The following is a 144,179-nucleotide window of genomic DNA, read 5'->3' as shown; positions in this document are numbered from 1 at the left end:
CGTCTTATTTTAAAAATTTTCTATAAGTAAACCATGAATTCAGCAAACGAAACAGAACAGTTCGTATCGGCGTGTCCCAATGTTCCTATCGCGGCTGCGCCGCGTCGTGCCTGTCCTGCTTGCATGGTGCCAGAAGAAGACCCCTCCAGACGGTGCAGTGTACACTGATGATGCGTCGGTGTATTGGGGGGTCAGTGGTGCGCATGCGCAAATAATCGCGGACTTGATGGGGGACAGCTCCTGTGGGCCGCGGCGCCTCGCCGGTCGTCGACCTGGCTAGCGGCGTGTGTAGCAGACAAGTGGAGTAACCCAGCTGTCGGTGTGGCAGATGTCGCCCGCGCCTGGACTTGCTGTCGGGGGCGCGGCTAGTGGCGGCATTCCACCGTGACGTGGAAGGGTGTTGTGGCTACAGCTGGGAATCAGGAGTCCGATACTAGAAACATGTGAACATATAAGGGGAAAGGGTGGGGGGGGGGGTGGAGTGCACTTGCGGGAGCGGTGTCAATGGCTTGGAGCTGGGGGAGAATAGTGAGGCGGCGTCTGCTGGAGAGCCCTCGTGTGGGTGGCTGACCGCGTCTGTGGCTTGCTCGCTAGAGGGTCAGTGTCCATGTCGGGGGGGGGGGGACGCGATGCGTGGTGCCGCCTATTGCGTTGTCGCCCCTGCGGCGCCCGCTCAGCACAGCTTTCTCTACGTGAGCCCTCTGACCGCGCCCTCCCCCTGCAGGGCCCCCAGGATGTCATCCCAGAGCTGCGCGATCGGGAACTGCCTCAAACCCGCTATCTCCTCCCGGTGTAGTGCCGTACCCTCTGCTCTGGCCCAGTTAGTGAAGGACGCAAACCAGTGTGCTGGGGTAGGTGGTTCCCGTCTCTTCCAGTGCCTAGTGAGCAGCCGCTTGGCCGTGATGAGGCCCAGATCCCAGAACTGGGCTTGCGTTTTGTTCAGTTTAGTCCTTTTATGCAACCCAAGAACGCATGCCTCCCACGTGTCAGGTAACCCCGGGCCTGTGCTGTGAGTCAGGAGTGATGTCACTTCCCCCCAGTATGTAGTCGGAGATGGGCAGTGCCAGAGCATATGTAAGATGTCCGCGCCCAGCAGGTCGCATCTGGGACAAGCGGCAGTGTTGATCGCAAAGTATTTATTTATTCTATCTGGTGTTAAGTACGCCTGGTGTAATATGTACAACTGGATGATGCGGAAGCGGGAGTTGCGGGGGACATTCACAGGGCTGGCCAGAACCAGGTTCCACTCCTTATCTGTCCAGTCCCTCCCGCGGTGGGCTGCCCATTTGTCCCTGATCTGCTGTGTGGGTTTTTGTGTGTGAATGAGAAGCGCCTGCGCCAACCAGTGGGTAATGTGTGAGCCTCTGCCCATGACATGCAGGTATTGCATTAGATGATGCATCGGTGGCTCTTCCTGGATGTCCCCCCAGGAGTCAGTGTATGCCCGCAGCACCGACGCGTGTAGCAAGAATTGCCCTGCCGGCAGGCCCGTACTCTCTGACAGTTCCGCAAATGGAAGCAGGGCCCCATCTGCATACAGGTCACCCATGGTCTCTACTCCGGCTGCAGTCCAGTGTTCCAGGTTGCGTGGCGCCACCATCCCACTTCTCCGGGGGGTGCCCATCAAGGGGAGGGAAGGGGCATACGGCCTAACATTCTGCGTCAGTTTCAGGCTACGGACAAAGCATTTGCGGGCCACAGCCATGTGTAGGGGTAGAGGGCGGGGTCCCTTGGTCAATGGGTGAAACAGGGCACACACCTGTGGGTGAGTCCATTGGTAGTTTGCGGTGGCCGTGTCATCGAGATGTGTGCCGCTAAGCCAGTACGTCACCCATTGTAGCTGTGCGGCTAGGTAGTATAGCTCCATGTTGGGAACTGCCAGCCCTCCCTCCGCAGTCGGGGAGTATAGCTTAGCCAGAGCTACGCGTGGGCGTCCCTTGTTCCAGATCAGGCCGCGAAGCATTGATTCCAGGTCGCGGAATATCCGTGAGGGGACATACAGTGGGATATTCGCAAAGTGGTAGAGTAGCCTGGGAAGCGCTATCATTTTGGATAATGCAATGCGGCTGGGCACGTTCATGGATCATTGTGTACTTGTATCAGTGATTGTATTAGAGAGTAAGTATGTGTTAGTATATGTTTGAATAAATAAGGTGTTGTATGTATAACTGTATAGTTGAGAAAATGGAAGTGAGATTGATTCTTTGCATAACTGACTAGGTGTGTGAGTAACTCCATGGATGATTGAAAGTGTGTGAGTGTCTGTATACACTTTGTGTATCAAAGTTTATATTAGAGTGTGAAGAGGTTCATCGTATTATCACATGAATGATGTCATCAGTGATGTCATCAGTGATGCCATTTGAGATGTCATCAGTGATGTCATCAGTGATGCCACTGACCATGTCCTGAATGATGTAATATGTGACATCATCAGCAGTGGATTGCGGGTGCGCGAAAAATCGTTAGTCCAATTAACTATATATGCGAATTTCAATGGTTTTGTATGAGTAAAATAAGGTTTTGTAAATGCTTATTCTTAACTATATATGGTCTCAAACCTATGGCTTTTTCAGTGAATTTTCAAGGTTTTGTAAATGCTAATTTCTAACTATATATGGTCTCAAACCTATGGTTTTTTCAGTGAATATAATATATATATATATATATATATATATTTTTTTTTTTTTTTTTTTTTTTTTTTTTTTACAGGGTAATATCTATACAGGCTTGTGCGGATAATGTATAACAACATGAGAAAAGGTTTTAGAGAAACATACAGGGCAATATCTATACAGGCTTGTGCGGATAATGTATAACAACATAAGAAAAGGTTTTAGAGAAACACGGTGTGTTATAATGTTGTGTGTATATATATCAACTGTAATCAAACCTCGGATAGGGTCTCTTACATTTAGTATAGAGACTCAAGAAATATATAAAAACGTACTCTCCGTGTGAGACCAATCCTGAGGTATTTTGAATATTCAGTTTTTTGATTATGTACCGTGTTACCAAATCCCCTACATGAATTGCTTTTGTTAAATTCAATTTTTTCCAAGCAAGCAGTGTAATATACAATTAATTTTATGGGGTTTCCCCGTTTGTTTTTAACTGCACGAGCACTTTGTGATTGCCATTCTCCTTGTATAGTTCAAAGACTGTGAATTATTGCACATTACAAGATGTCTGCCAAATTACCTACATGGCTTTTTTAGTCCTCTCTTAATGTTGATAGAGAGGTGGAGATAAAATGGCGTGAATCGTTATGCACTATGACACTGAGGAAGTCATTTTACGGCGAAACGCAGTTGTCTTTCTTTGGGGTCAGGGGGGTCTGCCAATAAACCGTTAAAAAATTCCAAGCTTGGAGTGCCGTCTACTATCTTGAAACGAAGCGAGTGTGTGTCGATATATATATATATTATATATATATATATATATATATATTACCTACTGGCGGTCGCCAGTAGGTAGTTATAGTTAGGATTTTTTTCAATGTTAAATCTCAAAATTCTATTTGGAATAACTTTGGCACCGGTTGACGAATCTGCCTGAAAATTTCCTGAAAATGGCCTCGTCGAGCTCCGGTCCTTTCCTGAAAGTTTGGGGGGGATACGTCATGCGGGGGCCGAGATAAAAGGGGGGTCCCAAAACGCATTTTCCCCATGTTAATTTCCATAGGGCGGTCAATTTCACTTTTAGCCCGAACGGCTGAATGGATTTACACCAAACTTGGCAAAATTGTAGGGACTGGTAGCCCGATGTGCCTTTGCTATGTCTCAAGATATGTGCTCCAGTGGATTTTGAGTAATTTAGGTTCAAAAAAATATATATATCTATAGGCGCTCTCCCGTGCGCGCACCGGAGTGCGCTCCAGGCGCGACACGCGACTTGCGCGCAGAAAGCTGATTGGCTCTCAGTTGTCTGTAAACATTCTAAACAGTCCGGAGCGGCCGCCATCTTGTGTCTCGGTAAAATCGAGACACAAGGGGTTTGAAAAAAAAGGGGCAAATGACCATAAGGGGGAAGAGTAGACCCCCTCTGACCCCCTAGGTTTGATGTAGGGACTAAAATAGGGTCCTGCAGGGCATTAAAACTTTTTTTTCGTTTTACGCGGGGGAAGCGCATGGTACGCGCACCGGCGAAGCACGGGGAAAATCCAGGACCATATTTATGAAGGCCTTGCGCTGCCAGTTTTGCGCCTCCTGTGCGTCAATTTTTGTGACGCACCAGCGGTGTAAAAAAATGCGTATTGTTATGCAATATTTAAAAAGTGACGCATCTATCTAGATGCGTCACTTTTTAAATATAGTGCAACGAGGTACATTTTATTACACTGCTGGTGCGATGCGTCACTTTTCTGTGCGCACTCCTTATGACATTCCAGATGTGTTATATTTAATGTATGACGAATCATGTTGCAAGGAGTTACAGATACGTCAGTATTTCTGACATATCTGTAAACATAAAAGTGATGCGAGGCAGGTGCAAGATTTTGACGCAACAGCATCCTAAAAGTGACGCAGAGAAATCTTATAGATTTCAGTACGTCGTTATTACCAAGCTTTTTGCGGGGGAATGCCCCCTTTGTATACATTATACCTGACGCAGATATAATGTGGCGCAGAGTTTTAAAAAGTGACCCATGTACCTAGATGCGTCACTTTTTAAAAATAGCGTCAGGTATAATGCATGCAGAGGGGGTGTTCTTCCGCAAAAAGCTTTGTAATAGCGACGCAGTGAAATCTTTGAGATTTCACTGCGTCAGTTTTAGGATGCTGTTGCGTCAAAATCTTGTGCCTGCTTTACAGCAGGTATTAGACTGAGGCAAGACCTTTCACATACTGCTTTCCACATTTGAAAGGACACATTACTGGAGTTGCGTCACTTTTGTGACGCACTCCAGCAATGCGTTACTTGGAATGTCATAAGGAGTGCGCACAGAAAAGTGACGCATTGCACCAGTAGTGTAAAAAAATGTGCCTCGTTGCGTTATATTTAAAAAGTGAGGTATCTAGGTAGATGGGTCACTTTTTAAAATCAAGCGCCACATTATATCTGCGTGAGGTATAATGCATGCAGAGGGGGTGTTCTCCCACTAAAAGCTTTGTAATAGCGACGCAGTGAAATGTTTGAGATTTCACTGCGTCACTTTTAGGATGCTGTTGCATCCTTTAAATATAGTGCAACGAGGCACATTTTATTACACTGCTGGTGTGATGCGTCACTTTTCTGTCCACAGTCCTTATGACATTCCAGATGTGTCATATTTAATGTATGACGAATCATGTTGCAAGGAGTTACAGATACGTCAGTATTTCTGACATATCTGTAAACATAAAAGTGATGCGAGGCCGGCGCAAGATTTTGACGCAACAGCATCCTAAAAGTGACGCAGAGAAATCTCATAGATTTCAGTACGTTGTTATTACCAAGCTTTTTGCGAGGGATTGCCCCCTCTGCATACATTATACCTGATGCAGATACAATATGGCGCAGAGTTTTAAAAAGTGACCCATGTACCTAGATGCGTCACTTTTTAAAAAATAGTGTCAGGTATAATGCATGCAGAGGGGGTGTTCCTTGCAAAAAGCTTGGTAATAATGACGCAGTGCGTCACTTTTAGGATGCAGTTGCGCCAAAATCTTGCGCCTGCTTCACAGCAAACCTTTCACATGGTGCTTTTTCCATGTGAAAGGACACATTACTGGAGTTGCGTCACTTTTGTGACGCACTCCTGCAATGCGTTACTTTTGTGTTTACAGATATGTCAGAAATACTGACATATCTGTAACTCCTTGCGAATTGATTAGTCATATATTAAATATGACATATCTGGAATGTCATAAGGAGTGCGTCCAGAAAAGTGACGCATCGCTATTTTCACGTAGCGATGCGTCACTTTTCAGAAATGAGGCCTCCAGTTTATTCACTGTGTCATAACTTTCTTTTCTAACACTCACCTTCTTTCATTCCTCCTACTTCACTTCCTTTCACCTCTCATACCTTTCTGTTCTTTCTTACTCATTCTCCTTTCAATTATCAATGCACTATATTTCACTTACTCTTCATTTTTTAAGATTATAGCTCTTTGATGAGAATTGGAGGTAGTTCTGAAAAGAACTTTTGGTTTTCTTCTTTTAACTGAACAGGAACAAAAACAGGGAATAGAAACTGCTCAACAGGAGCAAAAAGAAAAGAAAAAAATTAGGGGTGGGAAGGGCAGTGATGGTTCTCCAATGCCCGAACCATGAGCAGGACACTTTGCTCCCCATAGGTGAGGAGTTGATTGCAGTATCTGCATCTGACGACCCCATGGTTGAATGCAGGTTGAATGTTTGCTACCTGCCCCTGTGATTGTTCTCTTCCAGAAGAAGTTGCTCCTCCTGTTGATGTAGAGGCCCCATCTCTGGGAACCTCTTGTGCCAGAGCCCTGACACTTTCCCGGGCAAAATTCTGGGGGTGCTTCCTCTCCACATGGCGAATCATGGTGAAGTTGCCAAAAGAGTATTTTTTTGGGGGGTTACCCCGTGACAGGACCTGTTTGTAGATCCTGCACTCTACTTTTGGTGCATTCACCTTCTTCTGGCCTGCTGGAAACTTAAAAAATTTCCAGATGAAATGTTCCTTCACCTTTGGGGTAGGAGGCTCTTCATCAATGAAATCATTGGAGTCATCTTCACTGCTGGATGGTCTGGCAGCCATGATGAATCCAGGAATATGGAGCAGCAAAAAAGGCAGGTCTTTCAGTCACAAAAGTGAAAGAAGAAGTGAAGGAAATGGGTGGGGATTTCATTCATTGTAAAAAAAAACTGTTAGCAACCAATGAAAAGTGTTATTTTAGGGTCACATGACCCGACGCGTTTACGCTGCGCGCTCCGGAGCACTTCCGGTGCGTTTACGCAGCGCGATCGTAGGCGCTTCCGGGGCGCAAACGTGGCGCGATCGTAGGCGCTTTTCCGTGCGTTTAGGCGCCGCGCACGTAGGCGCTTCCGAGGGCACTTACGTTGCGCGCCGAAGTGACGTCATCAATCTTTTATAGAAATGCATAATCATTTTCCATATTAAAAAAAACAAATTTTATTTGTATGGTACGAAATGTTTTGCATTATTATTAACTTTTCCTTCATATTTTTTTTTCACGAACGACAGTTGCGCTCTGGGTGCGCTTTCAGATGAGCTCTCGGAGAAGCTTACAGGAGAGCTTAGCTGAAAGCTTCCCGGAGCGCGCACCCAGAGCGCAAAAGAAAAAAATTATTAAAAAAAAAATGAATACTTAAAAAAAAACAGCAAATTGTAAAAAAAAAAAAAGGTTAGAAACTCGATATACAAAGGAATTAGCATTTAAAAAACCTATGAAATTCACTGAAAAAACCATAGGTTTCACACCAGTTATAGTTAGGAATTAGCATTTAAAAAACCTATGAAATTCACTGAAAAAACCATAGGTTTCACACCAGTTATAGTTAGGAATTAGCATTTAAAAAACCTATTAAATTCACTGAAAAAACCATAGGTTTGACACCAGTTATAGTTAGCTGGAAGTTTTACTTGCATAAAACCATTGAAATTCCCACGTTATAGTTAGTCGGACTCACTATAACTTGCGCGTGCAATGCACTGCTGATGACATCACATATTACATCACTCATGACATGGTCAGTGACATCACTCATGACACCATCCTTGTGACATAGTGACAGACCTTCTTTCACTATAATGTAACCCTTGAGACACATATTCAAAAATAGAAACTGAAATTTTTTAAAAAATGGAGATACCTATATCAGTTACAACAAGCAATTCAGTAATTCCACTATCTATATACACATCCACTCATTCACCAACAGTTCTATATAGTCACTCATACATATACTCACTCATCATATGAAGTGATACACCTATACATCCTGTTACACACCGACATTCATCCAAAAGTTACTCACACACATATTCTCACGTGCAAATAAACTATTGGACATCCATTTATTTGAATATAGAGTTATACACACACTTCCACCTTACTTCTATTTAAAATTACACATATTTATTCTCTTAAACAATCACTTATAGAAACACATACTTATTTAAACAGGAACTCTTACAATCTCTTACTCTCACATATACTCACTTATATACATCAATATTCACATATACTAGATTAAAACATATGTAGTTACTGATAAAGACACTAGTGAGACAGTCATTCACTCACTAACAAACACATATAGACACTCATCCACCCATACAGTCCTGTACATATGTTGTCTTCAAAACACATACAAACAAAGAGTCAGTCACTCATGCATCTATGTGCTAAGTAATACCCCCACCAAACCATATAGACACTCATACTGATACTAATAATAATATCAAATAACCCATATACATACACATGAGTGGATGTGTATTAGATGGTGGTATTACTGAATTGGTTGTTGTAACTGGTATGGGTATATCCACTTTTTTGAAAATATTAGTTTCTATTTTTGAATATGTGTTTAATGGGTTACATTACACTGAAAGGAGGTCTGTCACTGTGTCACAAGGATGGTGTCATCAGTGATGTCATGAGTGATGTCACTGACCATGTCATGAGTGATGTAATATGTGATGTCATCAGCAGTGCATTGCACGCGCAAGTTATAGTGAGTCCGACTAACTATAACGTGGGAATTTCAATGGTTTTATGCAAGTAAAACTTCCAGCTAACTATAACTGGTGTCAAACCTATGGTTTTTTCAGTGAATTTAATAGGTTTTTTAAATGCTAATTCCTAACTATAACTGGTGTGAAACCTATGGTTTTTTCAGTGAATATATATATATATATATATATATATATTGCAGCACTTCGTCACTCCTCAGCATTCACACTTGGACGGAAACGGACCATTTGAATTGTTCCAAAAGATAAGTTTTATTCACCTGCTCGTCCTGATGAGCCTTGATGACATGACACGGTTTGACAGACTTTTTTTGTTTTAAAAGTGCTAGTGATTAGCGCTCAGGTGACAGTTTTCAACAGTAGACATAGTGGATAGACTGCACAGTTTTTTTCAATGCCTCTTGAAACAACAAACACATATTTACATTTCATCATAACTGCATATTGATTTACAACCTCGATAAATATTTAAATGCTCAAATAAATATTTAAAAGAAATATATCAAATCACAGTTAAAGCGCGTATTTAATAAAAACAGAATAAACAAAGAGGCATAAACTTTCTTAGCTCCTAAATTCATGGGAGCATTAGAGCATTGTTTGTTTATCCACTATGTCACACCATATAATCTATATATGTGTGTGTGTTGTGTTCAAAGTGAGTCACTAATACAGTGTGAAATACCAGTGCTACAGTGGTGTGTCAGACATCTTATTCATATGATATGTTTCCTAGTATTGATTGTCCCAGTTTATATCTACTGCTAATATAATTTCTATGCAGCAGTGGTGATATATTTAATTGTCCCCGGCTAGGTATACAATTTCCATCCTGGAGTCCATAAGTCTTGATACTGTTGAGTATGTAGCTTAGTTAGGGTAAAATACCTGTAGTCAATGTTGACTATTGTTACAAACGAATCAGTAATTACCCAATTTCTTACTATAGGAATGTTGGATGTGAAGGTATGTCATGTTGGTTATTGCTTTATCATATAATTTAAATTGTGCAAATACGCAATCATATAAATAAATAAATATCTCATATAAATAAATAATCAATATACAATAAATATTTAAATATGATAAAAATCCATGTGTCTAAAAACCAATTTGTCAAAACATGATTATTTATCTCTTGTTTCTTTAAACCTCCTTAAAATTCTGATCTATACACCTTATTCTCCACATTGTATGAATTTCGAATGCATTGCCGCGAACGTGTCTATCATCAGCACCATCCTATCACTCCCTATTATTGCAATAAAATTAAATATATTTAGGGTTACTGATCCTCAATGGTGTAAATAGACCCCTGGATTTAAAATGTCTGGGTATCCGTCTGAACCGGGATTAAAAAAACACATTAATTGGAATCCAAAAGGCTTAATGGCACCAATGCCTGTAGTTAGAGCATATATGATCTTATATCACTAGTTCTTCTAAATTTCTTGGCTATCATGTTGAGTAGAGTGGAAATGCCTTCACTTGAATTGTCATCTCATTTAATGTTATGATATCTAGTCAGATGGACAAACGTTATAGGGTAGTACGTTTTAAAGGCAGGTATACATATCCTCCGAAATATTGAGACCATTAGGTTGTTTGGTATTGAGATCTAGGATATACCGTGTTTCCAGGAGTCTGAGTGCACTCTCCCTGTTACCCCCTCTTCTACTCGGTGGAATGGTATCAATTACATAAAATGTAAGGTCTTTGCTGTTGGAGGAGTGCCTGTCCCTGAAGTGTCGGGCTACTGGATATGTATTATCTTGGTTGCTGATGGCCCCTGAGATGTTGCAGTATGCGTTTGTGCGCTGCCAATTTAGTACTACCCATGTACAGTAAGTTGCATGGGCAAGTGAGTATGTATACTACATGATCCGTTTTACACGTTAGTAGTTTGTTGATAGTGTGTTTCTTGTCTCTGAAATGAGTTGTATATTCAGTCTTATTTGTGCCATGTTGACATGCTTTACATGTCTTACAGCGATAGAAACCTTTACGTGTTTGAAGCCAGCTGGTTGCATCTATGGTTTCAGGATTAGTAGAAACCAACTGATCTCTCATAGATGGTCCTCGACTATATGTTATTGATAGTTTAGTTGGTAGATTGGCCCCAATGACAGGGTCACTTAGGAACAATGGCCAATTTTTGTGTACGATAGTTTTTATTTGGTTGTGCTGGTTGCTAAATTGTAGTATCATCCTGAAGTTCTTTTCCCCAGTTTCATCACTAGTCTGGCTTAGTTCATTTGTATCTGCTCTTTCTGCCTTTTTGTCTTGCAGGAGCTCAACTCTAGTTTTCATCATGGATTTGCTGATAGCTGATTCAATTATTTTGGGCAAGTAGCCTCTGGTTAAATATCTTTGCTTGCACTCTTTCTGGGCAACTCTGAGATCTTCCTCATTGCTATACAGTCGTCTCATCCGCAGCATCTCACCATACGGAATACTATTGATGAGATGCAGCGGATGGGCTCTACCAGCATGTAGTGGTGAGTTTCCTGATGTAGGTTTCCTAAATAATTTGGTTTCATTCTTTCCATTTGCAACAAAAACATGTGTGTCGAGGAATGCAACCTATTTTTCACTAATATTCATAGTGAAGTGTAAGTTGATCTCATTACTGTTGATATCTGATACAAATTGTACAGCAGAATCATTTGTCCCATCCCAAATAGCAAAAACATCATCTATGTACCGTAGCCACAATACAATTTTGTTACTGCATTGCAACAGCGGCATGAGGACCAGCTTCTCCCACATACCCATGTGTAAGCAGGCATAACTCGGGGAGAAGCTGGCCCCCATTGCCACTCCTCTAATTTGCTGGTACAAGATGTTATTGAACATAAACACATTGTTGGTAAGGCAAAATAAAATCATATTCAAAATCATTTTCTTGTGTTCCTCATTGTGATCTTTTTCCTTGTTAAGAAAATGTTCAATCGCTTTGATGCCATCATCATGTCTCATGCTCGTATATAGGGATGATACATAGAGGGCCATCAGCAAATATGAGTCTTTCCACTCAATCTCTTGCAGTTTATTGAGAAAGTCAGTTGTGTCGTGCACATATGATGGCAATGCTTTCACATGTGGCTGGAGGAAATGAACCACATATTGTGAAGTATGTTCAAGGAGGCTCTTGCGAGCGGATATGATGGGTCTTCCTGGGGGCTTTATAGGGTCCTTGTGTGTCTTGGGTATGAAGTAGATTAACGGAATTACTGGATAGTCATTTAAAAAAAATGTGTATTCCTGTTTTGTAATCAGATCTTTCTTCTGCAATATTGTAGCCTGTGATAGTATTGTGTCCGAATAGCTTTTAAGTTGGTACTAGTCATTCTCACATAACAATCCCTGTCATTGAGTTAAATGTTAACTTCTATGTTGTACTCATTTTTGTTACAGATCACAATATTACCTCCCTTATCGGAATTACGTACAACTATTGATTTGTTTTCTTTCAATTTCTTGATCAATTTATTGTATTTCCGATCCTGCCACCGATATTTGTCATATTTGCCTTGCGTTTTAAAGTTTAGTTCCTTGATCTGTTCGGCCACCTGTTCATAGAATGTGTCTATTGAGTCCCTTACTGTGACAGGATTAAATGTCGAATTAGGTTTAAATGCTGTCCTATGTTTGTTCATGCCACTAGTGGGTGCTGTTGTGTTAACCACATTAGTCTCAAATTGTGTGTCTGTAGTATTAGACATATTTTGTGGCTGCAGCCAAAGATCTTGTAGTGACTCAATGATAGGTTCATCCGATTGCGTGAGGTTATCCACCTCTCCATCCCTGTTGGAATTCTCCATCGGGCCTTGGGTCTTCTGCGCTAGTTTATGAAATTTTTTCAACTTTAATTTCCTCACTGTTTTATAAATGTCCAGTCTTGTCATTGCATAATTGAAATTTACCCTAGGACAGAATGATAATCCTAGTCCTAAAATACCTTTTTCCTCATTGTTTATTTCCACATTAGCCAAATTCATGATTGTTTGATCATTTTTCACTGTGGTGGTGTTGTTTATTTGTTCTGCCACCGCCCCCCTCTTTGTTTCTTTGGCATTTTTGACTTGTTTTCTGTTGGTTTGTCTTCTTTTTCGCCTCCTGTAGTTGTTCTATTTCCTTCGTTGTTCCTCGATTTTCTGGAGTGTAATGTTTGTCTCCGGTCTTGATATAAAAAAGCCAATTCCTGGACCAATGTATTGGTTTCCCATGTTTTGTGCCTGCTGCGCCATCCGCTTCATTTTCAGAGCCACTTTCAGAAGGAGAGCTTAGGTCAGATAATGTAGAGTTTGATCCTGTATTGCCTCCACTGGCTATACCTGTTTTGGGAAGTGTAGCCTGTTTGTTTTTTGTTGATGAGCTTATTGTTTCATACGTTTTCGCAAATGTAAAAATCTGCCCCTTTTCGTAATCCATTTTGTCCCGGCTGAATTTATACTTCTTGCGTACTTTTATCACTTCCTCGTTCTTCACGATGCTTGTGGGCATTTCCTTATGCAATTTGGACCTTTCTTCGTTTGTTCCCATCTCTTCTATTTCCTCATTCAGTTTACTTATCTTCTCAAGGAGTGTAGCTCTGTCTATATCGGCATATTTGATTAGTATCAAGACTAAGCGCTTGGATGAGTCTAGGTTGCACTCGGCCCATATCTATAATAGGATTCTCATAACTTGGGGGCCCATTACGATGTCGGGTGGATTACCCCTGCCAGGCTGGCGGTAGCCACTGCCAGCCTGGCGGGGGCAATCCGCCTGACATCCACACTCATTCCCCCGCCATATTAGTATCGCAGGGGGGACTTCGGCGGACGGAAAGACCGTCTGCCGCTTTTCCGCCCCGGTGGCAAGGCGACCGGAGCGGAAAAGGGTTTCTATGGTGGCGGTGTCTGTCAGACACCGCCTGCCATATTAGGATGCAGTTTCACTAATGCCGTCTTCACTCTGGGGGCCCCCTGCGGGCCCCCAGAGTGAAGGAGGGGTGGGGGTTGCACACGGGGAGTACCTGTGGTACCCCCCTTCATTTGCATGAACAAAGCGGCAGGCACCGCGCGGTGCCTGCCACTTTGTTTATGCAAATGCATTTATGCATTTATAGCATTGTGGCGGGTGGTGCAGAGAGCATCGCACGCCACAATGCTATAAATGCAGGATGTGCCCACAACTGTGGCGGGCACATCCTAATACCCCCCACGGGACCCCCGCCCTAATAGCGGGAGGATCCGATTTCCGACAGGATGGCGGGCGGACAAAGTCCGCCCGTCATCCTAAGGAGCCCCTTGGTGTCAGGAATATTTGCAGACCACGGGGAATACTCCCCACATCAATATATCAATGGAGGGAGCGGGATTCCCACTATTTACTCTGCTCTTCTCTACTTTTTTCTCCAATATTTTGAATTTTTACAGTAATGCGTTTGAATATGTTTCTTTATGTCTGACCACATTATCGTTACTACTGGCGGGTTTTTCATCGTCAAATACATCTAATGCCGCCTTTTTTCTGTTCCGTACTGTGTCCTCCAAAATGGCTGTAGTTATGTTGTAGGTATATTGCGCGGGAAGACAAATTTACCAACTGTATTGCGGTGGCGTTCCCTCCCGTTAGGCACTCCTCTCCTCCCGAATGTATGCCACGATGTTTCCTACCTGATTCGCTGTTACAGTGATCTGGTCCTCCGACTCGGGTTCTGTCGCAGTTTCTTCAGGTTTTACGGAGCTTATTCGGCAGTGGGGGGTCTAATGCCTTGATTCCTTCACAAGAAGTGATTCACTTGACTGGTTTCAGGTTGCCTCCTATCCAGTTGCCTCCTTCCGTGCATCGACCAGATTTGGACAGGGGGTCCGTCAAAAGTCATTGGAGACCTTCCGACTTGACAATGTTGCAGCACTCCGTCACTCCTCAGCATTCACGCTTGGACGGATATATATGTATATGTATATATATCACGCTTGGACTTTGAAATTCCAACGTTATAGTTAGTTGGACTCACTATAACAAGCGCACCTGCAATGCACTGCTGATGACGTCACATATTACATCACTCATGACATCGTCAGTGACATCACTCATGACTTCACTTATAGCCCCCACATCAAACCTAGAGGGTCAGGGGGGGTCTACTCTGCCCCCTTATGGTCATTTCCCCCTTTGTTTTTGCCACCTCTTGTGTCTCGATCCTACCGAGACACAAGATGGCGGCCGCTCCGGACTGTTTGGAATGTTGAAAGACACCCGAGAGCCAATCAGCTTTCCGCGCGCGAACTCGCGTAGCGCGCTGTTTAGCGCCCCGGTGCGCGTACCGGGGCGCGCTTATAGATATATATATTTTTTTTAACCTAAATTACTCAAAATCCACTGGAGCACATATCTTGAGACATAGCAAAGGCACATCGGGCTACCAGTCCCTACAATTTTGCCAAGTTTTGTGGAAATCCATTCAGCCGTTCGGGCTAAAAGTGAGGTCGACCGCCCTATGGAAATTAACATGGGGAAAACACGTTTTGGGACCCCCCTTTTTTCTCGGCCCCCGCTTGACAAATCTCCCCAATCTTTCAGGGAAGGACCAGAGCGCCGCGAGGCAAATTTGAGGAAATTTTCAGGCAGATTCCTCAACTGGCGCCAAAGCTATTCACAATAGAATGTTGCGATTTCCCTATTGAAAATAATCCTAACTAGAACTACCTACTGGCGACCGCCAGTAGGTAATATATATATATATATATATATATATATATATATATATATATATATATATATATATATATATATATATATATATATATATATATATATATATATATATATCTATACCTTAACCTCAGTTTCTTACGCGCTGCAATATCGCTGGCAGACACGATCAGAAAGCAAGGCACAGACCAGAATTCGGTTCTTCTTAGATGTTTATTTTGCTTGTTGCCTTCATTGATATATATATATAACACTTAAGAACTATAATGTTCTGCTTTATATCTTCTTGCTTATGTTTAATGTATCATTTATGATATAATGGAATACCGAGTACAAACATGTACGGGTCAAAAAGTGATGTAAAGTGTGCATAAGAATGTATAGCTTCTAACAAGGAAATGGTGTATCATTTTCTCTGTATTGAGCTGTTTTAAACTGATGTATAGAAAATACTGATTGATGATTTCTATGTTTAACAGCTCTAAAGAAGTGCTAGTGAGTGTGAAACATGTGTTGGCTGTAATACAGTATTACTAATTCATTGAGTATGAATAAAGAAAAGACACAAAGAAACAGCATAAGAATGTTGTATTGTAATTTAATGTATACTGTGGAGAAAACCTCTCAGTAATAAGTTATTTATACATTACAATCACCATGCTGGTGGGGTCCAGTATCTGAGAATGTAGCGCCTGCAATATTCCTATTTCCCAGAAAATAACATATATATATCATCACAACCCCTACTGACAAAGGAAGAGAGCATCCACACGAGGACTGCAGGTTAAAGCTTCTTTATTGATTGAGGCCTCTCACAACCCAGCAACCAGGAGAGACGTGTTTCGGCTGCACCTAGCAGCCTTTTATAATCTGGCTAACTCTGTTTTTCCGACTTATTTAAATTGACACAGTAATAGACATAAATAAAATACTACATGTTTTTAAAAGGATATCTCAACCTCTACAGTGAAATACTGATTGCGTGATGCATCGATGTAATGGACTTACTTCAACTTTTAAATATGTTATCGTGTAAGGCATAATGCACAAATTTGACTTTGCTGAAAATATATGTATAACATCTTATTAAAAAGTGATCGTTTTGCACCAGGAGATGTAAAAACACATTCTCACATGTTTAAAATACTTTTCTTGTTTATCCTTTTGTCTTTTTTTGTCTTTTGTATTTTTCTTTAAAAAACTGCGAAAACCCTCTCAGAGTAAACAACTCATGTTGCTGGTGCTGCCTGTCTTACTTATTGAACACTTCATTAATGATGGCATTAACAGACTAGATAAATTAATAACACTCAGATCTCAACCATTGGATTACAAAGCAAAAAACAACCAATTATAGTCTAATCACCTACTGCAGGTCATATTTCAAATTTAAACTTCTGAAAGCACACAGAGCTTTCCAAATATCAACTCACGATACAGACATCAATTATGTAATATCTTTCTGCACCCCTTGTGCCTATTTTTGCAAGCCTCGTCTCTCTTTATGCACTCCTCTTGCCTCTTTCTGCACAGCTGTTCTTTTTTTCTGCACCTCTGTTGCATCTTTCTGCACCTCTGTTGCATCTTTCTGCACATTTCTTCCTTGTTTCTACACCCCTACTGCCTCTTTCTGTACCTTTCTTGCCTCTTTGTGCAGCACCCCTCCTACCTTTTCCGCACCCTTCTTGCCTCTTTTTACACATCTGTTGGTTCTTTCGGCATTGCTCTTGTTTTTTTCGACACCTTACTTGCCTTTCTGCACTTCTCTTGCTTTTTTCCACACCTCTTTTGCTTCTTTCAGCAGTTATCTTGCCTCTTTCTGCACTTCTCTTGTTTGTTTCTGCAACTCTCTTACGTCTTTCTGCACCTCTGTTGCCTCTTTCTGTACCTCACTTGCTTCTTTCTCCCCCATCTTGCCTCTTTCTGTACCACTCTTTTCTCTTTCTGCACCTCTCTTGCCTCTTTCTGCACCCCTGTTCCCTCTTTCTGCACCCCTCTTTTCTCTTTCTGAACCTCTCTTGCCTCTTTCTGTACCCCTGTTCACTCTTTTTGCACCTTCCCTGCCTGTTTCTGCACCTCTCTTACCTCTGTTGCTTCTTTCTGCAATTCTCTTCCTTCTTTCTGCACCCCTCGCCTCTTTCTGTACCTCTCTTGCCTCTTTGTGCACCTCTCTTTCCTTTTTCTGCACCCTCTTGCCTCTTTTGCACCTCTGTTGGTTATTTCTGCACTGCACTTGCTTCTTTCTGCACCTCACTTTCTTCTTTCTTGCTTCTTTCTACACCACTAGTGCTTCTTTCAGCAATTATCTTGCCTCTTTCTGCACTTCTTTTCCTTCTTTCTGCACCCCTCCTGCCTCTTTCTGTACCTCTCTTGCCTCTTTCTGTACTGCTCCTACCTCTTTCTGCACCCATCTTGCCTCTTTTTGCAACTCTGTTGGTTTGTTCTGCACTTCTCTTGCTTTTTTCTATGCATCTATTGCGTCTTTCAGCAATTCTTTTGCCTCTTTCTGCACTCCTCTTGATTGTTTCTGACCTCTCTTGCTTCTTTCTACACCTCTGTTGCTTCTTTCTGCACCTCACATGCTTTATTTGGATTACTCTTGCCTCTTTCGGCACCCCTCTTCCCTCTTTCTGCAACTCTCTTGCCTCTTTTTGCACCCCTCCCTGTTCCCTCTGTCTCATTCTGCACCTCTCTTGCCTCTTTCTGCACCTCTGTTGCTTCTTTCTGCACTTTTCCTCCTTTTTTCTGCACCCCTCCTCCCTCTTTCTGTACCCCTCTTGCCTGTTTTTGTACCCCTCCTACCTTTTTCTGCACCCCTCTTGACTCTTTTTGCACTACGGTTGGTGCTTTCAGCACTGCTCTTGCTTGTTTCAGCACCTATCTTGCTTCTTTCTGCACTTCTCTTCCTTTTTTCCACACATCTTTTGCTTCTTTCAGCAATTCTCTTGACTCTTTCTGCACTTCTCTTGCTTGTTTCTGCACCTCTCTTACATCTTCCTGCACCTCTTTTGCCTCTTGCTGTACCTCACTTGCATCCTTCTGCACCCCTCTTGCCTCTTTCTGCACCCTCTTTGCTCTTTCTGCACCTCTCATGCCTCTTTCTGCATCCCTGTTCTCTGTTTCTGCACCTTCCCTGCCTGTTTCTGCACATCTCTTGCCTTTTTCTGTACCACTGGTGCTTCTTTCCGCACTTATCTTACTTCTTTCTGCATCCCTCCTGAATCTTTCTGTACCTCTCTTGCCTTTTTATACACCCCTCCTACCTTTTTCTTCACCCCTCCTCCCTCTTTCTGTACCTCTCTTGCCTCTTTGTGCACCTTTCCTACTTCTTTCTGCATCCATCTTGCCTCTTTTTACACCTCTGTTGGTTCATTCTGCACTGCTCTTTGTTTTTTCTGCACCTCACTTGCTTCTTTCTACACATCTGTTGCTTCTTTCAGCAATTCTCTTGCCTCATTCAGCAGTTCTCTTTCTTGTTTCTGAACCTCTCTTGCGTCTTTCTGCACCTCTGTTGCTTCTTTCTGCACCTCACTTGCTTCTCTCTGTACTCCTCTTGCCTCTTTCTGCACCCTTCTTCCCTCTTTCTGTACCTCTCTTGCCTCTTTCTGCACCCCTGTTCCCTCTGTCTGCACATTTCCTGTCTGATTCTGCACCTCTCCTGCCTCTTTCTGTACCTCTGTTGCTTCTTTCTGCACTTTTTTCCTTCTTTCTGCACCCCTCCTGCCTCTTTCTGTACTTCTCTTGCCTCTTTGTGCACCCCTCCTACCTTTTTCTGCACCCCTCTTGCCTCTTTTTGCACTTCTGTTGGTTCTTTCTGCACTGCTCTTGCTTCTTTCTGCACCTTACTGGCCTCTTTCTGTACTTCTCTTACTTTTTTTCACACCTCTGTTCCTTCTTTCAACAATTCTCTTGCCTCTTTCTGCACGTCTCTTGGTTGTTTCGGCTCCTCTCATATGTCTTTCTGCACCTCTGTTGCCTCTTTCTGTACCTCACTTGCTTCTTTCTGCACCTTCTCTACCTGTTTCTTCAGCCCTCTTGCCTCTTAATGCACCCCTGTTAGTTCTTGCTCCACTGCTCTTGCTTCTTTCTGCACCTCTTTTGTAAATTTCTGTATCCCTCTTGGCTCTTTCTACACCCTCTTCCCTATTTCTCCACCTCTCTTGCTTCTATCTGTACTTCTCTTGCTTCTTTCTGCACTGCTCTTGCTCATTTCCACATCTCTGTTGCCTCTTTCTGTTCCTCACTTGCTTCTTTCTGCAGCCCTCTTGCTTCTTTCTACGCCCCTCTTTTCTCTTTCTGTACCTCTCTTGCCTCTTTTTGCACAGTTGTTCCCTCTTTCTGTACCTACCCTACCTGTTTCTTCAGCCGTCTTGCCTCTTAATGCACCCATGTTAGTTCTTGCTCTACTGCTCTTGCTTCTTTCTGCACCTCTTTTGTAAACGTCTGTATCCCTCTTACATCTTTGTACACCCTCTTCCCTATTTCTCCACCTCTCTTGCTTCTTTCTGTACTTCTCTTGCTTTTTTCCATGCCTCTGTTCCTTCTTTCAACAATTCTCTTGCCTCTTTCTGCATGTCTCTTGGTTGTTTCGGTTCCTCTCTTATGTCTTTCTGCACCTCTGTTGCCTCTTTCTGTACCTCACTTGCTTCTTTCTGCAGCCCTCTTGCTTCTTTCTACACCCCTCTTTTCTCTTTCTGTGCCTCTCTTGCCTCTTTATGCACCCTTGTTCCCTCTTTCTGCACCTTCCCTACCTGTTTCTACAGCCCTTTTGCCTCTTAATGCACCTCTGTTAGTTCTTTGTCCACTGCTCTTGCTTCTTTCTGCACCTCTTTTGTAAGTTTCTGTATCCCTCTTGCCTCTTTCGACACCTTCTTCCCTATTTCTCCACCTCTCTTGCTTCTATCTGTACTTCTCTTGCTTCTTTCTGCACTGCTCTTGCTCCTTTCCACACCTCTGTTGATTCTTTCAGCAATTCTCTTGCCTCTTTCTGCACTTCTCTTGCTTATTTCTGTACCTTTCTTGTGTCTTTTTGCACCTCTGTTGCTTCTGTCTGGACTTCTCTTCCTTCTTTCTACACTCCTTATGTCTCTTTCTGTACCTCTCCTGCCTCTTTGTGCAATCCTACTACCTTTTTGCCTCTTTTTGCACCTCTGTTGGTTCTTTCTGCACTGCCCTAGCTTCTTTCTGCACCTTACGTGCCTCTTTCTGTACTTCTCTTGCTTTTTTCTGTACCTCTCTTGCCTCTTTCTGCACCTCTGTTGTCGCTTTCTGTACCTCTGTTGCTTCTTTCTGCACCTTACTTGCCTCTTTCTGCACTTCTCTTGCTTCTTTCCACACCTCTGTTGCTTCTTTCAGCTATTCTCTTCCTTCTTTCTGCACTTTTCTTGCTTGTTCCTGCACCTCTCTTGCATCTTTCGGCACCTCTCTTGTATCTTTCTGCACCTCTGTTGCTTCTTTTTGCACTTTTTTCCTTCTTCCTGCAACCCTCTGGCTTCTTTCTGTACCCCTGTTGCCTCTTTTTGCACCTCTGTTGATTCTTTCTACACCGCCCTTGCTTCTTTCTGCACCCACTTGGCCTATTTCTGCACTTCTCTTGCTTCTTTCAATACCTCTGCTGCTTCTTCAGCAATTCTCTTGCCTCTTTCTGCACGTCTCTTCTTTCTTTCTGTACCCCTCCTGCCTCTTTCTGTACCTCTCTTGCCTCTGTGTGTACCTCGCCTACATGTTTCTGCACCCCTCTTGCCACTTTTTGTACCTCTTTTGGTATATTATCCACTGCTCTTGCTTCTTTCTCCCCTCATTTGCCTCTTTTTGCACTTCTCTTGATCTTTCCACACCTCTGTTGCTTCTTCCAGCAATTCTTTTGCCTCTTTCTGTACTCCTCTTGTTGTTTCTGCACCTTTCTTGCGTCTTTCTGCACCTATGTTGCTTCTTTCTGCACCTCACTTGCTTCTCTCTGTACTCCTCTTGCCTCTTTCTGCATTCTTCTTCCCTCTTTCTGTACCTCTCTTGCTTCTTTTTACACCCCTGTCTGCACCTTTCCTGTCTGATTCTGCAACTCTCCTGCCTCTTTCGGTACCTCTGTTGCTTCTTTCGGCACTTTTTTCCTTCTTTCTGCACCCCTCCTGCCTCTTCCTATACTTCTCTTGCCTCTTTGTGCACCACTCCTACCTTTTTCTGCACCCCTCTTGCCTCTTTTTGCACTTCTGTTGGTTCTTTCTACACTGCTCTTGCTTCTTTCTGCACCTTACTGGCCTCTTTCTGTACTTCTCTTGCTTTTTTCCAAGCCTCTGTTCCTTCTTTCAACAATTCTCTTGCCTCTTTCTGCACGTCTCTTGGTTTTTTCGGCTCCTCTCGTATGTCTTTCTGCACCTCTGTTGCCTCTTTCTGTACCTCACTTGCTTCTTTCTGCAGCCCTCTTGCTTCTTTCTACACCCTTGTTCCCTCTTTCTGTACCTTCCCTACCTGTTTCTTCAGCCCTCTTGCCTCTTAATGCACCCCTGTTAGTTCTTGCTCCACTGCTCTTGCTTCTTTCTGCACCTCTTTTGTACATTTCTGTATCCCTCTTGCCTCTTTCAGCACCCTCTTCCCTATTTATCCACCTCTCTTGCTTCTTTTTGCACTGCTCTTGGTCCTTTCCACACCTCTGTCACTTCTTTCAGCAATTCTCTTGCCTGTTTCTACACTTCTCTTGCTTGTTTCTGCATCTCTTTTGCGCCTTTCTGTACTTCTTTTGTTATTTCTGGACTTCTCTTTCTTCTTTCTACACCCCTCATGCCTCTTTCTGTACCTCTCTTGCCTCTTTGGGCACCCCTACCTTTTTTTACCCCTCTTGCCTCTTTTATCACCTCTGTTGGTTCTTTCTGCACTGCTCTAGCTTCTTTCTGTACCTTACTTGCATCTTTCTGCACTTCACTTGCTTTTTTCTGCACCTCCCTTGTGTCTTTCTGAACCTCTGTTGCCTCTTTGTGTACCCCTGTAGCTTCTTTCTTCACCTTCCTTGCCTCTTTCTGCATTCTTCTTCCCTCTTTCTGTACCTCTCTTGCTTCTTTCTACACCCCTGTCTGCACCTTTCCTGTCTGATTCTGCAACTCTCCTGCCTCTTTCGGTACCTCTGTTGCTTCTTTCTGCACTTTTTTCCTTCTTTCTGCACCCCTCCTGCCTCTTCCTATACTTCTCTTGCCTCTTTGTGCACCACTCCTACCTTTTTCTGCACCCCTCTTGCCTCTTTTTGCACTTCTGTTGGTTCTTTCTACACTGCTCTTGCTTCTTTCTGCACCTTACTGGCCTCTTTCTGTACTTCTCTTGCTTTTTTCCAAGCCTCTGTTCCTTCTTTCAACAATTCTCTTGCCTCTTTCTGCACGTCTCTTGGTTTTTTCGGCTCCTCTCGTATGTCTTTCTGCACCTCTGTTGCCTCTTTCTGTACCTCACTTGCTTCTTTCTGCAGCCCTCTTGCTTCTTTCTACACCCTTGTTCCCTCTTTCTGTACCTTCCCTACCTGTTTCTTCAGCCCTCTTGCCTCTTAATGCACCCCTGTTAGTTCTTGCTCCACTGCTCTTGCTTCTTTCTGCACCTCTTTTGTAAATTTCTGTATCCCTCTTGCCTCTTTCTGCACCCTCTTCCCTATTTATCCACCTCTCTTGCTTCTTTTTGCACTGCTCTTGGTCCTTTCCACACCTCTGTCACTTGTTTCAGCAATTCTCTTGCCTGTTTCTACACTTCTCTTGCTTATTTCTGCATCTCTTTTGCGCCTTTCTGTACTTCTTTTGTTTTTTCTGGACTTCTCTTTCTTCTTTCTACACCCCTCATGCCTCTTTCTGTACCTCTCTTGCCTCTTTGGGCACCCCTACCTTTTTTTTACCCCTCTTGCCTCTTTTATCACCTCTGTTGGTTCTTTCTGCACTGCTCTAGCTTCTTTCTGTACCTTACTTGCATCTTTCTGCACTTCACTTGCTTGTTTCTGCACCTCCCTTGTGTCTTTCTGAACCTCTGTTGCCTCTTTGTGTACCCCTGTAGTTTCTTTCTTCACCTTCCTTGCCTCTTTCTGCACTTCTCTTGCTTCTTTCCACACCTCTGTTGATTATTTCAACAATTCAATTGCCTTTTTCTGCACTACTCTTACTTGTTTCTAACCTCTCTCGTGTCTTTCTGCACCTTGGTTGCATCTTTCTGTACCTTTGTTGCTTCTTTATGCACCTTACTTGCCTCTTTCTGCACTTCTATAGCTTCGTTCCACACCTCTGTTGCCTCTTTCATCAATACTCTTACCTCTTTCTGCACTTCTCTTGCTTGTTTCTGCATCTCTCTTACATCTTTCTCTTCCTCTATTGTCTCTTTCTGTACCTCTGTTGCTTCTTTCTGCACCTTACTTGCCTCTTACTGCACTTCACTTGCTTCTTTCCACACCTCTGTTGCTTCTTTCAGCAATTCTTTTGCCTCTTACTGCACTTCACTTGCTTCTTTCCACACCTCTGTTGCCTCTTTCATCAATACTCTTACCTCTTTCTGCACTTCTCTTGCTTGTTTCTGTATCTCTCTTACATCTTTCTCTTCCTCTATTGTCTCTTTTTGTACCTCTGTTGCTTCTTTCTGCACCTTACTTGCCTCTTACTGCACTTCTCTTGCTTCTTTCTACATCTCTGTTGCTTCTTTTAGCAATTCTCTTTGTCACTTTCTGCACTTCTCTTTTCTTTCTGCACCCCTCCTGCCGTTTTAAGTTGGGGGATTAAGTCCCCTTGAATCCTGAGAGTCCCTGAGTCCAACGAGCCCACCATGTACCTCCAGTAAGTACCACAAAGCTGCGTTTCAGAGAGGTGGTCCGAGGCCATGCCCCATTTTACACCACTCTGCAATGCAACTCTGTGGTACTTACTGGACATACCTGGTGGGTTAGTTGGCCCTCAGGGACCCTCAGGATTCAAGGGGCCTTAATTCCCCAACTTAAAATGCACCACAGGGCGCGTTTCCAGACTTGTGACAGTAGGACATGCCCCCACCCTCCACCACTGCGCAAACGCACTCCCTGGTGTGTTGTAAATTGGCGAATAAGTCCCCTTGAGTCCTGAGGGTCCCTGGGGGCCAACTAGCCCACCACTTTCCTCCAATAAGCACCACAGAGCTGCGTTGCAGAGTGGTGTAAAAAGGGGCGGGGCCTCTGAACACCTCTCTGCAACGCAGCTCCCTGGTGCATACTGGAGGTACCTGGTAGGCTAGTTCACCCCCAGGAACCCTCAGTATTCAAGGGGAATTAATTCCCCAACTTACAACTTGCCAGGGGGCGAGTTTCAATTTAGTAGACTCTTGGAGATTACAAAACCCCACAGGTAGGGAGTACCGACTACCTATTTATCACAAGTAATGCCACCTCTAGAATCGTGGAGACGTCAATAGAACTCAGGGTGGTATCAGATCACTCCTGTATCTCACTCTCTATATCAAACGTAAAACCGTCCAGTCGTCAGTCGTCAGTCCATCTGGAGACTGAATGATGAAGTGTTAGAAAAGGAACAACATAGGAAACTCATAGACAATGCAATCCAGTCTTACCTTCTGCACAATAAAAGGAATGACACGTCTGACCTAAATCGCTGGGAGGCTCTGAAAACTACCATTAGGGGTGAAATCATTAAAATCAGCCGTCAATAAAGAATACAACAAGGCCCTTGACGAGTTAGAAAAGGAGATCTCAGCCCTATAAAGCAAACACATAACATCTAGAGATAAATTAATAATGAATTAATTGGTGAACAAAAAAATATGAATATAATAAAATAATGAGCAATAGAGCTGGGATATGGATAAACAGGCAACAAAATTCAGGCTCTTTGAATCTAATAAGGCAGGTAAAAGCCTAGCTGCATACTTAAAATATAAAGTACAGAAGAACATGATTAATAGTATAAAAGATCACAATGGCGTAACATATTCTGACCCAGAAAAGATTGCAGAAATCTTCAAAGATTTTTATAATGCCTTATATTCTAAAAACAACGATGTAGATAATGCTAAAATTCAGATTATCTAAACAAACGTGACCTGCCAGCCCTCTCAGAATCGGAGAAATCAGAACTCAACAGCCCAATAACCACCCTGGAAATTGAAAAATCAATTAAATCGCTTTAATGTGGGAAGGCACTTGGTCCTGATAGGTTTAGCGCAACATTTTATAAGTGTTTCCCCTCGCTTTTATCTCTGCCACTTTTACATCTGTTCCACGAATTCAATGAGGCAGGTAAAGTCAGAGGCACACTGGCTGAAGCCATCATTGCAGTTCTACCTAAAGAAGGAAAAGACCCAACACTTCCCAAAAATTACAGACCGATCTCCCTCATCAACATAGATTGTAAGCTTTTTGCAATGATTCTAGCAAACCGTCTACAAAATTCCTGCCCAAACTTATTCACCCTTCACAGGTTGTTTTTTTAAAGAATAGACTTTCCAGCGATAATACCAGGATCTTAGCTCATGTATTGGAAAAGGCTAAACTTACGAAATCACCTACAGTGGCCATCACGCTCGATGCCGAAAAGGCTTTCGATAATGTTGATTGGACATATTTAGAAGCGGCACTGAATAAGTTTGGGCTTGGAGAAAACTTCACACGGATGGTAATGTCGCTATATTTCACCCCCTTAGCTAGGGTCCGTGCAGGAGGCTCGATCTCACCATCCTTCCAGTTACAACAAGGAACTTAACAGGGTTGCCCCCTTCCCCCTCTCTATTTTTATTCGCCATTGAACCGTTCTTATATCACATTAGGAACAATGATCGTATCTCAGGGGTCCACTTTAATGACTATACAGTCAAAATTACCGCTTACGCTGATGACGTTTTAGTGGTTTCTGAAGGGGCTGATAAGGCTATTCCTGCTCTCATGTTCTCAATTGAAAGCTTCTCTAGTGTGTCCAGTTATAAGCTAAACAAAGATAAGACTGAAGTAAAACTCCTAAATAACCTCGGTAACAAATAGATCATGGGAGATTCCAGCCTGTCATGGCAACCAAAATGTTTTAAGTAGCTGGGCCTTGACTTTGACAAAGACTTGATCTCTACCCTTCACATTAAAGAAATTTTAGTCATCAAAAAGGACTCCACATTACTAGAAGGGTGGTCCCCTAAATATCTTTCATGGTGGGGTAGAGCTGAAACTCTGAAAATGATGGTGACTCCTTAGGTGAATTACCTAGCTAGCATGCTACAGGTGACTTTCTCCTCTGATTTTTTGAACAAGATTGATAAGCTCTTTAATACATTCCTCTGGCAAGGGAAGAAACCCAGAATATCACTGACTAAGCTACAGCTATCTAAAGAAAAAGGCGGTCTGGGTCTCCCTAACTTTAGGAATTATCAAACGGCATTTCTGAAAGCAAGGATCCAACTGGTTGACAGTACACCCGGAATATACACCAGTTTGGCTAGATATAGAGAAGTCACTCATCGATAAAAAATGCCTTTATCTGCCCTCCTCACCATGGATCTCTCCCATCTCCCCCATTCACGATATGTTCTCCTTAACACCTTAAGAGCCCTCCTACGAATAGACCTCCTTCATAAACTAAAAGTAAACAAATCTAATATAGCCTCTTTATGGCGAAATCCCTCTCTAAGGATTGAAGTAACATGCTCTACTGGGAGCCCTGATCTCAGAAAGGTATACACTTAGTAAAATACCTCTATGCGGACCCTCACCCGTTACCTTTCTCGACCCTTCAGAGGCAACACAATTTAACTCCCATGATTTTTACGACTTTCTAAAATTGAAAGCTCTCCTCTCAGCACACTCCATTAAACCCTATGACCCATCGCGGGCCACACCATATCCAGAATATACTAACTCATACTACCTAACCCTACCTAACCCTAGGAAGACGCATAGACGTAATGAGGCCAAATGGGAATCCAAACTCATCTCCACCAATATCTCATTTAAATGGGATAAAATATATAGCACAGCCTTCTCGAATAAAATTTCCCCTACTCTATCTCAAACTAAGTATATGTTACTCAATAGGTCATACTAGACTCCTGAAAAACTCTTTAAACTCCGCTTAAAAGATAATCCGGCATGCTGGAACTGTAACTCTGCTGTTGGAGACCACGCCCATATGCTCTTCATCTGCCCCACCTTACAGCTTTATTGGGATAGAATTTATAAATGTATAGAACACATATTCAACATCAACCCTCCTAGGGAATTTTCATATATTTTATTAGGCGCCCTGGACCCAGCACTAGTCAACGATAATGACCTACACCTGACGGACCTCTTGCTCACCTTAGCCTGTAAAGTTATATTATGCAAATGGAAGAATGTTAAGGATGTATCCTTTAGAATTTGGCAAGAGTGGCTGTCCTTCTTAGGAGGTGCGAACAACCTGGCACTCCATACCTCTCCATGGCATAAGATTAGCCGGAAACTCTGGAAATCCCTAGATGCCTCATCATTCTCATTTGACCCTCCATGAATCTATCCTTTTGTGGTAATATATGTAACTTCACTGTAACTTCATTGTATTGTATGTAACCACACTGCTTATTTATATGGTCACTTGTGGCAGATATATTCGTTCACTGCTGTATTCTCACCATGTGGCTTTCATGTGGACATTGGATGTAATCAACAGGCACTTTAGTACGTCAACATGTATGCAATAATTAACTTGTACGTATTATTTGAGTCGGACCCATTTCTATTGTCATTTAATTTAATTTCTTTTTGTTCTTAATTCCTTTATTCCCTTTATTTCATGTATGTATTTTCCTTTGTATTAGTGTTTTTTCAATAAAAATGATATGATTAAAAAAATAAAAGTTTGGTGGCCACATAGTGGATCACTATGGGATCCCCCAACAGGCCTGGGGAGGAGCAGGTCATCTCTACCGTGCGCCCTATATTTTTTTAATGCTTATTTTCAGGAGAGGGGACTCAGTTCTTGTTCCTTAAATGGCTGTCATCACATCTTTATTGATGCTGTGGCAGCCAATCAGGTCTTATCTCTAGATTTGTTAGCTCTGAGGATCCCCCATAGCAAAATATTTACATATATTTTATATGTTTATTTCTAAAAAACTACTGAACGGATATATACCAAATCTAGACCAAGATCATGCTTTTTGTCCAATCTGATGTCATTCTAGGAGTTTTTGTGGTATGGCTGTTCAATTTCCTATGGAAATTTGCATGGGGAAAATGGGTTTTAGGACCCCCCTTTTTCTCAGCTGCCACCTGACTGATCACCTCGAAACTTTCTGAGAAGGAGCTAAGGTGGATGAGACTTTTTAAAAAGATTTGTGAAAATTTGTTGAACTGCGCCAGTTATAAACAAACCCAAAAATGTTTTTCCAAAGGACTGGATATATATATATATATATATATATATATATATTACCTACTGGCGGTCGCCAGTAGGTATATATAGTTAGGATTTTTTCTCTATGGGATTTCTGAAAATTCTATGTCTAATAACTTTGGCGTTTGTGGACGGAATCGGCTGAAATTTTCAGGAAAATGGAACATTTTGTTTCTGAGCAGCCCCTGAAAATTTGGTGGGGTTTCGTCAAGGGGGGGCTGAGAAAAAAGGGGGGTCCCAAAACGCGTTTTTTGCATTGAGTTTTCCATAGGGCGGTTGGACTCACTTTTAGCTCGAACGGCTGAATGGATTTGCACGAAACTTGGCAAAATTGTAGGGACTGTTAGCCCGATGTGCCTTTGCTAGGTCTCAATATATGTGCTTCAGTGGATTTTGAGAAATTAACGTTCAAATCAAGATATATATCTGTAACAGCGCTCTGGGCAGCGATCCGGTCCGCTTACTTTTCGCGAAACGGAACTTTGCGCGCAGAAAGCTGATTGGCTCTCCGGTGTCTGTCAACATTCTAAACAGTCCGGAGCGGCCGCCATCTTGTCTCTCGGTAGGATCGAGAGAGAAGAAGAGGTGAAAAACGAAAGGGGAATTTAATGAAAGGGGGCAAGGTATCCCCCTCTTGACCCCCTAGGAATGTTGTTGGGGTTATTAAAGGGTCCCGTGGGGAAAATAAAAAAAAAATTATTTTTCACGGTAGAAGCGCGGCCGCGAACTGGTAGCGAAACGGGAATTCGCCATTTTGTGCTTCGTTAATTAAATTACTAGTTATAAGTGGGTGCGGGAGACGTATCCTATCCTAATCCCCTATGTTTCCTGAGGGTGGCTGAGGAGGCTGATATATGTTGATACATCTCTTCCAGCGGCTGTGCGTGAGCTTTTTTTTTTTTTTGCTGCGTGACAGTCCGGAGCGGCCGCCATCTTGTCTCTCGGTAGGATCGAGAGAGAAGAAAAGGTGAAAAACTAAGGGGGAATTTAATGAAAGGGGGCAAGGTATCCCCCTCTTGACCCCCTAGGAATGTTGTTGGGGTTATTAAAGGGTCCCGTGGGGAAAATAAAAAAAAATGATTTTTCACGGTAGAAGCGCTTCACGGGCCACGAACTGGGCCGCAAACTGGTAGCGAAACGGGAATTCGCCATTTTGTGCTTCGTTAATTAAAGTACTAGGTATAAGGGGGTGCGGGAGACGTATCCTAATCCCCTGTTTCCTGAGGGTGGCTGAGGAGGCTGATATATGTTGATACATCTCTTCCAGCGGCTGCGCCATCTTGCCTTTTTTCGAATGCCACAATTTTGTCGTGCACGGCAGCCATTTTAGATGCCAGGCTGGTCCCAGGCTATCACCTAACCCTGCGGATGTAGTTTATGGCCCCAGCTGTAGAGAATTCAGACATGCCAATCCTCCTGATTGAGGCGTGTGACTACTGATTTCAGTGCTAGTCTCCCGCCTCCCGATTTCTGCAAGCAAAAACCCGGGGGCATATTACGAACAACTAGCGATAATTTTTGTCTCTAACTTGTTTAGAGACAAAAATTATCGCCGCACATCGGCGATTTTTATCGCAGATAAACCTTGCTATTATCGCAGAAAAGTCAGCGATATTCATGTATTATCGCCCTAATGCTCTTAGCCATGTTATCCACCTCCCATTGGATAACATGGCTAAGAACTGCTCAGGGCAGGTGTTAGATTTTGGAGATATTCGCGCTTAGCGCGAATATCTCCAAAAGTTGGTAATAGAAGGTAGCGATGTTAGGGACTGTTTCCAGTCGCTAACATCTTGGCACGCCACTTTGCATGTCATTAGTGATAAGTATCACTGACATGCAAAGCGGGGCCCAAGATGGTCGCTATCTCCTTTTAGCTGTCACTAACTGGTGTTAGCGACAGCTTGGTAATAGGGAAATAATTTTATCTCCGCTTTCATGGCTTTTAAAGCCAAAAAAGCGGAGATAAACCCCCTTGATAATATGCCCCACGATTCCTTGGGGGTTTCAGCTGACAGGGCTTGGTATTGTGTTACATGGTAATTTTTCCATGAAACGTCAGAGGGTCGATGCAGGGGTTCTAGAAGAGGTGATAAACCATTTAAGCCTCATGAACAAGCGCATGGTCTTTTAAAGATTTGTGAAGTATTCGGGGCGGCGGTGTGTGTGTGCCCTCTTTCTGTGCGGGCGGGGGGGCACTGCCAGCAATTTGCCAGGTCAGGTAGTGTTCAACACGTGCATCACCCTTTCTCTGCCTGCTATTGCGCTCCATGCTTCGGAAAGGTAAGAAAAAGAACGTGCATTTGAGTTTGAAATGTCCGATCCTGCAGCAGCACACTTCCAAAGCCCACATATGACAATAACCCGATTCAAGGCCCCATTCACCCGTTTTTAAAAAAATAGATAACACTCCAACAAAGTAAGGTTATAAAACTTTATTAACTACTAACTTTAACGAACGGAACAAAAACTAAAAACATTTAAACATTTCTCAACACAAAAAGCAACAATGGTTAGAAGCTGTCTTTTGTGCGAATAGTCCCAAGGCAGCACAACGTGCAGAGTTCTGGACGGCACCCAGGTGATGTCGCCTGGGTGCCGCACTGGTTTAGGGATCCTACAATGCTGCTCCGAAAATTGGCGTGGGGCGTCCCGGGTGGGGCGGGGGGAGGCCTCGTCAGTAGCGGTCTGTTGTGCGAATAGTCCCAAGGCAGCACAACGTGCAGAGTTCTGGACGGCACCCAGGTGATGTCGCCTGGGTGCCGCACTGGTTTAGGGATCCTACAATGCAGCACAGAAAAACAGCGTGGGGCGTCCCGGGTGGTGCGGGGGGAGGCCTCGTCAGTAGCGGTCTGTGTCCAGTGTCACATGGCTGACACAACATGTACGACAGGCACCCAGGTGATGTCCAGTAAACTGCCGCACTGGTTTTGGTATCCTACAATGCTGCTCCGAAAATTGGCGTGCGGCGGCCCGGGGGGGGGCGTGGGGGAGCCGGCGTGAACGGGCCTCCCCAGGTGGCGGCCATGTAGCTGAGTTGCGCTCGCTCTTGCGGCCACAGCGTCTCGCTCACCATGTTGTTGAGTTGCTCCCACTCTTGCAGTGCAGCGATAGGCGGCTGCCACATGGCTCTTAAAATGGCGGACAGCTCCTCGGTTTTAGGCCTGGTCCACTGAAATGGCCCTGGGACACTTTGGAACTCGGACGCTTGCCTGCTAGGGCTTGGGCTCCATTCTCGAAAAGCGTCCCCTCAGCCGTGAAGATTGTATAAAAGTCTTGGGGGCCCCCGACTCCCGCAGGCTTCCGGTGGGGAGCGGCTGCCATGATTGCTCGCGGAATGTCCACGACGGAGCCACAAGATGGTGGTGCTCTCATGCTGACGCCAGCTTCAGTCTGAATGATCCAGAAACAAGGTGGGGCTTTCATCGTTTGGGAAAAAAAAATGTTCTAAACCAATGAAAAGTGTTATTTTTAGGTCATATGACCAAGCCTTCCATCTTTAGGAAACCAAAAGTAAAATGAACCAATGAAAAGTTTTATAAAGAAGTCACATGACCTGTTATGCGGCATAGGGCTACAAAAACCGTAGAAAATCCGTTGGCACGTGAGGCGGCGTCAGTAGCGGACCGATGTGCGAATAGGCCGAAGGCAGCACAACGCGCTGAGATCCGGATGGCACCGAGGTGGTGTCAAGCAAATTGCCGTACTGGTGTGGCCATCCTACAATGCTGCGCCGAAAGACGGCGTGTCCAGCTGAGTTCCGGTCACTCTTGCGGTACAGTGAGTCGAACGCGCCGAGATCCGGATGGCACCGAGGTTGTGTCCAGCAAGTTGCTGCACTGGTGTGGCCATCCTACAATGCTGTGCCGAAAGTCGGCGTGGGGTGCCCCGTTGGCTTATGAGGTGATGTCAGTAGTGGACCGATGTGTGAATAGGTCGGAACCAGCACAAGGCGCCAAGATCCGAATGGCAAGTCCTGGATATTGAGTGCCATAGTTGAGAGTTCTGAGCTGTGCTTGTAAGACTATCTGAAGCTTATTTGCACCTGCTGCAGTTTCACTGTTGCCCAAGGTGGTGTCCAGCAAATTGCTGCAGTGGTGTGGCCATCCTACAATGCTGCGCCGAAAGACGGCGTGTCCAGCTGAGTTCCGGTCACTCTTGCGGTACAGTGAGTCGAACGCGCCGAGATCCGGATGGCACCGAGGTTGTGTCCAGCAAGTTGCCGCACTGGTGTGGCCATCCTACAATGCTGCGCCGAAAGACGGCGTGACCAGCTGAGTTCCGGTCACTCTTGCGGTACAGTGACTCGAACGCTCCGAGATCCGGATGGCACCGAGGTGGTGTCCAGCAAGTTGCCGCACTGGTGTGGCCATCCTACAATGCTGCGCCGAAAGTCAGTGTGGGGTGCCCCGTTGGCTTATGAGGTGATGTCAGTAGTGGACCGATGTGTGAATAGGTCGGAAGCAGCACAAGGCTCCCTGCACTGTTGAGCTTTTTTCAATGCCTGTTTTTTGTTGTTTCCCCTCCATCAAAAACAAAAAAAAATATATAAAACTGTGCAAAAATACAAAAAAATGTTTAGAAAAGCAGTGCTTGTAAGACTGTCTGAAGCTCCTTTGCACCTGCTGCAGCTTCACTATTGCCCTGGTGTGGACAAAGATCTTCCATGACTTAGGCTGATTGAGAGTTTGTAGAAAAATGGCTTCAGATTTTCCACATATTACTCTTCAACATTCTTCCTAAATGTAACAATGTGAGACTCACTAGGAGAACGGCTGTTTATCTTTCCTTTCAAAATGCTGCCAACAATATTTTCTGAATGGAAGACACCATCTTGTAGCATAAAGGGCCGAAAGGGGTTCTGGTCTGGCCGATTGTTGGTGAAGACATTTTGACTATATCTTGGACCTGCCCGGCCTCGCCCAAAATGGCGCCGGTATAAATGGGACTCGTAACTCCTTGCCCGCAAATGTATATCTAGAAAATGTTATTGTAAGTGGCCCTGTCTTATTTTAATTACAAAATGTACGTCCACCGATTCCGCAACTGTTAGACACCTTAGTTCTTGCAACCTAATGGCCCGTTCGTTACGTTCCTCTACAGTGTAAATGTCTCCTCATCATATACGATTTCAGTTTGCTCCGTGGCCGGCCCACGTGGTTATAGGCCCGTATTTGTATACTGATATTTTCACAATAAAGGTTTTTAAAACAAAACACGGTAGTAGTATTTACATTGGTAAAGTTTTTACTTTTAGTCACTGTTTTCGAATCAGTAAAAGGCAAGTGAAATAAAGCAGTCCAATTACATGACGGATAAAAGGTATAATATGTAGGAACGCAGTAAAGATAAATGGTCAAGGGCAGTTGTGTTTTTCATTTCTGCAACATAAAGTGATCGATAAGAATCTGATAATCAGGCGTATCGGCGACTAAGACAGCAGGCCGAGTCTCTCTTACTCAACGGCTCCGTCATGGAACGAAGAAACGCCCTTTTTCTCGAAAAAGGAATATATTTTACTTGCAGGACAGTTGTAAATTTTCCGGGAAAGTACATTAGCCTGGAATATTATAACATATGTTTGAAAAAAAAATAATGTTCGAAAAAAATAAAAAGCGTAATTTTTAGGTCATATGACCAAGCTTTTCATCATTAAATTAACAAAAGTAAAATGAACCAATGAAAAGTTTTATTAACAAGTCACATGACCTGTTATGCTTACGTTACGCGCTGCGCGCCGCGCCTCGGATCACTTCCGGGTGCGCTAACGCGGCGTGTCATAAAACGCATTACGCGACAACGTAGGTCAAGAATATAGTCTAAATGTCTCCACCAACCAGCGTTAAGAACACAACCCCTTTCAGCAGTCCAAAAAGTTCTGTTAAATGACAACAGAGGGGACAGGCAACAAGAACCATCAGTCAAAGAGGGGAGGGCAAATTCTTCTCTTCCGGGTCATGTTGGGGCGCTACCGGAACTGATCGAATTGGTAGTCTATAGTGTTTCTGGATGTTTCAGACTAAAGCTGGCGTCAGCATGAGACCACTACCATCTCGTAGCTCCGTCGTGGCCATTCCACGAGCAATCATGGCAGCCGCTCCCCACCAGAAGCCTGCGGGAGTCGGAGGCCCCCAAGACTTTTGTAGAATCTTCACGGCTGAGGGGACGCTTTTCGAGAATGGGACCCAAGCCCTATCAGGGAAGCGTCCGAGTTCAAAGGTGTCCCAGGGCCATTTTAGTGGACCAGGCCCAAAACCGAAGAGCCGGCCGCCATTTTGAGAGTCCTGTGGCAGCCGCCTATCGCTGCACCGCAAGAGCGGGAGCAACTTAACTACATGGTGAGCGAGACGCTGTAGTCGCAAGAGCGGGCGGTAAACAGCTGAATGGCGGAAGAGGCACAGTGTAGCAAAAGCGGGCGGAATGGCAACTGAAACGGTAAAGGGGCGCCCCACTACAGCGTGTCTTCAGGTCAAACGGATTGTGGGACAAAGTCCAGAATAGAAGAGTCATCAAAAGGCAAAAAGTTCAGCCGGATCCCGGGAGCCGGCCGCCTATGTCGGGGGCGATCTCAGGCTACACCAGTGCTATAAGACTTGGGGAGGGGGCAGGAGCCAAGCGTCTTCTCCGAGTCCGTGTCATCACACCGCCCCTCGGGGGCTTCCGTCAAGCGGTTTAGGGAGGTACCATATAACATTGTTTTCAAATGCAGTCAGGTCCACAAACGACCCTCACTTACTTTGGAATAGTGAAGCTGCAGTAGGTGGAAATAAGCTTCAGACAGTCTTACAAGCACTGCTTTTGTAAACATTTTTTGTTTTTTTTGTATTTTTGCACAGTTTTATATATTTTTTTTGTTTTTGATGGAGGGGAAACAACAAAGCACAGGCATTGAAAAAGGCTCAAACTCAGAACTCTGAACTATGGCACCCAATATCCAGAACTTTCCATCCGGATCTTGGTGCCTTGTGCTGCTTCCGACCTATTCACACATCGGTCCACTACTGACATCATCTTATAAACCAACGTTATGTAAATAGTTATTTAATAAAATGTTTTACCCTGTTTCTTTGCTGGTGTGTTGTCTATATTTTTAATATTTGCATAGGGTTTGTCGTTATTTTGGGCGGGGTGGGTGACGGAGCCGAGTTGTCTTGCAGCCCTCATGGTGTGGAGCTCAGTTCATCTCACTATTTTCGTATTTCTCATGAAGGGTTGTTTATAATATTTCTATTTTAGCGAGGTCAAAAAGAGATCCAATTAGTGGCCTACTGATTTTGCTCGATTACTTTTATTTTTTTACACGATTTTTCACGATCTGCAAAGACTAAACAGAGTATTGTGACTTTGTGCTTGTTTGTAAATAGAGAATGAACCAAAGAGAATCAATTGAAAAAAAGTAAATGCTTGGATAATAATCAATCAAATGGAGAGACAAGCAGGCAGGACGGATTACAACGGGGGTAAAGGCCTGCGTTAACTACTCTTCACTATCTGCAAAGAGAGAGTACTACTAAGAGAAAAGAGGGGAGGGGGGCAGCGTTCAAAGCACATCAGCGTGCATAAATACGAAAATGTTTTTATCTATCACGTACTTTACATTTTAAAGCTTTTCATATTTGCTATTAAAAAACCAATGAAATTCACAGAAAAAACCATAGGTTATAGTGGATATATAGTTAGGAATTTGCATTTACAAAACCTTGAAAATTCAATGAAAAAACCATTGGTTTTAGGCCATATATAGTTAGGGATTTGCATTTACAAAACCTTATTTTACTCGCATAAAACCATTGAAATTCCATATATAGTTAGAAGCGCTAACTATATATCGCGCACCCGCAATCCACTGCTGATGATGTCACATATTACATCATTCATGACATGGTCAGTGACATCACTGATGACATCACTGATGACATCTCAAATGACATCACTGATGACATCACTGATGACAACTCAAATGACATCACTGATGACATCACTGATGACATCTCAAATGACATCACTGATGACATCACTGATGACAACTCAAATGACATCACTGATGACATCTCATTTGTCATCACTGATCACATCACTCATGTGATAATACAATGAACCTCTTCAGACTCTAATATAACCTTACATACACTCAGTATAAACAGACACTCACAGACTGTCACTCATCCATGGAGTTACTCACACACCTAGTCAGTCATGCAAAGAATCAATCACACCTCCATTTCCTCAACTATACAGTTATACACATCTTACTTATTCAAACATATAATAACACATATTTACTCTCTTATATAATCCCTGATACAAGCTCACAGTGATCGATACAGCCACTCACACATTCACTGGCTCTTATGTTCAGTTATTTATATATGTCAACTCTCACATGTATTGTGTTTTACATACGTACTTACTTGCACATGTAGCAATGAGAAATCCATTCACTCACCAACACACCCATGCACAGTCAACCGCCCATATAGCTGTTTCCACATGCACTCTTGAACTCATACTCCTAGTGAATCAACTGCTTACACATCTATGCACAGAGTCACGCACCTCCCAGCCACCCACACACACACTCAGCCTCCCATTCAAATACTTGGGCAACCAATCAATAACCCATATGGCCACTCTTATAGCTACTGATCAACACATGCAGCAGCTTACACAACAACAAACATACTGATGCACAAATTAAGACAGTTTAGTCACTAACCCATGCACTCAGTGAGACACATTTAATCACTCTTTCATACAGTCAGTCATGCACCTACTAAATTCTTCATCCAGACACTTATACATCCACTCATTCTTCAATATGTAAAACATATTTAAACTTTACAGACACATACAATCACTGGATGTTGTCATCAGTGATGTCATCAGTGATGTCATTTGAGATGTCATCAGTGATGTCATCAGTGATGTCACTGACCATGTCATGAATGATGTAATATGTGACATCATCAGCAGTGGATTGCGGGTGCGCGATATATAGTTAGCGCTTCTAACTATATATGGAATTTCAATGGTTTTATGCGAGTAAAATAAGGTTTTGTAAATGCAAATCCCTAACTATATATGGCCTAAAACCAATGGTTTTTTCATTGAATATATATATATATATATATATATATATATATATATATATATATATATATATATATATATATATATATATATATATATATATATATATATATATATATATATATATATATATATATATATACATATATATATATATATATATATATGCAAACAGCTTCTGTCTGTACCAACAGAAGAAAGGGACACAGCGGGGCTCTCCAAAATGATTTATTCTCAGATAATCGGCATGACCGGTTTCGGCAATCAGCCTTTATCAAATGCCTCAGTCCGTTACAGAGAGTCCTTGAATGTTTATAGGAGCTCCTCCCACCAAAATAGCGAAGGGCCCAGCTGCAGCTTGTTACCGTGTAGACGCCTCAGTAGTTCCGTGCCACAAACAACTAGTCCCATCATGCACTTTGCTGAATTTTCACAAGCTGCAGTAGGAATATCTGGCGGTGATACTGGGGAATAGTCATTTCTGGGTCCCCTACTTCCCTCCACATCAGGCAGCGACACCAGGGCTGGAGACACAACAGCTTGAATGTGCCTCTCCACACAGTGTTGGACCGCACCTCCGCGGCAGCAATTCAGTGTCCTCAGGTGAGTGGGGAGTCGTGGGTATCCGATACCTCGGGTAAACAAAGTCCAGTGCCTGCATCACCCACGACCACTTTCAGGAAGGGCCCCTTTAAGCGCACCACAGGCAGTGCGCGAAAAATGCAAACAGCTTCTGTCTGTACCAACAGAAGAAAGGGACACAGCGGGGCTCTCCAAAATGATTTACTCTCAGATAATCGGCATGACCGGTTTCGGCAATCAGCCTTTATCAAATGCCTCAGTCCGTTACAGAGAGTCCTTGAATGTTTATAGGAGCTCCTCCCACCAAAATAGCGAAGGACCCCCCTTTTTCTCAGCTGCCACCTGACTGATCACCTCGAAACTTTCTGAGCAGGAGCTAAGGTGGATGAGACTTTTTAAAAAGATTTGTGAAAATTTGTTGAACTGCGCCAGTTATAAACAAACCCAAAAATGTTTTTCCAAAGGAAACGTGGTGTCCACCACTGGATATATATATATATATATATATATTCACTGAAAAAACCATAGGTTATAGACCATATATAGTTAGGAATTCGCATTTACAAAACCTTATTTTACTCACACAAAACCATTGAAATTCCATATATAGTTAGTTGCACTAACTATATATCGCGCACCCGCAATCCACTGCTGATGATGTCACATATTACGTCATTCATGACATGGTCAGTGACATCACTGATGACATCACTGATGACATCTCAAATGACATCACTGATGACATCTCAAATGACATCACTGATGACATCACTGATGACATCTCATTTGACATTACTGATCACATCACTGATGATATCATTCATGTGATAATACGATGAACCTCTTCAGACTCTAATATAACCTTAGATACAATCAGTGTAAACAGACACTCACAGACTGTCACTCATCCATGGAGTTACTCACACACCTAGTCAGTCATGCAAAGAATCAATCACACCTCCATTTCCTTAACTATACAGTTATACAAACTTTACTTATTCAAACATATACTAACACATATTTACTCTCTTATACAATCCCTTATACAAGTTCACAATGATCCATACAGCCACTCACACATTCACTGGCTCTTATGCACAGTTATTTATATATGTCAACTCTCACATGTACTGTGTTTTACATATGTACTTACTTTGACATGTAGCACTGAGATATCCATTCACTCACCAATACACTCATGCACACAGTCAACCGCCCATACAGCTGTTTCCACATGCACTTTTGAAACCATACATCTAGTGAATCAACTGCTCACACATGTATGCACAGAGTCATACACCTCCCAGCCATCCACACACACACTCAGTCTCCCATACAAATACTTGGGCAACCAATCAATAACCCATATAGTTACTCATATAGCTACTTATCAACACATGCAACAGTTTACAGAACAACAGACATAATGATGCACAAATTAAGACAGTTTAGTCACTAACCCATGCACTCAGTGAGACACATTTAATCACTCACTCATACAGTCAGTCATGCACCTACTAAATCCTTCATCCAGACACTTATACATCCACTCATTCTTCAATATGTAAGACATATTTTAACTTTACAGAAACATACAGTCACTGGATGTTGTCATCAGTGATGTCATCAGTGATGTCATTTGAGATGTCATCAGTGATGTCATCAGTGATGTCACTGACCATGTCATGAATGATGTAATATGTGACATCATCAGCAGTGGATTGCGGGTGCGCGATATATAGTTAGTGCAACTAACTATATATGGAATTTCAATGGTTTTGTGTGAGTAAAATAAGGTTTTGTAAATGCGAATTCCTAACTATATATGGTCTATAACCTATGGTTTTTTCAGTGAATTTTCAAGGTTTTGTAAATGCTAATTCCTAACTATATATGGTCTATAACCTATGGTTTTTTCAGTGAATTTTCAAGGTTTTGTAAATGCTAATTCCTAACTATATATGGTCTATAACCTATGGTTTTTTCAGTGAATATATATATATACATACATATATAAACATATATCATCTGTATATCTATATAAATACAAACATAAATGCATGCATACATATACTTATATGCATACAGATGCATGTTATTTACATGAAAGTTGAAAAAACACTAATAAAAGCAAAGCTAAAAAGCCACCTCATTACAAACAGAATGGCTTTAACTTAAACGAGGGCGAGATCTATTGCATTTTCAATGCTTGTTTACTTTGGTTCCATCAAGAAGGCATTCAGATGTGTCACACATTTGCCATAAATTCTGAATGTTAGCACTCTAGTTGCACATTAGATCACTGTAGTAAAGCTACTGCTCACCAGGGACGTCTGCTGCTGGTATTCAAAGTGCATGTTTCAGTCTGCATGTCAGAATTTTTTTAATGAAATAGAAGAGGATTTGAGAAGTCACTCAAAATGATCCCTAATTTTTCTTTCTGAAGCACTAATCATACTTTCTATGGCAAAATTAACCCCCTCATGTTGTTCCTTTTTAAATTGAGTGTTTTCCAGACTTACCACTTCATTCCAATCAAGATGGCTTCTGGTGTGCCATACTTTTGTCATAAGTAAGACTGTTAGCGCTCTAGTTGTTCTTTAGAACACTCTGGGACATTCTGCCATTGGGCTATACTTGGGGTACATCTGGGTGATATTTGGGCTACATTTAGGCTCTTTTGTCTCTGGTGGCCATCTTGGGAGACTGTATGTCAGAATTTTTTAATGAAATTGAAGAGGGTTTGAGAAGTCACTCAAAATGTGCCCTAATTTTTCTTTCTGCAGCACTAATCATAATTCATATGGCAAAAAATACCCCCTCATTTTGTTCCTTTTTAAATTAAATGTTTTAAGAGTTACCACTTTATTCCAATCAAGATGGCTTCAGGTGTGCCATACCTTTGTAATAAGTAGGACTGTTAGCGCTCTAGTTGTTCTTTAGAACACTCTGGGACATTCTGTCATTGGGCTATACTTGGGCTACATCTGGGTGATATTTGGGCTACATTTGGGCTCTTTTGTCTCTGGCGGCCATTTTGGGAGACTGCATGTCAGAATTTTTTAATGAAATAGAAGAGGATTTGAAAAGTCACTCAAAATGTGCCCTAATTTTTCTTTCTGCAGCACTAATAATACCTTCTATTGCATAATATACCCCCTCATTTTGTTCCTTTTTAAATTAAATGTTTTAAGAGTTACCACTTTATTCCCATCACGATGGCTCCAGGTGTGCTATACCTTTGTAATACGTAGGACTGTTAGCGCTCTAGTTGTTCTTTAGAACACTTTAGGAGGCTGCAGTAGAGCACAAAGGAATCAACTGACAGTCTCTGTCCTTGTTGGATTTACATGTTTTACTGAGAATGTCAGACTTCATTTTCACATGACTGAGAAAGATAATGTGAATTTACAGAAAATATGCTTTCAGTTTAGCTTATAGATCCCCTTCCAAACCACTGTGGGAAAATCATGAGATATTAGTTTTCTTTCAAACAATATTCATGATATCACAGCAGAAGGTTTTTTCACATGGTAAAATCACCTTAGAACCCACCACAATTCCTAAAACGAGTATGGTACCATCAACAAATGATTTATAATGTAACTAAAGTCCTAAAACCCTCTATTAACTACAATGCTTTTTAATGAGGTGCTATCATGTATATTGGTCCCAAGATGGCTGCCAACACTTCTTGGATGAAGTGCTGACAGCCAATCAGATCAGATGTGTGGTTAGGCTCCGCCCAGATATATATCTTTTTTTTAACCTAAATTACTCAAAATCCACTGGAGCACATATATTGAGACCTAGCAAAGGCACATCGGGCTAACAGTCCCTACAATTTTGCCAAGTTTCGTGCAAATCCATTCAGCCGTTCGAGCTAAAAGTGAGGCCAACCGCCCTATGGAAATTAACATGGGAAAAACGCGTTTTGGGACCCCCCTTTTTTCTCGGCCCCCCCTTGATGAAACCCTCCCAAATTGTCAGGGGCTGCTCAGAAACAAAACGTTCCATTTTCCTGAAAATTTCAGCCGATTCCGTCCACAAACGCCAAAGTTATTAGACATAGAATTTTCAAAAATCCCATAGAGAAAAAATCCTAACTATATATACCTACTGGCGACCGCCAGTAGGTAATATATATATATATATATATATATATATATATATATATATATATACACATATATATATTTCCTACTGGCGATTGTAGTAATGTTTAGGATCTAGTTTCAATAGGAAAAGTATTGTATGGCTTGTCTGTAACTTTGGCGTTGTTTGACCAATCTTCATGAAATTTGCCCAGTAAAGTATCAAAGTAGGTTCTGTGTGTCATGTAAAGTTTTGGGGTGATCCGTGCAGTGGGGGCTGAGAAATAGGGACGCCAAAAAAGGGTGTATTTGTAATGCTAATTCCCATAGGAATACATTGTCAAACCTATCGCCCGAACCGCTAACTTGAATTGCACCATTTAAACAGAAAGGTGGATGTTGTTACACAGCTGGTGCTCTTTGCTATTTGGTGCAAACCCATTCTTTGTGAATTTAAATCCGAACAGTAAAGTGATATCACTGGCCGCGGATATTTCGTGTCGGCATTACGGTGATCGCGGTCAAATCGGGATGTTGGCGCAGGATCTCACAAATGTGTGCACCAGCATGAATGCTCTGATTTGCTGGTCGCAACCTAAACAGAAAGTTGTGGCTGCCATTTTTATGTGTCAGAGACAGTCCCTGGAGTTTGATTTTTATTTTAAAGTAACATAAGGGGTCAGGATAGAGATACCTCGATGTACCATGCCACGACCTCATCACCCCCTACCTGAGAAACCTGCACTGGCTCCCCGTCAACAAGAGGATATCCTTCAAGCTCCTCACCCACGCACACAAGGCACTCCACAAGACCAGCCCAGCCTTCCTCAACAGATGGCTCTCCTTCTACATCCCCAACCGCCAGCTACGCTCTGCTGACCTCTCACTCGCCACCATCCCACGCATCCGAAGAACAACCACTGGTGGGAGATCCTTCTCCCACCGCGCCGCCAAGACATGGAACACCCTCCCACTGAGCATACGACAGACCCAAGACCTGCTGACCTTCAGGAGGATACTCAAGACCTGGCTGTTCGATCAGTAGCGCCGCCCTACCCCAGCACCTTGAGACCCTTGCGGGTATGTAGTGCACTTTACAAATGATTGATTGATTGATTGATTGAGTATGTTTGTATATGTTGTGAACACACTCTCTACAAGATTGAAATACAGCCTGTTGACTTGTATTTGAAAACTGAAGAAGAAAATAAAGATAACTGAAGAAAGTTTACTGTGTACTTATTTGTAGAGTAAGGCTTTCTCTTTTCCACACAATTTTATTTAGTTATTTATCAAGTTATATATAGCGCAAACTAGACCCAAGAGGGTATCAGAGCGCTTTACATTTAGGATCATTGCGTTACAAGGTACATCAGATACACATAAACAATGTTTCCATAATTCGTAGGAGGGAGGGGAGGAAGGAGTAAAAGCGGGGAGAGGAGGCGGAACAATGCCCAATGTCCGGCTGGGTAGGTGACGGTCAAGAGGGAAAACCAGGGCCAGACTCCTCATTAGCTGTCAAGCAGCTTCACCGGTCACCAGCTATGTTGCTCAGGTCTCTGTGTTCACGAAAAACCAGTTTTAGTTTATTTAAATTTGCGAAGGTTATATAGCGCTATCTAGACCCGGAGGTATCGGAGCACATAACCAGGGGAACGTGACCGTAAAAGGCACATCAAAAGGATTATAAAGCGCTGGTTAGACCCATCGGTATCAGAGCGCTATAGCAGAGCGAACATTGCGATAAAAATTACATCAGTTACAATAGCGTAGTAAGGTACATTAAAAAAACAACGTGGTTGAGTGAATTTATAGGAAAGGAGGGTAGGAAGTAACCATAGCAGGGAGATGAGGAAGAACTGGGTCCAATTTCCAGAGAGACAAATAGAGAGGGAAAGGGGAGAGGTGGAGTGAGAAGGGAGAAGACGAGGGGAAAGACGGAAAAGAGATAAAGGGAAAGTCAGCCCCGAGACCAAGTGGGTATGTGACGGTCAGGGAGATAATTAAAAGGCCAAACTCCTCTATAGCTCTGTAGGAAGCTCCAATGAGAATTGGTCAGAAACATTTAAAGCAAGGAAACGAGGAAAAGGCAGAACGGCAGAAATACGCAGTGGGGGAGTGCGAGACAGGGAGAACAACAACAACAACTTATATGTAAGTAATGTTACAATAAATTAGCTGATAAAAAATGCCGGCTAGAGCAGTGCATAAGAGGTTACTACTGGTTGCCATTCCAAAACCACTTCAAGATTTAAATGTTTATGAGTGAATTATTTTACAAAGTATACTTCCATTTCATGCTGTAGTTCATATAGAGCGAAAGCAGGCAAGTTACCAACAACAGAGTGTCAGTAAGGTCTAAAAGGTAGAGGAGTGTAGTGGATCACTAGTGTTTTATCAAAATGTTCAGCATGATAATCAAGAATTTTCAATGGTAATGTTATGACTATTAGACAAAGAGTATGTGAATATCAAAGAGTTATTCAGTTTAAGTTATAAATGGAACCATAATTGTCAACATTGTGAATTCACATCTACCCCTGAAATTAATTTACATCTATTCTTTATTTAACATTATCAGATTGTAAATCTGTGGCCTTTAAAAATTTAAGCAAACATGCTGATCAAGAAATGATCGGTCGAACTGCAGTTTGGAACTTAGGCCCATGTTGTTACTAGAAACGTATGAGAAATATGTCATAGTCATGCTACAGTGATGTTGAGTTGATGGTCCAATATTAGAAACTGAAATTACAAACTTTGCAGCTGGACAAACTTTCATTTCAAAAGCAAGTTTCACAAGTATAGCAAACATATGTAATGAAGGGGTAATATACCATCTAAACACTACACAACATATTAAATATATCAAAGTAGATGGACAGAGTGCATTGACATAGAAATCTGATTCAAATCAAAAAGTAAGTAAAAAGTTAACAAACTTATATTTTCTATTTCTAAAACCAAAGTTGTAAGGATAACTTAGGATAATAAAGTGTGCTATTGTTTTGAAATGCATAGAAATTATTAGTTTCTAAGACATTATTCGGCCTATTAGGGGTATCATCTACAGCAAGCTGTTGGAAATAAAAGGCTCTTTTTAACTGGAGGAAAGGAACTTATAAAACATTACAGGTACTTTTTCTGTTAGTGAAGATAAAAAGCTAAATGGAGGTATGATAATACCAGAAGTCTTAAGCTGAACCTAAGAAGTCCCTTCTCCACTTCATAATTGTATCTTGTTTTGGTTGCATAATGTTCAAAATGAAATCCTAAAACATTTTCTTTGTTTAAATTTGTTCAGGGTGCTTGAACTGCTGCAATAAAAAAGGAGCAAAAATTGAGTTACATTGGTATGTGTTTGGCCTAGTGGGGAGTGCACAACGCTCTTTAGAATTAGCAGAGGGGTTAGTCAGGGTTGCGTGCTCACACCCCTCCCCTTTTCTCTTTATACTAATGGGGTATATGAGGATTCCAGGCACTATGCACTGATGCACCTAGAGTTGGCTCTCATCCGTTACCATCCTACTACATGCAGATGATTGTTATTACTATGATTATCACATCCCTTAATTGGAATGCAAAGCCTTCTTAACTCCTTTACCTCCTAAATGGAGAATAGAGACTTGAAGTTTACCTGAAAAAAATATGCAATGGCCTGTGGGAAGGGAAGTTTGAAGTGTCGCCCTTTCTACATCTATGGTGGGAGAATTACTTTTGTGTCAAATTTGCCTTATCTGGGAATATAATTCTCTTCTTGAGATAGCTGGACCAATCAAAAACGAGTGAGCTTATCCAATCTGTCGAGAACTACCAAAGGTATGTTCAGGTTTGCTAACAACCTAGGCACAAAGCTTACCTACCTGATAAAGTAAGACATAAGACATAGCAACCATCAACCTCTTTTAAATGTGGCTCCAAGCAGATAAGTAGCTTACTATCTTCTCTCCTTACTTTCATTAATATTGTGTTTTGACCAATATAGATTTATATTGGGGGGTTTGCGTGAAGGTTGGCTTTATCCCCACCTCCTCCCTCCCGCGCTCCTCCCCATGATCTGCAATTTATGGAGATCATCCTCTCCCTCTGTTTTTATAACCCCTGCCTTCAGGTTGTTTTTTATGCGCTTTTATTTACTGTTAGATCGTTGCTCTCTATATCGTCATCGCAGTTTGTTTTTTTTCGCCGTCTCCCATGACTCTCGCGTGATTCTGAACCCTGTAGGACCGGTTCTGACCTCGTGCTCGCATTGAAAATCGTGTGGTGAACCCCTTGCGATCATACCTTGGCGCGTATGTAAAAAAATACCCCCGAGCGTAGCGCTGCTTATTTCAAAGTGCTGCTTATCTCATGCGCTTACCGCTGTTTGAGTGCATTTCCCTGCTTTTGGTGCACTCTGTGATCCCGGTCACAAACGAAATAAGAAGACGCATATTACGCGCATTAGAGGAAAGTTCCCTGGCGAGATTCACGCTTCGTGAGTGTCTCGCCTAGGAACCTTCCTCACTCGCCGATAGTTGAAAATCAGCTGTTTGGAGGCTTTTACGGAGGATCACAGATTCAGCGTTGTATCCACGAATTAATAACAAATACCTACACAATTCAGCATTTTGGTTTGCAAAATTGCAAAGGGGCTCTTGGCAGTTCATATACTGTACACTATATACATTGGCCTTTCTTTTGAGAATCCTTAATTATAATCAGCCCAAAAAAGATATCATTTATATAGATATAAAAAAAAAGGGGCGAATAATTGTTACTTAATACCTAAAAAAAAAAAAAAGGGAGTGCAAGATGGAAATTTATCTGACTCAGAGTCAGATATAAATAATGCTATGCTTCCTAATTTTAATAAGGAAGATTTTCGCCTCCTAATCCAAAAAGAGATTAAATCCTGTATGCGGGAGACCTTCACACAATTCGCGCCCTATAAAAGACAACTTCCCTCCCAGGAAGATGTGTCTGATGTGATTATTCATGATAACTTTCCTGTGGGTGCTAAACGCACGAAGAAGACTAACCATACCCCTACCGAGACCCATGCGAGCACAGGAGGTCCTAGCACCTCTGATAATTTTGGTGGCCTAAGCACCACAAAATATTTGGAAGGTCTTCGTACCTCAAGTAATACAGTTGTCACTGGTGACACGCAACAATCGGGTGCCCTTCGCGGCCCAAATACCTTGGATGCCCTTAGCGGCTCACTTTCTCAAAGTGCTCAACGCTACCAAGAGGACTCGGATGATAATGAGGATGTTTCTAACGACCCAGACGAGTATGTTCTGGATTTAGATGATGAGGATGTAGAAATATTTGATGCGGAGGATGAACCACCCTCTTCCTCAAAGCACAGTATTCTGAATCCCCTATGAGAGGAGATGTTCTCCCCTCTAAACCTAAAACACCCCCGTTCCTTGCAATGGTCCCCGCAGGAGCATGTCTCAAAATTTATTAAAAAATGGATTTGTTTCCCTCTTGAAAGAGAGACAAGGAATATTCTAAGGGCAGAGTGCTCGAGACCCTCAAATGACGAAAAAGCATGTTATGCTCCTAATATGGATCCTGAATTGATCAAGTATCTATTCAGACTTGGACGTGATCCTAGGAAAGGCCTAGAAAAATCTTTTAAAGGGTGCCAAGATTGCCTATTGGATGTACTTGGACCACTTAGTAGAATTCTTGACTCCGCAGAAGAGTGTTATCTTAAAGGTACCCACCTTAATATAGATTTAATTAGAGGTTGGAGTCAAAGAGCCCTCATGCTTCTAGGCAATGCCAATGCCAGCATTAACGCCGAAAGGCGTAGGCTGATCCTTTACAAGCTCGACCCTAAACTCTCCGACATGGCAGAGAAGGAACCATCTTCAAATCCGAAAGGGCTCCTTTTTGGCGAAGAGCTCTTAAAGTCACTTGGAAAGTACGTTTCATCTTTCACAGCGCTTGACAAGGCCCAGCAAAACATCAAGAGAGTATTTAACAATAATGTTTTTGGGAGGGCCGGAAGAAGGGGCCTTTCTTCCGGCCGGTTTAAGCAGAGGCCCTACCAGAGATCACGCCCCTTCGGAAGAGGCTCTCAGCAATCTAATTACAACAACACCTTCAACCGTGGAAGAGGAAACCGAGCCAGAGGGGCAAGATCACAAGCTTCACTCTCGTCAAATCCTCCAAGTAAGTCCTGCTCATTTACTTTCTCCTTCTATCCCTCCAAAGGTGGGAGGCAGACTCAGACTTTTTTCAAAAAGATGGGAGGAAATAACACAAGATTCAGGGTTCTGTCCACAGTGACAGGTTTTATGATAGATTTTGTTCAAAATCCGTTTCAAGCTTCCTTACCAAAGGATATTCCTGTTTCCATAGAAAAAGAGAAAATAGTAGAGGAAGAGATCGCCTCTATGCTCCAGAAAGGAGCGATAATAGAAGTTCCTTTGGATTCTCTAACCTTCGTAAGCACTTTGTTCCTCGTGGAGAAAAAAGGAAAAGGTTGGAGACCTCAACAAATTTCTTATTTACAGGCATTTCAAAATGGAAGGAATACATCTACTGAGGTCTTCTCCAAAAAGAAGACTGGTTATTCAAACTAGATTTGAAGGACGCGTATTTCACGATTCCCATGGCGGTCATGCATCAGCCATTCCTACAATTTCTATGGAAAAATCATCTTTACCAGTTCCAGGCTCTTCCCTTCGGGCTTTCTTCCACGCCTTGGTGTTTTACCAAGGTAATGAGAGCAGTAGCCTCCTTCCTGAGGGAACGAGGCCTCCGTCTTATTATTTACCTCAACGACATCTTGATAATGTCCCAGGACCTCAATCAAATTTGCCTAGACCTACTAACGGTTATGAATCTGCTAGAAAGTCTAGGATTCATTATCAACAAAGAGAAGTCTATTCTAACCACCCTCGAAATCCCTGGAGTTTCTGGGTTTCACTCTAGACACTTCCAAGTGTCTCCTTCTCTTACCTCCTTCAAAGATCTCGAAGATCAGGAAAGAGATTCGACATGTTTTGAGGCAAGAGGATATCCCTTTAAGGAAGCTGGCAAGACTTCTAGGTCTCTTATCTTCCTCCATCCAGGCAATCTTTCCAGGCCCTCTGAATTATCGGGCCTTGCAAAGAATAAAAGGAAGGGCATTGAGGTCCGGTCTCTGGTACGAGGACCGAATTATCCTAGATTTGGAGGCCAAAGCAGAACTGAACTAGTGGTTGGAAAACCTAGAGGCTTGGAATGGAAAAGCAATTTTTGGCTCAAAACCAGATTTTGTGCTGGAATCGGACGTTTCCCTTCATGGTTGGGGTGCATGCTTCCTAGACAGGAAAATACGGGTGGCGTATGGTCTCGGGAGGTGACATCTCACCACATAAATTTACTCGAACTTATGGCTGGTCTGTATGCCCTTATGAGTTTCAAGCACTCAAAACAGGGTAGGTCGTTGTCCTGAAGATGGACAATGTTTTGGCAGTGGCCTACATCAATCGGTTGGGAGGTACGAAATCTGCCGAGCTTTCTAAGCTAGCAAGGAGACTCTGGATGTTCTGCTTAGAACACAAAATTGCCCTCAAAGCAGAATACTACCCAGGGAAATGGAACGTTTCTGCCGATTGGAATTCCAGATTCCTTTCGGACTTCAGCGACTGGAAACTTAACGTCGCTGTCTTCGACTCACTAAATTCTTGCTGGAGTCCATTCGAAATAGATCTCTTTGCGAGACGTCTCACCTCTCAACTAGAGCATTACTTCAGCTGGATGCCCGATCCCGGTGCTCTAGTAGTGAACGCTTTTCTCCAACCCTGGTCAGGGATCAGTGCATATGCCTTTCCCCCATTTGCAGTGATCCAGAGAGTCTTGCAGAAAGTGAGGCAAGAACGATGCTCGCTAGTCATGATAACTCCCTTCTGGCCATCACAAGCATGGTTCCCCACAGTTCTGGAGCTAACTTACGAACATCCCTTTCTGATACCTTCTCTGGAGGATCTCCTTACAGACGTAAACGGAGATCCTCACCTCCTGACCCAATCAGGGAGTTTGAACCTTCTTGCTTGGAGAGTGTCAGGAGATCTAACGAAGTTTCAGGACTTTCAACATCGGCTTCTACTCTCCTCAGAGAGTCTTGGGCTCCGGGAACTCACTACAGATACAATAATATCTGGAAATCTTGGTTTCGTTGGTGCATGGAGAGGGATTTGGATCCCATACAGGCACCTATTGTTGATGTGGTGAATTTTCTGGCTGAACTTTTTGACAGAGGATTGAGTTATAGATCGATCAATTGTTATAGATCCGTAATCTCTGCGGGTTAAGTTCTTGTTAATGGCAAAACGGTCGGTAAAAATGTGATTGTTTGTAGAGTTATGAAGAGTATTTGTCTAAAAAGATTTCCGAAGCCGAAATATGATACACTCTGGGATGTGAATTTGATTTTAGATTTCTTCACTTCCGGGCCCAATAATTTGTTTTTGAACAGAAAGTTTCTATCTATTAAACTCGCAACTCTTCTTTGCCTTATCTCCTGTCGTAGAGTTTCTGACGTTAAAGCTCTGGAGATCTCTAACAGGTCCTATAATTTGTTTGGAGTAAAATTTGAGGTCTATAGAAGAACCAAGACCATGTCCGACTCAATCTTCTATCCTCGTTTCGACCCTTGTCCGAAACTTTGTGTAGTTGAATGTATGAAAGCTTATGATCTGACAATGTCTAACCTTCGACCGCTTAATAAGAATCAGCTTCTCATTTCCTTTGTTAAACCCCATAAGGCTATTGCCTCCACCTCGATTGCTAGATGGGTTAAGTCGGCTATGACTTTAGCAGGTATTGATATATCCAAATTTCAAGCTCATTCTCTTAGAGGTGCTATGGCAAGTAAGTCTCTTTGGTCCGGAGGTAAGTTGGATGATATCCTTAAAGCTGCTGACTGGTCTAACGATAGTACCTTCGCAAGACATTATTGTAAACCAATTGAACACATGTATAATCTAGTTTTACAGAGCTACCAACATGCATAATGTAGCCTCCGTTCTTGTAATGAAATTGCGATTCTCCTATTAACATGCCTTGAGAATCTAGATTTCATTAAAGACACGGAGGCTCACATTATCCCGCCCATCCCATTCCCTGTTTGGTTTTGGGTGTCACTTAACCTGATGTTATGTATTTTATATTTGCATTGAAATGTTATTTAAAGCTGTTCAATTCGTTTCTCTGGATATGTTTTATGTCTACTTTTTCCTTAGGATACAGTTTTCATTGTCTCCTTTCTTTTCAGGTAACCCTTCTACGTTCGATGTTTCATCACTGAGAAACTGACTGGTTGCCTTCTTTAATTTTGGTCGTCATTTGCTTTGAATCTTCTGGAATCTACTGGATCTTCTTTCGCCTGATTTAAAAGAAGCTGATGGTTGCTATGTCTTATGTCTTACTTTATCTCATTGTTCTTATTGGAACTTTTTGTATTGTGATACGACTGGCTTGGATCTGCCAACTCACCTACAGTTGGCTCTCATCCGTTACCAACCTACTACATGCAGATGATTGTTATTACTATGATTATCACATACCTTATTGGAATGCAAAGCCTTCTTAACTCCTTTACCTTCTAAATGGAGAATAGAGACTTGAAGTTTACCTGAAAAAAAATATACAATGGCCTGTGGGAAGGGAAGTTTGAAGTGTCGCCCTTTCTACATCTATGGTGGGAGAATTACGATTCTCCTATTATCATGCCTAGTGAATCTAGATTTCATTAAAGACACGGAGGCTCACATTATGCAATGACTTTTAATTGCAGATCCAAGCCAGTCGCATCACAATAAAAAGGTTCCAATAAGAACACTGAGATAAAGTAAGACATTACACATAGCAACCATCAGCCTCTTTTTAAATCTGGCGAAAGTAGATCCAGGAGATTCCAGGAGATTTGAAGTAAATAGAAGTAAAATTGAAGAAGAAGACAATCAATTGACCTCCTGATGACGAAAAGGTCCAAAGTAGATTAAGTAGAAGGGTTATCTGAAAGAAAAAGGACAATGAAAATTGTATCCTAAAAACAAAGAAATCCGACTCATATCCAGATGAACAATTGAACAATAATTAATGAACATTTCAAATACATAACATCAAGCTGAAAAATAACATCATGTTAAGTTATACCCAATACCATGGGAAGGGTTGGGTGGGATAATGTGAGCCTCCGTGTCTTTATTGAAATCTAGATTCTCTAGGCATGATAATAGGAGAATCGCAATTTCATTACAAGAACGGAGGCTACATTATGCATGTTGGTAGCCCTGTAAAACTACATTAGACATATGTTCAATTGGTTTACAATAATGCCTTGCAAAGGTACTTGCATTAGACCAGTCAGCAGCTTTAAGGATATCATCCAACTTACCTCCAGACCAAAGAGACTTACTTGCCATGGCACCTCTAAGAGAATGAGCTTGAAATTTGGAAATATCAATACCAGCTATAGACATAGCAGACTTAACCTATCTGGCAATGGAAGTGGAGGAAATAGCCTTATGAGGCTTACCAAAGGAAATGAGAAGTTGATTCTCATTAAGCGGTCGAAGATTAGACATTGTCATATCATACGCTTTCATACATTCAACTACACAAAGTTTCGGAGAAGGATCAAAACGAGGATAGAAGATTGAATCAGACATGGTCTTGGTTCTTCTATAGACCTCATATTTAACTCCAAATAAATTGTAAGACCTATTAGAGATCTCCAGAGCTTTAACATCAGAAACTCTACGACAGGAGATAAGGCAAAGAAGAGTTGCGAGTTTAATAGAAGGAAACTTTCTGCTCAAAAAAGATTTATCTAGCCAGGAAGTGAAAAGATCTAGTATCAAATTCACATCCCAGAGAGAATCATATTTCAGCCTCGGGGGTCTTTTTAGAAGAATGCTCTTCATTACCCTACAAACAATAACATTTTTACAGATCGACTTGCCGTTAATAAGGACATGACCAGCAGAGATTGCCGATCTATAACAATTGATTGATCTATAACTCAATCCTTTGTCGAAGAGTTCAGCGAGAAAATTCACTATATCAACGATAGGTGCCTAAGAAAGATCCACATCCCTCTCTATGCACCAACGAAACCAGCATTTCCAGATATTGTTGTGTCTGTAGTGAGTTCCCGGCGCCCATGACTCTCTGAGGAGAGTAGAAGCTGATGACGAAAGTCCTGAGACTTCATTAGATCGCCTGACACTCTCCAGGCAAGAAGGTTCAAACTCCCGGATAGGGTCATTAGGTGAGGATCTCCGTTTACGTCCGTAAGGAGATCTTTCAGGAAAGGAATGAGGAAGGGAATTTCGAAGGTCAGTTCCAGAACAGTGGGGAACCACGCTTGTGATGGCCAAAAGGGAGTTATTAGGACTAGAGAGCATCGGTCTTGCCTCACTTTCTGCAGGACTCTCTGTATTATTGCGAATGGGGGAAAGGCATAAGCATTGATCCCTGACCAGGTTTGTAGGAATGCGTTCACTTCCTGTGCGCCGGGATCTGGCATCCAACTGAAGTAACGCTCTAGTTGAAAGGTGAGACGGCTCGCAAATAGGTCTATCTCAAATGGACCCCAATAAGAATTTAGTGAGTCGAAGACAGCGACGTTCAGTTTCCAATCGCTGTAGTCCGAAAGGAATCTGGAATTCCAATCGGCAGAAACGTTCGACTTCCCTGGGTAGTATTCCGCTCTGAGGGCAATTTTGTGTTCTAAACAGAACATCCAGAGTTTCCTTGCTAGGTTCAAAAGGTCGGCAAACTTCGTACCTCCCAACCGATTTATGTAGGCCACTGCCGAAACATTGTCCATTTTCAGAACAATCGATCTCCCTTGAATTGAGTGCTTGAAACTCATAAGGGCGTATAGGCCAGCAGTAAGTTCTAGGAAATTGATGTGGTGAGATGACTCCTCCTGAGACCAAACACCACCCGTATTCTGGTCTAGGAAACTAGCACCCCAACCATGAAGGGAAGCGTCTGATTAGAGCACAAAATCCGGTTCTGACCCGAAAATTGCTTTCCCATTCCAAGCTTCCAGGTTTTCTGACCACCAGTTCAGTTTTGTTTTGGCCTCCAAATCTAGGGTGATTCGGTCTTCGTACCAAAGACCGGACCTCAACGCCCCTTCCTTTTATCCTTTGCAAGGCCCGGTAATTCAGAGGGCCTGGAAAGATCGCCTGAATGGAAGAAGATAAGAGGCCTAGAGGTCTTGCCAGTTCCCTTAAAGGGATGTCTTAAAACATGACAAATCTCTTTCTTGATCTTTGAGATTTTTAAAGGGGATAAAAGGAGAAGGCACTTGGAAGTGTTTAGAGTGAAACCCAAAAACTTCAGAGATTTGGAGGGGGTTAGAATAGACTTCTCTTTGTTGACAATGAAGCCTAGACTTTCCAACAGATTCATAACGGTTTCCAAGTCTATAAGAATCTGAGGCAGGTCTTGAGACATTATCAAAATGTCGTCGAGGTAAATAATAAGCTGAACGCCTTGTTCTCTTAGGAAAGAAGCTACTGCTCTCATTACCTTGGTAAAACACCAAGGGGCGGAGGAAAGCCCGAAGGGGAGAGCCTTGAACTGATAAAGATGATTTTTCCAAAGAAATTGTAGGTAAGGTTGATGTATTTCCGCCATCGGGATAGTGAAGTAGGCGTCCTTCAAATCTAGTTTTACTAACCAGTCTTCTTTTTGAAGAAGGTCTCTTAGGAGATGTATTCCTTCCATTTTGAAGTGCCTGTAAACCAGAAATTTGTTGAGGCCCTTCAAATTTATAACCGGTCTCCAACCTTTTCCTTTTTTCTCCAAAAGGAACAAAGAGCTTATGAAGGTTAGAGAATCTAAAGGAACTTCTATTGTCGCTCCTTTCTCGAGCATAGAGTAGATCTCTTCCTCTACTATCTTCTCTTATTCTATTGAAATAGGAATATCCCTTGGTAAGGAAGTTTGAATTGGACTTTGAACGAAATCTATCATAAAGCCTGTCACTGTGGACAGGACCCAAGGGTCTTGTGTTATTTCCTCCCATTTTTTCGAAAAAAGACTGAGTCTCCCTCCCACCTTCAGAGGGATAGAAGGGGAAAGTAAAAGATTGGAACTTACTTTGAGGATTTGACGAGAATGAAGCTCGTGATCTTGCGCCTCTGGCTCTGTTTCCTCCCCACTGTTAATATACGGGTTAAAATAAGGGGCTGAAAAAGATTAAGGGATTCCTAAAAGGAGAGTAAGCATAGGCATAAAATAATGAAGTGCCTATATCCCCTGGTTTATAAATTTTAGTGTCCTTTAATGTCTCTAGGAATAAGTAGAGAAAAGGCTAAAATCGTGGTGCTCCGACGCCTCCAACAGCTGATTATCAACTGTCAGGCGATTGAGGAAAGTCCCTAGGTGAGACACTCACGAAGCGTGAGACTCACCAAGGAACTTTCCTCTAAAGCGCATCTTGTCTGCTACCCTCGGCCGAGGAAGAGAAGGCTCCGCAAGAGGAATGCTAGGCAAGGGGAGTGCTCCACGTTATTTGCCAAGCGGTAAGCGGTAAGAGTATTGGGCATGGCAGCGCTTCGTTTTAAAGGCAGCGCCTTAAGTCTACATCACGCGGTCCTTGGGGTCTCTGTGGGCCCTCCGTCACATCGCGTAGCTCCACGTGGTTCGTTGTAGGCGTGCGCGTCTAACGTTCCAACAAACATTTACGCAAAAAAAGGGACAACAGTTTTTACCGAGGGTAAGAACTCTCGTGGGGTAATAAGCGCCTTAATCTAAACCAACTAAATCTTCTAGAGCAGTTCCCTTTCAGCGAGCGAGCGACACAATCGCAGGCGAGGGGGTATTTTGATAAAAGGAGTGAAAAACGACATAGCTAAAGCTTTGAGAGGGAAAGAATACAAAGGAGGGGGGGATCTCCATAAATTGCAGATCCGGGAAGGAGGGAGGGTAGAAAGTGGGGTTAAGGCCATAGAAAGATAACCAAACGAGAATTCAAAACTAATATGATGTGAGAATTAACTCACCTTTAAGTTAAACCTCCCCAGAAATTAATATCTATAACAAGGTTAAAAGACAATAATCTTAAATAAGAGAGAATGAAGCGAGCTACTTATCTGCTTGGAGCCGCATTTAAAAGAAGCTGATGATTGCTATGTGTAATGTCTTACTTTATCTCAGTGCTCTTATTGGAACCTTTTTATTGTGATGCGACTGGCTTGGATCTGCAATTAAAAGTCATTGCATAATGTAGCCTCCGTTCTTGTAATGAAATTACTTTTGTGTCAAATTTGCCTTATCTGGGAATATAATTCTCATCTTGAGATAGCTGGACCAATCAAAAACGAGTGAGCTAATCCAATCTGTTGAGAACTACCAAAGGTATGTTCAGGTTTGCTAACAACCTAGGCAAAAAGCTTACCTAAGAAATGTTGACTATCTATAAAAGTAAATGTCTATTAACAGCAATGTGTGGGTCTGGTCTGTGGGACTTTGGTAATACCAATACCTTTAAGAAATACAGGAGAATAGTTATATAAGACGATTACTTGCAGTGCCACAACCAATCATAGAGTTGATTTATTGAGGATTCCTTACATTTAAAACTTGTGCTTTTTTGTCATGCAATCTGAACTAACACAGACACTTTGGGGCCCATTAGGATGGTGCGCGGATCGCCCCCGCCAGGCCGGCGGTAGCCACCGCTGGCCTGGCGGGGGCGATCCGCCCGCCATCTGTGCCGGAATGACCCCCCCCCCCTGCCATATTAGTATGGCTGGGGGGTCTGCGGCGGACAGAAAGACCGTCCTCCGCTTTTCCACCTCAGTCATCTTGCGACCGGGGCGGAAAGGGTTTATATGGTGGCGGTGGCTATCAGACACCGCCAGCCATATTAGGATGGGCAATTTTCAATGCCTTGAAAGCATGCAGAGTCTGCTGTGGGGCTCCGGGGGGTGCACATGGGGGGTACCTATGGTACTCCCCTGCAGTTCCATGCACAACATGGCAGGCCTGCCATGATGTGCATGGAAGTGCACGACATGCCCCCCACGGTGGTGGGCGCATCCTAATAGCACCCACAGGACCCCCGCCCTTATGGCGGGCGGTCCCTTTACACGACGGGATGGCGGCCGGACAAAGTCCGCCCGTCATTTTAATGGACCCCTTTGTTCCTTAAGGACTGTCTTGCTCTAGATCATGCCTTCAAAATTTCTTAGTTCTCAAATATTAGGGATACTTTGAGTCAGATTAGTGACTCAGATTTCAACTGCTTAGACTCTCCAGAGTCCATTGTTTATTTTATTTTAAATGAATTAAAAGCTCTGCTCATTGGCATTACAAAGCACAATAGAGCCTTACCAGATGAAGGAAAATGCTGATCAAAACTTATTTAGCCATCTATGAGCAAATCCCAATCCTACCTTTACACTATTACAAATAAACATCCTAGGTATGTCTTCACATGCTTTTGCCTAGGCATCATACATTATATGGTGCATTACCTAGAATGGTATATTGGTGTATGGATTGGCCACCATGTCAATCTTGAATGGCAGTCTATTCAGTCAACACTGCACTTTTTTACAAATTCTATACTAACCAAAAGAAAAATAATTTATACTGTCAATTGTAAACATGAAATTTAACAATTGTTAAATTTCATGTTTACAATTGACAGTATAAAGTATAGTATGCAATCAGTGTTAAAAAACAAAAAAATTACCAAAAATTGTAAATGAAATACTAATGCATTTAAGGATTTAGGGCCACATGTATCATTCATTTTACTGGTTGCAAACAGCCCAATCAGCAGAATCCATCTGTTTGCGACCAGTAAAATGCCTTTTTGTATGTATGAATTCCAATTTGCTTTTCGGTAACATGTTACTGAATAGCAATTTGGAATTGCGAATACATACCGATTCAGTATTAGGAAGGGGCGTGTTTAGGGCATCCCGTCCTAATACGGAATCGCATTGATATGAAAGAATGTTTTACCACCAAAATGCAGTCAGAAAACATTCAAATTTTACCACTTCAAGTAAGTGGTAACCTATTTGCAAACGGGAAGGGGTCCCATAGGGACCCCTCTGTGAATGTTCGTAAAAATGGATTTAAGAACTGGCAGTGGTCCTGACCACTGCCTGATCTTGAAAAAATTAAAAGAAAACTTTTAATTTTTCTTTTCTAAATACAACCCTTTTTCCTTTAAGGAAAACAGGCTGCATTAAAAAAAGTGTTGCTTTATTTAAAAGCAATCACATGTTTACTCCAGCAGGCCACCATTCCTATGATTTTAGTGATTACTAATGGTTCGTAAATTGTGACCCGCTTCATTAATATTAATGAGGTAGGTCGATTTGTGACCCATTAGGAAGCGCTACATAAAACTCATGGGCCCTTATTTATTTAGAGCTTGCGCCGTCAATGCGTCAAAAATAATGACGCATCGTCGGCGCAACGCATGCGCCATATTAATGAAGTGACGCATCTCCGACGATGCGTCACTTTCAGCCCACTGCGCAGGAAAAACCACTGCGTCAAAATGCCCTGCGACACGTAAGTATTAATGTATGCAAGGTGGGCGTTACCCCGGAAAAACATGCGCAAAAGTGACGCATCCACATTTATGACTTTTCCCACTTTTGATGTATCCGTAGCTGAAATGGCGCAGTGTCGCAGTTGCGTCAGAATTGGTGCGCCTACAAAACGGACGCGCAGGAAATGACGCATCGGCACATATCAAGAAGAGAGGCCAGAGTGGACATTGCTGCAACTATCCCCATACCATGGAGGTGGTAATGCTGCGAGTAGCTGCCAGACGGAGACGACTAGCACCAGGAATCCCACCACACCCCCCGCCCCACAAAATCCACCCCCCCCCCCCAGGCAACGCCGGAGAAAGGAGCGATTATCCCGTCAAAGGAGCGTCCGGAGAGGCCTCAAGGATGAAGCGGTCATAAGTCTATTTCGCCTCAAGAAGCAGACCATAGAACATCTACTACGACTCATTGGACCAAGGCTAGAGGTAACAACCAACAGGCCTACCAACATACCGCCACAGGCAAAGCTCCTGGCTGTGTTGCATATGCTAGCGTCGGGCTCCTTCCAGACAACAGTGCCAAAGTGGCAGGAATATCCCAGCCAGCTTTCTCATCATTCCTACCAACTGTCCTGGATGCCATCATCCATCTGACACCCCGCTACCTCCGTTTCCCCAACAATCCACAACAGCAGATGGAGATCAAGCAAGGATTCTATGACATAGCAGGCTTACCCCATGTGCTGGGTGCCATTGACTGTACACATGTGCAATTAGTACCTCCGGCAGCAACTGCACATTTGTACATAAATCGCAAACATACATATTCAATCAATGTACAGGCCATTGTGGATCACCGTGGACTATTTACAAATGTGCTGGCAAAATACCCTGGCAGTGTACATGATGCCTTCTTATTCCGGAACTGCATCATAAATGACCGCTTCAAGAATGACCAGTATGGCAATGGCCTACCTGTAGGTAAGTAAAAGAGTATGATACAATGCACCATCCATGCTACCATATTGGTGATATTGCTTCAATGACGCTTTAATGAGGTCATGGATGGAATAATGTTGTACTAGTATATACATATACATACATAGAAGGGGCCTTATTAATGAAGGTAATGCGCCGCTGGTGCGTAACTTCAAAAATGGGAAAAAGTCACCCACCAGTGGCGCAGGCCCTTCATAAATGAGGCCCCAGGTCATGTAGAGGCATATAGGGAGTCAATGCATGTCCTTCCAAATATGTGTCCATTTCCCAGCATAACTATGTGCCAAAGGTGTCTTGCATGTGAGTCACTGGGTGTGTTCTCTGCAACATCCATGCCCAATGGACACTGCCATATGAAATATTGCCCACAACATATGGCCTGTAGTTTACCAGAACCATTTCAAACATTTCATTGTACCTTCTCATTTATTCCATTACAGCTGACCAGGGATATGGCATCCAGCCGTGGGTGATGACACCTTATGGAAACCCACAGTTGCCACAGGAAGTGGCCTACAACCAAGCACATTGCAGGACAAGGACCATTGTCGAACGAACATTTGGTCTGCTGAAGGCCTGGTTTAGGCGCCTGGACAAGTCTGGTGGACGTATGCTGTATTCACCACAGACAGTGTGCAAAATAATTTTGGCATGTGCAATACTGCACAACATATGTGTGCTCACAAAAGTCCCCTGGGATGATGAACCTGATTTAAATCCGCAAATGCCGGAGGATGACCAGGAGGATGGCCATGCTCCAGTAAACCAAAGCACAGCAGCAGGCATCCGCAGACGTGCCAACATAGTGCGTATTTTTTTTAAGAATGTGAAAAATAACATCATCATTATGCATCTTGATTTTTGTTTGCACTAATAAAAATACATCATACAACCTTTTCTACCTTGTGCATGATTATTTTTCAAAAATGTACACTGCAAGTTGCATGACAATCTCATATGTGGAGTATATACATGACATTTACTCTCATGTCTGGAGGCTGACATCAGACATACATCAGGCCACACATCCATTTACATTGTACTGCCTTGCAATTTCACCTGCAATGGCCACACTCACCAGTGTCTGGCCAACACAGGTACCCTGGCACCATAGTGCATGTGTGTCTGTGTGAAGAGTATGAATGCACATGTGTATGAAGGTGACCCTTCCTGTACAAAAATATTCCTCCATGCAACACAGCATACATAGTGCAGGTAGGTAGGCCGGCCATTGTGCGTCAGCGCACATGAAAAGCACAGGAATCTCCCGTATGTCATAGACACAGCACCTTCCCGCCCTATTTGCTTGCTGTAGGGAAGTGCCGCAGGAGTGCATGCTGTAATATTCAACGCAAAAACATCATAAATTAGGTTCTAAATTCACAATTGTCAAAAAGCAACATTTACCATCCAGATTTTGTGGTGCAGAAAATGAAAAAAGCATAGGTGAAGATGAGCCCACATAATGAAATCACACAGCAGGAAAAATTATAAAAAAGTACTTGTATGTTGCAAAGTCATGTTGAAAGTAAATAAATAATAGCACAAACATTACATTCAATAATATGTTACACAGTGGATGTGAGGCAAAATATGAGCATCCATGAAAAAGTAGCCCTCAGTTCTCACACAAGTTTGCATAATAGAACAAATGTGGCAGGCACATAAATGAAGTTGGTGTATCATACTTCATAATCTTATCCATGCATTCATGACTCTACACACAAAAGTGACGTTGGGTCTGCCTACGTCAGTATCTAACCCATGCATTCCTGACTCGACGCACAAAAGTGACGTTAGGTCTGCCTACATCAGAATCTGACCCATGCATTCCTGAATCCACGCACAAAAGTGACGTTATCTGATCTTATCTTATCTTAGGTGAAATTTATAGAGCGCACTGACACCATAGGCTTCCTGGCGCTATAAGACAGAGTGAGTGAGGAAGGAAGCGTGAGTGGCGGAAATTTAGACCAAGGAAGGGAAAAGGTGGGTTTTAAGCGATTTCCAGAAGTTCAGAAGGGAAGGGGAGGATTTGATGGAGAGAGGAAGGAGATCCCAAAGCCCAGGAGCCAGATGAGAAAAACGGCGACCGCCGAATTTCTTGGTTTAAGTATTGGGAGTGACTACCAGATGACGGTGGGCTGATCGGAGGGTTCGTGTTGGGCGGTGAGGGCAGATAAGAGATTTCAGAAACGCGGGCCGGAGCAGTGGAGGGCTTAGAATGTGAGACAGGCCACCTTAAAAGATGCCCTCTGGTCTATTGGGAGCCAGTGCAGACTGTGGAGTAGAGGTTTGGCCGATTGCCATCTGGCGGTTTTGTGAATTAGACGGGCCGCTTGATTCTGGACAACTTGGAGGCGGTGTGCCAGGGACTGTGGGAGACTGTAGTAGATGGACTTAGAGAAGTCCAGGCGGGAGAGCACGAGTGAGATGACCACTTGGGTAAGTGCGGTGGGAGGGAGTAAGTGACGGACTTAACAGATCTTCCGGAGCTGGTACATACAGGAAGAAACTACCGCACCCACTTGTGCTCTGAGGGAGAGTTCAGCGTCAATGATCACTCCCAGACTCTTTACTGATTTTACCGGGGCTGGGGGGGAACCTAGCTCCGAGGGCCAGAACTGAGGGCCCCAGTGGGCATGACTGAGTCCAGGGAGGAGGAGCTCGGTTTTCCCGGGGTTAAGCTTCAATTGGTTCTGGTTCATCCATAATTGGATGTGGATCATGACAGCGTGGAACGTGTTGATGGCATGAGGTGAATTGAGCGGGAGGATGATCTGTAAGTCGTCAGCGTAGTTATAGTCAATAATGTCCCATTTCTGAAGAGAATGGATCAGCGGCCGGAGGTATACATTGAACAGGAGCGGTGAAAGGGAGGAGCCCTGTGGGACTCCACAGGACGTGGGGGTTTTTGTTGCAGTATAGGGTCCTAGGCGGACCGCTTGAGTTCTTCCAGTTAGGAAGGACTTGACCCACTCAAGAGCGGTGCCCTGGATGCCTGCCTGTTTGACAAGGTGGAGAAGGATGTTATGGTCCACCGTGTCGAACGCGGACGACAGGTCCAGGAGTACGAGGGCTTGGGGGGACCCCGCGTCCGCGTTGCTCCTGAGTGTGTCCAAGACTGCCAAGATAACTGCCTCTGTTGAGTGGGCAGGTCTGAAGCCGGCTTGATTAAGCTCGAGGTGACAGGAGGATTCGATGTAGTTTGACAGACATCGGGTAACATGGGCCTCCATTAATTTTGAGAAATACGGGAGGAGGGAGATGGGAGACGTTAGGTCTGCATAAGTCAGAATCTGACCCATGCTTTGCTGACTCTAGGCACAAAAGTCACGTTACACAAGGCCCAAAAGTGACTTTGGTCAACATATGTCATAGTCTGACTCAGCAGAATATACAAACACCACAAATTTACACGCAAACATTTTGTGTTCCTGTTGAGACACTTTCATGCTAAGCGTAAACACGCATCTTTTGCCCAGCGTCAAAAATACAGCAGTAAATATATGCAACAACATTGTCAGATAAAAACAGCAATGCGCCATTAATGAAGATTGTGACGCATGCGTATAATGTCGCATCTACTAAAACTGGTCGCACCTTGAGGGGAAAATATGTCATCAGTCAGCCATGCATCAAATTTACGATGCAACATAATAATGATTCGGTCACATGACAATAATGACGCATCGACGATAACTGGTCGCACCGTAAGGGGAAATATTTAAGCAGTGTACCATGCTTCAAATCAACGAAGCGACATAATTAGGTTTTATTCGCATGCCAATAATGACGCATCTACTACAACTGGTCTCACCTTGATGGGAAAATATGTCATCAGTCAGCCATGCTTCAAATTAACGATGCGACATAATAATGATTTGGTCGCATGACAATAATGACGCTTCCACGATAACTGGTCGCACCGTAAGGGGAAATATTTAATCAGTGTACCATGCTTCAAATCAATGATGCAACATAATTAGGTTTTATTCGCATGCCAATAATGACGCTTCTACTACAACTGGTCGCACCTTCAGGGGAAAATATGTCATCAGTCAGTCATGCTTCAAATTAACGATGCGACATAATAATGATTTGGTCGCATGACAATAATGACGCTTCCATGATAACTGGTCGCACCGTAAGGGGAAATATTTAAGCAGTGTACCATGCTTCAAATCAACGATGTAACATAATTAGTTTTTATTCGCATGCCAATAATGACGCATCGTCGGAAACGAGTCCCATCGCAACAGGAAATGATGTAACCAGCCTGCCCTTCTCACAAACAGGAAGTTAAATCATACTTTCACTTTCTATTTCACTCCTTTGTAGTCTCTGAGAGGTGTAGGAGTGTGTTTTCCAAGTGCTTGAGAGTTGTGTCCTGTCCTGCAGTTGTTTTACAGTGTGTGTCTTGCTTACTGTGTCCAAATAGTCTCTGTACTGTTGTGTATTGTCTACCTGTGTGTTGTGTGTAAAGGGGTGTCTGTCTGTTTAGGGGTTTTAATAGTTATTAATAGGGGGATTAGTGTTCTGTTTAGGGGTTTTCATAGTAATAGGGGGATTAGTGTTCTGTTTAGTGGATTTATTACTTAGTAATAGGGGTATTTGTGTTCTCTTTTGGGGTACATATAGGGGGATTCCTGTGAAAGCAATTTTTTTTTGTAGCATTCACACAGCGTGGCTTGTGCTTTGTCAGAATGCCACCCAGGTCTAGGAACCTTACTGAGCAGGAGTATGGGGGGCTACAGTGGCTGATAGTCCACTACCTCCCAAATATGATTGGGAGTGGAGGCAGGGTACTGCTGGGTTACCCAACCCAAGAAAGGAAGCTGAGGTGGGAGAGGGTGCGGTACCAGATGTTGCGAATCTTTGGAGTGGACAGGACCCTGAGACAGTACAAGCATCGGTGGGCTGATCTCATCAACCGTGAGCAGGATCTCCTGGACCACCTTGGAATTGAGGTCGATGGAACAATTGGTAAGTAAAATTACATTTATTTCATTTATTAACAGCTGTATTCTAAGGTTAAGCTATTCCATTGTGAAACTACAGGGGCCTCACTGATGATCCCCTTGCGCCACTGTAACATCAGATATAGGGCCATATCTATCAACAAACCCTTTCGCAAATCACAAAATGCGATTTTTAAGGAATCACTATTTATGAATTGCAAAATGGTGGGTATGAAGAAAATCCGCAATTTTGTAGAAATTCCTTAATCTTCCTTATTTGCGACTTTGCATTTTCCAAATTTGCAATTAAGGAATAATTCTCAATGCATTCCCATGGGCCAGGAGGCCCATAGGAATGATTTGAAAAAAATTCTCTAATTGCAAATTAGCAATTTGCTAATCGCTATTTGTGAATTATTACAAGGGTGCAGGGGTGTCTCAAAGACACCCTGCTGCACCCCTCAAAAGTATATGTGTGTGCATATGGTGCACATACATGCCCTATGGGCATGTGTGTGCATCACATGCCACCTTCAAAAATGCTAAATTGTGCATTTTTGGAAAAAAACGCAAGTTACCATCAACTACACGTTGGTGTTAATTTGCTAAATCTCAAACATAATTTGCTACACAAAAATGCTACATACATAGCATTTAAGGAATTGCAAAATTGCAATTCCCTAAATGCTATGGCAAAATAAGGATTCGCAAAACTTTGCTATTCCTTAATTGGCAAATGTTTCATACATCCTAAGACATGGAAATAGGCCGTTTGCAATTCGCCAACGCCGAAATTCTGCGATTTTCGGACTTAGCAATTCACAAAAGGCTAGATACATATGGCCCCTACTGACGTTCTGGTAACGCACAAGCCAGAGTGATCTTCATCATGCTGGACTATGCCGCTCATTGAGGCATAATCCTGCATGATAAATGTCCGCCCTTTCAATGCATTGTTCAGTGTCAAAGGGGCGTGCAATGGGTGTTGTTTGGCATGTCTACACCAACATCCATGGCCTTTTGTCACTACTCCAGGGGCCTTTGTAATGAAGGCCTTGTTCCGCCGCAGCATCACTCATTAACATGTGGTAAAGTGACGCTCTGGCGGCGCAAGGCCTATGAAAAGAAGGCCAGAGATGTACGAGTCTGAGGCAGCGCAAACATCCTAAGTATTGCATAACATCAACAGCAACTTGGATGCAAACTTCATGCTCCCCCCTCCATCACACATTGTAGGCCCTGTACATACAGTAATAATCTACAGGGACATCACCTCAGAGGAGCATATGTCTGCCAGCATCACAAGTAACCTTGTAGTGGTTCTAAATCTCTCCACAAACGTGTTTGTATGTGTATTTCACTATACACAATGTGCTACATTACCATCTGTATGCAGCGAAGATGCACAAGTGTCAACTGAGTGCAAACCATGCAATGCCTTCACTCCTTCATCATGACTGTGTGCAGGAAGTATCACATTTAATTACTTCTACACAATGACTGGATGTACAGTAACTACTTGTGATGTTAAATGCAGTGCAGAATGGAAAACAACATGACAATAACAATACATGTATGCAACAATGTGCAAACATGATGGCATACCATGGGCTGAGTAAGGTTTGTTAGTATACCCAAACATAAGATTCATCATACAGCTGGGATTACGTCCGGTCACATGTTTGTTGTGCTGAAACAACAACATCAATCAAAATTTTATGCCACTATTGTGCTTAGTCACATGGGAAATAGGCACACATCTACAAGGCCTGGAAAAGTGTATGTAATGTTAATACCATGTACACGTGTACATGGTGTACTTGCACACAGATCAATGTGTATGTGTGTAATTGCATGTTGCTTGCAGTTGTTGTCACAATGCACATATCAAAGAAGCTGACACACCGACACATCTAAGGGTGCCAGTACATCTGTGAATGATGAATAAACAAATGAAAAGCCATGTGTGTATTAGGGAGGACATACTTCTCTAAAAGGCCACGTAAATTCCACAATTGTTTGAATACATATGGCGGATATTTGCTTTTCTTTGTGTGTGACGCATTATTCTGCTGGCACATCTGTGAATACTCAGATGTTCACATTCACCATTGTACCAAAGTCCCCCATAAAAGCACAATCACATACATCTACACAATGCAAACATATTTGCAATATGGGACAAGTGTGCATGTATTTGGCAAATGCCATCTCAATGTGACACCACAAACAAGGGATCACATGTGTGTTATACATGCAGTGGAAGAGTGTGCTTCACATGTGAAGCACTTAGCCAGAGACTGTTGTATGAATCAGGTAGCCTCATGGGACGCAACGTAAGCCAATGTTGAAGATACCACTGACTCTCATGTAATCTCTGCACTGTGTTGAAATATGCAACATACGCTGAGAATCTGGTCTATTGTCTTTCCCTTGTAGGTGGTCACCACCATACACAAGGGATGAGGTGGAGTCCTTCAAGAATCCTAAGGCCACTGGTGAGTGTGAAATCATTACTATCTTTGTCTGTATGCTTACAATGTCTCCTCATGCATGCCTTGTATGCAGACAGTCCAAAAGCATCATTTTTACATGCAGCATGTTTACACATCACATGTGCATGGAAGTGTCAAGGACTCAATGGCACTATGGGGAAATGCATAAACTCAAAGATAAGGGTCACATGTATGAGGTGTTACAGTGTGCAAGGGACACAGTAACACTTCTTGTGCTGCTGTATCTATCACATAAAATTAGACCACAAACAAACAATACAGCTATACCTCCATAGAGCACCATACTCAGGTGTGAGGGTCTCAAGGCACTGAAGGGAGGGGTGTGCTGCTACTGATGAACTAGGCAGGTCTTCAGTTCTTTATTGAAGGTAAGATGGTCCTGGTCAGTTGTAGTTGTGCGCCAAGGGAGTTTCATGTCTTGGTGGCCAGGTAGGAGGATGATCTACCTCCAGTGGTGGATCAGTGAATCCTTGGGATGGTGGCTAGTGGGAGGCTGGTGGAGCGGAGGTGGCCAGTAGGATCTGAGAACGAGAGGTGGTTGAGGAGTCATTCTGGGCCCATGTCATGTGTCTGTGTGTGTGTGTGGGTGAGGAGCCTGAACGTGATCCTTGTGTTGACGGTGACCCAGTGTTGGTCAATATGGCCTGTAGAAATGCTGCTGTGGTGAGGGCTGTCGAGATGAGTTGTGCCGATGCATTTACTATGGGTAGTAGTTCTAAGTGAAGTCTGGCAGTGGTTCCTGTGTATAGGGCATTCCTGTTGTACAGTTGGCTGTTGATGAGGGCCTGGGTGACCGTCTCACAGGTTCCGGTGGTGATCCACCAGAATATCTATCGGAGCATGCGCAGGGTGTAGAATCATAAGGATAAGATGACGTCCACTTGTTTGTTCGTTGTGAGTGAGTAGACCTGGATGAATCCCAAGTGGGGTGTATGCTCCGTGGGTGTTGTTGCAGTGACCATTGTTGTGGACCAATAAGCGTCGTCCCTGGCGGATGTTGATTTGCCAAGGATGATAACCTCTGTATTGTGTGTCTACAGTTTCTGCTGACTGAGCTTCTTCCATTCTGCAGCGTCTTTCTTTCCTTCATGGAGGTTGTTTTTGGTTGGGGCTGGGTCTTGGATGAGGGACAGTACCAGATGGGTGTCATTGGCATAGGAGATTATGTTGTGGTGGTGTGTGCATGCAATGGCGGCAAGGGTGCTCATGGAGATGTCGAAGAGTGTTGTGCTGAGCAAGGAGCCTTGGGCTACGTGACAGTCAGTGTATTTATACCATGGCTACATGACACATGCTAATTGTAGTACAACATAGATATACCTCCTACGTGTAGGATTTCCTTGTGCCCCACGTGTGTCAGTACTTGCCATTGTTAGAGGGATGCAACAGTGCTGCAAGTCCATCATTAATTAGCACAACATTCATGCAGTTACCTATGCAACTAAAAGGGTCACCGGCAGAATTCCCTATTGACATCAGTAGTTAATATGCAATGGTGTACATGTATTTAAATGGTCATTGCATCATTTATCATGCATATTCAATCCACATACCAGGCCTTAATGCTGGGCATGATATGACGTCCCCTGTCAAGATGCGTCTACCATGAAAGTGTTGTGCAGTGTGTGTTGCGTTGTGTGAAAACGTAGCACGTATTTACTCCCAAGCAGCACCCCATGTACAAGTGTAAAATGATAGGAGGCGGTGCCCAAATCAGTTGCAGTGCACACCTGTGTTTTTCCTTGCAACACAATCCTAATTTGCCCATGTTTCGTTTCCATGGTGCATTTTACATGTGTGTTGCCTTGTGCAGCATACAGGGATGATGGTCCATATACCTTGCTTTGTATCTGCGTATGAAGTGTCAACTTACAATGCCTATACAAACCTTGCCTGCACACAGATGCACTGGCATCATGTTGAGAAGGGGCCTGCATATGTGAATGGGGAGCATTGGGTTCATGGCCAGGACAAATGCATTGGAATGCACCATCTCATATGTATTGAGGCCTTACATGTCATCTACATTATTTATCATGTTAGGTATTACGCAACATCACTTAGCATCCCTGTGTGTGACCATCGATGATGATGCCACCATGCTTTGAAATTGATGCCCTGTTAACGATAGGCCCTTGACAAAATGTGCCGAAGATTGCATTAATGTGCATGTGTACAGGTGTCAATGTGTAAGTGCAGACTGATGTGGATGTCATTGCTCCATTACAGAAAACATGTCACAAGATGAGGAGAGGCAGTATTGCATCCGTCTAGAAAGATACCGCCACATACGGAATGTTGGTCGTTCATTCAGGCAGATGGGACGCCGACATGAGCACTCACGTGCTGCTGGAGCCTGGAAATCACCAACTCCCACTCCCCCATGCAACATGCGGAGCAGGAAGCAAAAGCCAAAAACCTCACACATGGACTCCGGACCAGCAACTGGATCATGTCAAGATCAAGATCCCCAAATGGAAACTGCATCTCCAACACAGAGTGGACCCTCAGGCATACAGACATTAGCACCATCAACATATGGTTTGGTCGCACCCCCAGCTAGTCTTGGTTCCAGATCTTCAAGTGATTCCACTTCCGGACATCCCTCTGATCTGACCCCTGTGACAACCACTGCTCCAACATCTGGACCCACCACTACACAGCCCCGTGCAACTAATACAGATGGATCTGCAGTAGCGCCACCTGAACTGGCTTGTGCGCAAGTCGGACATACAGCAACAGGGCATGCAGCAGCTCCCCCAGAGATCGACGGTGTGCTCCTGATGGCCAGAATTGGCAATATTGAGGGCAAAATGGACAATATTGAAAAGGCCCAAAAGGAACTGACTTTGAAGGTTGCGGGCATGCAACTGCAGCTAGCCACCCTGTTGTCCATGGTTGCTGACATGAATGCCACCATTCAACAAATGGACGAGCAGCAATAAACACTGAGTGAACAACACCATCACTACTGTGGTCGTTGTCCATGACATGGAATTTCACATGTCAAGTTACGGACCTTGTTATTGTTTACCTTTTTAATTGTTAGATAGCTTTTAGGATAGTTGTAGTACTTAGGAATAGTGTTAGGATAAGTGTTAAGTTATTAGGAGTGGGGGGGGGGTTAATGTATAGTGTATGTTAAATGTATTTTAAGATGTATAAAAAAAATACAAAAAAATATATCATTGTTTAGTTAGGTAGGTTAATTAGTATGTGTTTAGTTTAAGTGTATGTATGCCTGATGTGTGATTGTTGAATAGGGGGTGGGGGGTCATCTGTGTGTTGTGTAGTATGTGTGAGGTAGGTATAGGAACAGTTGGATCACTGAAATAATATCGACTACCAAAATATCGACTACCCAAAATATCGAGGAAAAAATATCTACAACCAAAATATCGAGTTTGTATGTACAAACAGGTAAGTACAAAAATATCGAGTACAAAATATCGTTGTAAAAAATATCGTTGTAAAAAATATCGACTTTACTAAAAACAATGTTTAATTACATTAATATAAAAAATTAATTACTAAAATATAATTAACAATACTTAAAATAACTTTTAATAATTAAATAATTAATGAAAGTAAAAAAATAATATTTTTTTAATCATATTTCTTAAAACATATATATATATATAGTAACAAAATTTAATTAAATAATACGCAATATTGTATATGTACCCCAAAAACCCAAAAATGACCCTGAACCCTAAAAATACCCCTTTACCCAAAAACTAAAAACTGACCCTGAACCCTAAAAATACCCCTTTACCCAAAAACTGAAAACTGACCCTGAACCCTAAAAATACCCCTTTACCCAAAAACTAAAAACTGACCCTGAACCCTAAAAATACCCCTTTACCCAAAAACTAAAAACTGACCCTGAACCCTAAAAATACCCCTTTACCCAAAAACTAAAAACTGACCCTGAACCCTAAAAATACCCCTTTACCCAAAAACTAAAAACTGACCCTGAACCCTAAAAATACCCCTTTACCCAAAAACTAAAAACTGACCCTGAACCCTAAAAATACCCCTTTACCCAAAAACTAAAAACTGACCCTGAACCCTAAAAATACCCCTTTACCCAAAAACTAAAAACTGACCCTGAACCCTAAAAATACCCCTTTACCCAAAAACTGAAAACTGACCCTGAACCCTAAAAATACCCCTTTACCCAAAAACTAAAAACTGACCCTGAACCCAAAAAATACCCCTTTAATTTAACATAATTAGCAATTAATCTATTAAATTAAATTAATTACCAATTACATTTTAATTAAATACCATATATTATTTAATTACCAAATAATTAATTATTACTACCAATTAATAAATTTACATATTTAATTAATTATAATCAAATTACTTCCCACCCTATTCCCCTATAAACCCACAACCCGCTACATAATAAAATTACACAATAATTAAAAAAATCATTAATTAAAAATACTTATGAAATAAAATGACACTTTTCACACATATTATTACATAAAAACACTATAAATAATTAAATATTATTTTAAAAACTATATTTTTTACTATCTAGATTATATACTTGGATATTTTCACTGTCTATATTATTTACAGTCGATATTACTTCACTTACCTTAAAAACGATATTTTGGCTGTCGATATTCTGTCTAGTCGATATTTTGTCCAAACGATATTTAAAACTCGATATTCTGTCCAAACGATATTTTGGAGTCGATATTATGTCTGTGCACCGGAACAGTTAGACAAGATAAGTGTAGATGTTAGTTCCTTAGATTAGCTTAGTGTACGATTTTAATTCAAATTTTAATAAGTGTAGTGTAGTTTACCATAGCTTTTTATTTGTGTGAACAATTTTTGTAAATAAAATATGTTTTTCTTTTACAATAAGTCGGACTTGTAGGCATATGAAGTTGTGAAATCAGCTTAGGGTGAGCCTTACACTTGCTGGCCAAGGAATGTCAACAATGATCTCATATCTGAGATTACCGTTACATGTTAGGTATTGTAAGCCAAATGTTCATTACACCATCACTAATTCATACAGGCCAATACTCACCCTTGAGGGACTTTAGGTATTGCGTCTCAGGTGAGCCCATGTGATCAACAATCATGTGTAAAGATTGTGGGACCTCTTTCATGACGTTTTGCCGTAGTGAAGCACAGTAGGCCTTCCTGTTGCGCTACCCTTTTGCAGGATGAAGGGCAGGACCGTGCCGTATCTGCAAGATACTGTGCAGTCCTGTTGTTCTCACCAGCACTGTTGCACAATGTCCTGTTCAGCGCTAACGCAGTCACCTTTGCACAATGGGGAAAGCGTGTCTGCCTTGCGGGGAACATCATACTTGTACAGGAACGGACACCTCTCAGTTAATCAATCATCACAACGGCCTCTTCCTCTTACTATATGTACTGCATTGTGAGAAAAAGGGAAGACAAGGAGATTTCTTCATATTTGTCAACATTGTGCCTTCCTCACGCCTGCCCTGGCTCTGTGTAATTTCTGGACAGTGCCTGACATTTCATGTTCCTATAACATCTGGGGCAGTGTCAAAAGCCAATGGATGTTGCTGGGAAGACACCCAGCAACACCCATTGCACGTGCAGATCAATGCGTTCAAGGGTCGGATTTGTTGCATGCAGCATTATCCCATGACTATGTGCCTTGGTGATGGATGATGACTATTAGGCAGGGTTAGGCGTCACACAACGTCACAACAAGTGAGGGTCATATGGCACAAGGGCCGTCATTAATTGGGCCTCCTGGTATTGAGACTGTAGCTCAATGTTTGCAGTGTTGTCCCAATGCTGAGGGCCAGTATGACCCACGTCTTTCCTGCAAGTGGAAAATAAAGCTGGTTCACAGGCTGGCTATGTAGATGCAGGGAAATGTGACCATGGCTAGGTCTGTATTGCAGAGGTATGTCTTGTGGGCCTAGAAGCAGATTCATTGGTAGAGGTTTGCTGGGCCAGGGTTGTGGCTGACTGTGTAGGGGTGTGTGAGCTCCTTGAGTGTCAGTATATCTGTATGGGTGTGGATGCAGTAGAGCTCCTTTATGTGCTGGCGGAAGTGGTATTATCATGGGAGCCACAGGGAACGTCTACCTACGGTTGTCTGGACATTCATCATTTTTGTCCTTATGGAATTTTTGATACTGATATTGAGGGCTTTCACATTGAACAGGCTGATGATGATGGATGTGTGGCTGATCTAATCAATGCATTTGTTGGCAATAATTTTGATGCTCTTGCAGAGTTTGCAGAGGGTGAAGAAGTATGGTGAGGATACTGCTATTATCCGTAATGACAGGGTGAGGGATGTGTTCTGTACAATGTATAGTTTGTGTGGCACATATGAGTGGTGAACTGTTTATCCAGCCCAGGGGACCCCCAGGTATAGTCCCATGTGGTAGGTGTTATTGTGAGGATGATGACCTGTTTTGACAACAAATGGAGATTTGTCCAGCTAAGGCACATACTTGTTGGCACATCTTGCATCCATTGTGGTTAGTTGTGTCCTGTGATGTTGGGTACCTTGGTGAGGGAGAGGCAGAGCTGGGTGTATTAGGCGTAGGGTACTATGCAGAGTCCATGTTCACTGATGTTCTCAGCAAGTGGGGCCATGTAGACATAGTAGACAAAGGTACTGAGGGACAGTCCCTGAGGAACTCAGCATCAGTACTCTGTGTGTTGTGCTGTGAAATGTATTAGGCTGAATCATCTGCTCCGGTCTGCAAGGGAGGAGACAATCCAGTGTGGTGTATTACCTTGCCTCATGCCATAGTGGAGTCTGGCTGCTAGTGTGTTGTGGAACATTGTTTCTTGAAATGATGCGATGTATTGTGTATATGGAGTGGCAGTGTGACCTACTTTGAGGATTCTGTGGATGTTGCTGTGGCGTGCAGGAGGGACCTCTTGATGCTGTTGTTTGTCATGGAGCAGGATTGGGGATGTTGTATCTTCCTATGAACATCACTGGGTGCATGATGACCCTCTGGTTTATGACTTTGTCTGCAAATGTGTGTGGAAAGATGTGCCTGTGGGTCTTGACGTCTGTTTGGTCAGCAGGGGTGTAACTGCTAATGTCATTTAGCTCTCACCATTTGCAATTACTGTGGAGGTGCATGTTTCAATGGTGGAGGCCATGTACTGTCACTGTTTGTGTGCAATGGGGGATGCAGCCCTGTGGAAGATGTGCTGTGGGCAGGGGTGTGTGGGTGCTCCTTAAAGTATGTCCATCACGGTGTTTGTGGTGTGAAACATGTCGACATGTGGCCACCAGAGGATGGTGTGTAGCGTGGCTTACTTGGGCTAAGGTGTTGTGTGGTATGCCTTGCTTATGTTCATCTAAGTTGACATTCACTTTGCTGATCTAGTGGTAGGAGACTGTACCAAGTGTCTAGAAAATTCCCGTGAAGTGAGTGAGGGCTGAGCTGGGTCATATTGTTAAATTTGGTATGGAGTTGATGCTTGCCATGGATTGGCATGATGTGTAGAGGATTGTGCCCTTGATGATTTTGCATTTGTGTGGATCAGATGAGTTTGACATTTTGCTGAGATGTTGTCCCTGTAGGCGGAGTGTAATTCCTGGGGTTTGGTTGACCCTCAAAGCTAAATCCAGCAGCCTGCACATGAGCATTGTTTGTTGTATGTCCGTGGATACATAGGTGACATTGGTGGTGTGTTGTATGTTGTGCTTCAAGGAAGTGTGCAGGCATGTATGTGCATATGTAGTACAACATCTGTAATTCATAATTATCTGAGTTTGTGTGACACATGGTGGATGGAGGGGTGTGTATCAGTGCTGAAGCAAGGGGCTCTGTGTTGATCTTGCACCAGTGTCTGCACAGGGACTGTGCCCTTGACATGTGTATGGTGTGTTTTCTGAATGATGAGAGGATGCATTGGGGCTTTGATCAGGGAGGATGTGAGGGATGGCCAAGGAAAATGTAGTTACCTTGGATGACAATGTGTGCCCGGGTGTGTCCCACCTTATGAGTTGTGTTGATGACAACCTGGGTATATCTGATGTCGGGGATGTTGTCTAGGAGTGCAGTGAGGTTGAATTGGCAGAGTTTGTCAATGAGTCATACTGGTGTCTGAGCTGTACATAGTCCACGGATTGTAGGTTGTTGTGCGGTCTGTGATCTGCATTGTAGTTGGCAAATGTTGTGGCACATCAAGGATGTCTGTATGCAAGGGTACATGGAGTTGTCCTGTAGTTGACTTTGATACAGGAGTGGACATGTTCAGGACTGTGCAATCACTTGATCATAATGGCATTAGTCTGTTGGAGGCAGTTCCTGGAGATGATGGCAAGGCATCCCTCCATGGTGTTTGTGGCCGTATTTCTGCATGATCTTGTACAAGTTGTGGATTGCGTATGCAATGCCAGTTGCAGATGTGACCCAGGCAACGTAACTAGTGCCAGAGGCTGTAGTTGGCCTCACACATTTATATGCCATATATGTGCACAGGACATGTGTGTAGGAGGATGCAGCTCAGGCACCACTGTGCATTGGCATACAGCTGGCTGTTCATAGCTGTAATTGTCTGCAGACGGGGTAAGGTGCTTCAGCAGTGTCAACATGAGACTGTTGCTTGTTATTTGCACGGTGTCCTGAGCTGACAGTTGTATTATCTCACAAGGTTGCATACATGGAGTGCTGCATTTGTAGTGGGGGTGGTTTTAACGACCAGGCTAACTTGAGCTGGTCTTGCGCATGTTGTGTATGTTCACTGATGTGCTTGAACTCTGCACAACAATGGTACCTATATACATAATCCACCATTCAGCTGGGGTCGTGTGTAGGGTGAGCAGCTTGTAGCTGGAGCATGGACGTGTGTGGGTGCTGGATGGACAGGTAACTGCAGTGGCAAGTAAAAGTCAGTGTGAATACAGAGAAAATACAGGGGATACACAACAGACAGGCCAAATTAGCCCTATCAGGAACAGCAGACACACACACCAAGGGCACAATACAGTGAACAAGGCACACACAGACCATGGTGCCACTGGGAAATGGCCTCATTGGCAATCTACATTGTACTAGTGGTACGGATTGTACCACGAGTGTATTGGGGCATTTCAATTGGGGAATGACATTTCTTGTCTGTAGTAGCACAATAATCTGTGTGACAGGCCTGTACATAAGTACTTATTGTGGAAGTATGGTAGCTGACTCATTTTCACATAGCGATTTAGTGGATTTGCTAACAGACTCTAAGCTTGAAATCGGTCACGTTCTCACTTCTCCAAATGAAAGGTGTAACTGTGCTCAAGGATCAGTGGTGTGGTGAGGCTTTGCCATTCGCTCAGATTCACATATGTGTTAGGACATCTCAATTCTGACATGTCATGTAAGTCATCTTGCCATGGCTAATTCCGCAGCCAATTTTGTCCGTCAGTGTGTCAACATACATCTGGCACACTGAACCTCATCAATGACAGCCTTGAATCACTTTTGAAAAGTGAAAATCGTGACGCTTCGGTGCCACAAGGCATTAAGGCATGAGGGCCACAGTCTTTGCAGCAGCACTGAAGTGTTTGTAGGACTTCATACATGAGACACCATTTGAGTGTTGAGTGATGTTGTTGCAATCACTGGTGTGATGCATGTCCCTATTCCTATGCTTAAGTTAATAGAATTGTCTGCTATTTATCTTACCTTAGGATGTGCCTTTGATGCCAGCCTCGTGCTGATGTTTTCCATTTATACATACATGTGGTATGTCAGATATTTCATCATCACATACATACACCTTGGACTGACCCACATTTATGGTAGCGTGCAAGCAGATCTGATTTTACCAGTCACCCCCTCCTTGTACAAACTTGTAGTGTTAGTCATTCAAACTTATGACATCATTCGTTATGTTGCACATTAGCAATGCTGTAGTACACACGTTACTAGTCACTTTATGAACTTTGCCAGATGGACATTGCATGTTGTGGTTGCAAATTAATGTAAGTGACACAACTTAGCAAGTAGCAAGGTATGACAGGACTCTAATAATCAAGGGACACATACAGTAGGGTTGAGGATGTACATGCACCGTCCATACATCAACATGACATTTGTGACATGCATGAGTGAGTAGGTTTTTATTGTGTGATAAGGGAGTGTTAACATCATACGTTCGCCTCATGGAGGGAGGCCACAGAAATTTTTTTGTACATCCATTGACTAGCAGTAATTTGTTTTTCATCATTACTGGGGTACAATGTCAGTAGTATGAGCACCAGACAGTGTATATTTAGTGTCCTGGTACAATAGGTGATGCTAACGCATAGTTTTGCGGAGGACTGGACAATCTTCTGAATCTTCTTCATCAGATGTATGTGTTGTCACAGCTGATGGTGGAATCAGTGGTGCAGTCGACATAGGAGGCATAGACACATCAGGGACTGCAGATGTTGACGGGATTGTACCTGCATCATGTTCCATGCCCATCAGGTAACGCATAAATGCACTGAGCATGACTTGGTGGTTTTCCAGCACTGCTGTAACATCCCGTTGGTAGGCAGCCAAGTTGGTTAGGTACGCATCCTGTTTTTCATTCATTTCTTTAAGAATGTCCTGAATTTCCCTCAGCCTGTTGGCAACTTCAAGGCTGGCACTTGTGTTGGGCAGTTGTCTGTGCCTCTGCTGCATGACTTCTGATATGTCATTCATGGCGTGAAACAAAGTACGTGTTGGTGCATCATTGCTGCTACCAGTTTCCGCACTGCCACTATTGGATGTTAGGCTACGGAGCACTCCCTCTAGGGTGCCTGCCATGCTCTCTATCCCTTTACGCACCTCCTGTGCCAACTGACCCTGTACATCAACAACACGTTGTTCAAAAGAATTTAGCGTGTTCGGCGAGTGGTGAGGCTGAGATGTTGTGGGAGGTGGCGTAGGAGTGCTTCCATGTTGGGCAAGCGGAGATCCCACTGTGCTGCTTTGCGTTCTTGTGCGGGGAGAGGGAGTTTGTATTGATTCTAACAGGTCCTGGAGGAGTCCTGTGTCCACACTTGGTACACTGTCACCGCCCTCATCATCGGATTCAAACATAGGTTCCTGCTCATGAGTAGGTGTACCATGCCCTGAAATAAAAAAGATGTAGGTTTATGATCATGTCTGACATATGGTCTACAGATGCACAATTTTGAGTCATCTACCCTTTTTGACTTTGATGTGTGTCAACATGTCAAAGTTAAAGCTACACATCATCACTCATGTTACCTAAAATGACATGGCATGATTCATTTGATGGATTCAAAATGTTTTTCCAATCACATGGCACATGGCCAGACAGTGCTTGCACACTTGCAACATTCAACTTGAGTGCATGTCCTGATGTCTGTTTTGTTGATGTATATTGAGGACACATTCCAGCACAGTAGCAAGTCCAAGTGGCATTATGCACTCTATATGTGTGCAACAGGTATCAGGCCACAATTACAGAGGATTTGGGACATGGATTTCTTACCATCTCGCATCATCCCACCTGTCATAGCCATCACGGCTGTGTTGTTTGTGTGTGACCCATTTCCTGTGTCTTCATGCTAATGACGTTATATTTGGATAATACAGATTGCTCCTGGTATGTTGCTCAACCTACACCCAGCTCCCCCTGTGTGCCCCTGCTGCCACTGCTGAGTACACACTGGCAGGTGTGCAGAACCACCATATTAGTGTCCCGTTAGTGGCCTCTGTGCAACTATTTTTCACCCTGTTTGCACACCATTTTGGTTTCAGTGCCACTGTTCCATCACCCCATGCACACTTGCTGCTCCCGCCTACCAGCTGCTCCTCCCTCCCACATCCCCATATATGCCAAACTTTGCTCGACTGTGCAACTTGCACACCAGAGGCACACCTTAAGCAAGCCAGTCTGCAGCCATCTGCGCCTGGACCATGCCCAGCGCCTTGACCCCTTGTGGCCACTAACGCCACTACACCAGACTCCAGTACTACGCCTGTACCCTCCATGCACTCAATGCCGGCCAATACAACACTTGCTTCCAGGCCACCACAATAACATACACACTGGACCCTTCTCCTGCCGCACATGCAGCTTCACATGCAACTGAGCCACCAAACCCCCATGGAGTGGACCCAGCTACCTCCAATGCATTATCCACAACACCCACTCCACACGAAAACAGCCCATGTGGCTCTGGGATCTGCTTGACACCTCCGTCCCAGATGTGTGATTATTAAACGTGACCTGGTGGAACTACTCCTCTGTGACCAACATTACCATAGACATCCCAGACAGTTAAAAGTTCAACCGCAGGGATTGCGCTGACTGATTTGGTGGATGAATGACCATCGACCACAAGTCCACCCTCAAGGTCGGCACCCATGCAGACAACACCATCAACACCGCCAACCAACTGCACATAAACATCCACACCGACACCCAACACCACCCTCAGAGGACCCTCGTCTACAGCACCCCGACCCTGTGCTCAGTTCTGCACCTCCATCGATGACCTCACCAGCACCCACGCACTCGCCTCCACGCACTACATCATCCTGTGGGACCTGACCTTACATCTCAAGGACCACAACAACGACAACTCCACCATACTGATCAACGACCTCACCAGACCCGGCTGCAGACAACTCGGGACCTAACCCACGCCGCCAGCTACAAGCTGGACCCTGTCTTCTCAACAGGCACCCACGTCACCTCCAACCACACCACTGAACTGCACTCGACCGACCACCGCAGCATCAATTTGACCTTCAATTAATCAACCACACACCACCGCAGACAACTGCTGCCTCACCAATGCTGGGTAAAAGTAAACGTAGACCAGCTGGTCACACCACTCAGCCAGAGCCCAAACTACAACCCCACCAACCCAGTCGCCAGTGCCCAAAAAATCTGACAGTGTATGTAGGACTGCACCAACACCTTTGCCCCACTCACGTTACCCTCCAACAGCCACGCCTGCAACAGAGCCACCCGGTTCACCGACTACCTCCAGACTTACCAACGCGCATGCCGGAAGATGGAGTGAACATGGCTCCACGGACACACACTGCACAACCACACAGTCCACAAGGACGCCACGTGTATACATCACCACCTCAACAGATTGGCAAAGAGCTCCTCCTTCCGAGCCTGGCTGGATACCAATGCACACGACAGCAATGAGGTCTTCAGCATTGGTATTGAACAGAGAAACCCATGCGCAAACGTTAACAACATCCCACCCTCACAAGAAGTGTGCAACTCACTGTCCATCTTCTCACAGTGCACGTTTGGGGACATCAACGACAGCTTCAACACCACAACCACCCCAACTATGCCAGACTCCACCTCCCCGGCGAGGACCACCAGCGCCAACCGCAGCACCTCCTGGTACTACGTCAACAAGGACGCAACACACAAGGTCATTAACTCCATACACTCTGGATCACCAGCAGTACCATCACCACACCACTTATTGTAAGAAGCCGAGGAAGCGATCATACTACAACTACACAAGTACATCTACATCTTCTTCAATAAAGCAACATTCCATGAAATATGGAAGCACGCCACAAGCAATGCCCTCCTCAAGAGGCACAAGGCACACCCCAAGGCCCTCGAGGACTCACTGCCCATCTCCCTGCTCACGTTCCCAACGAAGGTCATCTAGGTAATCATCAACATGCAATTGGGGCGCGAGCTGGTAGACCCCAACATGTTTGACCCGTCCCAGTCCGGATTCATACGTACATACAGCAGCAAGACAGTCCACATGTCCGGCACAGACAACATCATGCGCCAACTAGCCAGCACCAAGACAGCAGCCCTCTTCCTCCTGGACCGGTCAACCGCCTTTGACACGGTATGCCATCACACTCTGAAGACACACCTCCGAGAATCATGATTCCAATTGAAGGCCCTAGACTGGACCACGTCCTTACTCTCCGGCAGAACCCAGAGCGTACAGAGTGTCCAAAACCCATCCATCAAATCGGACGCCATCAACATCATCTGCGGCGTACCCCAGGGGTCATCCCTCAGCCCAACACTGTTCAACATGTACATGTCCCCCTCACACAAGTGGTCCGCCATCACAACCTCTACATCATCTCCTACACCAACAACACCCAGCTCATCCTCTCCATCACCAGGGACCCACACACACCCTGAACAAACCTCCACGAGGGGATGAAGTCCCTCACCAACTGGATGAGGAGCAGCAGTCTGAAACTGTACTTGGACATGACACAGGTCCTCATCCTCGTACCCACACAACCTGAGCCTGGGACTACTCCTGGTGGGCAACCACACTGGGAACAGCAACAACACCCACTGACCATGCACGCAACTTACAATACATCCAGTACTCCTCCCTCTCCATGTCTGAGCAGGTCAACGCCATCTCCTCCTCCTGCTACAACAGCCTCCGCATGCTATGCAGGATCTGCAAGTGGATCCCCACCCCAGACAAAAATAACTGTGACACAGGCCCTGAGCAGCAGCAGACTGGACTACCACAACGCACTGTACGCAGGATTCCCAGACAAACACCTACAACTACTGCAACGCATCCAATACACTTACGGCTCATTGATTGTCAACGTCTCCCACCGCAGCAACATCATCCCCCAAATGTGAGACCTACACTGGTTCCCCATCAGCAAGTGGATCAGCTTCAAGCTCCAGACCCAGACACACAATGCACTCCAGCCAGCCTACCTATATAGCAGACTCAGCTTCTACACCCCCACACACCAGGTCCGCTCCACCAACCTCCACCTCACCACTGTCCACCGCATCCTATGACCAACCTCCAGCAGCAGATCCTTGTCCTACCTCGCCGCCAAGACCTTGCGCACCCTCCCGGCCCACCTATGGCAGACCCAGGACCTACTTGCATTCAGAAGACTCATCAAGACCTGTCTCTTTCAGCGGTAGCGGCAGCCCCTTCCCATCAGAGTGGGAGATCCAACAGGTGTTTTTACATGCTGAAGGAGTTGTTCCAAGGACACGGACTTCTGTATTCTCTGATTTTGTTTTCATGCAGCTGTGGTTCATGCAGACTGCGACGTAATGCATTCCTCAATGTATTTCAAGTCTTTGGTTGGTGTAGTCTTAGGTGTGAGAGAGTATGAGCTGTCTGTCATGAGCAATGGATACAATGTTGAGGCTGTGTTTGGTTTCAAATGGCGCTGAGGCAGCCCTGTTGATGTTGACAAGGGTCAGACACATAGATGGTCCCTCTTGCATTCAGCATTGGATTTACGTGATTTTAAAGACGAAGGTTGTCAGTCTGATCCTTGGACCTCTTGCTGGGATGAGTGACCCAGTTAAGCGTTGTTCCTTGGAATCCTGCTTCATGTAGTATAGCAAATCTGTGTGGTGTTATTCTGTGTTGGAGCACACTCACGGCTCTTGGTCCCGGAGGGTGCGGATGTCACCTGTGGCTGTGAATAGGGTGATCTTGGTGCTGTTGTTGATGTGATGAGGACAGGGCTGTAGTGATCCCACAGGTGGCTGTATCTCATGTTGGAGGGGGTGCATTGAGCTGTGACTGGTGTCCCGGTGGGGATGGTAGTATGGCTGTTGTGTTGGGAGAGGTTTGCGTGGTGCTGCCTGTGGCATCTCATGTGTACGGCAAAGTTGTTGTAGTGAAAATTTTTACTTTATGGTGAACTTAGTTGGACACTTATCACAGGGCTGTAGTGCCAGGGTGATGTCTGTAGCTTTGCTGCATAGGTTGTTTTATTCATGCAGGACCTTGATGAGTTTGCAGGACTTTCCATTATCTTAGACTATTTTTTTGTGGTAGTCCCTCATTGCGTCCATGTATGTGTTTTACATTTCAGGTGTCTTGGTGTTTATACAGTTCTTACCAAGGTATCTGCTGGTGCCTCTTGCTTCTTAGAGATCAGTGCTCTACCGTGCCGTGTCCCTGTAGTGCTGTTTGTTAGGCTTGCAGAGGGTGGAGGTCTGGTATGCGCAGTTGTGTATCCAGGTGTGACTTTAACTTGCAGAAACGCTGGCGTTGGCTGTGTTTGAGACCAGGGTGGTGGTTGAGCTTTGTCAGCAGTGTAGGCATGTGAAATGTCTGCGGGTCATGTTTGCAAAGGCCTGTTGTCATTCTCCAATGTTTTCCATGTATGAGTGCATGGAGGCTGGCTGAGCTGCATCAGTGAGTGACTGTATATCAGTTGTTGCTGGAAATGATTGCGTTTGAGACAGAGATGTGCGCATTCAGACTTGCCGTAGGCGTGCCTTCAGCACACCATGTACATGCGTCTGCTGTGCGCTTGCACAGCGGCTGACATTGAGTAGGGTAATTGTGAGGTACAATATTCAGTGATGACGGAACACATGAAGACAGGGGTGGGGGCCTTAGTGGTAGTTAATTGACCATATGTGGAGTGTGGGCTCAGATGAGAGCACTGAACTGACTTATTATGGAGACACAAGGGATGAGTGACTGATGTGATCATGGTATGTGTCATCATGGCATGGGAGGGTGGGTAGGGGACATCCAAGATGAGGTGGGTCATGTGCATATTGGCAAGATGACTCAGGTGCCACCCATGATGACCAGAGCAGTAATACCCACTTCCATGTTTGGTATGCAGGCTGCATTTCAACCTCCATGGCAAACATGGCCGACACTCCCGCATGTGGCTGCATGACTTATCCCATTTCCTATTACCAGTCACACCAGCACTTCACAGCATTGTGATTGACTCAGAGTAGTGAGCCTGGCTGCCTAATTCCTTTTACGTGACACAAAGACAGGGTTGCATAGGCTCCAGCGAAATGGGACACAGCTTTGAGGTCAGACTTCCCTCAATATGTGCCTGATTCACAGAACAAACTTAAGACTCAATCCTAAACTTACTACTATTTTGGTGTTGACAGAATGCACTTACTACTTTTGGCATTCACAGAATGAACTTAGTACTTTTGGTATTCACAGAAGTTAGGATTTTGTCTTAAGTCTGTCTTAAGTCTGTCTGTTCTGTGAATACCAAAAGTAGTAAGTTCATTCTGTGAATGCCAAAATTAGTAAGTGCATTCTGTGAATGGCAAAATAGCAGTAAGTTTTGGATTGAGTCTTAAGTTCATTCTGTGAATCGGCCACTATATGTTTTGCAGCACCCACTCACACACACATCCCTGCATCCATAAGACATTCATTGTTATTTCCTGCATTTGTTAACTCACAGCTGTCCCCCCCCAACTGCTAATGTTTGCCACTGTGCCCCCATGCAGAGCAGGTGTACCACTCTTGTGCCAAAAGGCACATACATATTACCAAAACATGCCATGTCATCACATTCCATTGAATTAATTTTTAATACTAGGCTTGTTGCAACTGTAGAGTAATTGTTGCACAGCGGAGACTTTAATTACACTGTTCAAAGTTCAGTGAGTACATGGACAAACTATCCTTGTCACCACACACCCAGACCTGAAGCATTAAATTCCTTTATGAACAACCACGACACACACAATGGAGTCAGATCAGTGAGTAATGCACACACCATTTTTATTTGGCAAAACAAATATACACAGCATTTGTTAATATTCTCAACATTTCACCCCCTATTTCTCATGATGTACATCTATACAAATAATAGTTCAGCCATATGTCACCCCATGACACAACCAAATGTTATTATTTGACACATAAATGCACAACATTTTAGATATTTTTCAGATTTGTCACAATTTATTTGTTTTTCATACTGACACACATTACCACATGAAGTACTTACATCACAACATAATTGTGGTCACAATGAGGTATTTTGAGATGATATTTTGGTACACATGCATTGCATTGTTGACATTGTGCAGCATACATTGTAATGGTAATCGCAAAAGACTACGGCAACCATAGTCTACGCTGTTTGCATTTGACTGGCTCAGGTCCACACTGTGAAACAAGGTTTATTCCTCTTGGACACTGCAACAGTACAATGTCAGCAACCTCCTCACCTTCAACCCTGTACGCCACCTCACCTGCCAGGACGTAACTCTGCTACAGACATCACCATCACTGTCACTGACAACTTCTGTGTCACCTGCATGTGGCAGCACGACAATCAGAATGAGCAGGCACTCTAATGTGCCATGGTTGACCATGTACTACGACAACTACATTATTGTGACCAGGCCCATGGCCATACTCAGCAGCACACCCAGGCCATGTGCCCCATTCTCCGACACCATTGTTGACCTCATTGCACCCCAGTGTGTGACATCCACAGACAGCATCCCTCTCGATGACCTCCAGTTCCACCTCAGCAGGTTAATTACCTGACCAACAACACCTCCAGGGTAACTTCACTGACATCAGACACAAGCATCAAGGGACCTCAACATACCACTGAACAGGACACGGTTAAGTACCTGTACTACGGCTGCAGGTACTTCTGATTCAGGTCAGACTTCATACTCTCCTGCCACTACCATCATTGAATGCATGACATATGTGACTTGACCAGCAATCACCACCGCCATCTTTGCACCCTCTTGCAGCTGGAGCAAGGGCAGTGCATGACATCTCATCCACTCCTTGTGCAAAGACAGTCCACCAATGCTTAAATACTTGTGACACTACAGATCACAAATAGCACTGTTAGGATCTCTAATGACACCATCATTTCTGCACCCCTCATGAATGTACTTGCATCCCTACTTTCCCCCTGCCTCATGGCAGCCATGTATGTGGGCAGTGACATTGGCATCGTCTGCCACTATGCATTGCTGGAGTTGCGGCATGGTTGTGCATACACTGACATTATGATTTGTAATGGATCAGTCATTACTTGAATCATGGAGCAATGTCCAGTGGGTACTGTACATCCATGCTATTGCAAGGGGGGACAGGGTGAGAAGTGTTGCCTCACTGTCTTCTTGCAGCAACAATTTTCATGGTTGTGCCATAGGGATGCACACAATATTGTTGTTGTTGCACATTTGTTGAGTGTATCTTTGTCACAGGGCAACCCTGTAACCTTGTTTGCAGCGCTGTCCAGTACCAGTCCCATGCATATATGTTGTGCCACGAATTGTCACCTTCCTTAGGGACTTGTATGTTGTGGCTTTACATTCCGGGAGCTATTGTGCATTTGCATGAGTTTGCTTGTTTCTCTCATGTCTGTGACAGCCTTGCTAATCTTGCAAGGTGCAGTTAGTCACCTTGTTAGCATTATTTGGATACGTAACGCCTACTTTGCATGTCATTGCCATACTTTTGTTGGGACATGCAATGCCATTGACATAGAAGTTGCTATCACTCCTGAGCATTTGCTCTCATCTGTATGCTACAGCTTGCTAATGTGATTAAACATTCTTGGCACTTAAGCTACACAAACAGTGCTGCAGACTCGCTGATGATCCATTTGTATAATTAACTATGGTGCATATTTGCTGGATGTTTAGCAGCTGGACTGCGCCCCTTGCAATATAGGTGTGCTGCAGTGCATGCATAGGTACAGACCATGAATGGAGGCCTTCGGTGAGATGGTGCGCATTCCTGCAAACTATTGATGTTGGATGTTCTTTCACTGCAAGAACACCATTGGTACACTTATGTTTTTCCCATGGCCGTGACAACATAGATGTGCTGTATTCACTGTATGTCACTACATGTTGTTATTCATGTTATATACGTCATTCATCCAGACGTAGCTGGTCAGTGCTTAAGTCATGCATTCATGTGAGGAGCATCATTCAAGTACTGCAAACCTTGGTGCAGGCCTCTCCCGGTGGCACTGCCTCACCCCTATACCTACCATGATGCAGGTGTGAGGTACTGACACAATTGCCAGATGCTAATGTATTTCCAAAATGTGGATGGATTGCACAGCACCACTACTGATATTTTTGTTTGGATGTGCAGACCCACCATGCATACGTTATGCATGATGCTTGTGTAATGTGGCACAGGGCTTCACATGCTGAGTAACATTCCTGAGCACTTCCCCTTACATATGCAGATGATGTGGCTGAAAACTTCATGCACAAAGTAGTACAATGACAGATTTTGGGCCTGCATGGGGTGACTATCAGTAGGGTCTCTTTATTGGTGTCACCTGTCCTTCACAACGACATTGGTGCACAATGCTTGGCATGCGCCGACCCAGGCAAACTTGCACCATGTTGCAGGGGGTCCAGCGGTGCAGGGGATCAGTGTTTGTGTGCATGGAAGGGACACATTCCTGCATGATGCAGTCATCAAAAGATTTTTCCTCTTTCTATATGTCCACTTGAATGCAACAGCTATATGTTGGGTATATCAGAGAGGGAACAGTTCGTATTTATTCAGGTTGTGCATGCCTTACACAGACCCTGAGGATGCATATCTTTGTGGCGCAGCGTAATAGTTACAGTTTGACTTTGCTATTGGACATTGTCAATTGTACATGGATGTTTCTGGGTACACCCCCAGCAACAGCCCTGGAATTGCGCTTTCTCACACTTTAATGTGGGAATGATGCAATGACATGATATGTTGTACTATGTTACATGGCTGTCTGTGGCCTATTATTGTGGGTGTGGCACATTGTGCCACCACTACATGATCAAAATAACATCCTGCCAGCACAGTGGTGGCAGTCCAGGTTATACAAGTGTTAAACTCGGTCTGTTGCAGGATGTTGTGTGATTGGTATTTCATGAGGGTAGTTGTATATTTGCACCTGCGTGTGGCACTTGTCAGGTGTAGCAGTGGGCTGGGACTTCACTTTGGAATTATGTTATTACTTTGACAGGGGTAGGTGTTTACCAAATGTGACATCTGCATGTCCCTGGTACAATACTTTTTGAGGACCCTTTACAGTTCATGACATTGCATGACTTCTATTTCCACAACACATCAGTAATTGAGCCAGCCACGTTAGTTTATGCACTGCACAACATTACCTTCCTTGCACATTTCCCCTTGTAGGGACTTACCCTGTGTGTCTTGCGGTTCCTCATGCTCTGCACTGTCCTGTCCTGGAATTCCTACCACCAACTCATCTGGGATGACCGCCCCAACCCGCTCCTCAAGGTCATCCAGCTCTTCCTGTTGTGATGGGCTGCCTCCTCCTGCCACCGTTGCTTCTTTGCGGTTTTTTGCCATTTTTTCTTTTGTCCTGCGCTTTATGTCATTCCAGCATTTCTTAAGGTCAATGACTGTCCTCTTAGATTGGGCCACCCAGTTGACCTTTGTCAATATGGACTGCCAAATGGCCTCTTTTTTTGATAATGGCAACTTGGAACTTGCAAAAAGCTGGTGCTAGTGGTGTGTCACCTCATTTGAGTATGTCGTTCTCCTCAGCACTGAAAAGTATTTTCCTTTTCCTCTTTCCATGTGTTTCTCCCTGTGTTTCAGGCTGGGCATCCTGGCTGCCATGTGGAAGGTTCCCTTACTGCTGCTGTGTCCTTCACGATCCATGGTAGCAATTTATTTGATTTGCGGGAGAATTAGGAGATGGATGCGTGTATTTTTGGCGTTTTCCGGATTCTGACGCACCGTGAAAGTGGCGCACCGACGCGTACACTTGCGTCAGTATTGCGATTGTGACTTACGGCACTTTTCCAGCACTTGCGTGACTTTCCGGTGCGTCAGGACGGCAGCGTCTGCGTCACTTTTTTCCGACTTTCGGCATTACTTGCGACATGATGCGCCATTGCATTAATCGGATGCATTCGCGTCGCAAAATTCTGACGCAGCGCGTCGTACGGAATTGTGACGCATCCCTGCGCCTGCGCAAGGATGCGTCACTTTTCATAAATGAGGGCCATGGCGTTTCTTACATTCAAATAGCGATTACTTAATTGTGGTTTGCAGAGAATCACAATTAGGTAATTGCCATTTGAAATAATGATACATGTAGTCCTTATATACTTATTTGCGGGCCTCGAATCCTCAATTCTAGAATGCTAGATTGCAAACTGTATTGATTGTGCAGTGCTCATAAATATCAAATGTGGAACTGTACAGAAGAATATAAACACAATTAAGTAGAATATTTTTTTGTTGTCAATTATATTCCATTCTTAAATTGTTCCTCACCCAAATATAATTCACCTACCTACTTTGGTGATGTATTGGCCTACAATGTATTTATTACTATGATGTATTGACCATAATGTTGTAGACAATTGATGAAATACATGCGATGAATTAGGATGCAGCATGCTAACTTGTCAGAGATTACAAGCAGCAGTCAGTTATTATTTAGTTCAAAGTAAATAACACATTTCAAGTGAAAGGATTTTCCTCGTCATTTAAGCACAGCCCATTGAAAATGGAATGATGTTAGCACCTTAAACTTTGTCATGCATTTGGACAGGAGTGCACCTTTACTTCCATATTCAATATGGGCACCCATAGATCTCAAGTAGGAGTAGCCAAGCATAGCAGCTTGTACCCTTGACGTAACATTGGCGCTGAGTATCCTTTCACCTTAGTTCAGGGGTCATAAAGTCAGCAGCAGGAACAGAAAGTAAGCATTGTCCTAAAAACCTAATTTATTTCCTGTAGTTACTACTCTTTAATCTTCTATTAGCTCTCAAGAGCCTTCTATTAGCAAATAAGATGCTGTTGGGGGCTCAGGATGGGACAAGGCGTCAACACTGTGATGCCTTCAGGGATCAAATGGCGCATAATTTCAACACCTCCAACCTTTTCATTTTTGTGGCATCAGTTTGGTAGGCGTGTAATGTTGGGTTTTATGGATGGTCTCTAGTCAGACTTGTAAGCAAAGGGAGCCTGTGCCAATGTCCTGAAGAATGACAGGCCCATAGAAGCACTGCTATCTTCAACGCCTTCATTCTATCATTTTCTTCAAATTATCTGTGTATCACCTGCCTGAAACATGTGTTATGGATGACTGTGGTGTATGATTTCACCTTTTCCTTCATTAAGGGTTAATTTGTCTGTAATGAAGGAAATTCGAGTCAAGCAAGGAAGAGGGTATGCTCAGTACAATTTTGTTATTGTTTTTTATATATTGTTTTAATCCAGACCTACAATAATGGAGTACTGAGTGCTCTATTGAGGACAATAAAGCAAAGCAGGGTCAATAATGGCTGTTGTGGACATTCTGCTTCAACACCCCGTCTATGTTCTCTCTTTTTAATTTAGAACATGCTACATCAGTCAGTGGAAGGTTCTAGCAGCATTATAGCCATTCTATCTTTGGCTGCACCAGTTGTCAAATTCCATCTCCCCTGTTTATAAGCCTCCCCTGAGGCTCAAGCTTATAACTCCGGTTCAGGGCCCTTAAAAACCTTTATAGGCCCCTTATAACCCTTGGCAGCGGGCTATAACGCTACATTCCATCTACGTATAGTATGGAATTAACTTTATGTTTCCCCCCAATTTACACTAATTTTGCACCTACTGTAAAAATTGTAGTGTGGTTTTATTTGCAATTATGTAAAAATGTATTATTTCTGAATAACCCGTCTGGGAAGAATATTTTTGTATCGGTGCAATTAAAAATTTCCTCGCATATATGCATAAACACATAAGCAACGTTTACACACAGATCATAATTACATTAAATGTCTTTACATATTAAACGAATACATTCAAAGAGGCTGTTTTCTTTTACCTCATCTTCATATTCTCTTTATCAGCACTGAAGAAACTTTGATGGATAATTTGCCTACTTGGGTGGGGGAGAGGGATAGAGGGGAGGGGGAGGTGAGAGAGCAGAATAAAACCCCCACATCAGTCTTCCAGGTCTGCTTTCAGGTGTAGTGCAGGCCGATGAGTAATAGCTTTTTTTTTTTTTTTTTTTTTAAAGCAAAAGCCGGTAATAATTAAGCACATTAAAGCTCAGCCAGGCTGCAGGCTGTGGGATTATTAAACAGCGACCCAGCCGCACCCTCTTGAAATGGACGTGTGATGGGCTGAGCCATTCACTGCTGCGCCTGGCTGCCACTTTACGGCTGTAATGACTCCCCTCCTGCAAGGGGCATTGTTTGTGGAAATGTTTATAAAAGAGTGAAACGCTGCTTCTTATCAACTCTGAAATTTCCTGGTATTTAGTGGCATTCACAAAACACGAGAACTGTGATCGCAGAATGCCACAGAAGGCAGCCAGTCTCATTCTCAGCTCTGTTCTTAATTGCACACCTTTCCACGGTGAGTGCTTAATGCCCCAACCAGCCTTGCTGGAGAACTGACGCTCTACTCAGTGGAAAGTCAAACTGAGTTTTTTTCTAAGCAGGTGATAATAATTAAGAATATAATACATTATTACCAACTTTAGCCATATTTCTTCTGAAGACCATTATAGGGCATTTCCAACATTATTTTATTCTCTCAATATCTTTTATTTTGTATTGTTTGTGGAGCACATGCATTGTTCTAGTGGACCTTAGAGCGCTTTACAAGATGAAGATGGAAGATTGAAAAGGTATTTCAATAAAACGACAGCACAGGTGACCACTTTTAGTTCCACCCCTGCCCCATAGGTGCCTTAATTGAAAAGTATGTGACAAGACAAGGCACTGCCGAATTTTAGAATAGTATTTTTTGTTTGATCTCAACTTTCTGAATTTTAGATTATTAGTGAGAATCCATAAACTGTTAAACTTATTCTAAGATGCTGGTTTGCCACCACATGTTTTGTCACTTCATAAATTCTAACTTGTTGCTGCCTTAGGGCACTAAAAGTAGCACGTATACGTGTTTTATATAATGTTAACATTGATCAGAAGTGTTTTCTTTTTTTTTTCTTTGACCTCATCTTCACCAAGACTTTCACAGATTTAACAAGCCAATTTTACACTCTTTTATTCCTAGGGGCCCCTTGGCTCAGTGTTTCCGTCTAGGCCCCTTGGCCTTCCTCACGTATATAAGGGTTGGTGTAATCATAGGACCATGTAAGAAAGAAAAAAAACAAGAGAACTCCTGGGACTTGGTTGAGACTATTGGGACTTTAGTTAAATAATCAGATGTCTATGTCGTGCCCATCTTGTGAAGGGCTGCCAGATGTTCGGGGGGTCGTCATTTCCGGTGTCTAATTCCAATCTTGACATATTAACTGCTGCTCTAAACCAGATCAGAAGTGTTTTCAATGTAAATGCAATTTTATTATTTACACAACATACATTTCATTTTTTAAGTGAATACCACAAGCCAATACACTAACACACAATACAAAACAACACAGAAACTTAACAAATACAATATGCGAAAATGAGAGAAAGCACAACAAAATATGGTATGGAAACATTAATATTTAATTCAAATATTAAAAATATAAACTTGGTTAGTGTTTTCTACCTAATTGGCAATTGGAGTCAGAAATGTGAGTTCATTGTTCATATTTGCAGTCATCCTAGAGAGGGGAAATGATGGCTAAGTAAAGAATCTAAATCAATGTAATTAAATATATAACTGACATTCAGTAATTTCTGAGTGTGAGAGTAATTAAAAATCCGTATAACTCGTAGTTTCGAAGTCAATCATAGTCAACACAAGTTTGACGTTAAGAAGTAGACATTGAGAGCCAGATTTATGGACATTTTGCGTCAGAGTCACATCCATGACGCAAAATGATGGGAAACAACTTTTACAACACAACTTTTACAACGCACTACTATTACAACGAAACTTTTACAACGCAACATCCATTACAACGCATGCCATTGCAACGCAACCATTACAACGCATGACACTACAACGCATACAACTACAACGCATGTCATTACAACACAGTCATTACAACGCATACTATTACAACACATACCATCACAACACATAGTACCCTTACACTATCCAACACTTACCCTACTGTTGCAGCCCCTGGAGTTAGCATAGTAATTTTTACCCCTACACTATCCAACACTTACCCTACTTTTGCACCCCCTGGAGTTAGAATAGTAATTTTTACCCCTACACTATCCAACACTTACCCTACTGTTGCACCCTCCTGGAGTTAGAATAGAAATTTTTACCCCTAAAATATCCAATACTTACCATACATGCAATGTAATGGTATGCGTTGTAATGGTATGCGTTGTAAAGGTAGTATGCGTTATAATTGAATGCGTTGTAAAGGTAGTTTTAAAAGAATTTGTTGTAATGGCATGCGTTGTAATGAAATGCGTTGTAATGGATGTTGCGTTGTAAAAAATGTGTGTTAAAGGTATGCGTTGTAAAAGTATGCATTGTAACCTCATACATTCCAAAATGATAGTAGAAACTTACAAAGCCACTCAGGGGACGATTTGTGTTGCCTTGCGTGATTTTGTAAAGCAAATGTAACGCAAAACAGCCTCTAGCACTGCATTGTGCTACATTTCATTCTGGGAGGCGTTCCATGGGTGGAGCATGGGTGTTTTCATGCATCCACCCACGGTTTTCAACCAATCCCAGATTTACAAAGGTTTGCAAGCCTGGGATTGCGTGAAATTGCTATGCCTCCCAGAGGATGGTATAAGGAGGAGAAAAATCAATTTTTCTCCTTGTTATTTCCTCTTTCATCTGTCTAAAAATACATGTTCAGCAGCCCTAGCACTGGCCACATGTACCAATTGTGAATCACATTCTGCAACCAAAGAAAAAGCAGTCACCCATTTTCAAACTATGTGTATGTTGATACAGTAGTTCATGAGTGATCCATTCAAAACACTCATTGTAGGAATGCCCATCCTTTGCGTGGTGTACCCAGAATTTTTGCCTTGACTCTTTTTGCTGGCTGCAAAACTTTGTGCACTTTATCCCTGCAAACTATCCATAAAGAGTCTGTACTCCTACTTTTAACTTGATGAAATTTGTATACTCTTAATTGTTTTATTTATCAAAAACTGTGGTTCACAAACCACAACCCAGTTTTTAGTACGAATAAGTTTCACGATCACCTAGCTTAGTGGATATGAATCAGGTGATTTTTTAAAGTAATAAAGCATCTTATGATAGCACTTTGTTGTTTGCAGACAGCACATTGTTCATTGAAATGGTCACCTTATTTGCACAGACATAACGTTTTATAGATAAAACTATATGGCACACAAATGATAATTTGTGATTATCTGGTTTCAGTGAACTTTTATTATTTGGGCATCCCCCAAGTAAAGTGTCATGATTTGTTCTGATCTTGTTTCCGTCACACGTCAGAATTACAAAACAATGTGCTTCATTTTGCTTTCTTAGCTGCTGAATGTGTACAGTTAATTTAAAGGTATTTACATTTTGTTGTGAGTTAGGAAAAATTAAATCCTCCAGCTTTCCTTTTCACTTCATGTACCCGAGCAGGACTGTCACATAGTTTTTTTTCTTTTTCTGACTGCAAAGTGAGAGGACCTAATAAACATCAGTCTCCATTTAAAAAAATAAGTAGCAGAAGACATAGCCTGGCATTTGATCTCTGTTTTGAAGCACAGAAAATGTGAACAAGTAAATAGAGAATTTAAAGGCATCTCTATGTACTACCTGGATGTTGGTGACCCATCAATAAAAGGCTTGTCACGACCCACAATTTGAGAAATAGTGGTCTAACATATAAGTCCATTCTATATGGCAAAACATTTACTGATGATCTGCAACTTAAATTTCACTAGTGGACTGCAGTACTTTTTGTGCCATCCATTGGAATTCACCCTGTCACATGAACGATTTTGACAGGTCAACCCCCCCTTTTTAAAAATGAATTATTCACCCCAAGGTGGCCTTGTTGTTCATAAGGCAGGGTGCATGACATTTAAAAGTATGGCATGCAGGAACTTAGGGGCACATTAGGATGGCCATCCCAACGCAAAAAGGTACTGCCCGCCATAAGGGCGGGGGTCCCGTGGGGGACTTTAGGATGCGCCCACCACAGTGGTGAGCGCATCCAGCATTCCTGACATTGTGACGGGCGGTGCACTCAGCACCGGCTGCCACATTGCCAGGAAGGCATGTTGTGCACTTCCATGCACAACATGGCAGGCACAGCGCGGTGCCTGCCGTGTTGTGCATGGAACTACTGGGGGGTATCATAGGTAACCCCAATGTGCACCACCCACCCCCCAGAGTCCCTGGGGGCCCCCAATGTGCCCCCAATGGCAGAAACCGCCTGAGTTTCCGACAGGCGCATCCCTGCACACATGCTAATATGGATGGCAGTGTCTCCCAGACACCGCCACAATGTTAGCTCCTTTCTGCCCGGTCGACTCTGCGACCGGGCGGAAAACCGGTGGATGGTTTTTACGTCCGCCGGGGTCCCCCCCACCATGGTAATCTGACGGGGGAATTAGAGAGCGGACTGTGGTTTTCAGCGGGCGGATCGCCACCACCATACATGCAATGGCGATCCGCCCGTTATCATAATGGGTCTCTTAATATGAACATGTTCTTACATTGCTTAGCAGCCAAGAGCTATTTTTCACTGTGGCAGGACTAGCTGTCCTATGATGAAAGCTAGAGTACAGATTAACATTTCTCATGCTATATGGGACTAGCTAGAAAATAATGTAAAAAACTGTTTTAAATGTTATTTAAAATGCATTTTAATGCTGAAGTCAGATTTTTAATAAATATTAAAGAAAAAAAACTTTTTACAAAGTTACCTTTTCCCTCCATAAAATTCCAGGTTGCTAATTTGGATTTTCCCGTAAAAATCTCCCAGCCAGGCTTAGCATCTGAATAGGTGTGAAAAGCATGTGAAATGCTTCCCAGGAACCAACAATAGACAGACCTGAATGGACAGAGTTGACGCATCAGAACCTCATTGAATATGCTGGTGGGGTCTGTGAGTATCCGTTTTGACATCTCAGTGTCAAATCCTGCTTCAGCATCAATTCCTGCTTGAGAGGTCTGCTGGGGTTACATATAACCCTTTAGGGCATACTTGAAAGGCAGACAACAGGATGGAAAGACAATTCTTGCAAATCTACAATATGGTTGCTGATGTACCCTGCTTTGACCTACCCGTCTTCTGTCTCTAGGTTTTAAATTTAATACTGGGGAGGGTTGAGGCTTGATGTTGCATGCCAAAACAATTCTTGGATATCCACTCACTGGTTGCTAAAAACCTGACTTCTGTGTCGTCTTTATTGTGGGTGTATTGGCTGCCTCTAACTGCAGGATTACCATAGTACACTTCACACACACACACATGAAGCCCACAGAGCCCCAGTTGATTTTGTCCAACGTTTTTGCCATTTTGAAAAATGCTCAAAGGGGGTAGGGTTGGCCCAGGGAACTTTTACCACATTGGTTAGTGCATGCCCAGGAGTCTTTGCCATCTACTAGCTTGTGCCAGGAATACATGTGGAATCTCCAGGCACCCACTTCAGAATACTCCTGGACCAGTGGAAGATCTGCCTGATATCCCGTGACCCTCAAAATGTCCTGATGGATTTTAGAAGTGTACTAATGTGGTGGTAAAATCCTTTCCCAATACAATCCTTGTTGCTATCTTTGTTCTGTGTTCCATCGCCTTTAGCGTCAAATTGCATCTAGGTCTCAGCCTACCCTGTCGATTGACTATCATTGCCATCCATTTTGTGTTTCTTGGTGATATTCTTGTTTCAAACTTTCAAAATTCAGATCTCCGGTTCCACTTATTGAATTTTTGGGAATTTGGTGTCATTTGCTTATTACATTGTACTCCATTTTTCAAATTAGTTTTGGGAAGTTTTATTGTTTTGCATTTCAACGTTATTACTGTTTTGATTCTGCATAAATACATTGTGCAGTGCCCTAAGTTAAGCCTGCCTGCTCAGTGGCTTAGCTACCGGGGTTTGAGCTCAAAGTAATTTAGTGACTTTGAGGGTTCACCCTGAAAAGGATTGTGATTACTCCCTGAGGTGAGTAGTCATCCCCGAAATATTAATACAATATCTTACTCTCTTCATTTATTGAAATGACTCATTTAATGGTCATAGACTAAATCAATAAGTGTTAGCCCCACGAAATAGGAATAGTAAACAGAATTATTAATGAAGCTCAACTGTTTTACCAAATGCAGTTATACAACAATTAAAGTGCAGTGCTTATATGTAATCACTCAGTAAAATAAGTATCTACATAAAAAGTAGGAGCGGCGGACAAAGCCACTGAAGAGACAGTCAGCAAATGGAAGCTTGAGATCCTCAAAAATAATGAATTCAAGACCTATAGGTAAATTGCACACTTGTTTGTTGGCAATATTTCAGCACTAATTGAGTCGTTTAAAAGTCATCATCAGGCCTGAAGGCTTTAGGAATGCTGCAGGGGCTGTACATAAAATAACTGGTCAATTACAAACATTTCATGAAAGTTTTTGAAGGACCCAGAAATTTCTATTAGAAACTGAGGAGCTCATTTCTGAGCCTCTTGCACAGCAAGTCACTGCATTGCCTCACACTGCGACTGGGAGATGTGCTGTGGGTGTTACCGTGGGTTTTCCCATGTAACACCAATGGCATTTGACACACCCTCAGATTTACAACATGCTGTAAACCTGGGAATTTGTCAAAAGCCTACGTCTTCCCAGGGGACAAAATGTCTTAAGTGTCTTCCTGCACATAAACATTCAATGGCATTTTGCTGTTTCAATGTGTGCTGCACAATGCAGCACACGTGGAAACAGCAAAAACGAGGATATATTAAACGGTTCTCCGTTTTTCACCTGGGTAAGACCAGGTTTTCCCTGGCCTTAATTTTAGTGCTGCCCCATATTAACACCACCCTTAAAAATATGGGTCAGCATCAAAATCAACGGGTGTTGCAGTGGAACGCCTACTGCAACACCCATTGCCATCCCTTTCACGCTAAGTATAGCGTGAAAGAGTGCCTTATTTACAAGGCATTGTTAAGCCGCCTTAAGTGGCTTAACACTGCCTTGTAAATGAGGCAGAGCCCGTATCACCACCACAGCATCCAAAAAAGCAATGTTGTGATGGCGATAGGGGCTTGTAAATATGCCCCTCAGTTACTTATGAAATAGATGTGAAAATATTAATTAGGGCTGCAAGATATTGCAATGAGGGACACATTGATAGTGGAAGAAGGCAAGTTGCAAAATGTTGATTAGGTGGAGACAGGCCATGACGTACCTAAAACAGGTAAGTATCACCATCACTAAATCACTAACCAGGTTGTGCTCCCCCTGTGAGAATGGGTGAGTTTTAAGTGTCAATGTCCATCTTCAAACAACTAGGGTAAGTGCAGCAGTTAGAACGGGTGTGTGCGTGAGGACCAGATGACTTCCATCTTTCAACAATGGAATGATCACGGCAGTGAGGAAAATGGCATCATGGCAAACTAGGACCAGAAGGATACGTGCCAGGTCAAAAACAAAAATAAGTAGCATTCAGCCTTAACAACTTAAGCTATTAATTACTGGTACGTGTACTGTTTAACTGAATTGAAGACACAACTAATATCAGAAGACAATTGGCATAATGAAATCTGAAAAAATACTCCTTATTCTATTGCAGTGTTGACTTATGAGTGTTTTACATTATTTGTGACGTCTGCCTTCAACTTCTTAATCACTGGAGAAGCTTCAAAAGTACTAATGTATATCATTAATTAATTAATTAATTTTCCAACAATTATGTTCAAAGTTTTATATTTATTATCAATCACTCTTACCCTTAGTCTTTCTGTTAAATATAGGATTTTTCTTATTTTTAAGTTCAAAATAAGTTAATTGAAAAAACTTAAAGTTTTAATGCACAATACATTAAAGCACTTAATGGCATATGAGTCCAAATAAATCTTAGAGACAGATAATTAAGTATAAAAGTCAGACTATCATATCTTAAAAAAGGAAGCGTTAGAGACATACAAATTGAATTGGTGTAAATAAAGTAAATGTGCATGATTGCAACAACGAGTCTAAAACAATCACATTAATATAATGTCAGCATAAGGAAAACCAAGGAGGTTGAAAAAATTCTTCTTGAATCGGTGTTAAGGAGAAAGACCTTTTAGAACTGGCATCAATAAACAGTGTGATAGGTTACCATAAATGTAATCTTTTTGTAGTCATAAAAATAGGGTATACAAAAGTTGTATCTAATCTGTGATTATGACAAATGGCATACCACCATTCTTGATACGATAACGTGGCGAAATCTTTAAAAAATGTTGTTATTTGTTGGAAAGCAACTGCCATCAACAGGTCTATAATCTTTGTATTAGAAGTGCAATTGGTCTAGACAGGTGATATACTTAAATTGACTTGAGACCAGACAATTTTTCCAAAAGTTTTGTACAATCGGACAAGTAAAGAGTAAAAGGTATAAATCTGCATGTGGGAAAGAGCATGTCCAACAAGTGTCTGAGAGATTTGTATGTCTTTCATTTAAAGTAAAGTTTAACAAGGAGGGGAGAGAGAGTTTTTTTGTGAATTTGTACTCTCTAACAAGTTTACATAAACAAAATGAATCCAGTGTTGGTAAAATACCCCTCACACACCAAAAGGACCCTTGGTGTCATGCTTCATCATTTCTCAGAGAAAATCCCCCTTGACTGCCCCATACGCGGCTCTACGTATGGGGCAGTCAAGAGGGATTTTCTCTGAGGCATCGTAGCGACCCAGCACGAAGACCCCTACATTCCTGAGGCTCTTGACGCATTGAAAATTAACCCATAGCAGTCAGCTGAATAGCGACAAATAAAAGAAAAATTGTAGGTACATTGCATAACCTGCACCATATCTCACTTTTGTAAATAACACATTTTTAAAGTAGAGAAACGTGAGTAAGGTGGGGATTTGTGTACCCCCGTCCTGAAGAAGGAGTTCCACACTCCGAAACATGATCACATACACACACAGGAGGTGATGCACATTGTCCTGCATTTCACACCTCCATTTAATCACCCTTTTATGAGCGCCAGCCCGGGGGCCCATTAAAATTTCTTTTGTGTTTACCCCATGAGCCAGGCACTTTTTAAACATCACTCGTCGATAACCTCACCACTCACGCACATAAAACAAAAACATAAACCCTCACACACACCACAAATAGTCAATAAACAAGTGCTCCCGCGTAGACGCAGGTCGTAGCACGCCGCATCCCGTAGAGGGGTGCGAAGACCCCAATGATGAAGCATGACACCAAGGGTCCTTTTGGTGTGTGAGGGGTATTTTACCAACACTGGGTGCTCCCAACCATAGTTGAGAAACCCATCCATGGTAAGAGTGGATTCATTTTATTTAAAGTAACCAGGCTTTATATTATATATTAAAAAAGAATGTTTGCGTAGTGTTTGCCACTCTGGAATATTTCCTGATTTTAGTCCATGTTTTGTTCCAAAAAGACATTGATCAACATATCTCTAGCTCCCGTTCCAATAAAAGTTCCACTTCAGTTTTGTCTTTAGTGGTTTATGAAGTACGTAAATAATTATAAATAACAGAAGCTTTCGCGTTAGCACGAAGAAGAGTATGCAATTTGTTAACAGGTGAAGAGGTGGAAGCATTAGAAGATATAAACTGAGTATGTGCAGTTAGAATAGTTTGTTTTAGGAGGTTATATTTGGGTTGAAGAGATGTAGGTAAATTAAAGAGTCTACTAATTTGTGGAAAGGGCATGATCTCATCTTGCACATATAATTGATGTATCCAAATTAAGGGGTCGATTAGGATGGCGGACGGAAGGACGACCGCCGGCCTTGAGTAGGGGGAAAATGCCTTTTTACAGTCCGCCAGCCACGGCCAGTCCGTCCGCCATATTAGGATGGGAAGCACTGTCAAATTTCCGTACGCCATGGAAGAACATGCACCGCCGCGTAAATACACGCGACCCCGAGGCGGACGTAACCAATCCAGAGACACCGCCGTACGGAATGACGTCTCCGACCGTCCTCAAAATCACGATGGCGGAAAAGACACATCAAATCGCAGCGGAAAAACCATCCGCCTGAACACGGCGGATTCCCCACAGCGGAGAGGCAAAACATTGCAGAGATACCCACCACAGGCAGATCGCCGTCATGGACCCAGCTCTACATGCATTTCCGCTCCTCTTCGTGCTCCACCACCACCAGCAAGTCATGGACCGTCGCCGACGACGACACAGGTACGCAAACACACCAATCGCTGTCGGAAAGGGGAGTACCTGCCGGGGCTGTGACGTGGGGAGGGGGAGGGGCATGTTGGGGACACAGCATTTACAATAGCACCAATATATCAACAATGCAAGGAGACAACCAGGAATGACACAGCGAAAACAACTACACAGGAATAACTTGCTTTATTGCACATAATAGGGGTTGACTCCTAGAGTAGCCAGGAGCATGGGCACTGGATAGAACAGAACAGGTACATCTGAGGCAGCACATGAGAGTGGCTAAGTGCATCAACAGTCCATGGCAAAGAACAGAGCAGGTACATCTGAGGCAGCACATGAGAGGGGCAACGAGCATCAACAGTCCATGGCACAGAACAGGTACATCTGAAGCAGCACATGAGAGGGGCACAGAGCATCAACAGCCCATGGCACAGAGCAGGTACATCTGAGGCAGCACATGAGAGTGGCTAAGTGCATTAACAGGCCATTGCAAAGAACAGAGTAGGTACATCCGAGGAAGCACATGAGAGGGGCAACGAGCATCAACAGTCCATGGCACAGAACAGGTACATCTGAAGCAGCACATGAGAGGGGCACAGAGCATCAGCAGTCCATGGCACAGAGCATGTACATCTGAGGCAGCACATGAGAGTGGCTAAGTGCATCAACAGGCCATGGCAAAGAACAGAGCAGGTACATCTGAGGCAGCACATGAGAGGGGCAACGAGCATCAACAGTCCATGGCACAGAACAGGTACATCTAAAGCAGCAAATGAGAGGGGCACAGAACATCAACAGTCCATGGCACAGAGCAGGTACATCTGAGGCAGCACATGAAAGTGGCTAAGTGCATCAACAGTCCATGGCAAAGAACAGAGCAGGTACAGCTGAGGCAGCACATGAGAGGGGTAACGGGCATCAACAGTCCATGGCACAGAGCAGGTACATCTGAGGCAGCACATGAGAGTGGCTAAGTGCATCAACAGTCCATGGCAAAGAACAGAGCAGGTACATCTGAGGCAGCACATGAGAAGGGCACGAGCATCAGCAGTCCATGGCAGAGAGCAGGTACATCTGAGGCAGCACATGAGAGTGGCTAAGTGCATCAACAGTCCATGGCAAAGAACAGAGCAGGTACATCTGAGGCAGCACATGAGAGGGGCAACGAGCATCAACAGTCCATGGCACAGAGCAGGTACATCTGAGGCAGCACATGAGAGTGGCTAAGTGCATCAACAGTCCATGGCAAAGAACAGAGCAGGTATATCTGAGGCAGCACATGAGAGGGGCACAGAGCATCAACAGTCCATGGCACAGAGCAGTGGAGAAGCGTGGCTCAATGGTTAGTGCGGCAGACCCTGATGCAGAGGTCTGGCCTGGGACCAGGGTTCAATTCCCGCCTCGGTGGCTCTTGGACTCAATTTCCCCGGGCCTGATAATTCTCATCTCGGTGCCTAGTCTAATCATGGGTCCCACTCTGTGACTCTGGGCAATAGCTTGCTTAATCTCCACAACGGCCCCAGCAGAGCTGTGGATGCCTGGCTTCACCTTGGGGTTGCCCAGGAGTGGACATTTCACAGGAAAGCCAGGATGGGTTCCACAGCGGTATGAATACAGTGCTGCGAGGACTCCGGGGGAAGTGCACTATATAAATACTCTACATTTACATTTATTTACATTTAGGTACATCTGAGGCAGCACATGAGAGTGGCTAAGTGCATCAACAGGCCATGGCACAGAGCAGGTACATCTGAGGAAGCACATGAGAGGGGTAACGAGCATCAACAGTCCATGGCACAGAGCAGGTACATCTGAGGCAGCACATGAGAGTGGCTAAGTGCATCAACAGTCCATGGCAAAGAACAGAGCAGGTACATCTGAGGCAGCACATGGTAGGGGCAACGAGCATCAACAGTCCATGGCACAGAGCAGGTACATCTGAGGCAGCACATGAGAGGGGCACAGAGCATCAACAGGCCATGGCAAAGAACAGAGCAGGTACATCTGAGGCAGCACATGAGAGGGGCAACGAGCAACAACAGTCCATGGCACAGAACAGGTACATCTGAAGCAGCACGTGAGAGGGGCACAGAGTATCAACAGTCCATGGCACAGAGCAGGTACATCTGAGGCAGCACATGAGAGTGGCTAAGTGCATCAACAGGCGATGGCACTGAGCAGGTACATCTGAGGCAGCACATGAGAGGGGCAACGAGCATCCACAGTCCATGGCACAGAGCAGGTACATCTGAAGCAGCACATGAGAGGGGCACAGAGCATCAACAGCCCATGGCACAGATCAGGTACATCTGAGGCAGCACATGAGAGTGGCTAAGTGCATCAACAGGCCATGGCAAACAACCGAGCAGGTACATCTGAGGCAACACATGAGAGGGGCAACGAGCATCAACTGTCCATGGCACAGAACATGTACATCTGAGGCAGCACATGAGAGGGGCGCGGAGTATCAACAGTCCATGGCACAGAGCATGTACATCTGAGGGAGCACATGAGAGTGGCTAAGTGCATCAACAGCCCATGGCAAAGAACAGAGTAGGTACATCTGAGGCAGCACATGAGAGGGGCAACGAGCATCAACAGTCCATGGCACAGAACAGGTACATCTGAAGCAGCACATGAGAGGGGCACAGAGCATCAACAGTCCATGGCACAGAGCAGGTACATCTGAGGCAGCACATGAGAGTGGCTAAGTGCATCAACAGGCCATGGCAAAGAACAGAGCAGGTACATCTGAGGCAGCACATGAGAGGGGCAACGAGCATCAACATTCCATGGCACAGAACAGGTACATCTGAAGCAGCAAATGAGAGGGGCACAGAGCATCAACAGTCCATGGCACAGAGCAGGTACATCTGAGGCAGCACATGAGAGTGGCTAAGTGCATCAACAGTCCATGGCAAAGAACAGAGCAGGTACAGCTGAGGAAGCACATGAGAGGGGTAACGAGCATCAACAGTCCATGGCACAGAGCAGGTACATCTGAGGCAGCACATGAGAATGGCTAAGTGCATCAACAGTCCATGGCAAAGAACAGAGCAGGTACATCTGAGGCAGCACATGGTAGGGGCAACGAGCATCAACAGTCCATGGCACAGAGCAGGTACATCTGAGGCAGCACATGAGAGTGGCTAAGTGCATCAACAGTCCATGGCAAAGAACAGAGCAGGTACATCTGATGCAGCACATGAGAGGGGCACAGAGCATCAACATTCCATGGCACAGAGAAGTGGAGAAGCGTGGCTCAATGGTTAGAGCGGCAGACCCTGATGTAGAGGTCTGGCCTGGGACCAGGGTTCAATTCCCGACTCGGCGGCTCTTGGACTCAATTTCCCCGGACCTGATAATTCTCACCTCAGTGCCTAGTCTAATCATGGGTCCCACTCTGTGACTCTGGGCAATAGCTTGCTTAATCTCCACAACGGCCCCAGCAGAGCTGTGGATGCCTGGCTTCACCTTGGGGGTGCCCAGGAGTGGACATTTCACAGGAAAGCCAGGATGGGTTCCACAGCGGTATGAATACAGTGCTACGAGGCCTCCGGGGTAAGTGCGCTATATAAATACTCTACATTTACATTTATTTACATTTAGGTACATCTGAGGCAACACATGAGAGTGGCTAAGTGCATCAACAGGCCATGGCACAGAGCAGGTACATCTGAGGCAGCACATGAGAGGGGCACAGAGCATCAACAGGCCATGGCAAAGAACAGAGCAGGTACATCTGAGGCAGCACATGAGAGGGGCAATGAGCATCAACAGTCCATGGCCCAGAACAGGTACATCTGAAGCAGCACGTAAGAGGGGCACAGAGCATCAACAGTCCATGGCACAGAGCAGGTACATCTGAGGCAGCACATGAGAGTGGCTAAGTGCATCAACAGGCGATGGCACAGAGCAGGTACATCTGAGGCAGCACATGAGAGGGGCAACGAGCATCAACAGTCCATGGCACAGAGCAGGTACATCTGAGGAAGCACATGAGAGGGGCACAGAGCATCAACAGGCCATGGAAAAAAACAGAGCAGGTAAATCTGAGGCAGCGCATGAGAGTGGCTAAGTGCATCAACAGTCCATGGCAAAGAACAGAGCAGGTTAATCTGAGGCAGCACATGAGAGGGGCAACGAGCATCAACAGTCCATGGCGCAGAACAGGTACATCTGAGGCAGCACATGAGAGTGGTTAAGTGCATCAACAGGCCATGGCACAGCGCATGTACATCTGAGGCAGCACATGAGAGTGGCTAAGTGCATCAACAGTCCATGGCAAAGAACAGAGCAGTACATCTGAGGCAGCACATGAAATGGGCAACGAGCATCAACAGTCCATGGCACAGAGCAGGTACATCTGAAGCAGCACATGAGAGTGGCTAAGTGCATCAACAGTCCATGGCAAAGAACAGAGCAGGTACATCTGAGGCAGCACAAGGACGTGTGTCATGCGCCCCATCCCATGGACATTAAAAATGCAAGGGTGGTCACAGTGGACAATCCAGACACCAAGTACAATGACATGTGAGTGATGGGAACTGCACCTCACAGCACAGAATCAGGTGGACTGACTGACCTAGTAGCTTCGGACACAGTGGCAGGATCTGAAACAGGATTGGGAGATACAGCCACAGTACCAGTGACTGACACATGAGCAATAGACCCAGACACACTGCCAGCACCAGAAACAGGAGTGTGAGATACAACCACAGATCTACTGACTGACACATGAGCCATAGGCCCAGACACACTGCCAGCACCAGAAACAGGAGTGTGAGACGCAGCTACAGATCTACTGACTGACACATGAGCCATAGACCCAGACACACTGCCAGCACCAGAAACAGGGGTGTGAGATACAGCCACAGATCTACTAACTGACACATGAGCCATAGACCAGACACACTGCCAGCACCAGAAACAGGAGTGAGGCACAGCCACAGATCTACTGACTAACACATGAGCCATAGACCCAGACACACTGCCAGCTCCAGAAACAGGAGTGTGAGACACAGCCACAGATCTACTGACTGACACATGAGCCATAGACCCAGACCCACTGGCAGCACCAGAAACAGGAGTGTGAGACACAGCCACAGATGTAGTGATTGACACATGCGCCATAGACCCTAAAACACTGCCAGCACCATAAACAGGAGTGTGAGACACAGCCACAGATCTACTGACTGACATATGAGCCATAGACCCATACACACTGCCAGGACATGTCCCTGTACAGTGACCAACAAATACCATGCCAGCATCTGGGACATGAGAGTGGCGGACACACACAGTGGCAGTACCTGAAGCAGGAGAGGGCACAACTGACACAGTGCTACTACATGAGGCATGAAAGCGAACAACAGACACAGTGCCACTGTCTGACACATGAGAGTGAACTGCAGCTGGCCCACTAGGAACACTGATATGATGAGCCACAGGGCTGTATGGGCCAGGAGGCAGGGTGGCTCTGGGAGCTGGGGACAGCTGTAGTGGAGCGACATTGGGGTGGTCAGGTGTCACTGGTGTGTGTCTCCGTTTCTTTGGGATATGTAAGGGCACCCTGGACATGACTGGACTGGTAAGTGGTGCGGGCTCATCTGAAACATCACCCATCAAAGGTGGATCATGTGCTGGTGGTGGTCTGCTCTCTGGGGATGTGCTGGACCCTGCTTGATGCTTGCTATGGCCCTGCCTTCTGCCCTCTGTATCATGTGTAATGGAGGATGCAACAACACTGTACTCCTTCCTCTGCTTTACCGGGGTGTGGATGGGAGTAGAGGTATGGGGGGACTCAACCTCTGATACATGTGGTGTACGTTCCTTCAACAACACCAGCTTCAGGGGACGCAGGGGTGATGAATGCCTGTCCTTGGTGGATGTCCTGTGAATGGGAGAAGCCTTGGCCCTGGGAGGTTCCTTGGCCGTGGGAGACGCCTGTCCCTGGCCTTGGGAGGTGCCCTTGGCTTGGGAGTACCTTTTGAGGGGGATGCCTGTGTTACATGTGAATCCCTGTCCCCCAACACCCCTTGAGGATCCTGTGTGTCAACTCCAGGGTAGCTGATGTCGTGTTCTGTGAAAGATTTCCCTGTCCTAGCCTTCGTGCCCTGCCTTGCTGCCCTTGCCTGCTTCTAGCGCAATACCCAGAAAATGAGGCCTGGTCAGAAATGTCACTCTCCCCTGAGACATCAAGTGGTGTGGATGGGGGAACTGAAGTAGAACCTTGTCCATGCGACTGTTGAATGGCTGCAGACAATGTGTTGGATAATGACTGAACTGTGCTGTGGACACCAGCTACATCGTCATGCATCCCCTCCATGACTGCTACCACCTGCCCCAACTTCCTATCGTGGTCTTGGAATGCATTGATCATGTTGGTCTGCCCTACACACAGCTGTCACAGCAGATCAACTGCCTCAGCACAAAGGGCAGTTTGTGTCACAGGGGCAGGGGCAGCGGTGCCTGCACCGAAGGCTACTCTGCTCCGTCTACTCTGGCGAGCACGAGCAGTACTTGTTGCAGTTGGTGGCAGTGTGGGCCCAGTGTGCTGTGTACCGACTGAAGGTGCCCACTCCCTGTATCTACCAACAGTGCTGACTCACCACCACAGTCTGAAGATGAGGATGATGGTGTCTCCACATGTGAGTCCTCTGGGACAGTTCTGTCCCCCTCTCCGGGGCTGCTCGCTTCAGTCTCATTCTGCGTGTGTGTGATCTCTGATCCAGATGCATTGCCACCACTAAGCTCTGTCGTTTGTGGGTCAGTGCCCTCGGTCAAAGCTGAAAGAGAGAGAAAAGAGGTATACCTAAGGGCCACACTCACGTACTGCAAATTACAAAATCAAAACTTCCTAGATTGCTGACCAACATGTAGCACCCATCCTGCACACAAACCACCCCTACCAGACATCCTCATGTCATAGGACCGGGGGTGCCTGTGAAACATGTACATCAAACAAACAGGGAAAGAGCATGCTGACCACCACACATGTGATGCCATGGGACCACAGACCTCAACGGCATGTCCTGGGACCCTGCACTACAATGCAACTGGTATGTCCACCTGGCTGACATGGATGCTAACGCTCACTCCGCTAATGGCACCAACATGCAATTGCAGCACAACATACACACCACGGATGTCACTACTGTGTCTGAGCAGCAATACATGCATGCACTCACAAGTCACAAACCCATTCAGTCTGCTTACCGCTAGTTTGCTGCTGCTCCCCTCTCAACCGGCCGGACAGGTCAGGATGTGTCACAGCTATGATACGGAGCATTAGAGGGGTGATGGTATGTCGTGCAAGCCGGCCTGATCTTGGAATCATCCCCAATGTCATCTCTGCCACATTCTTGCTGAGCCTGGAGATATCGTCCCACTGCTTGTGGCAGTGTGTGTGTCGCCTATTGCACACCCCCACTGCCCGTTCATCGCGTGCTATGGTCCTCCACACGGCCTGACGAAGGTGCAGCTTGACCTACCATGATGGGAGACAAGAGGGGGCAAGTCAGTGGACAGCACACCGCCAAGATTGCAGAAGCCAGGAGTGACCACCTCATGCACACCAACATGACCCCCACTGCACTTACCACCTGTCCGGGGGCACCGTAGAGCCATTCATAGTGGTGGAGCACACCGTCCACAAGGACCTCCAGCTCCGCTGCGGTGAAGGGACGAGACCGGATCTCTCGAACTCTCGGCATGGCAAGGTCCAGGACTGTGGCACAACAGCAGCAGTTTTTGGAGTGCTCAGCAGCAGCAGGAAGAGGTGATGGGTGCAGGCAGCAGTTGGTGGATTGCTCAGCAGCAGCAGGTAGAGGTGATGGGTGCAGGCGGCAGTTGGTGGATTGCTCCACAGCAGCATGTAGAGGTGATGGGTGCAGGCAGCAGTGGCTGGAAGCAGTGGATGTGTGCTGCTGAAATTCACACATTTATAGGGCCCTGAGCTGATATCACTGGCACACGTCTGCAGCAATTGGTTTTCCCGGGCTGCCTCATTCAAAATGAGCCAATGCCTGGCCCTGCTGTGGGGTGAACGGCTTCCGCTATTTTTTAAATTTCTTACGTGTCCCGCGTTACCTGTTTCCATTGGCTACATGTGCAAGGACCATCACGGTCACACCCCGCCAACCGCATGTGCGTGCTACAGGGATGGTGCATCTTTTGAAAATCATCACTCACTGGCATTGCAATGGCGGAGCATGCATTACACGGGGGCGGGGCAGGCTAACACATACACTTGAATGTGCAAGTGGAAATGGCAGTTTATATCCACCCTTTCAGTCACATAGCAGCACCCATCGCAGACCGCCGGGTGCGGGCAGTCACCCACCACTGGGTGCGGGCGGTGGGTGACCACCCTGTGTATTGATGTTACCCAGGCATGGACGGCCATGGCCGGTCACCCACCACCGGATGCGGGCGGTGGGTGACCGCCCTGTGTATTGATGTTACCCTGGCATGGATGGCCATGGCCGGTCACCCACCACCAGGTGCAGGTGGTGAGTGACCGCCCTGTGTATTGATGTTACCCTGGCATGGATGGCCATGGCCGGTCATCCACCTCCGGTCACCCACTGGCGGGTGCGGGCCGTCACCCACCACCCGCACCCGGCGGTGGGTGACCGCCATGTGTATTGATGTTACCCTGGCATGGATGGCCATGGCTGGTCACCCACCGCGGTCACCCACCACCAGGTGCGGGCGGTCACCCACTGCCCGCACCAGGCCTATACCCGGCGGTGGGTGACCGCCCGCACCCGGCGGTGGGTGACCACCCACACCTGGCGGTCTGCGGTGGGTGCTGCTATGTGACTGAAAGGGGGGATATCAACTGCCATTTCCACTTGCACATTCAAGTGGGTGCCCTCCCGCCCGCACCCAGCGGTGGGTGACCGGCCATGGCCATCCATGCCAGGGTAACGTCAATACACAGGGCGGTCACCCACCGCTCGCACCCGGCGGTGGGTGACCGCCCACACCCGGTGTGTGTGCACATCCATGTGTGTCTGTGTGGATGCTTGTCCACACATGGGCCCCCAATCATGTGATGTTGTCTGTTCTTTCAACATGTGTGCATGTACCATTGGACATGTTTGCACACAGGATTTTGTTTGTGGGTGAACATTGTGTGTGTAGTTAGCTGTAGTGCCTTATATTTCGGTCACATCACACATACAATCAGTGTCTGCAACATGTATTATTTGTATTGTTTTGGTCAAGATGTGATAGTGTGGCACAGCTGTGCGGTGTTGGTCAATTGACATCTGCTCCCATCTACTCCCACACAGGAGGGCTCCAAATGTGCATCAACCATAGACTGTGCTGGAGGACATGGTTGAAGAGGAGGTAATCCGCAAATTCTGGCTTGACCGGCCGACATTGCAGGACCTTGTAGCCCAATTGGCACCTCATCTGCAGCCACGCAGGCCATATCCAGGAGCAATTACACCCAAAGCAAAGGTGACGGCGGCACTTCACTTCTTCGTGACAGGCACTTTCCAGTACACAGTTGTTCATGCCAGGGGGATATCCCAATCCATGTTCAGCATGGTACTGCGTGATGTGCTGGAAGCCATGATGCGTTACAAAGATGATTACATCCATTTCCCACGTCCGGCAGAGCTGGCTGCAGTGAAAGGTGACTTCTGTGCCCTGGGCCAGATTCCACACGTAGTGGGTTCCATTGATGGCACACATATTGGTCTGATTCCAACCCAGGCACGTGAACCCATCTATCGCAATCGGAAGCACTACCATTCTATCAATGTGCAAGTGGTGTGCCTGGCTGACAACATCATCTCCCATGTGTGTGCCAGATTTCTGATAATGATATATGTGTCTGTCATCCCCCCACCTAGGCGACTCTGCATACCCAAACCGCCTGTGGCTGCTAAGCCCCCTACGGAATCCTACTACCCCAGGTGAAATGCGCTATAATGAGGCCCATGGGAAGACAAGTCGGGTGGTGGAACGTACATTTGAACTGCTGAAGTCTAGGTTTCGCTGCCTGGATAAAACCGGAGGGGCCCTGCCATACTCACCCGGCAAAGTATGCAAAATAGTGATTGCCTGCTGCATGCTCCACAACCTGGCCTTACGCAAGAATATTGAACTGATCATGGACCCTGCAGACCAACAGGTTGCTCCGCCTCCCATACCACCCATGTCAAGTGATGAGGATAGTGGTGAGGAAGAAGGTGTGGACCAGAGGCGTCAGCTCATTGCTCGCTACTTTCCTTGAATGTGAGTAACTACCTCTTGTGCTGCTGTTCAATGCGTGACGTATGTCTGATGGTGATGGGTGGATTTGGGGTGTGAATGCTGCCTGTTATGTTCTGTTTGCACATGGGTGTGGGACATTGTGTACGAGCAATCCTCCCTGATGTGTGTCCCGTGATCCACTTACTTTGAGATGCTTGTGGGATGTGGGATGTTGCAGTGCGTTGTTGTGTGATGGGTGTGATTAAGTTTCCAGACCTGTGCTTGTTGTTCTCTGATTGTCCATAGGTCACTCTCACAGAGCCATGATTCTAAACAACATTAATCCCTGCACCTGGTGATGACAACAACTGAGACAAACCTGTGTTTCAACATGGAGTTCACAAAGCCTTGAGTGTTTCCGTGATATTTATTTACAGGGTGTGGATTACTGTTAGTGCATATTTACAAATAGGTGTTGGGGGGAAGTGTGAGTTGAACCACCTCCCTGTCAGTGGCCTCAGGTGATGGTGGCGGTGGTGTTGGTGCCCTGTCCCGCTGGCCAGTTGGGGGAGAGGGAGGTGGTGTTGGTGCCCTGTCACGCTGGCCACTTGGGGAGGGGGAGGTGGTGTTGGTGCCCTGTCCCACTGGCCACTTGGGGGAGGGGGAGGTGGTGTGGTGCGGGATAACCACTCCCTCCAAAGAGCTGTTTGCTGCCCCATGAAGTCAACAATTTGTCCCATTCGGGTGTCCATGAGCCGCAACAGCTGGCAGGTCTGTAGCGAGTCTTGGTGTGCCCGATCCGCCTGTGCCTGCGACCGCTTGTAGGAGGCTTGCACTCTGGCAATGGCATCCAGGGTCTCGGTCCCAGGATGGGCTGGGTGTTGTTCCCGACCTCGCCTTGCACCTGCACTCCTGTTTGTGAGCTGTGGCCTCAGCTGTGTCCTCCCCCGTCCACTCTCCCTTCTAGTCTGAGATGTTGATCGCCCATCATCGGACGATGGGTCAGGCAGGGTGGCACTGGCAGGAGTGGTGGTGGTGGTGGTAGCTGCACAGCTCACAATGGCAGGTGTTGGTGTTGTTACACTGGCCAAGGTGGTGGAGGCAGGGATGTCCTGGGAGTCTGATGGCCCTGGGAGTGTGCCAGCATCGTCCTCTGCACCCGAGGTGTCCATGGAATCTTCACCGGAGAGCCCTGGCTGTGAAGGGGCGACTGGTGCTGGTGGTTGCTGGTTTCGCCTGTCAAGTTGCGATCACCTGAGGGACAAGAATTTAAGAATCAATGCTGTGGCAATGACAGGTTTGTTGTTGTGACATTACACATTTCTAGGGAATCTGGACATGGTTGTTGGTGTCATCATGTTGGTGTGGTAGACAGTACTGGGCATTATGGTGGTGTGGAGGTGAGGAGACAATTCTTGGATATGTGTGGTCCGGTCCTGCTATTGGATGGTGCCCCTGTGAAGATGGCTAACTACCTCTAAGTTTGAAGGGGGAGAGGCACTGGTCAGCAAATGGTGGGGGGACTCCATCTTGCTCTGCGATGGGACATGGGGGCCTGTTGGGAGTTGCAGTGCTGGCAACCCCCACCCTCCCTGTGGACATGGGGGCCTGTTGGACGTTGTAGTGCTGGACCCACCCCTACCCTCCCTGTGGACATGGGGGCCTGTTGGGAGTTGTAGTGCTGGAAACCCACCCACCCACCCCCACCCTCCCTGTGGACATGGGGGCCTGTTGGGAGTTGTGGTGTTAGCTGCTTTGACAACATGTAAGCCTGGGAACGTAGGAGGCAACATTTGTGGTTGATCATGGTGGGTGCATTTGAGCCCTGGACTTCACATTTGGGTGACTGTGTGGTCCACATGCATGGGTTGGAGCCTGGGAGATGTGTCTTGGCAGTTGTGCAAGGCAGACCATGACAGTGTGATAGTGGTCATTGGTTTGTACTTACCAGCCTTAAGTCCCTCTTCTATTACTTCTAGGCTCTCAGGGTGCAGTATGCCCAGCACCTTCTCCTCCCGTTCGGAAAATGGTATAGGCTCTGGTGGAGTGCCGTCGCCAGTTGGTTGTGCCCGCAGGTGGTTCTTGGCCCTGATGCCTTTCACCCTTGCCTTGAGGTCGTGCCACCGCCTCTGGATCTCGTGTTTGGTGCGTGGCACGGTCCCTGAAGCATTCACTCAGGTCACTATCCTGTCCTGCATGGTGGTTTTAGTTGCCAAGGGGGTCTGCTGGACTAGGGTACCGAACAGATGTGGTTCAACATGGATGATTTCATCCACCATGACCTTCAACTCACTCTCTGTGAACTTGGGATTTTTCTTGGGTGCCATTGTGTGTGATGTGCAAGGTGTTGGTGGGGTGGGGTGGGGTATGCAGGTGTGTGGTATGTAGGGATTGTGTTGTGGGGGTTTGTGTGGTGGGTGTGTTGGTGTGCAGGTTGTATGTGTGTTTGTGTGTGTCTGCTGTTTGTGCTATTCAGCCTCTTTCTTCCAGCTGTGCTGTGATGCAAAAGATTGTGGTAATGGAAGGGATTCATTTTATACTCTGTTTGGTGGTTGTGTCCCAAAGGTTGTTGTCAGTCTGAAGTTCTGTGGGTGTGGTGACTTGGGTGCTCTTGTTTGTGGTGGTGAGGGGGGGTCATTGGGGCGTGTAGTTGTTGGGGGTGGGTGTTTCAGGTGGGTGTGTGTCCTGTTTTTTGTGTTTTCTATTTACTACCGTCCGCCATTTTTTAATCGGTTTGACGGCAGGGGTGATGTTCGTTTGGTCCTTCTGCAGTCATACTCCGTTTGGCAGTGCTTTTTTCCGCGGCAGTCGAGGAAGGTGGTGAGTTCCGTTGGGATGGTGGGGTATCCTAATCGTGCGGCCGGACCCTCCCCAGGTCTGGCGGCGGTTGGGCCTGTTACCGCGGTCAATGCGTCCACGGCGGACGGTGTTTCTGTAGTACCGTCCGCTTGCGGCGGTCTTTGATGTGATCCATCCGCCGCGGTAGGTGTGTGATGACAGAAATATCCTAATCGCAACCACAAATTATCCGCGGTGCGGTCGGGAGTATTTTTGCCGCGACCATGGCGGACAGAACCCGTTTCCGTCCGCCATCCTAATAGGCCTCTTAGTACTTTTGTCTCCAAGACTTCCAATGCACGGGTTTACCACATATCAATATCATCTTATTATGCCATAGTGTAGATTTGAAAAAAAGAATCTAAATCCATAGGGGTAAGAGATGAGTTGGATTCCAAACTTTTGCATGTGTATTTAAGTATAGGAGTAGACAGGGATTGGGGTTTGCTTAAAAGGATACATATTCTTGGAGTGTTCAAGTTCAACCCATAAAGGAGAATAGCTTAAAGACTCAGCCAGCCATCTTGAGGATTGACGGAGTAAAAAGGGCTTTTGATGAATGCGAAAGTCAGGAAAATTGACACCACCTTCTGATTTTGGACGTGTTAGCTTTGACAGTGACATATGTGATTTTTTATTATTCCATAAAAAGGAGGATAACACAGAATTTATTTTCTTTAAATATTTTGAAGCAATACATAATGGAATATTAGAAATTGTATACAGAATTATAGGAGTCAACATCATTTTTAGAGTATCTAAACGATCCCACCAGGTTAAGTATAGGGGAGTCCATTTGGTAGTCAATGTGGACATTTTTTGAATACTATTATCCATACAACCAGAGATTGTATTCGGGATGGAAGGAGCGAAATATAAACGTAAATATTTGATATGTTATGTTATGGGTTGAGACACTAAAAACACCTTTAAAAGTGTATTTTGTTAAAGGTAATATTTCACATTTGTCCCTATTTAGCTTATATCTGGAGACAGAAGCAAAGGAATCAACTTATTTTAGGTATGCAGGAATAGAGGACTGAGGCTGTGAAATAAATAATAATACATTGTCAGCCTATGCTGCCGATTTTATGTGAGCATCATGAAAATCAAATCCATGTATTTCGTGATTCTGTCGGATCTTGGACAAAAAGGCTCCAGGGCTAAATTAATTAGGAACGGAGACAAACAGCAACCTTGGTGGACACCTCTCCCTAGGTCAAAATATTGCGATGCATTGCCATTTGCCCATATTGCAGCTCATTGAGTAGAGTAAAGAATGGATGTTACAGATATAGTTTTATGTCCAAAACCAAACCACTTAAGTGTATGGAAAAGCTCAGGCCATTCCACTCTGTTGAACGCTTTTTCCACGTCTAAGGCTATTGCTGCTAAAGAGGGAGGTAACTTGGAAGATGTGGACAAAATGCAAAAAAATAAGCGAGTATTATCAGTGATGAAGCGCCTCTGAATAAATCCAGATTGTTCCTTTCCTAATAATTTAAGTAAATAGGATTCTAAACGTATGGCCAAAGCTTTTGAATTTTTTTTGCAGTCAATGTTACCTAAAGAGATAGTCCGGAAAATGTTACAATATTGTTAGTCCCGTCCTTCCTTGGGAATAAGACAAATTAAGGCATCTGAAAAAGATCCAGCGGACCTAGCTGAATGTAAAAAGAAATCTAAAAGATTGTATAATTTAGGAAGTAACAATTGTGCAAAATGTGAAAAAAAACTCAACGGTAAATCCACCTGGTCCTGGTGCTTGGTCTGTTTTTGAGTGTCTGTAAGGCATTAAGTAGTTCTTTTTGCGATAAGTCAGATGCCAAGAGTGTAAAATCCGATCGGGTATCAGAGGGTTTCTGGACACCAGAAAGGAACTGAGAAATATGATTTTGTGAGGTAGGGATTTCTGATGTGTAAAGTGTCTTGTTAAAGTGAAGAAATTCATTCAGGATTTTGTAGCCTTTAAATTTCAATGTATGTTGCTCAACCATTATAGATTCTATATTAAGTTTCTTATTTTTAACTTTCAGGTAGTTAGCTAATAATGTCCCCGCTTTGTTTTGGCCACCATAAAATTTCGCACTGGATTTTAATAAATATGTTTATGAGTTATCTGACGATTCCTTATTAAATTGAAGTTTAGCATTCATAAGTACAGTTAAATAATCCTTTGATTATGAAGAATAATAGGAATGCTCCAATTTCTTTATCTTGGTTAAAATGGAATTAGCTAGGTTGCGCGAAAGTTTGTGCTTCTTGGAAACATAACCAATGATAACATCTCTAGCTGCTGCATTAAAAGGAACCCATACAACAACAAAAAGGTACGGTATCAGATTGATTGAATAAAAAGTACTCATTTGAAAAGGAAATAAAAGAGGAAGTAAATGTTGGATCCAAACTTTTGGGTGTGTTAGATTTTTGTAAAATATCAAGTTGGTTGATGGTAGGAGCAGGATCGGATATTAAAATAGATCCACAATCTGCAGCTATTAATGATTGGGAGACATTATGAGAAATAAAAAAAATGTCTAATCGAGATTGAGTGTGATGCGTTGGAGAATAGTAAGTATATTCTCTTGTACTAGGGTTGCAGAGCCTCCAAGCATCAATAAGTTTGTATTGTTTAATAGTCTGGAGAAAAAGTTTAAGGTCCTTATAGGGGACAAAAGAGACCATTGAGTTATGGTCTAAAAAAGGGTCTATAACTTGATTGCAATCTCCTGCAAAAATGAAGTTATCATCAATACAATGTGTAATTTGTTGAGTCAGGGAAGTCCAAAAAGAGGGATCCCCATTGCAACTTCAACTCTGGCAGCTTGCCGGCGCCATTCTAAAATGGTTACAAAGTTAGCTTCAAGTCAGGCACCTGCCCTAACTCTGTAAGTGCTTCCTTTGGGCCAAAAATTAAACCTCAACAGGAAGCACTTACAGATATAAATAAAGCAGGTGCCCGAGTTGAAGCTCAAATTCAGTAACGTTTTAATCAGCCCAAAACATTGGTGAGCACAGTCGAGGCTGGACAAGTGTGCTTTAACCCCATATCTGCTGTCGAAAATTAGCTGTAATACTCAAGGGAGGCCTTTGAATCTATGAGTTTCTCGAGCGCAATCCCAGTGTAGTTCCTGTGACCAGGAGGCTGCTTTCTCCTCACCTGCTGCCCTGCTCGCTCTCTGACCCTTTATACACAAGAGGCATGTTGACAGGCATAGAAGCCCCGCACCACACACTAGCGGTATCAAATGTCTTCCCGCCCTTTCCCAACTATGATGGACAGCTCACTCAAGGGACCTCAGCGCCTTTTGGCACGGTGGCAAAGTTACAGGCACACATGGTCAGTGGAGACAAATCATCTGGCCCTTTACGCAGCTGCAGTGTAGGAAAAGCACTATACATATACCCGATGGGTAGCACTTACTGGATTAGACAGTAGAAAGTACTCCAGTGCAAATCGCAAAAAAATCTGCGATTTCGCTGGAAAATCCGCAAATTTGCTGATTTTTTGCGATTTCGCATGAATTAGCGGACCGCAGACCCGCAAAATTTGCCCATACTTAATAAATAGTTCTCCTCACGTATATTGCAGGCAAAGAACCATCAGCACAAACTGGCGGCCGCAGTCAGCGATCCGCGAAGCTTGAGGTGACAGAAATAAGCTGAGTTCCAGTCTGAAAATTGCTCACCGAAAGATCCCGTTATGTCTTCCGATCTTTCGCTCCTCGCCGCAACTCGCCAAAGTCCTTAAAAAGGCATTAAACTAGATGCGTCCGCATCGACCTGAGGAACTTCACTCGGAGACCGTCATCCGCCGTCAGCGTCAAGCCACACCCCCTAGTCTTTTTCTTTTTTAATTAAGTTCATGGTCAATTAATGTTCCATTACAGTAACTGATGTGTGTTTGACTCATTCTCTGATGAACAACTGTATCAACATGCATGATTTAGCTGAGGTCACTTTGGCATAATGGTTTACCCTTGTTTTTCTAAACTACATACATTTGTGAATAAATGAATGAAAAAATAATTGTAGGGCACAACTGCTGCTTCAGGGGAAGCATCCTGGCACTTGCGTGAGACACGTAAGATCAAAAGGTTATAGCTCGCCAAACAGGACTGTTTTCAGCTGTGCTTTGACTAGGCTTTCACTGGAAATGGTAGGAAGGGAGGGCGGGAGAGTGGGAGAGTGTTCCAGGGACCGGGAGCCAACACTGAGAAGGACCTTCCTCCTGATCTGACTTTATGGAATCTGGGGATGAGGAGAAGGTTGTAGTTGGAAGGGCGAGGTGCCCTTGGGGGAGAGTAAAAAGCATCTTGCATTTTAGCCTTGAGTTCATTGGTAGCGAGTGTAGTTCCTTAAACCCCAGTCTGATGGACTGATGCTTGGGGATATTCATAATGATCCTAGCTTCAGCATTTTTAACTCGCTGCCCATGAGACAGAAGATTCTGTGGGGCACCAAGATAGAGTATGTTAGGGTAATCCAACCTGAAGGTGATAAGCGCATGAAAAATCCCTTTGCGAGTCTCAAGGGATAGGTACTTCAGGAGCTTTCTCAAGGATTTTAGTGGACCAAAGCAGGTGTCTGAAGTGCAGAGCTTCAAACATGGTGCCTTGATGTGGGGTTTGAAGGAAAGGGCAGTGTCCATCGTAACCCCCAGAATGCTGGCAGTCACGGAGGAAGAGGGAACAGGCCCTAAACCAGAAAGCCAGAGGCACAGTGTGTAGAGTGGGGAGAAACACCCTAACATCAAAATGTCAGTTTTGTCCAAATTGAGTCGTAGCCCATGTTATGCATCCATTGGGTAATGGACTCAAGACAGCCATGAAAGTATTCAATTACATTAGCACTGGCATTTAGCCTCTTTCACATATGTGGCCACATATTCCTGAATTGGGTCAATTGGTATTGTAGGTCCCAGGTGAATAAAGTAAAATATATTGTCAGTAGCAATGCACATTTCATATGATCTATTAGGTTATTTTAGGGAATATTAACACAAACATTGGTTTCCGAAAATGTTTTTGTATCTCAGCCTACAGTTTTATAAGATGTTACAATATTTGGACTGCTTAGTTACTTTAATGATCTCTCCAGCCAATTTTATCACAATGGTCATCATGCAATTAGTTACATATTCCTTTGCCTTACTCACCATGCCAACGAATGGAGGTTGCCAGTTTCTGTGCCACTTACAAGAACTGGGTACTAAAGAGGAGTACATTTATACTTCTGTTGCTGTATACAGCTGCCTTTCACCGGGTATTTTGGAGTTCACTTCCTCAATGTTCTTCTTGCTAGAGGTACCTTAGGGACTCTTTCTGAATCAGACTGCAATCTCAGATCCTGTTCCTTCAGTCAATATTCAACAATCAGGTCTCGTTTGCATCCAGGAGATCTAATGGAGACAAAACTGCCTTATTTAGAGTCTGGAGAATTAGGTCCACTGTCATAAATTAGCAGTGCTCCATCCCTGACATACTGCTGTTTCTCACTCTCTATTTACAGTCGGACAGCACACGTATTACATGAGCTGTACCTACAATGCATCGTTTGGAGCAAACATCTGACTTGGAGGTGGGTCCAGCAAAAGGAATCCAGGTGACACTGGCAATCCGCGCCCTTTTTGGGGAGGGAAGATTGTCCACGATTTTCCTCTTGTGTTTGCCAGTTAATTCATGGCGGACAGAGGGTGGGAAAATATAGAACGACACCCAAGCACAGGGAGGAAACCCCTTGGGCATCAGGGCCAGTTGTTTTTTTATTTAGAGAAAACAAACTTAAATTGTCAGGGTTTGGTTTCTCAAACAAAAACGCTTGCAGAGTGGAAGCTTCAAACATGGTACCTGGAAGACCACAAAGGAAGCTTCTCTGCCTTTGAGAACTTAGATGGTGCAGGAAGGGAGGGGCAAAACAGAAAGATGTCCTCCTGTGAGTGGTATTTTATGGCTTACATTCTTCTCTGCCATTCAGTCAACATTTTTCCTTGGGATGTAAAGTATATGGCTTTCTGAAGCATGTCCACTTGCAGACAATTTTTATATGTGAGAAATAGACACTTATGCAGTTCCAGCTTTTTTTCCAGCACATTTGTCGTCTGATTCTTTGGATTGCTATTGTTAGCAGATGCACAGATGCCTTTTAGGAGGGGGGCAGAAGCAGAACACATTTCATTGCACAACGTTTTCGGTGCAACCTTATTTTTAATTCCATCTTTTTGTATCCAACAGTGCCTGCCTGTGATACCGAAGGACACCCTTTGAGTATTTCAAAGTCTTTTACAGAATCTCCTTTGGGAATCCTGCACCACATACTTTTTATGCAAATTATTTAATTCAGTTGAGTGGGACAAAGGTTTTTCTCCATCACTTTTTTCAAACTATTGCTTGATTTGGAGAGACATTTATATTACTAAAGTATAACTTTGAATTTTGCTCTCTTTGGCCAGATGCTCAATTTAAGGATTCTTTTAAACCAAACAGAAAACATGTAACACTAATTAATTCAAGTTATAGCATTATAGTTGTGACAACATGGTTGAAAATCTTTCTCATATAAAGCAAGCCTCCTTCCTACCTACCTTAGCCATCATTCGTTCCCAGTGGGCAGGCATCCCTTGGATTCTAGGAGGAGACATCAGCTGAGTTCTGGACGTTTCATTAAACAGGTCGTTCCCTTCTCTCCTGCAGGCCATAACATCACACAATACCAGAAACTTAGCTCATTGGTTAGATCACTGGTCCTTAGTTGACATTTGGTGACAGCATAATGCTGGTTTGATGGTGTAGTGTTTCTGCTTCCCTCCACATGACCTGCACGTCAGGTTCGATCTTTCATATGCTTTACAATTACCAGCTTTCACTCTCTGGCCTGGACTGTTTCCGATCATAGTTCCTTCTTGGTTGGGTTTACCCGGAGAAGGATCCATCTACAAATACTGGCATTATCTCTTTCTAAATGTGCAGTTTTGGGTAAACGATTATTTTTTATTACTAATGATTTTTATGATGAATTAAGTTTTAACCAATGAAATAGTAACATTGGACTTGAAGCAACTTTTATTAGGTGTTTAGAAGAGTGTTTATCCATGTAGTTTAGTTGTGGCACATTATTGCAGAGCACCAATTTATTAATATGGATGCTGTTTTAGTGTTCTGTTCATCTTGCTCCCACTCATTACCCCTTCCAATCAATGTCCCCATATGGTCTTCTCTCCTCACTGTATTAGCAGAGCACACACAACTGTGACATAACTGGTTATTTTCCTTATAGAGCAGGTATTGTAAATGAAACTTTCGTTGTGTATGTATCAATCCCAAGGATGCCTTCGAAGAAGTTCTGATGTAACCTGCTGGAATACATTAGAGTATGGGTCTTTGAAAAATGTTTCATACTGTGTTGGGCCTCTCTAGACTCCGCTGTTGCTGCAGAAGCTGCTGAATGTTCCCCTCTCCTTAAAGTGGGTTAGTGTTATGTGTCTGTTTGTGACAATCTAATTTCTGACTTTCTCAATATGTAGTATCACCAGTCATGTCATGCTGAATTTGCAATTTTGCTTATTACCTATTCGAATTTCAAAGCTTTATTCGACATTTGTCATAAAAGCATTTCCAACCTAACACTATACAAATAAATACTACATCTAAAATGATTACATTAAAATACATATTAAACAGAATACACTACACAGATAAAAATATTTGCTTAATTCATAAAATTTGTTAAAAAACAATATAGACATGATAACCGTATTTCCTTATGTTACATTAGCCAATAAAGTGCGAGTGCGAATCACCCATGCCCAGCCAAGAAATTTTGCTACAGCAATCGCAAAGAGTGGAGAACAATCTGATTCTAATATTCTGAGTGCAGTCGATTGACTGCGAGTGCCAATGTTTAGACAAACTGGTCGTAGCCATTTGCGCCGTGGACTAGCATATAAGGGGCAACAAAACAGCAAATGGGAGATATGCTCTGTTTGTTCTTTACAGTAATAACAGTGCTCATCCCGCGGTGGGAACCAATGTTTCTTAAAAGCATTTACTGGGAGTGTTCCAACTCGAAATTGAAAATATAACTTCCTGTCATGCGGGCTTTCAATTATGTCCCAATAAGCTTCGCAGGATGGAACCATTTTAATGTCCAGAAAGCGGACTGACAAATTGGCTATTGGCCCAGTACAATAGATTGTGGAATACACCATCTCCCAGTATATTTCTTTCAATTTTGCTTTTGTCGGAAAGCAAACCACATCCCTGTTACCCCAAAGATGATCCAGTTTTAACTTTACCAGTAGACCCCGCAGATCTTTCAGCCATACAATGCAGTGGAAGCGCTCAAACTTAACAACATCTGACAATGCTGCAGCATAATGGGCTAACTCAGGGGTCACCATCAGGCGCCTCCAATACAACAATGGCCGCAGTCGAGCTATATCCTCGATACTTTTCCTACCAAGATCCAGTTTCAATGGGATTATAGGTGTGCTTTGCGGGGCCATTACCAGCCCTCGCAAAAATCTATTTTCCGCTAGACCCAGGTCTGCTAAATTTGAAAAACCCCAAAGTTCAGAACCCTACAAGCAGGCGCTCAAGACTTTCATATTGTAGATTTCAAGGGTACAGTTTATTGGTTTTGGAAGCGAGGCTCTATGTTTAAGTGCAACTGCGCCTGCAAGCTGGCTAAACTTTAATACTGCCGTGTTGATATGTGATTTCCATTTCATATTGCCCTGTAAGATTATTCCTAGATAGGAAAAAGCCTCTACTTTCTCAAGGGGAGTACCCTTATACGTAATTACACCTTAAAATGTGGACTGTCGGTTCAGACACATACATTTTGTCTTGGTTGTGTTCAGCTCAAGGCCCCGACTATCACAGAATTCGCCAAATGCATTGAGAGCCTTTTGGAGACCGCTCGGTGTGCGTGAAAGTATAAGCGTGTCATCCGCAAACCTGAGGACGGGGACATATGAGCCTGCTATGATTGGGGCATCACTTGGAGATTTTTTCAAATAGTCCACAATGCCATTAATATAGATGGAAAATAGTGTTGGGGCCAGGACACACCCTTGCCGCACCCCACGCTCCACAGGAAAGGGCTCAGTCACTTCTCCCTGCGCCCCCACCTGATTTTGGCATAATTATTTTCATGCAGGCGCACAAGAAGAGTGAGAAGTTCTGGACTTATACCTGCTTCAGCCAAAGTCCTCCACAGCTTTTCTCTTGGCACTAAGTCAAAAGCTGCTTTAAAATCCACAAAGACGACGTAGAGAGTGCCATTTTTCAATGTTACTTTTCTCCAGTAAATAGCAATAAAGTAGAAAACCTGGTCTATGGAACTAGTCAAGGGGCGGAACCCCGCTTGATATGGCAAAAAGAGTTTGTTTTCCTCTATCCATATTTGCAGCTTATTCTGCACTAATCGGCCCATCAGTTTCTGTGCTGTGTCTATGAGACTGATGGGTCTGTAATTATTGGGGAGGGATTTGTCGCCTTTTTTGAATACGGGGATAATTTCAGCTCCCTTCCAGGAGGGAGGCACTTCCCCTCCCATGATTCAAAAAAGGGGGTGGTGATGAACAGAGTGTCTGAATTAAGCAGACCACTCTTACCCAGTCAAGAGATCAGGGCTTGATCCATCACCGTTATTTAGCTCACTGCATCACCCCAGTTCAGAACCTGGCTATATGCAAATTAGTCTGACCCAGTGCCTCATGGGAACAGGGCAGACCAAACTACCAAGCCAATTCTTCACCGGAAAGGAGACAAGCTTCCGGGGACCGGTTTCTGGCATTTCAGCCGTCGTCGGCCCGGCTTGCTTGAAACCTGGTGGTGCAATGAGCAAGGGACTCATGTCTGAGTATACCCTGCCACACTTGTGGTGGCCAAAAACGATTCAAAAAAGGGGATGGCCACTGCATTCGCCAGCCATGAAAAATGCATGCACCATGAATTCCGGTCGCTTAGGAACGCATCTGCCGGAATGCCGTCCATACCCAGAGCTCTCCCCTCAGTTACACAGTCCAGAGCGATGCTAACGTTTTCGTTAAATATTTTGTGTTTGAAGTGAACAGTTGAAGGGGGAGTATCAATGACTTGCGTTAGGCTGCGGGCATATTGTGGCTTGAAGAACTCGATCCATTTGTTTTTGGCAACATGGTTTTGTGGTTGGGCAGCTATCCCTCCCCTATCCCATATTACCGTGGACCAAAATAACTTGGAATCTTTGGCTGCGCAAGCATGTTTCAGCTCGCACCAGCGTTCCTCGTCCCACCGTCTCTTGGCTTGTTTTAGGGTTAGTCTGTATATATCCCTCGCCTTCCTAACTGCATCAGTATTACCCCTTCTTAGTTCACTACTCAAATTTTGTCGTGCCAATCTACAGCTTTTGTCGGACCATCCCTGTTTTGGTAGGTGTTTTTTACCCTTGCTTTGATCTACCGTGTTTAGGAAGAAACCTTGCAGTCTGCGGAAGAATTTTGTGTGGGCCTCCGTCATGTGGTCTTGGAAATTTGGCTTCCCAGTATGGGGTTTGATGTTATTTATTTCCTCTACCACTGCTCTCTTGAGGTCATCTAGCTGCCCTACATCTTCTACCAGCCTTCTCCATTTCAGGTGGCGCTGGTTATTTGAGCAGACTACATCCTGGGTCACCCGCTCAACCTTAGTGCTATGCCCCACAACCCCCTGATATGGATGAAAAGCCATACACAAAGGGTTGTGATCACTTTCCGTTCTTATTTCCACAGCCATGTCTATCAATTTGCTCCAGTCCCTCACATCTACTAAGAAATAGTCTATTCTACTGGATGCCCGGCCGTTGTCAAATGTGCTGTTCCCATTGCGGTCAGAGGGCGTGCGCCCATTTGCCGCTCTTAAACCTCTTGCCAGGCAGAGACTCTTCACTTGAATGGCCACAGCACTCCATCTTTTAATGACAGGCACCTCAAGCTGGGGTATTCCCCACTTACTATCCTCCTCCTCAGACAGAATCCTATCCTCCTCACCCAAGGGTTCAAAGGTAGAATTGATATCTCCCCCCCCCCCCCCCCCCCACAATGATATGTAGTTCCAGGGGTAGCAGCTCAATTCCTGTTCTAGGGCAGATACTACTTCTGAGGATTTCCCACCCCCAACCCCCCTGCCATATATGTTAAAAAGAGCAAATTATTCGCCATTGTCCCATCTAATATTAAGTGCTAAGATATCATTAGTTGGTAGGGATCTTTGTCGTATTGTGCAGTTCAGCGACTGGCGTATCCAGATCAGCAGGCCTCCTGAAGGGTGGCCTGTTCGATTTTTTGTTGCTGGAATATAAAAGTTTATGTACCCCTGCCGGAAAACTGGGCTCAGTGACCAAGTTTCTTGTAACAGAATGATATCATAAAGGTCAATAAACTCGCACCATTCTGGGGTTACCATTTTGTTCGCTATACCCGCAATGTTCCATGACATAAAGGACAGAATAGATTTACCCAAGTTTGGCCCTACCTGGCCCGGCCCTGCATCATTTTCTGCAGGCTCGGCTGTTAGGGTTATTCCAGTCTCCAGAATTGCTACAGAAGTATCTATTGGGTCAGATAGATCCTGTTCAGTCAACCGACCATCGCTCCTTACATGTTCAGGATTGATATATCTATCGTATGAAACATTGTCCACCCCCCTTGCATTAAAATCTAGGGATTCCCTGCATCTTACTACCTGTGTGTTAATTTGTGTGCACACCATATTGACAGCAGTTAAGTTTGTTGTCGTCCCCTGTATGTTACCTAGCACATTTTTTAACCCTTCGAGTCAATCGCACTCATTTAAATTAGACAGGGCAGAAAATCTGTTTTCCATGCTCAACCCCCAGTCACAAGTTGGGCCACCCCTCGCCCTTCTGCTACCCACAACTGACCACTTGGTCCTTAGTACACTTGGGTTTGCTACAAGACCTCTTCTACTGTAAAAGAAGTCCAGCGTGAGTGGAATTATTTCTGCTGTTCTACGTTGGGGGGGGGGGAATACGTTAGGTAGGATTTCAGGCAGTACTTCAGGGCCTTTGAAATTCAGTACGACACAGTCGCCCACAAATTTCTTAGGGCTACTCCCTATCCACTTCACTCTTCTCGCTGTTAACAGATCCTCTGACAACTTTTGTTTGCCCCAAGGAGAAATGTGATGTTGTTACTCAACCAGAGCAGTGCTTTATTTAGTAAAGATTGGGGAGATTCAGTCTGGCCTGTTTTCAGGGGTGGAACATTGGCAAGAACCAGGATCAGAGGGGAGGCTTCTACAATTAGCTCCACCGGGCCTACTTCTAATCCTAAACCAGATTCATCGATCGTCACTGGTCTTACTGTGGGACCACCAACTAGAGGGATATTTGTACGTAGTCCTGATTTTGGTGTGGGGGGATGAATTGAAGCTAATGACTCTACTCCCTCCCCTGGTGGATTTTCCGTGATTTGTTTTTGCTCAATCTTACTTACAACCAGATTTGGTATATCCCCCACATTATCATTGGTGCTTTTCAGGAGGCTCTCAAGTTTGTTAACTTTGTCAGTGAGGTGGTCAATCTTGGATAATAAGGCTTAATAATCCGACTTAATTTTGAGTCCAACATACCCATGAGTTTTTTGATATTGGCATCATCCCACACCATACTACCATTGTCTTCTCTCCCTGTATCTTCTGTGACGCTTTTACACGGAGGAGATGCTGGTCTTTTCCTGCTAGAACGCAGCCCACCTCGTTTGGGTTGAATCTTGGTGGCCCCTCTGGCTACTCTCGGCGCTGGGACAGGCGCTGGTGGGGGGAAATCTTCCTCAACTAGTTCTAGATCTTGGTGTAGGTCATCTAGGTCATCCTCCACTATTATATCTAGGTTTGAGTTGGTAGAAACATTTAGCAGAAGCCTATCAGTGTTGGGCTGGGAAAGTACTGCAGCTTCATTCGTTGCATCCAGATCCAATAGATTCACAGTTGAGGTCTCCATTTGAGTGACTATTGGTGTGGGACTAAGTCCCAGAGAAGACCTTCGCTCGTTATTTATTTTAGCCACCACCAGGACTAAATAGTTGTCCATGGTGTTGGAAGGAGCGATAAGTGTTTTTTGCTTAGACATGGCCAGAAGCGAAATACAGTAAGGAAATATATACAGTGCAAGTGTCCCACTTTCAATTGTAGTACAATCTCACTTTTCACAATAAGCAGGCAATAACGAAGCCTAAGAGGTTTCAGCAGTGAATAGATACGTCACAGTAGAAAATTGGCAAGGGTCCTGGTCCAGTTCAGTCGTGGCCAGTCTTGGACTGTCTTAGACTGTCCGCCCTTTGTCCAGGCTTCGTCCGGGCGTCCCGCGACGCGGAGGGTGTCGGGCTTTTCAAGCGCCTCTGGGCGCGTCAGCGGCAGTTGTGACTTCCGTTTCGGTCGCAGGGCAGGCTGGGATGTGTAGTCTCCCTCCGCTCTGCGGCCGCGAGATGGCTGGATGCGGCGGCGGGAGGGAGACCAAGGAGCCAAAAGGTACAGCAACAGATAATGTCAGGAGCTTTTCAGGGTTAGGCTCGGCAACACACCCGCTCCACTGAGGGTGTCGGGCTTTTCAAGCGCCTCCGGGCGCGTCAGCGGCAGTTGCGACTTCCGTTTCGGTCGCAGGGCAGGCTGGGATGTGTAGTCTCCTTCCGCTCTGCGGCCGCGAGATGGCTGGATGCAGCGGCGGGAGGGAGACCAAGGAGCCAAAAGGTACAGCAACAGATAATGTCAGGAGCTTTTCAGGGTTAGGCTCGGCCACACACCCGCTCCACCGAGGGTGTCGGGCTTTTCAAGCGCCTCTGGGTGCGTCAGCGGCAGTTGCGACTTCCGTTTTGGTCGCAGGGCAGGCTGGGATGTGTAGCCTCCCTTCGCTCTGCGGCCGCGAGATGGCTGGGTCCGGCGGCGGGAGGGAGACCAAGGAGCCAAAAGGTACAGCAACAGATACTGTCAGGAGCTTTTCAGGGTTAGGCTCGGCAACACACCCGCTCCACCGAGGGTGTCAGGCTTTTCAAGCGCCTCCGGGCGCGTCAGCGGCAGTTGCGACTTCCGTTTCGGTCGCAGGGCAGGCTGAGATGCGTAGTCTCCTTCCGCTCTGCGGCCGCGAGATGGCTGGATGCGGCGGTGGGAGGGAGACCAAGGAGCCAAAAGGTACAGCAACAGATAATGTCAGGAGCTTTTCAGGGTTAGGCTCGGCAACACACCCGCTCCACCGAGGGTGTCGGGCTTTTCAAGCGCCTCCGGGCGCGTCAGCGGCAGTTGCGACTCCCGTTTCGGTCACAGGGCAGGCTGGGATGTGTAGTCTCCCTCCGCTCTGCGGCCGCGAGATGGCTGGATGTGGCGGCGGGAGGGAGACCAAGGAGCCAAAAGGTACAGCAACAGATAATGTCAGGAGCTTTTCAGGGTTAGGCTCGGCAACCTATTCATAAAATGTGTGTAACAATCCTTGGTTCTGGGGGTGAGCCAGAGACTTTTCATTTTCCTCACTGATCTCTACATGATTTCCAGGGATTCTATCAATTTATTGAGAGCCTTTCCTTTTCCCCCTGGAGATACTGTTACATTTATGTTTTTTCTGCTTATTGGGAATTAGTATAATTATGACTTCTGACTATGCGCTCTGTACAAGAACCTTCATGGCTTACATTTTTCATTTCTCTGTAATACCTATATTGAGATTTTTGTAATAAAACTCTTTAACTTTTAATTGATCTAGAACTCAGCTACTGAGTGGCCCCAGCCGCTAAGTTATTACTGGATTGGATCTGCCTTAGGTAAAGTTTGGGGTGTAATTGAAATTTGGGTTCTGCTCCCTCACCAATAGGGTTATTTCTCACCTTCTTCACTTTAAGACCCAGCTTTTCAATCTGGGAAACTGCCTTAACAATACGGGCTCAGCTACGTGTGCCATTTCCCTACAAGCCAAACAATGATTGCCTTAACCACGCATATGCTCTAACAACGCATATGCGTAGTTATGGCAACGCATATGGGGTAGTTTACAAGGGTAGAGGTCAGTTTTTAGGGCTCAGGATGGGGGTCCTGGGGTCGAAGTAGTTTAAGGGGGTGCTGGGGTGGAAGTTATTTTTAGGGTGTGAGAACACTTTTTAGGTCTTGGCGGGATGGGGGAAAAGGGACAGATTTAAGGGCTGGTAGTAGTTTTAGGCCTCATGGCATAGGCGGCTGGGTTAGAGTACTTTACATATGTAGGGGACAGTTTTTAGAGCTCAGGGTGGTGGGGGTCGGTTTAGTTTTTAGTGTGTGGGGTTAATTTTCAGGGCTCAGGGTTGTAGTGTAGTTCCTATATCTCTAATAGGCTCTGCTCATTGGAATAATATACACTATAGTTTTGAAATAGGACTGAGTTCAGTATGTCTCTATCGAGTACATTAAACGTAATTACTTGTGTGGCCAGCTAACACAGAGGCCACTAGAAACTTCTCGGATGAACAAGAAGGGATTAGTTTCTGGCAACCGCATAACCATGACAACTTTGTTTCCCTTTAGAATCGGAACAATCTCAGAATCGTGGAAACAATAGATAACAGTTTCACTTAGTCAATCGTGCATGCTTCGTTTCTACAGAGTTTACACAGAAATAGGCAGACGGGCATTTCAATAAAAAGGGTTTATTGAACAGTCTTATTTCTCGTGCAAGAGATATATGAGCTGCTACAATTTTAAGACAGAATGCGAAGTATAATATGTACAGCGTTAGCAGTAAGATAAAATAATACTGCAATAGCATGGTTTGTAGCTATGACCTATATTAATAAAAAAAAATACATAAATAACACAGGCTAAAATATAAATACTCATCTTGTGCTTCTGAATAGTTCTACCCCAGTGTACCTAACCTAAGTGTAGTACGAGGTAAGAAGTAGATGCTGTTTTCTAAAGTATAGCTAGCTATAGTGTAGTTTTGCCAAAAGTTGCCAAGAGTCCCTCTAGGTTCTAGTCTGCTCCATACCTTAGGATGAGAGAGGTTGGAATGTCTTTCAGGGTCTCACTCTCTAACACCCCTCAAGGGAAGTCAGAAACACTGGAGCTGGATTCTCTGCGGGGAGGATGTCAGCGTCTGGTCAGTGCGTCAGGCGGTGACTCGAATTCCTTCCGAACCTGCCGTGGCGAGCCGCAAGTATGCAGCCGAACCGTTGTTTGCCATGGCAAGTGGAGGTATATTTATACCTTGAAGGTGTTTAATAAAGCTAGTATTGACGTAAAAGTCGGGCAGAGGAACGTCATGAATGAACCCCTAAGGAATAGATGTTCATGCATAATAAATGAGTTCTTGGAGAAATCAATAATCTAAGCAAGGGGAAGTCCTAAAGGCTTAAGAGTCTGGTTTTCCAAGAACTCGTGACGTGGATGGACGGATGTAGGTGACCATGCCTGTATTTGGTTAGCATGGATAATGCCCAAATAAGGGTTGGATTTCTCTGCCTAAATAAGGGCAATGTGAATTGTGCCTATATAAGAGCATGAACCGGGAAACCTATATATGGTATCTAAATCGACACACAACAGGATGGGGCGAGCTAAAAGGGACAACTTTCAGTGCGAGGGCAAGGCTGTGAACTTTAGCACGCATGTCCCTTGACCAATCATGTATTTACCACAAAACTGCGTGGTTTCATTCGAGTGGTCAGGCATGCGTTGTTCAGTCATGTGCTGTTCGATCATACAACATTTCAAACTACATTACCTGACAAGATTGATGCATTTGTAGGCCTTAATCAAAATGCAGACTCTTCCAATAGAATTGGGTCAGAAGTATTCAAAGCTACGATCCGAGGACACTGTATTGGTGCAATGATAGGGGTCCAGAACTGGGATTGTGGGCAATTGATGAATGGCTGCTCAAATTAGAAGGGCTGTCTGCAAATAGTGTTTCACACTCCTGTGCCCTCACTTTGGCCCACGCTACACAAGCTGCTCTGCTGGAGCAGCTCCGCTGCATTATTTTGCTGTGCAAGTAGCAAAAACTCATATAGAGACGGACAAGCAGTCCTCCTTTCTTGGGTGATTGATTAAACTGGAGTGATGGAACACTAGGCCCCTAAATGTATTCTCTAAGTCAAATCATCAAAGATTCCCCTTTGGTTAAATGGACCTTTATTAGCTGACGCGAAGCATTGAAAGGGAGAAAACATCAACAACACATATGAAGCCAATGTGACATAATAAGGGCCTGGAATCACTGAATACGGTTAAAGTGTTTATTTCAGCCTGCTAATCAATCTAGTACATATGCAAACCAAGAATATATTTTTGGGGGGAGAAAGCACAAAACATTTCAATAAACAAAAGCATATTCTAATTTTACATGTACATAAGTGTAAATCTAAGATACTTGGGGCCAGATGTAGGACGCCCAATACCGGTCGGTAACCGCCAAAATCACCGAATTTCGGCCGTTACCGACCGATTTTGGGAATTTGTAATGTAGGACCCCAAAAATACAGATTCAGTAAATATGAATCGGTAAATACCGAATTGGATGTTACCGAATCAGTATTTACCGAATCAGTAGATGATATGTAGCAAGCACATCTAAGAGTGCTCATGTGTATTAAGGATTCGGTATTTATCACCAACTAATAGTTGGTGGTAAATATCGAAAACCTTAAAAAAAGCAATTTTGTGCTTTTTTCAACTGTGCCATGTGGCAGACATGCATGCCCTTAGGGCATGTATGTGTGCCACATGTGCACCCATGCACTATACAGGGGTGCAACAGGGTGTCAATGTGACACCCTGCCACCCGTGTAAGTCTACCCCCTATTACCGATTCGGTATTTACCGAATCAGTAATTCTCATTCATTCCTATGGGCCTCCAGACCCATAGGAATGAATGGGGAATACCGAATCGGTATTTACCGAAATTTATCATTAGCTACATATCATTTACCAATTCTAAAATACTGAATCGGTAAAATTCGGTATGTTAGAATCGGTAAATGATATTCACCTACATCTGGCCCTTGCTCTCCAAAATATACTTTCAAATGATCTTGCTTTAAAAGATTAATGTTTGTGCCCCAGTGATCACAAATGAATAAAAACACACAAAAATCTTCCTACAACAATGTTGTTAGTGCCAAAGTCACTTAAATGGCACACGAAAATGTTGGTTACTAAACAAACAAAAGACTTTTGTAACTCCAGGAAGCTAAAGGCTTTTATGAGCATTAGGGGCCAGATGTAGGTAAGTAACATTTACCGAATCTTAATTACCGAAAATTACCGAATTTTACCGATTCGGTAATTAAGATTCGGTAAATGTGAGGGGTTGGTATGTAGGGAATCCAGATGTTCCCTTTTAACGAATCGGTAAAATTCGGTATTTACCGATTCGGTAAATACCGAATCGGTAAAGCCTATTGATTCCTATGGGCTTCAAAGCCCATAGGAATCAATAGGCTTTACAGATTCGGTATTTACCGAATCGGTAAATACCGAATTTCACAAGGGTGCGGGGGTGTCACTTTGACACCCTCTAGCACCCCCAAAAAAGGTTCGGGGGCCATGTGGCAGGCATACCTGCCCTAAGGGCAGGTCTGCCTGTCATCTGGCACAGGTGTGCATGCACACATGTGCATGCACACCAGAATCGGTATTTTACCATCAAATAGTATTTGATGGTAAAATACCGATTCTGTAATGCTTGTGGGACTCAGAAGAGTCCCACCTACATATCAATTTTACCGAATCGGAAAAAATACCGATTCGGTATTTTACAGAATCGGTAAATTTACCGATCGGTAAATTTACCGATTCTGTAAAATACAGGGCCCTACATCTCAAATTGCATTTACCGGTCGGTAACGGCCGAATTTGGCCGTTACCGACCGGTAAATGCCTACCTACATCTGGTCCCTACTGTTTACTCTTAGTTTCTATTTGAGTCTCTTGAGATTCTTCAGCACTCTTATCATCACTTTTCAAAGTCTGTTGAATTTCAAGTATGGTGCTGAGAAGGAAAGGAACTGCTTGTGTCTCAACTCCAGCTTATCGTCAACACTATCTTTGTTGTGAGAAAGGTGCTGCAGTTCTCTCCCCAAGGCATCAAGTTCCTTTAAAGTTTAATGTCTGCCCGTATGATTCTGTATCACGTTAGCGAAGGCATCATATTCCTGATTATTTTTTCTAATCCGCTTTGATTGCAGAATCTGTTTTTTGCATTCAGCAATTTTTTCATGAGCAGCCACAATGCTATTATTTTTGTCTGTGTAGATGTTTTCATAATTCTCCATTTCTCGAAGGTTCATATCATACACAAGTAGAGTTATTCCCATCGAAAATTCACACTGTGACAAAGTAGCAAGCATACGGTGGTACTGAGTATACCCTTCTTTGTGAGATCCAGAATAGTACCATTTCATGAAAGACTTTACAAAACGGTTGATTCGGCTATCATCTCCAGCTCCGTCACCATCTGTTAAGAGCTGTTTACTAATTACTTCATCGTCAGTGACTGACCCAATATTGCATCCATCGAGTAGCAGGGGAACCCAGTTCCCACAATGCCTCCAACCAAGAACAAGTTTAGTAAATGGAGAAATATAAAAGGTACGCTGAAAATTCTCAGCAAGTTAAGGCTAAATAGAATGACATATTATATTGCAAAAATCACAATGTTATAAACACAGATTAAAGCAAACAGGTGTTCCATAATGGAACTTCCATTCTCTCTTCTAAACATGGATCAAATGTAGGGTAATCTATCAAGGGTCTCTAAATTAGGATCATAAAAGGAAAGAAAGGTGTCAGCATAATCAGACTTCAGTAAAAGTCAAAAAATAAAAGGAATACGTTTTGCACAAAGAACTTCACACTTGCAAGAATAAGGCAAGTAGAGAGGTCTGTACGTTCCTAAATCTTAAGGAAATCTTCACTCCCTTCAGCTGTGTGAACACCAATTTAAAAGAAATAAGAGATTCAGAAACGTTCCTATCTCATTCACACCACCAGGGACCAATCAGAGCACTACTTTAGTGCATCTGCAACATAGCTTCAGGTTTATATTGCATCGGGCTAAACCTTTGGTTCTCAACCTTGTACAACATGCCATCCTGGTACATGATGAACAGAAGGCCAGCAGCGGTCCCTCCATTAGGTCGGTGGAGCATTATCCCTCTGCTGCCAGTGTGCAAAGGTACAACATAAAATGGTAATAAAAAAGGAATGTATTACCTTTTTATTTTTCCCTTTTTCCCAACTGAGCCGTGTTTTGGGGGTGGGGTCAATTCTGCTGACTGGCAGCAGGGGCGTGGTGCTCAATCCACCAGTTTAGAGAGGGCAGGTCATTTTGACTGGCTGTCCTGCGACAGACAACCTGAGAAGGGCACTTTTAACCTCTCGACCCACCTGTCTTTGACAACTGGATGAAGAGCAGGCACAGGCCCCTAGTGCATGCGGGAGCATCGTGCCAGCCTGCTCCAGCCAATACTGGTGCAGTTCTCATGCTGCTTAACATTATCAGCAACATTGCCAGAGGCATCTGGATTGGTGTGAAGAATTCAAATGCTGCAGAGACCAACTTCAATGAACTGAAGCACAAGGACAGGAGGAGGAGAGCAAATGGAGTAGGTAAGTGCATTTTTATTTTCCATTCTTTTTTTTTAACACTGAGTTGTATTCGTTTTTTGGTTTGATACAATTTATTGTACAGCATTATGAATCTCAGATCATTCTGTGGAATCAACAACAGTATATCCTAAACATCGTAATAACTACTTCATTACAAAGATTATCGTTACAAGGTACAGGTGTATACACACAATCTGTGGAAATGAAGAATGTGAGCGAACCTGCACAAAATCAACAATGAGTAAGTTATACACATGTACCAACAAGATCGTACTCATAATTCTGACTGCATAACATATGATTGTGTAATGAAATCTTAAATCTGTGACTTAAAAAAAGGTAAACCATAATAAAAAACTATGCTATGATAAACAAGGTGTCTGTTCTGATTACCATCAGGGGAGCGGGGGCGGAGCAGGGTATCACCGCCGGGTAGACGGCGGCAGGGGAGGTGAAGGGGGGAAGGAGGGAAGGGAATGATCAAAAAGGGGGGAGGCAGGCAGGAAGGATACATGTACAGGGACAAACTATTCCTCAGTGATATCCATACATTGTGCCTTTAAAATCTCCAACATTTGAGCTCACTCCAAAGATATCGGTTTCCGTCTTAACCCTCTGTGCTCTTCATGGTACAACGCCTCCCTCTCAGCAGTAACCCATTTTATAACTTCTTCCTGCTATTTCCCTCTGCGCAGTGCCTTAGTTGACTTCCATCGTTGTGTGATAAGCCTCTTAGCTAGCATGAGAATGAGGTTTAGAAAACGACACAACACTTTTGCCTGTTTAGGAAGTGGGAAGAGCCCGAGGAGACAGGCCTCAGGGGTGTTCCAGTTGGAACGCTCAGAAAAAGGGAGGTGAGACCCTGCATAACCTCTGACCAGAAGTCCACAAGGACGGGCAGGTCCAAAACATGTGAATAAAGTCTGCCTCCAAGTTACGACAACGAGGACACTGACGTGGAATTGGGGTACATACGATGTATCACCCGTGGTGTGAGATAGTCCGTATGCCGGAGAAACAGTTGAATCAGTTTTAGGCAAGTATTGCGGGAAACGCACCTGGGATATTCAAGGACCTGTGATCATTCCCTATCAGTGAAGTCCCTGGGCACCTCCATCTCCCGTCTTTGACGTAGTGTTAGTAAGAAAACTCCCAGATGGGGATGTAGTCTCCGATATAGCCATCGAACTAGATGACTACCATGCCCCATTATGTGTATTGATTGCAAAATTATGAAGGCCGGAGGTTCCCTTCGATCTAATAACCAGTATCTACGGACATAATGTGTGATCGCTGCATGCATTAAAAACAGTGTAGGAGGAGCTGAATAGGTTTGTACAAATTCTGTATGCGGCATTAAGGTTCCGTCCAGGAATAAGTACCCCAGAGTTATCCCACCAGATTCCGCCCATCCCCGCAGGCTAGTGTCCGACAAAACTCCCCGAGCCATGGGTAAGCCACAACAAAGGTATATTCCGGGCATATGGCACTGATAAATTAGTATATTACCGCGCCAACTTCCAATAGCGGAGTGTCTTTCATTTTAATCACTCCAGGACATAATACGGATTGGAGCATTCCGGCCCGTAAGCAAACGGGCAAATAACCTATTCCAAATAGATTATGACCAGCCAGCCAATAAGCCAACCATTATAATTGAGCCACTATAGGGTACCCTTTAAAATCTGGCTCACCCATCCCACCCTCAGTACTAGGTAGTTGTAGTTTGGCAAGGGCCAGTCTATGACGGCCCTGTCTCCAAATTACAGAAGTTAGTATCTGTCCAGGGCTTTATAAATCCAAGCAGGAAATGCTACTGGGAGACCTATGAAGGTATACAATAGTTTACGGAGCATTACCATCTTAGAGATAGCTACACAACCTGCAGTAGTTAAAGGCAAAGTATTCCAGATTTCCACTTAGGATTTGAGGTTGTTAAGTGCTCGGACAACATTTCCATCAACTCTGTCCGAAGCAGTTCTATAAATATTAATCCCCAAAATATTTAAAGGTAATGGGTTCCACCCTAAACTGCAGCAGACCAAATTGTAGTGTGGGGTGTGGGTTGGTGTCATAGAAGGAAAAGGCCACTGATTTAGAAGCATTAAGGCACAATCCCGAAATTTCCCCAATTTGTTCAAACAGGGAGGCGATAGGCAACATGTCTACATGCAGATCTGCAAAGTAGAGCAACATGTCATCTGCATGCACCGAAACGGAGTGACAGAGCCGACCCACTGGCATTTCATATGGTGCCATTATACGTCACAGCTGTTGTGCCAGGGGCTCTAGAGCAAGCACAAACAACAAGGGTGACAGCGGGCAACCTTGCCGCATACCCTGATATACATTATATGCTGTAGAAATATTGGTGCCGGCCTTGGCCCTCACCGTATGTCCGGTATAGAGGAGCTTGACCTATTTAATAAAGGCTGAAGGAACTCCATATTTAACCAGTGTGGCCAGCATGTATTACCAGCTTAAAGAATCGGATGCCTGACGTATGTCTAATAAGAGGCAGACTGCGTGGGGGAAACCAATGCGGGCAGAGTGTAGCAGGGCATAAAGGCGATGTATGTTCAAGGAAGTACTGCAGATAGGCACATATCCGCATTGGTCAGTGTGAATTAGAGGGGGTAGTAAGGGGAGCAGTCACGTTGCTAGTAACCTACTAAGAAGTTTGTACTCCGTATTAAGGATCGATAGGGGCCTATATGATGAGAGCTCCATTGGAGCCTTATTAGGTTTTAACAAAGAGGTCACTATTGCCTCCCGTGTCGTAGAGGGTAAGGCACCTTCATCCAAAGCAGTGGTGTACAGTTGGATCAGCCTAGGGACCATGGATGCTGCAAAAGTAGAATAAAATTCAATGGGAATCCCATCCGAACCCGGCGTCTTATTACAGGCTATTCCTCGTATAGCACAACGGAGTTCAGGAGCCGTTAGAGGGGCTCCTAACTCCTCAGCCTGGGCTGCCGTGATCTTAGGAAGAACCATCTCCTCTAGGAATGTAGTGGTTGAAACTGTGGTATCATGAGAGGATGCAGCGTAGAGAGTTGTATAATGATCACAATCCGTTCTATTAATGTCCACGTGTATGTTGAGCAATTCGTGTTGGTCATTATGAATGGCTAATATAGGTGTGGGGGAGGGTGGTGGTCTAATTAACTTAGCCAAGAGTGTATCAGATCTATCTGAATCAGCATGAGTATGCAGCTTGTACGCATGCAAATCTATCACCCTCAAGTGTTCCAGTAATTCAGCATATCGAACCCTGGCTTCTTGGAGGTCCAGCTCTTTCTCTTTGTCAGACTGTGCTGCAACTTCCAGTGCTTTTAATTTACTCTTGTGGTCTGTAAGATCAAATACGGCTTCTCATCAAAGCCCCACCAACGTCCCCATTGAGACACCTCAGATTATTACCTTGAACGCCTCCCATTTAAAAATCCTAGAGGAGCTGCACCCTCTTTGTCTGCAAAATAAGTGGTAATGGTTTTATTTTACGTTCTTATTTCCCACTGACAAGCACTGTCTTCAGCCTCAACATTAGAGCTCTCAGTTGTGGTTCATTATAAGTACTGTTAATACCGAACAATGACAACTTTGGCATGCTGATCAGTGTAGTGGTCGGTTGTCCCACTAAATATTTAAGGTACCGGCTGCCACCACAGAAGGCCTCTTTTGACCATTGTTTCTCCACGTTCACTGGCAAGTTTTTCTTAGGCCTCTCTATCTGCTGTCTAAAACAGACAATAAGCCTTTCTCTACCTAATGCTCCAGCTATGGGTGACATCGGCGTTGCTGTGCAAAGCGGGAACTCTGGACTGGGATTTCCTCTGCCAGGGAAAGACCTGGGTGGACCTGGCTTGGCAGTTAGGCCTGGACTGTTCCCATGAGGCACACGGCCAAGATGATTTACATATGGCTGGGTCTAAACTGGGGTGGCATGGTGAGCAAAAGAACGAGGGATTCAACCCAGATCTCTTGACTGGGGGTGAATGTTTGATTTGCTCTCCCTTCCGTCCATCATCTGTATGTTTTTTGCTTTCTTGTCCTAAGTGCGCTGGGTATGCCCAGACGTGGGTCCGGGGCTCACTGTGTCACTGGATTAAAGCTAGCCTGGCTGACGTGTGATGATGCCCCAAAACCTGTCCCAGGATGCTTGTTTCTAGTCCAGGGAGGACTTGGCTTGGCAGTTTGGACTGGACTGTTCCCATGAGGCACAGGGTCAAGGTTGATTTGCAGATGGCTGGGTCTAAACTGGGGTGGCATTGTGAGCAACATAACAATGGATTTAACCAAGATCTCTTGACTGGGGTTCAATCTTTAATTTGCTTTGCATTCCTTCCATCATCGGGGTGTCTTTTACTGTCTCGCCTCAAGTGCACCGCGTATGGCCAGACGTCGGTCTGGGGCTCACGGTGCCACTGGATTCAAGCTAGTCTGGCTGACGTGGGGTGAGCCCTGAAACCAGTCCCAAAATGCTTGTTTCCGGTCCATGGAGGACTCGGCTTGGCAGTTCAGGCTGTACCTTTCCCATTAGGCACAGGGTCAAGACTGATTTGCATATGGCTTGGTCTCAACTGGGTTGGCATGGTGAGCAAATGAACGATGGATTTAACCCAGATCTCTTGACTGGGAGTACTCTGCATTACGTCCATCATCTGTGTGTCTCAAGTAGTTTTCAATGCCAAGTCAAATTGGCAGTAAACTGGGCATGCAGTGGCAGGCATGAGACTGGTTTGAAAGGCTACTTCCGTGGGTGGCTCAAGCGGTGCTGGAGGCCCTCTAGTAGCATTTAATGTACATGGGATACCACTTTACAAGGGAAATTAAAAATGCCAAAAAGATGTAAACCAATTTTACCATGTTTTAAGGAGAAAGGACATGCACTTTAGCACTGTTTAGCAATGGTAAAGTGCCCAGAGTCCTCAAGCCAACAAAAATAAGGTCAGATATAAGAGGAAGAAGGCAAAATGTTTGGGGATAACCCTGCCAAAAGGACCAGGCCCAACACGGGGCATCAGAGCGACTTTCTCTCAGCTCTAGGAAGGCAACCAATCATTTGTTATCACATGGTACCAGATCAGACACATCACTGTGTTTCAGCCTCTGTAAATACTTGGCCACTAGGAAAAAGTTGAGTATCCACTATCAACAGTAGCCCACCATTCCCTAAAACATCAATACTTGGTGGTTTACAGATTCATTTGCAGAATCTGCAATATTATTTTTTGCGATATTTTCTTTGTGCCCTTCTTAAAATGATGCCCGAGATACAGAACTTCTCTCTAAAAATACTGCAACTTACTTGGGGACACTTTATGCCCATTCTCAGCCAAATAGTTCAGCAGACCGATTATGTCTCAATTCAAACTTTCTTATTATCTGATGCGACCAGGAGGGCATCAATATACTGCACTAGAACTGAATTACAGGGTATGATCAAAGACTCAAGGGGACACATTTACAAAAACATATCGGAGCGCGGAGCTGCGTCAAATTTGGAAGCTCTATGCTTCAACATTTTGAAACATTGGGATGGGCCTTATTCCTAAGAATATGGTGCACCCCTGTGTTTTCCCTAGTGCTGGCTCAAGAAAGTCTGCCTAGCGCCAGTGCAGGAACCCTGCAGCCATGTTACTAGGGTGCCTTCACTGCAGGGGCGATTGTTTAGGTGCAGGAATGGACACCTTCCTGCACATAAACGATCAATTTGGTGATTGCACTCTCTATGTGTGCTGCAGAAATTTAATAATTTCTCCTCGTATCATCATTATAATGCCTGGTATTCCATGGTGTTAGTATTTGGCCCTGCCTCAGCCCTGTAAATCTGGGGCAGCTTAAAAAAGCAATAGGTGTTGCAGTGGAATGCCCACAGCAACACCCACTGCATGCACCTTGTGGCAGAGGACTGCGATGAGAAGGGGCATAGTTACAATATGGCACTTAAGCCAAGCTAAGTGGCTTAGCGCCATCTTGTAAATATGGAAAATAGCGCTACACCTTCGAGGAGTCAAAAAAAGTGACACTCCAGGGGCGATATGAGCTTGTAAATGGTGTGCAGACAGAATATTGAGTTTAAAATATCGAGTTGCACAAATATCAAGTCATAAATATATATTGTGGTTCGGAAATATCAACAGCAAGAATATTGTGGTCAAGAATATCAACTTACGTAAGTAATATCGATCTTAAAAATAAGTGTTTAATATTGTTTGCAAAAATATAGTGTTATGTATTTTAGTATATGTTTTAAATGCATGTGATGTATTTTTTGTATAAGAATTGTTTGTATTTTTAATATATGTCTTACATTTTAAATTCTTTGTAGTTATAAAAAAAATTGTTGTATTTTGTGTTTTTAGTTCTGTAGCGGGTTGAGGATTTACAGGGTAAGAGGGTGGGACATAATTTAATTATATTAAATTAATAGTTTAAAAAAATATATATATATTTGTTTAATTGAGAAGTTATAGTGTTAAATATGTAAAGTAATTTATTAATAAAATAATTAATGATTTGTTTTTAATTATTAATAATTATTCAATTTGTAATTAATTATGCTAATTGTGTAATCAATTCTAAGTGTGTATTTTGGTGTTTATAGGTGTAAAGGGTGGTAAGTAATTTATTTTGAAATGATTAATTAATATTTGGTTGTTAAATAATTTTAATGAATGAATTCGTAATTAAATAAGGTAATTGTGTAATTATTTTAGGTGTATGTTTTGGTGTTCATATGTGTAAAGGGTGGGAAGTAATTTATTTTTAATTGATGATTTGATGGTTGGTTGTTAATTAATTATAATTAATTAATTGGTAATTAATTATGTAAGTGTAATTCATTTTAGGGGTGTGTTTTGGAGTTCACAGGGATAAAGGGTGTTAAGTATTGTATTTATTTTTTATTAATATTTATTTGTTCATTGACATTAATTACATTATTAAAAATGTATCATGGCAATTGTGTAACTCATTTTAGGTGTGTGTTGTGGTGTTTATAGGGGGAATAGTTGGGAAGTAGTTTGTGCTTAACTAATTAATATATAATTGGTAATTATTGTTCAATTTTTGATTTTTATTTTGGGTAATTGTTTATTTTTTTGTGTGTAATTTTTACTTTTAAAGAAGTAAGGGGTGGTTATTTAATTCATTTTATTACTTTATAATTCGTTGTTATAAGTAATAGTTTTTAATTTAAAAATACGTTTTAATTGTGTTTTATTAAGTTATAGTTTAATTTAGTTGTGTGTTAAGGACATTATAGTGTTAAAGTATTTGTTGTTAATTAAGGTTTATTAGTTCATTTTAAAATAGTATTTGTTTAATGATTATTTTATATGTTAAATATGGAAGTAAATTTAATATAAAAGTGTGTTGTTATTGCTGTGGTGTTATAGGATAGAAATCAAAATAAATATATTTATGTATAAATTCATGTTTTTGTGAAGGAATGTTTTTTTAAATATTATTTAATTTCATATAATATTTGTAGGTATGTGTTATATGTAATTAATAATGTAATATGTTTTTAAATATATTTAATATATTTTTCCCAATTTTTAAAATATAATCAATTTGTTTTTATAATTTGTCTCAATTTTTAATATATATATATATATATTTATAACTGTTGTAGTGTGAATAGTAATCTTTGCATCTCTGCTATCCAACACTTTCCCTATTGTTGGACTCATTGGAGTGGGAATAATAGTTTTTATCCCTCAGCTATCCAACACTTTCCCTACTGTTGCACTTACTGGAGTGGGAATAGTAAATTGTACCCCTCCACTATCCAACACTTTTGCTATTGTTGCACTCACTGGACTTGGAATAGTAATTTTTGCCCCATCCGCTATCCAACACTTTCCCTACTGTTACTCTCACTGGAGTTGGAATAGCAATTTTTAATCCGCCACTATCCAACACTTTCCCTACTATGGCACTCACTGGAGTTGGAATAGTAATTGTTATCCCTTCGCTATCCAACACGTTCCCTACTGTTGCAGTCACTGGAGTGGGAATAGTTATTTTTATCCCTCCACTATCCAACACTTTCCCTACAGTTGCACTAACTGTATTGTGAAATATAACTTTAAATATTTTTTTATATTTTCATGTTTTAATTCATTATAAATTTTTGTTTTTTTATATTTTAAATCATTGATATATACATATATATATTTATCTTTTGTATCATTTTAAACTTTTAACATAAATTCAAAATTATAGTTTATTAATTGTTTTAAAGTAAATCTATATGTATAAATAATTATGTTTGTGTGTTTATCTTTTTTATTAAGTTTAATTGTTATAGTTTATTAAAATGTATATTACATTTGTTTTATTTTGTTAGAATTACATCTAATGTTTAATCAATTTGATATATAATATTTTATTTTATATTTATATAAAAGTGAATATTTTATACAATGTTAGATTTTAGTCAATATTTTTGTACTTACCTATGTAAGTATAGTAGTCAATATTTTTGTTGTCTATATTTTATACTCGATATTTTTTACATCAATATTTATTTAATCAATGCTGTGTCAGTGAACCCCTGTAAATATGCCCCAAAGTTCTGTTTAAGGAAGTGTAAAAAATTATAAGATTTTTCTGCATACCCTTGTGGGACTCCGCACCTTACCAAAATACGGGTCTAGAACCAGAAGAAGAAAAGGTACTGACTGTCTTCATGGTAGGGAATAGAGAAAAACATCTGCCACAAACCAATCACAGTGAACCACTCAGCCTCGCATGGAATCTGAAATAAAATCACAGCTGGATTGGGAACTACAGGACACCAGGGAATAACAATGCTATTAATCTATCTGAAATCTTGAATGATGCGGTAAATACCTCTAGGCTTTATACAAGCACATGATGGGTGAGTTACATGACTCCCCATTATCTCTTTCAAAATGCCTTATTGATTTGTGTCACTTGTGTGATTCCAGCAATTGTTTCAGGAGTCAAACTGTATTGAGGGGTTCTTGGGTACCCACCATTACCTTTAAGATAAATGTGGACCGGCTCAACTCCTTTTATGAGACTTA

At 43.9% G+C, this 144,179-nt stretch overlaps 1 protein-coding gene and 1 pseudogene across 1 annotated transcript; both read right to left on the bottom strand.

Annotated features, from left to right (window-relative positions):
• Positions 1-77,777: 77,777 nt before the first annotated feature.
• On the bottom strand, positions 77,778-127,581 carry LOC147672120 (uncharacterized). The gene is made up of 2 exons (XM_086948021.1): positions 127,122-127,581; positions 77,778-78,583 (listed from the first exon to the last, which is right to left on the bottom strand). Exons 1-2 carry the CDS (start codon positions 127,579-127,581, stop codon positions 77,778-77,780), a joined length of 1,266 nt encoding a protein of 421 aa, XP_086804147.1.
• Positions 127,582-133,404: 5,823 nt separating this feature from the next.
• Positions 133,405-144,179, bottom strand: part of LOC147672119 (THO complex subunit 7 homolog pseudogene) — a 12,803-nt pseudogene continuing 2,028 nt past the window's right edge.

Source organism: Lissotriton vulgaris, unplaced genomic scaffold, assembly GCF_964263255.1.
Source record: "Lissotriton vulgaris unplaced genomic scaffold, aLisVul1.2 SCAFFOLD_3703, whole genome shotgun sequence".
NCBI lineage: Eukaryota > Metazoa > Chordata > Amphibia > Caudata > Salamandridae > Lissotriton > Lissotriton vulgaris.
The sequence above is the reverse complement of the archived record's forward strand: the minus strand, read 5'-3'. Positions and strand labels throughout refer to the sequence as shown.

What these genes read in the sequence shown, in the direction of transcription:
- LOC147672120 (XM_086948021.1), bottom strand. Translation starts at nt 127,581, where the DNA reads ATGGACAACTATTTAGTCCTGGTGGTGGCTAAAATAAATAACGAGCGA. An exon ending in CAATATCAAAAAACTCATGG is followed by an intron (nt 78,584 to 127,121) that starts GTATGTTGGACT and finishes TTTTTATTTCAG; the next exon opens with GGCATGGTACACCTACTCAT.